This window comes from Notamacropus eugenii, chromosome 5 (genome assembly GCF_028372415.1).
Source record: "Notamacropus eugenii isolate mMacEug1 chromosome 5, mMacEug1.pri_v2, whole genome shotgun sequence".
Classification (NCBI taxonomy): domain Eukaryota; kingdom Metazoa; phylum Chordata; class Mammalia; order Diprotodontia; family Macropodidae; genus Notamacropus; species Notamacropus eugenii.
This window is the reverse complement of record NC_092876.1, coordinates 239,542,497-239,686,675: the sequence shown is the minus strand read 5'-3', so window position 1 is coordinate 239,686,675 and position 144,179 is coordinate 239,542,497. Positions and strand designations below refer to the sequence as shown.

At 39.3% G+C, this 144,179-nt stretch overlaps 1 long non-coding RNA gene and 1 pseudogene across 1 annotated transcript; one reads left to right on the top strand and one right to left on the bottom strand.

Moving 5' to 3' along the window:
* Positions 1–85,762: 85,762 nt before the first annotated feature.
* On the bottom strand, positions 85,763–130,288 carry LOC140505911 (nitric oxide synthase-interacting protein pseudogene; annotated as a pseudogene).
* On the top strand, positions 88,131–94,868 carry LOC140509112 (uncharacterized). Its single transcript, XR_011968578.1, has 4 exons — positions 88,131–88,219; positions 88,522–88,625; positions 92,777–92,898; positions 94,557–94,868. It is a non-coding gene; the product is annotated as an uncharacterized lncRNA (long non-coding RNA).
* Positions 130,289–144,179: the final 13,891 nt, after the last annotated feature.

The window sequence follows — 144,179 nt, the reverse complement described above, 5'->3', positions numbered from 1 at the left end:
CCCAGGTTTATCTCCTTTTCGATCTTTTGGATCTTCAGGGCACAGCAGTGTCTGAACCATTGAACAGACTTGATAAATTCTCAGTGAATTATATTGACTATCAAGGGCAGTTGCTTTGAATCTCGTCATCAGAAAGTATCTATTTAACACTGTTTGTTTGTGAGAAATAGTGTAGCACAGGAGATAGAAAGCCAGCCTCCAATCCAAGGAGGCCTAGGTTCAAGCCCTGCACCTGATATACTAGCTATGGCAAGTTCCTTAATCCCTCTGCTTTCTAAGGCAAGGCAGCTGAGAGAAATTAATATTATACTATGATATTAATACCTAATTGTTAATTTGTGATCCCTCCTTTTCTTCCTATTTTTATTATTTTTTATTTTTATTAAGACCTCACTCCTGAAAAGGTCAGTCAATAACTGAAGGGAATGACTGAGTGATAAGGTTACTCCTACCCCACAAGGCATATGCTCATTAACTAGGTTGGGCAGGACCCAGCCCAGCTGGGAAATCTGAATTCTATTTAAAGTATAAACAGAATCCAGTCTGGATAAGTTTTTTTCCTTGGGGGAAAGAACCCCTGTACTTGATCCCCTCCATCAGAGTTTAGGGCTACCCAGCTCATGAAAGAGAAAACTAGCCAGAGAGGTTCAGATGAAAATGGCTTCCCCTGCCCATATGCCTTGAGGGTGCTGAGTCATGAACAAGCCATGTTCTTAGCAGGAGGAGCTGAAGACTTTTAGCCCACCTCCTCATTAAATATTCACCAATCAGGGTTGAGTTTCACTTGTCAGGGGAGCTTCCTGCCAGAAGGTGCACACCTGAGTCCCCCTTGGTGACTCTGGTTACAGAGAGAAACCACAGACCATCAATTTATTGATTATTGGATAAACACATTGATTAATAATACCTGGAAACCTTGTCCCTCTGAGTTTTATTCACAATACAACTAAGACTACAGAGGAACTATCAGCCTTCACTGGTAGAAGGAATTCCCTTTACTAATGAAATTACAGATTCAGTCCGTGTGTGTGTGTGTGTGTGTGTGTGTGTGTGTGAGAGTGAGAGTGAGTGAGAGAGAGAGAGAGAGAGAGAGAGAGAGAGAGAGAGAGAGAGAGAGAGGGTTAATAGGCGTTGTACACTCTGTTATCTGTTATCTGTCAATTGTTAAGGTGTGCATCACCAGGCACCCATTCCGGCATGGGGAAAGAAGGGGAAGTGACCTTAATTGCACAGAATCAGACACCCACCTCTAGACAAGATTTTCAGGATACACAAACATCGCTTAGATTCACACTCTTGTGTACTTGTAGTTCTTGTGTACTTGTAGTTTTGTGTACTTGTGGTCTTGAGCTGAACAGGGAGAGCTTGATTATAGGATACTCTGAGTGAACTGGGACTTGACACAAGAGATCATAGGATCATAGATATATAGTTGTAAATTATAGATGAGAAAACTAAGGAACAAAGGAGATAGTGAAATGACATGCCCAAAGCCCCATGGAAATGGAATTTGTAATCTGAGTCCTCTGACTCCAGATACAGTATATTTTCTTTCCCTTGTGTATCAAACCAGAGTTTCTTGTTGTTGCCCGGTTGTGAATGTGTTCTCATGACCCCATTTGGGGTTTTCTTGGAGGAGATACTGGAGTGGTTTGCCATTTCCTTCTCCAGTTCATTTTACAGATGAAGAAACTGAGGCGAACAAGGTTAAGTGACTTATCCAGGGTCACACAGCCAGTAAGTGTCTGAGGCCAGATTTGAACTCAGAATGATGTCTTCTTGACCCTAGGCCTAGCATTCTATCCCCTGTACCCCCTAGCTACCACATCTTGAGGCTACTTTTTCCACCAAGAGGTGAGCAATCAGGGTCAGAGCATTCTCCTATTGTAGAGGATAATCAGGGTAAGGGGGGAAGAAGCAGGAAAGGAATACACTGGATTGACAAAGTCAAGCCATGGAAAGTTTCTTCAGCTCTTATCTGAATGCCCATTCCCATGTTCCCTGAAACTCTGAACATTAACCTGCATGGGCATGATGATCTGGACAGTCAACCTCAGTGCTGAATGCAACACAGGACCTTCTTCAGACATTTTTCTTCTCTGATTCAGGTGAAGACAGGTCCACTAGAGCTTTTTTGTGTGTGTCATGGACCCCTTCTCAGGATGTTGTTTAATGCATAAAATAAAATACTTAGGACTAGAAAAGAAATCAATTATATATCAAAATATGGTTATCAAATTATTTTTTTTTAAATCATAGACCTTGGGCTAAGAACCCCTACCCTAGAATTTATATCTAGCTGGTGCAGGACTCCAGCTAGGTTTCTTTACTCCATCGCAGCTAGCAGCATTAATTCTTTTTTTTTTTTTAATGTAAATAGTATTTTATTCTTTCCAATGATATGCAAAGACAATTTTCAACATTCACTTTTTATAAAATTTTGAGTTCCAAATTTTTCTCCCTCCCTATCCCCCAAGACAGCAATCTAATTTAAGTGATGTATGTACAATTAGGTAAAACATATTTTCATAATAGTCATATTGTAAAAGAAGAAACAGAATAAAAGGAAAAAAAACCCAGCAATAAAGTGAGAATAGGCTAGTGAAAAGGTATGGTGAAAATAGTACAGCATTAATTCTACAAGTGCAACTCAGGTCCTCCAGAATCTTGCCATGTTTTTCAGAATGGCAGTGGTAGCCACCAACACGAGTCATGCACACGGGCACAGGCAAACTGACCTCAGAGAGGTTTCCAATGTACAAATCTATCAGATATTATACTGGCTCAGTTGAAGTCAAGTAAATTATAAATATGGTTGCAGAATAACCAGTTTTGTCCCCAGGAGATTATTGTCACCAGCCTGGAATGACTACAGAGATTCTCCCTTTTGCAGGTTACCTTCCATCTAATGTATATAGGCACTGTACAAAAAAAGTTGTTATGAGATAGATAAGTAGATATAAACAGAGACATACACACATATATAGCTGTTTTATATGTATACATATATATCATTGACAGCATATACACAGACATGTTATATGTACATGTTTATATATTTGTTGTTCAGTTGTTTTAAGTCATGTCCAACTGTTTGTGACCCCTTTAGGGGTTTTCTTGGCAAAGATAGTGGAGTGGCTTGCCATTTCCTTCTCCAACTCATTTTACAGATGAGGAAACTGAGACAAGCAGGATTGAGTGACTTGCCTAAGGTCACATAAGTAGTAAGGTTCTGAGACTGGTTTTGAACTCAGGTCCTCCTGAGTTCAGGTCCAGCATCCTATCCACCGTACCACCCATTTTTTTTAATCTCTCTTAGAATAGATAGGAAAAGGACTTGGGTTCTTTTGTTGTTGGGGTGGGGTTGCGTTTCTTTGTATTCTCATCGCTTAGCACACCTGACACATAATAGGTATGTTAATGCTTTTTGATTGATGGACTGACTGGTTTGCAAAGTTATTATCTGAATGACACATGGATCATACTTTTTAGGAAATCAGAATGCAATAGAATATCTCTCTTGATGTCTGCATCAGATAATCTTGCCTTACAAGTTCGTTGTTCTTAATATGGACTATTACTGCATAATTCAGTGTGCTTCAGAGAAAACAAAACAAAAACTGAGCCAGGCAGCGTCCTGAAGAGAACAACCCAGAGGGTGAAGGAAATGGGGATGTTTACCCTGGAGAACAAGAAGCTTAGAGGGGACACGATCACTACGTTCAAATATTTAAAGGGCCATCAGCGGGAAGAAGGATTAGTCTTGTGTTGTTTGACCCCCACAGGGTCAAATTAATGAGTAGAAGTTGAAAAGAAGTAAATTTGGGTTCAAACTCAAATTTACGTAATGTAAGAAAATTATAAACGTAAGGAAACAACTTTTCAACAATTGCTGCTGCTTTTGTTCGTGACGCTATGGACTGTGGTCCATGGGGTTTGCTTGGTTAAGATACTAACATGTTTTGCCATTTCCTTTTTCTAGGAATTAAAGCAAACAGAGGTTAAGTGACTTGCTCAGGGTCATACAAGCTAGTGTTTGAGGCCAGGTTTGAACTCAGGTCTTCTTGATTCCAGGCTCAACGCTCTATCCGCTGAACCACCCAGCTGCCTCCTTTCTAACCCTTCAAGCTATCTAAAAGTGGAGGGGACTATTGTGGGTTCCCTACCATCGGAGGTCATCAAGCAAAGACTGGATGACCACTTCTCAAATACATTATAGAATGAGTTCTTCTTCAAGTGTAGTTTGGGCTTGTTGGTCACTGAGGTTGATTAGAACTATGAAATTCTATAAATGCTGTTTAACACAATTGTTTAATGCAGTGTCAGGTGGACCAGTTTTGATCACAGTTAAAGTTCGTAGATATTGTAGAAAATTGCGTGTGTGTGTGTGTGTGTGTGTGTGTGTCAGTTCATTGACATTTATTTATTTATTACTATTTGAATTGACCTAGTGCTACATTGCGCAGCAGACAGTCCTGGATCTGGAGTCAGGAAGACCTGAGTTCAGATCTGGCCTCAGACACTTTCTTTGACCCTGGGGAAATTACTTAACCCTTACTTGTCTCAGTTTCCTCATCTGTCAAATAGGGATAATAATAGTATCTATCTCCCAAGGCTGTTGTGATGATCAAATGAAATAATAATTGTAAAGCATTTAGCACAGTACCTGACACATAATAAGTGCTATATAAATATTATTATTATATTAAAAGAGAGAGGGAAATGATTTTCCAATCGAATCAGAGAGATCTATATGGGACCTTAGGGAACATCCAGTCCAACTCTATAAATTTAAGGAGGAGGGAAGTGAGGCCCAGAGAGATCAGGGGCTTGCCTAAGAAGACATAGTTAATAAGTGGTTGAGCTGAGATTTGAACCCAATTCCAATGACTCCAAATCTGTTCCACTTTCTACTGCACCATTGTACTTTTCTTTTCTTTTTTCCTAGAAATGAAAATGTATTTGAGCAATTAGAAAGAGATGGGTGATGATGTGGTACTAACATTCTTTTTTCATTCTCCTTTTCTTTAGAGGAAAACTTAACATGCTTCAATTTAAGGAAAAGGTAGACTGCCCACATTAGAATTACTAAGTGTTTTCCTGTACTTAAAAAAACCCCCACAACACTTCACAGAGAAATTTGTTCCCTGCTTACCTACCTGGTGAATATAATGGTTACCATATGTGTAATGTCTTCGAACAAGGACACATGGGATGTTGAATCATTAGTATTTGTTTAAAAAAGAATAACGGTCTGAAATCCAATTTATTGATTTATTCATTATGTTTATTAAAAAACATCGTTTACCTACAGGCTAATAATCATTTATACCCCACACATATTATTAGTCTGAAGAAGAGGGAGAGTTTAATATATATTATATTAATACATACTTATATACCCAAAATATATGTACATATATTATTACATGGTTACTAGGTTTAATTTCTTTACATATATGTAAACATCTATCATATATGTACACATGTGTACATATATATTTATGCCATGTATTTCACAATGAAATTAATCCAGGCAGCCATGCAATAAAATCATCATTAAAATGAAAGGAGATCTGGTCAAGAAACCTGGCCAGTGATATAGCCCAGGTCCATTTCAGACTCTCCCCTTGAAACACTCACCTAGATGTTTTGTGACTTCCTTTTACAAATTAAGATCAGTAACTACAGAGTACAACAAACACTGCTCTCTGTACCCTCTTTCCTTACTGCCCCTAAGCAAAAGGGAAGCAGAACCACCCATCTGTTTTGCCTAAATCTTCAAACACTTACTCTCCTTTTCTGTTGATTACAGCTTTTTTTCTTGGTCTACAGAGTTTCCTTATTAGCCATATCCTTAGCACCCACATTACTTAGTGTGGATTGAATTCAGATAGTTTATAAGCTGATGACTAACACGGTCACTTGTTATTTATAGGAGTACTTGGCATATTTATTAGGACTGGCCATTTCCTGAGAAATGTTCCTCCTCCAACATCAAGTGTAAAATGTTATTTGTCAACAAGTGATGAATTCATTTTCATATTTAAATTCCTTTTGTGCATTTAAACTTATTAACATAGCTAATATGTTTCTGTTGGAAGCATGTAAATCTTTAAATGCAAGATTCCATTACCTAACATAATTCTCTTCACCACTTTATGCATATAAAAGGCACAGTGGATAGAGTGCAGAGCCCAATCAGAAGAGCTGAGTTCACTTATGACCCTAGATTCTTCCTTGCCATGTGACCCTGAGCAAGTCCCTTAATTTCAGATGGCTTCAGGTTTTTCAATAGTAAAACAGGGATAACGAAAGCACCAACCTACCAAGGTTGTTGTGAGGATCAAATGAGATAAGGCTTCTAAAGTGCTTGGCACAGTTCCTAGCATATAGTAGGTGCTTAATAAAAGCTTATTCCCTCTCTTCCCAAATTAGGAAATACAGATCTCATAGTAATAGGAGGATTTCTAGTCAAGTCAATCCATGACTGGTTAGAATCAAAGCCCTAGGAAAAATATGATTTAAGGAAGAAGACATGATCTTCTTTAACCATTCTCACACTCATATAAGGAATGTTTTAATGACTTCATGTTAATAATAATACACAAAAGATCTATGACTTAAGTCTCAACTAAAACCTCACCTTCTACAGAAAGCCTTCCCTAACCCTTCTTAATTCTAGTGTTTTCTCTCATATATTTCCTATTTATCCTGTATGTAGTTTGCATATATATGTATATGTACATATGTAGAAAGAAATGTATGTGTGTATGCACATACACAGATGCATATGTAGATATATGTATGTGTATATATATACATGTGTATACATACATGTATACACATTGTATATACACACATACATACATATTTGTGCTTGCATCTTGTTTCCTCCCTTAGATTGTGAGTTCTTTGAGAGCAGTCTACCTTTTGCCTCTCTGTATCTCCAGGGCTTAGCTCAGTTCCTGGCACATAGTAGGTGCTCAGTAAGTGTTGATCAAATTGAATTGACACAATCATGGGATCTAAATAGGACAAATGCAGGATGCAAAAGGACCTTAGCGGTCACCAAATCTAGTCCCAGAATTTTCAGATGAGAAAATTGAGACCCACAGAAGTGAGTTAAATCAATTAAGTAAACCAACTTTCTCTTCCTCTATACTTCTGAAAAAAGCATCAAAGGCTCCTCCCATGCTATCTGCAATAACATTGGTAATTAAATACCTTCAAGTGTATGGAAAGTTCTTTAATCATAATCCTGCCTATAGCCTGGAAGAACTCTGAAAGCTGCTTTGGGGATTCTAGTAGGGCACTGGAAATGGCTAAATTTCTAATTTCTCATTTCAATAAACCTATCACTTCTCCAGAATTCATAAGGGAGGAGTCATTTGGGATAGATGAGATCTCCGGGTCACTGACCACTTCTTACACCCTAAAATTTTCTCATTACAACCATTGTTAAGGGAAAATCTTCTTAAAATGTACAATATACTTTTCTGCCTTCTTAAACAGATGATCATTTTTGCCTTAGGTACAGCAGCTTCCAAAAGTTTTGACATCTGGACCCTTTTACAACTCTAAAAAATTATTGAACACCCAAAAATTATTGAACACCCTCCCCTCACCAAGAGCTTTTGTTTATGTGGGTTGTATCTATTGTTGTTTACCATAAAACATCTTAATATTATTATGAATAATTTTGACCTTGTAGACCCCCTTAAAGACTTTGAGACCTGCTACCTTAGTAGACAAGTCTTAGCAAATTGCTTCAGGCATAGGGATATATAAATATTAAGTGTCATAGGTGGGATTTGACCTAGAACTTCCTTACAGATCACATTGGGCCATGCCTCATCATGTCAACAGTTCCCTCCCCCCCCCCCCAAAATTAAAGCAATACTATAAAAAAGTCCAATGTGATTCATTTTATTTAGGACAATACAGATGAAAACTGAGAGAAAACAAAACAGGACCTAGGGGTCACAAATGCAACCTAATTTGAAACTGCAATGAATCACCTTTTATATCCCAGACTCCTGATCAGAAACATATTAGTAAAGCTACAATAGTGACATTATTGCAAGTGAAGTCAAGCCTCATTGCAATCAGAAATGTCCAGTCGAATATCTTTCACATCTCCGATAGTGACTACTATTTGCTTAAATTCTCATTTCTTGGAAACATCACACCTTTGCCCTCCTCATTGTTGAAACTCAGTTTGCCCGAAAGAGCTATCTATAAAACAGTTTTGGATGATACTGACCTAGATTCCCGGAAAGCAGGGGCCAGGGCTTTGTAATTCTTTTTGCATTGGGCAAATCCCATTACAACAAATACTATTACAAAAATGTCTGTATACTAAAAATGTTTCCAAGCCTTAGCTGATGGCTTTCTTATTTTGAGTGATGTCCAATTTAACACGGTTCAAATAAAAGAAATATGTGGGGCAGCCCTTTGGAATTGTTGTAATGGGGTTTTGACCGATACAGTGTCTAATTCGGCATTGTGCAGGGGCATAGGATTTTTAGAGTTAAAAAGGATTTTGGAACTCTAGTTCAAACCTTCTTTTTTGCATAGGGGGAAACTGAGTCTCTGAGTGATTAATGCACTTGTTCAAGGTCACAGAGTGAGATATCTAATAGATGTTTATTGCTGAGATAGTACCACCATCATCCCAAATTCCCATAACCAATTAAATAGTGAAATCTAGCCCTATCCCAGTGCAGAGGACATTTTTAAAGCCCCACATGTGTTGAGTGCTAAACTAGAAACTTATCAAGTTGGTTCAGAAATATTCCTTCCATCAAATGAGCAGCCTGGCTGTTCTCTTCAGCTGTGGAGGTATGCAAGGTCTCTGCTAAGATAGCTCAAATGGGCACTCATTTATTGAATACCTACTCTAAATAATGAATTTCACCCATAGTGTCTTCTTCCAGAGACCTAGTATACATTATGCTTTTGCACACAACAGTTATCATAGCTAACACTTCCTGAAGCAGCCTAGTATATAGCAGATGGAGGTCTGGCCTTAAAGTCAAGAAGATCTGGGTTCAAGTTCCACCAGATGTATACTAGCTACATGACTCTCAGTAAATTACTTAACCTCTCAGTGTCTGTTTCCCTTGTCTGTGAAATGAAGGTCCTTTATAGCTTCTATAGTCTAAACCTAAGATCCTTTGATCATTTTCTCCATGTATAATTTCAGGGCCGTGGATTGTTGTTGTCTGTCCTTTGTTCTCAAAGAGGACCAATGACATCATGAGGGTGATGTCTTGACTGGACAGTGAATTGGATTTAAGTGAAGCTGAGTTGTGCAGTTATCTGCCTTGCTTTCTTCTCCAGTCAGAAAAGTCCAGTGGCAAGATGAAAGTCAAGATGACTAGCAATGACCCAGACCTTGGCCCTGGATTAGATGATCTCAAAAGTTTCTTCCAACTTAACTCCATTGGCCTGATCATTACACTCAAAGTTGTGCTGTTTTGTTTTGTTTCTCCTAAGCTGCCATTGTAGTTTCTAAATCTTTAAGGAACCCACCGACGATGGTTGTTGTGAAGGTTTGAAAATAAGAATCTTTTGAGTCTGACCCTCTTTTTTATTTTTCCTTTCTTGTTCTTTTCATTTTCCCAACTTAAACCGCATCAAGGTCAACTTTGAAGGGAAAGTCTTCAAATCCTGTGAATATGTGGGGAAGAAAGGCCAAGTAGTTATTTATATCCCTGATGGTGAGGAAAGTCAATGAGCTATCTGAATGAATCTGAACCCATGGGCTTCCTTTAAAAAGCAAAACAAACCACCAACTTATTTTATTTTAAGTACCAATTAGTAGAACTACCTCATGCTCCTCCTCTCCTGCTGTTTCTATGAACTGTCCCTTGGCACCATCAGAATGAAATTCTGTTGTAGAAAACCCCAAACATGAAGTGCAGGAGTTAATTAGTTGCTATTAAATCCTGAGAAGCCCAAACTCCCTATAAGAGGAAAGCTTCATGTTTAGATCACAAATCCAGTAGAGAGGGACCAAGTCTCATTTGGCTTTTGTCTAGAGCTTAGGTCATTGTTGAGGCTTGGCAAGTGTTGATAATATAAACAATAACCACAATATCAAAAATGACAAAATATCTTTCTTGTGTGATACAATATTGAGAAGCCACATACTTTATGATAAAATCAAGCTTCAGGGAGGGAAAAGAAGGGGGCAGGAAGACTCACTTCTTAATGAAGAAAGGATTTTAAAATCAGTTGTTTCATTTTCTTCAAACAAACCTGCCAGTGCGGGTGTTCCTCAGTCCAACATACAAACTCATAACTAGAAAGGGGGAATCTCTACAGAGAAGATCTTAGACACCATCTACTCTCCTTCTCCTTCCCAGACACCCAAGGGGATTTATTTTAGAACAAAGCACTGAAGAGTCAATGAATCCTAGGACTGCAGTCATAATTTCATCATGTGAAAATGTACCAGAGTTGGATTCTGACACAGAGATCCTATTCTACAAAAAAGGGACTTGGGCCAAGCAAGGTGAGACAGACTCCTAAGTTTGCATCTGTGAGGTTTAAACATGAAACTAGATACAGCAGTTACAGAGACAAATCACTTAACTATTTTTGTTGCTGAATCTGCTTCATTTAAATTGACTGATGATTTAATTAAAGAAGAAAATGTGTCTCAAAACTTCAATCTTTTCCTCATTTGCAGTATTTAAAGAAAAAAAAAAGCCTGGGACAGTATTTATATTTTTTCTAAATGTCTTTTCTCTTCAATAATTCAAGTTGCTTTGTAAACATCACCAAAAATTTTATGAGATACATAAAATTGCTATTATTTAGTGAAAAATCATCTCACTAATTACTTCTACATGATCATCTATCATTGTCTTGATCTCAACAAAATCAGTAGAAGGCCCTGTGGAAAAATAAACTTTTGTCATTTACTTTCCCTGAATATTTAACTTCTATGTATATATGCCTTTCTAGCCTTGGTATGCATTATTCCCTTTTACATACTCTACATTCAAAGAAATTACCCTTCTTCCTATTCCCAAACAGATGCTCTATCTCCTTTTGTATGATTCAGTACTGACTGAGAATCTGAAATTGAGGAGATGCTCATCAATAAGTTGTAGTATATGGTTATAATGGAATATTATTGTGCTATAAGAAATGATGAGCAGCATGATTTCAGAAAAACCTGGAAAGACTTACATGAACTGATACAAAGTGAAGTGAGCAGAACCAGGAAAACATTGTACACAGTAACAGAAATATTGTGCAATGAACAACTGGGAATGATTTAGCTATGCTCAGCAATACAGTGATCCAAGACAATTTCAAAGGACTCATGATGAAAAATGCTATTGACCTCCAGAGAAAGAACTGACATCTAAATACACACTGAAGCATACTATTTTACCCTTCCTTCCTTCCTTCCTTCCTTCCTTTCCTTCCTTCCTTCCTTCCTTCCTTCCTTCCTTCCTTCCTTCCTTCCTTCCTTCCTTCCTTCCTTTCCTTCCTTCCTTCCTTCCTTCCTTCCTTCCTTCCTTCCTTCCTTCCTTCCTTCCTTCCTTCCTTCCTTCCTTTCCTTCCTTCCTTCCTTTCCTTCCTTCCTTCCTTCCTTCCCTCCCTCCCTCCTTTCTTCCTTCCTTCCTTCCCTCCCTCCCTCCTTTCTTTCTTCCTTTCTTCCTTCCTTCCTTCCTTCCTTCCTTCCTTCCTTCCTTCCTTCCTTCCTTCCTTCCTTTCTTTCTTTCTTTCTTTCTTTCTTTCTTTCTTTCTTCCTTTCTTCCTTCCTTTCTTTCTTCCTTCCTTTCTTTTTTTCTTCCTGTGATCCAAGACAATTCCAAAGGACTCATGATGAAAAATGCTATTCACCTCCAGAGAAAGAACTGATCTCTAAATAGAGACTGAAGCATACTATTTTCCTCTTTCTCTTTCTTTCTCTCTCTTTCTCTTTCTTTCTTTCTTCCTTTCTTCCTTCCTTTCTTTCTTCCTTCCTTTCCTTCTTTCTTACAATGATCCAAGACAATTCCAAAGGACTCATGATGAAAAATGCTATTCACCTCCAGAGAAAGAAGTGATCTCTAAATACAGATTGAAGCATGCTATTTTCCTCTTTCTCTTTCTTTCTTTCTTTCTTTCTTTCTTTCTTTCTTTCTTTCTTTCTTTGTCTGTCTGTCATAAAATTACTAATATGGAAATGTTTTACATTTTCCTTTTGAATTATCCATAGTTTTCCCCCTGATTTCTTTCTTGCCTCTCTACTTCATTTTCTCAGGTGATACCTGGCCACTGAATTTGCTATCAAGAATTAAAATTACTTAATAATTTTTCTCTGCACATTAAATGAAGTTAGGTCATTTGGAATTAGCAACTATGGCACCTGAGAGTAACCCAGCTGGTAGGAGGGGGATTGCACATGTATAACCTATATCAGATTGCTCATCATTTCAAGAAGAGGGAAGAGGAGGGAGAGAGTGATAGAATTTAAAATCAAACCTTAAAAAAAGAATGTTAAAAATTATTTTATATATAATTAGTGGGAAAATAAAATATGTTTTTTAAAAAATGAATGATTTGTTTTTAAAATATGCTCTACTGATAGCCACACAGTCTTATGAGAGCCACATAAAAGACAAAGCATTAAGAAGAAAGCTCTGCTTACTACTTACCTCTCTTTTCTAAGGCACATATAGCACTGGTTTTTGATTAGACAATTTGTTTTATGAGCCCATACAGAGCCATAAATAGGGGCTTTGCCACAGAGTACCAAAATATAGAAGGCACTGATGGTGCTTGTATTCTTTTAGGCAACAGGAATAAGTGAGCCTAGTATCCAGTGAGCAAGAATAATTAGCAAAAATAGGAAGCTCCTTTGTCCTGTTCTCTCTGTCTCTCTGTCTCTCTCTCTATCGCTGTGTCTCTGTCTCTCTCTCTCTCTGTCTCCCTGTCTCTCTCAGCCACCCAAACTTGTAACCTTATCCATTAGTGACCTAGAAATGTCTCAGTCTTTTCCTTCCTAGGTGCTGTGCCTTGTGAGCTTTGTATCCCTAGGGATGAAGCTGCTTCCTGAGGTCTCTCTCTCATTATTTCCACTCAGGTCCAGGGTCTCTCCCAAGACTCTCCTCCTACCAACTGGGTTACCCTTAGGTGCCATAGTTGCTAATTTCAAATGACCCAATTTCGTTTAATGTGTTGAGAAAAATTACTCAGTAATTTTAATTCTTTATATCAAACTCAGTGGCCAGGTATCCACTGAGAAAATGAAGTAGAGAGGCAAGAAAGAAATCAGGGAAAAAACTATGGATAATTCAAAAGCTGTGGAATTTTTAGTGATCTTAAAATTATTTGCCTAATTGTCTCTTTGATTTCTTGGAGAAAACTTGATGACTGAGTTTTAAGGCAGCAACAACAAACTCAGCATGACTTAGCAGATATAAAAAAGAATACGAGACCCTGGTCTCCAAATTTGTGCAGATTTCTATCTTGTTTCTGGAGTGAGTGTGAGTATGTATGTGTGTGTCTTTATAGGCACCTATAGAGACTCCCGTGGCTCTTGTGGATGCTTTCCCTTAGTTACATGTCTGTTTAAGTTGTCATTCCTTCTCTTGAGCATCCTAACAGTTCAGCATTTGAAAACAGGCCAAGCAGCTGGTTAAATAGGTCAAAAAGAGGTAAGAGTGGAAGTGTGGGTAGAGATAAGTAACAGCTGTGTTCATGAGAAAGGATCTTCGGAAGGACAACTTGAACCAGGAGAGGGTTTCCATGCCTTTTCCTCAAAGGGACTGGGGATGGGAATGAGTAATGGCTGAAAGAAAGATAGGTCTGGGGATAACTCTGATTTTTATACATGGAAGGTCTTTTGAGGGTTTGGTTTTTTGTTTAAATATGTGAAGATGATACTTCTTATATTAGGAAGAAAGAGGCAGACAAGTTTTTCTGAACCTGATCTTCAAAGTCCTCTTTTCTTTTCTAAGATCATTATGACTTTCCCTTCCTCCTCACCCTCCAATTCAACTGGAGAATGCTGAGGTTGTGTGGTTTCACATTGATATGCTGCTGAAGTTCTAAGTATAGCTAGGGACTGATTTCTCCTACAGGCAATTGACCATATTTCTAGCGACCCTCAGAGAAACATATTGTTATTTTTACTGTTCTTGGAAGAGGGAAATGAAAAGTTATCGTATTTGTTTTTGCCAGTCTTGGGAAGATAAGCAACTTCAAGAGACTTAAGAACTCTAATCATTACTGTAATGACCAACCATGTTTCCAGCAGACCAATGATGAAGTATGTTATCCTTCTCTTAACAAAGAATTTATAGTCTCAGAGTGCAAAATGAGACATAAGTGCTTTGGATATGGCCAGTGCAGGAATCTGTTTTTCTTGACTATGCATATTTGTTTAAAAGGCTTTCTTTTTCTTTTTCCAATGGGAGGGGTAGATGGAAAGGAAAGAAAAGAGATTTTTGTTGATTGAACAGAATTACACTTAAGAAAAAGAAATTCTGCCTTATAGTTGGGCACAATGTGAGCAGTATTCCTATGTATTTCTATTGTACATGGGACTTTGAAAATATTACCAAGTACATCCTGAGGAAGGTCAGGTGATGAGAATGGTCCCCATTGATCCAAGAAGATGAAACTAATATTTGGAGAATTTATTAATGTAGATTTACTCAGCTCTTTGTGGAAGTGGTTCAATGGTATTTATAAAGGCTGTTTACATCTTGAGCCTAGAAGCCTAGCTATTGATGTTAGACACTGTATGTCAGTTTCTCCCCACTGAACTTTTCTTGATGTCCTTTCTGCATATCCCAAGGCATCTCAATTTCAACATGTTAAAAATGTAACTCATTATCTTCCCCCACCCAAAGATGTCTTTCAAACACCTTTGTTTCTGTTGAGGGTACCACTATTTTTTAGATACTCAAGTTATCTAAACCTCTAGGTTTAGATCTAATCTAATCTAAACCTCAGAGGCAGCTCTACTGGTGACCCAATGGAGTGCTGAGCTTGGAATTAGGAAGGTTTGAGTTCAAATTCAGCCTCAGATACTTAGCTGTATGATCCCAAGCAAATCTCTGAGGTTTCTCACCTGTACAATGGGAATAATAATAGTACCTATTTGACGGGTTGTTGTGAGGATCAAATGAAGTATTTAAAAAAAAAAAAGTGCCTGGCACATAGTAGGCACTACACAAATGCATATAAAAACAACAACTTTACTTTCCCCTTATTTTCAATGTCTAATGGGTTTCTAAGTCTTCCTGTGTTATCTTTGGCATCTCACTCATCTCTCTCTCACCATTCACACTATCTTTCACTACCCACACTGCCTGAATTATTATAATATACACCAAACTGATCTTGCTGTGCTGTCTTTCCTTTCAAATCCATGCTCTATATGGATTCTAAAAGAATCTTCCAAAGTACAGCTCTGACCATATGACTACTCTACTCAAGAATATTCAGTGGCTCCCTATTGCCTCTAAAAAAAAAAAAAAAGAAATTCCTTTGCTTGGTAATTATAGCCCTCCACCATCTGACTTCTATTTACCTTTACGAACATATTCACAATGATTGTGTTTTAGCCAAATTGGTCATCTTGGTCTTCTCTTTACTTGCAATTCAACTGATGCTTCTATGTCTTTGTACAAGTCTGCCCGCCCCACACATAGAGTATGATCTCTATTCACCTCCACCTTTTGGAATTCTTACTTTTCCTCAAGGCTCCTTTCAGTTTCTGTTTTCTAAGACAGTTGTGAAATAAAAAAGCCATTTTTTTCTCCTGGTCTGTACAAAAACAGGACATCTGGTTTCCCTGTCTTAGTTTGCCTGCCCTGGTTCTAAGGAAAGCCTTTTCTAATTCTACTCTTTGTTAATGATTTCTCCTACCTCATATAAGCACGTGCCTATCTGTCTCTATGTGTGTTATATCCCCTGATGGGAATGAATATAAGCTTCTTGAGAACAGGGACTAGTGCTTTTGTTGTCGTTTTTGTGTTTTCATTTGTCTTTATATTTCTAGGACTTCGGGTGACAGCTGCTCAATGCACATTTACTGAATTGAATTGAATTAGTTTCCTATGAAATTACTACATAAGTAAGTGGATTCTAACTTTTTCTCTTTTGGTAATTATTTGCATTTTTGAGGGAGAAATGCCCATACCAGCAAGCTGTATCTAAGCTCATACTGATAGTATCAGGTCAATACTAATTTGAAGTACTTCGAGCCACATGCTAAAGTGTTTCCTGAGGGCCACTATATGCTCATCAAGTCCTACCATCCTCTCCTTTGGAGTTTGGGGAACAGAACAGAAGGAAAACACAAATGACCAACGGTATACATGTGTGTCTTCAGTGCTACTCACTCTGGTTCTCTATTTTCCTTTTCAGGATTCGTAATCTCTCAATGAGAAAGCCTCACGATCGACTATTATTTCATTTATCCAACAGCAGCATTTCCTTTATTGCTCCTAATTTAGAATCCTTCAAGGTTCAGCCCATTTACAATCCCCAATGGCAAACCTTTCATGATCCCCTTCTCCTTAAATTCTTATGTAAATATGTACCATCCTTGCTTACATGTATTATCCTTCCAGTAGAATGTAAGCTTCCTGAGAGTAGGGACCAGTTTTCCTTTTGTCATTATGTCTCTAACATCTGACAGTACCTTGCACATAGTAGGTACTTAATAATACTTATTGGCTTGGAAGATAGAACTGTTTGACTCTATTTACTTTCTCTCTCTGCCAAGGAGGATGATTTTTGAAATGAGAAGGAAAGATTAAAAATGGTGAAACAGGAAATTGAAAACTAAGCCTCCTGTACTTAAACACATCCGCTTTAAGAATGTCCTCAGCTGTTACTGCTATCACGCTCTTGAAACTACTGTGTATTATATGGTGTATATATATATATATACATTCTTGAGGAGAGGGGATGTTTTATTTTGTCTTTGTGTTCCCAGTGCTTACCACAGTGATCTGCACATAGTAGGTGCTTAATAAATGCTTGCTAAATTTAATCGAATATCAACCTCAAATTTTCAGGTGTTTGTTTATTTTGATGTGTGTACCTTGTGGAACTTAATGCACAAAGGATTTTATTATTTCTCAATCTCTATTTTTACATTAATACTAGCTAATATTTACATAACACTTCAAGGTTTGCATAGTATTTTAGAGACATCCTAGCATTTGACCCTTACAACAACCCTGTGAGATAGATGCTACTTTTATCCCCATTTTAATAATGAAGAAATCTTGGCTGGGAGAGGCTAAATCTTGACATAGCTAATAAGTGACTGAGGTAGTATTTGAACCTGTCTTCTTGATGACTAGAGAAGTATTCTATTCATTATACCAGGCTGCTTCTTTTTAGTTCAAACATCCCCAAAACTCTGGATATGTTTTTAATAACTGGTTATCAGTGAGGTGGCTGAATTTCAGCCTAATCTACATTTCTGAAGCCATCCCAGTGGCGTGCTTCTGACCAACGTCAGGCTGCAAGCATTCCCACCAGAGAATTTTACAGGCTTTATAATTTCATGATTTTCCTGTCATTATGTTTCTAGGTAACAGGAGCTGAGCTATTATTTCCCCAGACTATAAATTTGAAGCAACCAGAGGAGATCCCAAAGTACAGTAGGAAGTCTATCTCAGTAGTCCCCCTCCCCACTAATTTAAAGTTCTACTAATTTACCAAAGAATATGTATTTTGTTTTCAGAGATTTCTAAGGTATATGAAACTTTGCCTCTTGCTGAAAGTCAGTTATTCATGGGGCTTTCATTTGAATGGGGAAAGCACTAAGATTTAATTGCATAATATAACAAAACAAAGTTGTATGGCTGTGAGTATCCCTGAGCAAGAAGAGATATTTGATTAGCTTTCCTCTTAAGGATGAGGTCCTCGGGTTCCCGAGTCCCTGATTCACTGCTAATCTACTGAATTTCTAAATCAAGATTAGAAAAGAATTTGGCCAGTTAGAACACTGGAGTATAGTGACCAATTCTGGGCACATTTTACAAAGTACACTGATGAGATGAAAAAAATATGGAGGAGGGGAACCAGAATGTTGAAGGGCTTCAAAATCAAGAAATGTGAGGGTCATTTGAAGGAAATGGAGAGTTTTAGACTAGAGAAGGAAATTATGGGGGAAATTATGGTTATCTTTAAATGCCATGTGGAAGAGGAAATAGACTTTGTCTGGTTGGCCCCCAATGAATGAGGGTAATAGGTGGAAGCTGAAAAGAGGGAGGTAGTGTGTAGCCCTCACTCAAAGTCTTCAAAGGCTAGATAACCACTTATTAGGTGTGTTGTTGAGGATATTTTTGTTGTTGTTATAGATTGGCCTAGATGACTTCTGTGGTTCTTTGGAAAATGGAAAACCTACGATCTGTCCCTTTGTCTCCTTTTAGCTATATGGATTCATTTGAATTTATATTTTCCATTGCTGTTCTTTGAATTATTGTTTTCCTTTGATGTTAAATTGATATGTTTGAGAAATTTTCTTTTCTTACTGCAAATTAATGAGCTCTAAAGTGGCTGGAAATCTTTTAAAGTCTCTTCCCCAAATGACTGGGAGTCTCTTTACCATAGCTCTCTGGTTCACCTATTGGGCAGGGTCCCATAAACTGTCTTCAGGGGCCTATAAAATAAGATGAGATTTACTACAATGGCAGGTTTAAATGGAGCTAAAAATCACAGGCATGATGGGGGAAGCTAAATTCAAGGGAAGCAACAGAAGGCCTGAAAGAGAGTAAAGGTCAGTCTGAACTTGAATTACACTGTTCAGTGTAATGGGTAGCTAATGTCTAAAAAATACTAAAAGTTTTTACATGGTTCAATTCTTTATTTGGAAACGAGTGGCACGAATATCCATTTATAACTGTGAAGGTGATTTCTTAACACTTATTCTTGAAAAGATATTTTGAGCAAAGACTTCACTTGAATTTTCTCCTGCCCAGCAGAAAGTAGCAATGGAGATGATGTTTTAACGTTTCTGTAAGGTTGCTGCCAGATATGCAAAATTTAAGAATGAATACCACAGTAGGCTTATTTTTTTAAAACCTTTTCTTTTTTCATTTAGTTGGCATTTTTCTTTCCCTCCTGTCTAATCTGTCTTTGGAAAAGAAAGAAAGAAAGAAAGAAAGAAAGAAAGAAAGAAAGAAAGAAAGAAAGAGAGAAAGAAAGAAAGAAAGAGAGAAAGAAAGGAAGGAAGGAAGGAAGAAAGAAAGAAAGGAAGGAAGAAAGAAAGAAAGAAAGGAAGAAAGGAAAGAAAGAAAGGAAAGAAAGAAAGGAAGGAAGGAAGAGCGAAAGAAAGAAAGAGAGAAAGAAAGAAGGAGAAAGAAAGAAAGAAAGAAAGGGAGAAAGAAAGGAAAGACAGAAAGAAAGGAAAGAAAGGTAGAGGAAGGGAGGAACAGAGAGAGAGAAAAAAAGAAAGGAAGGAAAGAAGGAAGGAAAGGAAGTAAAGAAGGAATGAAGGAAAAGGAAAGAAAGGGTGGAAGGAAGAAAGGGAAGTAGAGAAGGGAAAGAGGGAGAGAGAAGAAAGGGAGAAAGAAAGGAAGGGAGGGAGAGAGAAAAGATCCTTGAAACAAATATGTATGGTTAGGCAAAACAAATTCCTGCATCATCCATGTCAAAACACTGGAGATAGATGGTCGAAAGAACAGTTTTATAGGGGGGAGCTTTTACAGACTTGCCTCTTTACACTCTTTTCCAGCCCTAAATATCCTCTAACCCTTAGCATTCTAGAATCATCTTCATGACTTTGATAATAATAAGCAGTGCTGCCTTATAAATATTTCTCTTCTGAGCAACCATTTTTTAATTCATATCAGACCCATTGAAAGCCACATCAGACTTAGCCTCTTTCTTGCCCAACTAGATTCAAATCCCGCCCCCCCCTCTTTTTTTCCTTTTCTTTGTTATGGGCCTCCAGAAAAACCTCTCTTAAGAGAAGAATCAGGGTGTGCCTGTTGCCTTGGATAAATGCTTATAAATAAATAACGGCTGCTCAGGCTTGGACTTCCCTTCCCCCTCCAAGTCTATCTCCCCCCATCCCTCACCCCACCCCAGTGACATTTGAACAAAAGGAGAGGCTGTAGATTAAGGTCACATGTAATCCACAACCTGAAGAAGGGAGTTTCCTCCTAAGGCGGTCACCACTGGTCTTGCTTCTAAGGAAAACACAAATCTTCAAAGGTTTCTGCTTAAAAAATAAAAATAAAAACCATAAGTAACCACTTAAGGAGGCTGCATAAATAATTTGCCATTTGTGAGCAATAGATACGAAATGATAGGACTGTGAGGACTGTCTTCCATGGAAAAGCTTCTAATCATTTAAACTGCCATCCTAGTGTTTATTACCTGAATCACCTCCGGGAACCAGATAAACACCTGTGATCTGCTGGTAATTGAGGAAAGGAAGCACCACTCCACATGTCCTGCTTGTTTCTTTTAAGTTGTCCCAGCACAGTAAACAAAGTGTTCCAATTTTGGACTTGCAAAGGAGATATTGTGCTAAGTTGAGGCTGCCACTCTCCACTCTACGCCCAGCAGACAAAGCTAACGGCAGGAAGGTCATGCTTTAGCACCTCAATATGGTGTACTTAAAGATGCAAGCAGACACCGGGAGACAATAGAGACCAGTAGTACTTGGAAGGCAATTCAGCAATTTGGTTTAAAAATGAAAGTAAATGATGCATGTTTGGAAGAGCAAAAAAATGGTAACTGTCTTGTTTAAGCTAAATGTTTAAGCCAGGACATGACCATTGGCGTAATAATCTCCTGGAAAGCAATATTTAAATGTATCCATCATCATTTAGATTTTAGACACACAGTTAAATATTATTGATCATTTGCAATTGTGTGCATCCGTGTGTACATATATTAAAGTGAAAAGTAACAGTAGCATGTAAAATGTAGAAGATGAAGTGGAAAAATAGGACTTGAGTTTCTAATTACCAGTTTTTAATTAAGAAAGCCACAAGCAAATTATAAACACCCAGTTTATAGCATTGCAATCTTAGAGGCTTACACTCATGAATATGGTAATTTTTTATTTTATGCCCTCTTGAGATGTCTTGTTAAAAACATTTTATTGGTGATCCTAAAATTCAGTAAATTTGAAGCCCTTGGCACCTTGTAGATAGTTAAAGTTCTTCAAAAAAAATGTCAGCAATAAATATTTGGCAAATATAAAGAATATGCACATTTTCCCCAAGTGGGTATTTTTTTTTTAAGTTCTTATATTCAAGTGATGACACCGAAGTTCAGAATGTGAGCGCATATTGCTGTTTTCTTCCAGAAACTGCATGTGTTGCTGAGTGAATGCTGCTCTCACAGAGTTATTTTTATGCTGGCACCTGGAAGTGGTTACATTCTTGCTCTGGCTTGCAGACTTGTTTTGGACAATCAGGTGTACATATGAGCAAGTGGTCTTTATTTAGAGCAATTAAAATTCTAACATTCTCCTCTCTTGACATGCAATTACTAGGGCTTTGCTGTTTCCACTAACTGCTCTTGCTGGGGACATTGGTGAGAAGCCAATGATTTTAAGGGGTAGCGGATTATCATTTTTACTCTGCTACCTGAGAAAAAAAATCATTTGCAAAATCCCATGTGTAATTAGCAAGACTCATGATTAATTGTCCTGCAAAATTAGCTTCACTGTTGCTTTTATTTTACTGCTTCAAATATTAATTAATGTTAACTCCTTTCCTTCAATTCCAGCTTTTGAATATTCAACATGGCTTTGAAAAATTATCAAGGCTTCTCCTTGCATTAGCATGCTATAGCTTTGATTTCAGGAATAAGTATTCTGATTTAAAAGATCACACTTGGGTCATAAATAATTTTTATAGGAGGACAAACAAAGCATCAAAGCATCATGGGAAGGCATTCATGCACTAACTGAGAGTAAATTGTTTCAATAATGATTCATTCCCCTGGTGCTTTTGGGGGAGACATCAGCAAATATGCAAACCACTACATGATGTGGGGTAAAAACTATTCACCAGTGCAAGGCAATGGAGGGAAACATTTCTCTCCTTGCAGTCATATGATAGTGCAGGGCTGAAAGGAAACTCCACCCCTATCTTACTGCCTATCATGTCTGTTTCTTTTAAAATCACAGGTTGTTAATTTTAATGGTGAAAGGTTGTAAGTGCCAAGTATCTGTGTGGGGATGCCATCTGTCTTTGTGCTATCAAATTCATGATACCAGGCTGATAGGTTCAAGTTCCTGTTAATCCTGATACTAAAAGTGGGGTTGGTATCTATTGCACCGGTACAGCAAGAGTTAAATTCTGTGGCTAAGCTGCAAGAAAAGAAACCAGCATCTGCCCTTTCCTTGCCAGACATTTTCCAAACCACCATATACCCCTTGACTTCAGACGGGCGCTGTTGACCAAAGGTCCTGACATTCCAGGCCCTGTTCTTAAGCATTATTGCCTTGGTCATGTGCTTGGTCCAGTTTAATACCTCTGTTATTAGGCCTGCTTTGTTTCTGTGATCACCTAGACCTGTTGTATTAGCTCTTGCAGACCTCGTGGAAAAAGAGCCCTGAATTAGTGTGTGAGTATGTTTTTAAATAGCTGTACATTCTAAAATCCTGTTCACGGCTGAGATCTGTTTGGGCACAAGATGCTCCTTCAGCAATCTGGGGTCAAGGAACCATGTGTGAGAGTCTCTGTTTTGTGTCTTCCCTTTCCTTACTTCAGGGGGCCTGCAGGTGTGAATGTTAAAGATCACCTTCCTTTTCTTCTTGTCTCTGCCCTACCACCGAACCCAGATGCTGCGCATTCAAAGCAAAGCAGCTGAGGAATGGCAGTCCTTTGGAACAAGGTCTGGCTAATTGAGACTACAGTTCCATAGAGGCCATTCTGAGAAAACGAGGCTAGGAAAGGACAGGAACAATTGTGTGGCTGTTTTATCGGAAAAGCAATTAAAGAAAGAACAAAAGGGCCTCTCCTTCCAGCTTCCAAAATTTTATTTATGAACCTTCAGGGATGGTTTGAATGAAATAACACATTCTGGTTCAGAAGTTTTTGCCAAATAAATTAGGAGCATGCATAGAACATTTTTGTTCTCCTCCTTCAAAAACTGAGCTGCACTCTTGGCAATCAGGGAGATGAGGGGACCAGTGAGGCAAACATTTATCATTTCTTATGTCAATGGGTTCACCTTCTTTGGCTCAAAGGAAACAAATTGAGACAGTGTTATATAATGGATACTGTATTGAATCTGGGTTTGAATCCTACCTCAGAGCCTAATTTGCTCTATGTGACCATAGAAAAATCACTTAACTTCTCAGAATTATAGTTTCTTCATCTGTAAAACTAGAGTAATAAAATTATTTGTAAATAAATAATGACTAAATAATTTGTAAATAAAAAAAATTACTTCTGTGGGGTCTTTTGAGCAGAGACTCAGAAATGGATTTTGGAGGACACAGGATCCATATGTGGTTTACAGTGGAGTTATAAGAGAGGGTCTAATCTTAAATCAGATAGTTGGTCTGGGTCCATGTAGCATCAGGAATTCTTAACCTGGGGTCTGTGAATTTATTTATTTGGTTGCATTTTAATAACTGTATTTCAAAATGATTTCCTTTATAATTCTCCATATTTTACTTAATACATGTAAAAACATTATTCTGAGAATGCCAAAGGGGTATGGAGTATAAAAAGAGGTTAAGAAATGCTGATGTACTTCAAATTAGCACTAGAAAAAGGCAATCAGAAAAAAAGACAGTCTTAGCCAGGCTGACTTCTTTTGGCTGTACTGAGCCAAGTGTAGTGGCTTACAGCCTAAGCTATGAACTAAAAGAGTTTGACCTTCCCTTGTCAGGGGGAGTCACCATACCTTAGTAGAAGGGAGTGGAGAGTCTGCAGATGACCCTGAGCTGAATGTAGATGGTAGGTGGTAGGAGAAAACAGCTTAGTGACCAGAAACACCGCGGTAACTCTGATGCTCAGAAAAAGTGGCATGTTCTTCAAAGGTGGCAAGCCCCTCAGAGATGGTACACCCAATGGAGAGCAATAAAGAGGATCATGAGGATATCACCAGGCCCTGGCAGATTTGCACCCTTGGCATTGTGAGTTGCCTTGGCCATATGTAGGTCCTGGTCATACATATCCACTAAATATATGTATTCTTCTAAAATTTATGTATTTCTTGCCATACTGATTCTTGACATGTACGCTTTAATGTGTTTCCCCTGCTCATGCCTGATCATTGCATGTATGGATTCTCCCACTAGTGACTGAACCTATAGAAAAGTGTAGCCTATATACCCATGGAAAGATCTTTTTGCTTTTCTTTTCACTTGATTGTGCCCTTTGATTAATTGTCTTTTGTTTTGAATTAACATATCCTGTGGCTGACTGGTAAAAGTGAATAAATCTATTGGGGCTCATGAGGTGTGTGCTGACCCCATAGAAAGCCTCAAGCTTGTGCAACATTTCTTCAAACCCAAAGTATAAGAGATAGAAGCAACAATTAGCAAAAAAAACTTGTATGAGCTTAACACGGTACTTCAAGACCCACTAACCACCTATTCTACATAGCCTTTCTTAACCTAAAGGTGGCTTTGAAGTCTGTTTTCCTGAAAGTTCAGAAGTTGGGTTTCATACATAGGGTGAAATCTGTCTATATTTGGTTTATTCAACATCGTCATCAATATAAAAGAGATAATAGAGGAAAGCAGAGAAAGGAATCGTTTGGACATGAAAAGAATCTTCCCAGCCTCTGAGGAGATAATTTTCTGAGGTAGAATATTCCCCATGTTAGGAAATAGCCCACATCTGATGTGTTTTTTTCCCTGATTAAACAAAATCTTTCCTAATATTAAGAGTTAGATTTTATAGTCTAAATGAGTGGGTAAGATTTTATTTTATTGATGAGGAAACCAAGTCCAAAGATTCAAAAAGACTTGCCTAAAATAACATAATTAATTCATGGGAATGCTGGCCTTGGAATTCATGTCTTCTGACCTTCAATTCAGGGCCTCTTTCCAGGGCACCATGGAAGTCTTCTGAGCCCTTGCTATGGTAATGAACTGCTATATTTCCTGAAGGTATTTGAAAGCAACTCAGGATGATATGAAGAACCAGTTTTTGGATATAATGGTGCCAGGAAATATATCTAGGGCTAATTGGGCAAAGTGGGGAAGATAAATGGATGTCAATGCCAGAGAGATCTGAGTGGGGCAGAACATATATGGTTAATGTTGATGTGGCCCAACAGCTGCTTTAGCTTACATAGCCAAGTCTTCTAGTAATTGTGATGAGACATAAAACAGAGATCCTTAACTATCTGTGGTCATTAAAGGATCCAGCACTCCTTGTAGTAAGGGAGTGTTAGAGTGTTCTGGCCAAGTTGCAACTGAGGCAATTACATTCAGCCTGTCAAAATGCCCTCCCCCTCCAATCCAGAGCCTTCAACTGGAGAAGTCATTCAGGACTTCCTGTCTGGGCCCATGGGTAATGAAAGGTCAGAAGGTGGGTCAGTTCAGGAACTGTCTCTAATGCCTGGCAAAAACAAGGGGTAGGAACTAAGCTTTACCAAGTAGAAAATGGATAGTGGTTGAATGGAATCATTTAATTGATTGAGAGGCTGAGGGTACATGTATGTGTGTGGTAAGGGTAAATTTATGCCATCTGACCCTACTAGGGTTGAGCTTATGTTTATTACTTCTCTAACTGCCCAATACACTTCTCAGATAAACTGCCCATTAGGGAGGTAAAGGTACTAGGTACTGGGAAATGTTCAAAAAATCGAAAAATGCAGAACAAAGGATACAATGGTGACTCAAAATTCTGTTTTCTATTTTACTTTGCCCTCATGACCTGACCTACCAGAAGAAAGGATAGACTTTTATGGAACACCAATAAAGGCTACTAACTGGGCCACATTCCTTCTCATTCTAGTCATTGCCATGTAGAGAGAAGAGAAAAGAAAACAAACAAGGAAAATCATATGGCTGTTTCTATCATGACAGTTTTGGGCTCTGAATCCCAGAGGGCACAGCATTTTTACTCGGATTATGTATAATGGAAATCAACGATTAATATGAGGGGATTTTTTTTCTCTTACAGGTTTTTAAATCTCCAAAGAAGTCAGATTTGATGATAACTGATTGAGAAAAAGGCATCCTAAATAACACTGCCTTCTAATCTTATATATTTGTGTGTATGGGTTTATATGACTACTGATGTTTGCCATACACACACATATACACATATATATGGGTATGCAGATATAAACACATATATATGTATATATATGTAATACAGTGATTTTCAAAGATAAAAATAACATGTTTGTTTTATATCTACAAAATATGGCAGCCACAAGTAGCAACATGTTGGCTTCTCTCTTAGTTCTGGTTTTGCCCAAAGATAGTTCAGTGTCTAGTGTATCTAGTAGATGACATATTGGCCAGGGAATTGTTCAGCTTTGAAATGACTTTGGCATCATATTTATTGTCAGGCTAAAGTACAATAGACCAGTTGTTACTACAGAGAAATACAGGCAGGAGACAACCTTAACGTGACACTAACGGGAAGGTAAGACCAGTGAGAACACTTCATAAATAGTGTACTGCTTCTATTATGTTAATTTTTAGAAGAAGCTCATCCCAACATTTTATCTCAGCACTCATCTATATAGGATAGTAGTGTTAGGTTGCTTCCTTTTCACAGAGAAATATGTTCTTCACGTCTAGAGCTGCCAAAGTAAATAGAAATCAATGAAAGCGGCAAAAGTGCTGAAGTCATTCCAATAAGGGAAGTGCTTGTTAATTTAAATTTTACACTTGACATTGGTAAGGGCTAATAGGAAAAAATAATGTCCTGGGCTGACTTCTAAAGCCCTTCCAGTCATCACTTATCTTGCATTTCTTTGTTGTGACAAAGACATTGCCATAAATAAGAAATGCATTTGATTGCAAAAGATAATTGCAATTGCTTGGGGGAGGGGAAAGGAAGGGAGGAAGTGTTGAATTTCGGAGGGTTCAGGTCACCATGAGATCCTGCTTCTAGGAAAGCTTTTTGCATCCAGAGGATGGTGGAATGTTGCATGCAGACCAAATGACCCTGAGATCCCTGTGTGTGTGTTGTGTGTGTGTGTGTGTGTGTGTGTGTGTATTTGAAGAACTTCAAAAAATACCTCCTACTGCTTGTAAACCTAGACAAATACGTTTGAAGCCTGTTGGTAATTTTAAATAGGAAGATATACAAAGAGCTAAAGGTGGTTGCACAGGAAATGAATAAAGCCTTCCATGCTCCCAGTAACATGAGTGTGCTGTTGTACCACAAAATAATTGGAAGGGTGTTCCTATGCTGCTGATGTCAAGCACATGTCCACAAATTAGAATAAATGTTTGTAATGGCTTGTTATTGGGATTAATAAGGGAACGTTTGAAGCTAGCCAACTTTTTTTTTCCCTTCGTTAATTAATGTTGTTTAGATTCTAGTCATCATTATTACTAGCCGAGATGGGTTGGAAAGTTCACATTTTCCTTTGGCATTGCAGGCTGATAGACGTTCTGGAACCAATCTATTATCTTTTTGTTGCCTGGATTGAGGTACCACTCAGTCTCCACATCTCAGTCGAAGAGTAGGCTTGAGAGCTGAGTCTGGCTACCTGCAACTCTATTTTACCAGATCAGCCACTTCCAAGAGAACAACAAGGGAAAGAAAGCTCCCATTTTGCCAGGGACTTCAGTCCAAACTCCTGTTTTTGTTTTCTATTTTTTTTCTTTTGGTAGGCTCTTTTACTACTCGGCTAATTTTACCAAGTGCTGATATTCTGGAAAGTTTTTGGAAGGATAAGATTTTTCCATCTTTGATAACAGTTTTCAGCAGCAACTGGGAGCATGAGGAGAAAAAAGAGGATAGAAGATTCCTATCCAGGGCCTAACCAAATGTTACCAGCAGAATAACTTTCATCATGGGTGGGCAGTCAAAGAGAAAGTAACCAAAAGAGGAATGGAGAGAAATGCTCAGAGCTTTCAGGAGTACACCACTAAAGCAGGAAATACTTTTTTAAAAGGAGTGGAACATTTTATTAAACAACAAGAATAAAAGACAAGGGAAATAATCAGAAGGGATTTAAAAAATTACAGAGTAGTCATTATTGCAATTTTAATAATAATAATAAAATTGGCTCTGAAGTCTGAGGATCTGGGTTCAAATTCTGTCTCTGATGCTTATTACCGTTGTGACTTTGGGTGTCATTAAATCTTCCTAAGTCTCAGTCTTTTCATCTGAAAAACTAAGAGACTTTTTTAAAACCTTTTTTGCACATATATTCAGAGCCACAGGACCACATACCATGTTTATTCTGGGTCATATATTATAGATAGTCTGAGAAAAATATTGAATCCTCTGAGGTCCCTTTCAGATCTAGGCTGATGAGTCTATGAATAAAATTGATGAAGTGAGAAAAGAAACAACATCAGATGAGGAGAATCCGTACTGTAGTAGAAGAAAACATGGCCAGAGATCTACAAATTGCCATAGGCAGAATTAGAGCTAGCAATTTTTGCAGAACTTAAGCCCAGGGTAAGCAGTCTCAAATGCCCCCTGAGACAGCCTTCCTGGGGTAGAAGGCAAAGTAAGAGAGGTTTTGTTTGTATCCTCTTTTAGTTAATAATTAAAAGTAACTCTGTTGTTTCTAAGCTGCTGATAGAGTAAGTGCTTTTGGCACTCTGTGACATAGCTCCTGTTTCTTTCCCTTAGTAAAACTTTCCATTTTAGGCAATTATATTTGTTTGATTTGTGCATCAGAATTGTCCATAGTCATGACACTACCATTAGCCACCATTGTGAAGAACTTACAACTTGGAAAGTATCTAAAGACTGGAAGAGTCAATTCCATGTCTGTGGCTTCTTTTTCATAGAGCAGTGGTTCTTATACTTTTTGATCAAAGAACCACTTTATACTCTTAACAATTATTGAGGACTTCAAAGAGCTTTTTTTCTGCTTGTCATATCTATCAATAGTTACCATATTAGAAATTTAAATGACTTAGTGATATTATGAAAATAGTTGTGACCTTACAGAGCCTCTGGAAGGGTCTTGAGGGTTGTTAGGAGACAAAGGACTACACTTTGAGAAGCACCAACAGTGGGAAAAGAGCAACTGACAAGCATTTTTAAAGTTCTTATAATATGTCAGGTATTGTGCTAAGAACTAAAGATATTAAGGGCAGATAGGTGACACAGTGGATGGAGTGCCAGGCCTAAAGTTAGAAAGATTCGTCTTCCTGAGTTCAAATCCAGCCTCAGATACTTACTAACTATGTGAGCTTGCCTCAGTTTCCTCATCTGTAAAATGAGTTGGAGAAGGAAATGGCAAACCACTCCAGTATCTCTGCCAAGAAAACCCCAAATGATGTCATAAAGACTCATAAATGACAGAACTACAGCTAAGGATACAAAGAAAAAGCAAAGATAATCTCTTCACTCAAGGAATTTGCATTCCAATGGTGGAGATAATATGTAAACAGGCACATAGAAGATACATACATATTAGATGAAATATAACCTTTGATGGGAAAGCACTACCACTTTGGAGTGGTGGCAAGTGGGAATAGGGAGACACCTCCTATGGAAGGTAACATTTTGAGCTGTCTTGAAGCCAGGGATCCCAAAAGGGGGGATGGGAAGAGGGAAAGAATTCCAGGAATTAAAGATAACTGTTGTAGAAGCATGTAGGTTAAAAGATGTAGTGTTGTGTCTAAGGAATGACAAAGTAGAGCAATAGTACTGGACTGTGTAGAGTTTGAAAGGGAGTAATAGGTAAGAAAAACTGAAGATGGAGGAGAGGACCAGGCTGTGAAGAGCTTTAATGACAAATAAAAGACTTTTTATTTGATCCTGAAGTTTATTGAATACAGGAGTGTCACGGTCAGACCAATATATTATTGTCCAGTTGTTTTCAGTCATGTACAACTCTTTGTGACCCCATTTGGGATTTTCTTAGCAAAGATACTGGGAGTAGTTAACCATTTCCTTCTCTAGCTCATTTAACAAATGAAGAAACTGAGACAAACAGGCTCAAATGACTTGTCCAGGGTCACACAGCCAGTAAGTGTCTGAAGCCAGATTTGGACTCAGAAAGAGGAGTCTTTCTGACTCCAGGCGCGACACCCTATCCATTGTGTCACTTAGCTGCCCCTGGTCAGACCTATGCTTTAGGCATATCACTTTGCCAACTGTGTGGAGGATGGAGAGGTCCTGAGGCAATGAGAATAATGAGGAGGTTATTGAAATAGAGACAATAAACATAAAGATAATCTCCCACAATGCATTTCCATTAAAGGTTCCTTAAAATGCATTTATGTCCCATAGAATGCTACATTTATTTCTAAGCTCCCGTAGAAAATTCAAATCGGAAAAATGAAGCCACATATGTGAAAACGCATTGAAAAACTTGCACAGTACTCTGCAAAAATAAATGCATATTATTATCACTTGTCTAGCACTGTAAAATTCCAGAAAATAAATAAGATTTTAAAAATCTTGCAAATAGCTTTAAGAGTTTAGGGTAAGAAGCAACAGGGCCTTGTAAAGAAACAAAAATAAACAACCACCAAGAGCAAATCCCCTCAGACCAAACTCCCCTTCGGCTATGACAGAACGACAGGTTTGTTAGATAGAGAAGAAGCAATGGATACAATCTATCTTGACTTTAACATGGCTTTTGATTTTATCCCACATGACATGGTCATCAATAAACTGGAAAATTACGGTTTAGGCCAGCCAGCTATTAGGCAGATACACACGCAGCTATGAAGTTATGGAGAGGGTCTGATGATGCTATAATAGAAGGAGCCCCATATTTAGAGCTGCAGACAGCTTTGGAATGTGAGTTCTACTATTTAGTTTCTGTGTGACCTTGGGAAAGTCACCTAACTTTCTCTTGGCTGCAAAAATGAGAGGGTTGGAGATCTTTTATGGCCCTTCCAGCTTTAAATTCTATTATCCAGATGAATATTCCCCAAAAGATGGGAATGAGGGAGGTTTGTCAGGCCTGGATATGAACTCAGTATAGTTCAACATTTAACCTGAATGATATAAGGAAAAAGGCTCATTCGGTTTCTAATCGATACACATAAGGGGAAAGGAGGGAGAGGCAGGGAGAAGAAGCATATGGCAAGGGAAAGAGCCCTGAGACATAGTCTCACAATTCAAGGTGACCTTTGGGATATTAGTCAAGTTGTCAGAAATGGAAAAATGAGACATAAGGATATTTGAGCAGAAAAATGTAAAAACCTGTATCAGATATATATATATATATATATATATATATATATATAGGTTGACTTTCATGTAAACCCAGCAGAATAAGACATCATAGTCCCCTCTTTAAGGGGGCCAAAGCAATAGTCAAGAAACCACCTTTTGACGAAGATGTATAAACAGGGTTCTAGCATGTAAGAGATAGGCCTTTGCTATGCTATGTTGTTAACAAGGCATCACTGAAGGTAAGTTGTGGACATAACCATTGCATTGAGTGTTGAGCTTCAGTAGGGTGGAGGAATATGATTGCAGAATAATAATTGTACAACCAGGAGGGAATCAAGAGGTCATCTACAATGATGATATTAGAATTCTATGATCCAGTCCAGCCCCTTTATTTTACAGATTAGGCAACTGAGGCCCACAGAGGTCAAGTGACTTAAATCATTGATTATAAATAAGAGTTGAAAGGGACCTTAGAGGCCATGTAGTCCAACCACCTCAGGAGGAGGTAAGGACCAGGAGGAAGTGGAGAGCTAGAGACAGTAAATGGCTTGTAGGTACATTGTAGGTACTTAACGATGATCCTTCTTATCACTCTTGCCCAAGATCACAGAGGTAGGAGGTAGCAGAGTTGGGATTCCAATCCAGATCACCTGACCCTAAACCTAACAATCTTTCACTCCATCATATCGCCTCTCTTTCCCAAAGTCAGATGTATGTGAAGTCAGGAACACATGATTCTTACCCTTAAAGAGGTTATAATCTAGTTAAGCAAAATGAATGTGTGATATGAGGATTAGAACAGCATCATGCCAACAAGTACAAATTGTACATCAGATGCTGAGAACATATAGGATAAAGGAACAATGTGAGTGGGATGGGGCAGTGGTTAGAGCACGGGACCTGAGTCAGGAAGACTGGTCTTTACGAGCACAGCTTCAACCTCAGACACTCACTAGCAGTGTGATGCTGCACAGGTCACTTAGCCCTGCTTGTCTCAGTTTCCTCATCTATAAAATGACCTAGAGAAGAAAATGGCAGATCACTCCAGTATCTTACCAAGACAATCCCAAATGGGGTCGTGAAGAGTCGGACATGACTGAAAACAACTCAACAGTAACAATAAGGGACATGTTTAGAGCTAGTTCTTAGAAGAGATAGTATCACTGTAATCTTTTCAAAATGTCCTTTAGGGAAAGGGCAAGCCAATAGTCTTTGCAGAAATAAGTGTAATTGAAATCTGAATTCACATCTATCTCTACAACGCCTCTACCCTCTGTCCCCATCCCTCTCCTCATGTGACTGCCACCCTGATCCAAGTCTTCATTGTCTCTCACTTGGGAATAGCCTCCCATTTGGTATCTCTGCCTCAGGTCTCTTATGACACAAATCCATTCCCCACACAGGTCCCAAAATATTTTCTCCAAAGTGTAGGTCTGATTGTGTTACCCCACCATTCAACAAACTTCAATGGCCTTGCTTTTGTTTTGAGATTCAAATAGAAACTCTGCCATTTGATATTTAAATCTTTTTACAACCTGGTCCCTTCCTACCTCTCTGGTTTTCTCATGCTTTATTCCCTTCCTAGGACTCAGGAATCCAGTCACCCTGACTTTCCCCTTGGAATTGGTTATCTCCCATATCTGGAATGTATTTGGTGTTCTTCAGGACTTTATCATGAAGCCTTTCTTAGTCTCATTCTCATCTGTCTTTGTCTGTCTCTGCCTGTCCCTCTCTTTCTCTGGCCACCATCAGAACACCTTCTCCAAAACTACCTTGTATTCATGTTGGATATAATTTATAGGTGTGTATATTGTCCCTCCCATTAGAATGTAAGCTCCTTGAGGCCAAAGACTGTTTCACTTTTGTTTTTGTATCTCCAGTGCTTCACGTGGTGTCTGACATACCGTAAGTGCTAAATACACACTTTTTAATTGATCCTAAACTCACGCTCTTCTTGAAATGACTCCACGGCAGGTGCCAAGCCCAGTCACTGTCTATGAGACTCTTGGGATGCATAAGGGGGAAATACAGACATACCCCAATTATTTTCGATACCACCTCACTTCCTCTCAATTCAGCCATGCGCCCCAGCACACAGAGAGCTGTTACATCCCAGGTTCTTTTATCTAGAGTTATTCATCATTCATTGGCTCTTCACCCCCTACCAATGACAAACTCTGTCCTGGTTGACCCAGACTAATTAGCTTTCACTCATTGCTGAATATTCTAGTTAAGCAAGCAATTTAATTAGACTAGAGGAAGGCATAGCAAAACAAAACAAAACAAAAAAACAAAACTAGACATATTTATCATATAGAGTAACAGTGTACTCACTTCCCAGTGCCAACCACTAAAGGCAGAAAAGCCCTATCTATGGTGGATTCCAGTTTTCCCAGCAACTAGGAGAAGCAGGAAACAGGAAGTCAGTGTCTATCTGATGGTAAATTTCATGACTCTTACATGCAACCTAGAGCATAGGGAGATGGGCAGTCTGCAGTCACACAAGAACTAGAGAGTTCTGAATGAGCTTCAGGATGTACCTGGTCTCAGCTGCGTAGATGAATAGAAATATAGGATCATTCTTGCAGGGGCCCCCTCAGATCTCTTGTGCATGTGACTGATTTGTACACCTGTTTGTCCTTGAACCCCCTTTTACCAGAAAGGAGAACTACCTAAAGTCCCCTGGGGTCAACGCTGCCCAGAGTGCTACTGACAATCACAGGTCTAACTCCAATAAGGAGTGGGATAACCAGTAGGGCTGTGCGGTCATGCCAGCAGGCTTCCTATCTCTCTTTCCTCCTTTGTACCTTGTCTTGCCTTATTTGTGTCTGACATCACATCTGCCATCTCAACAATATAAGTCTTACTGGCAAAGATTCCCCCAGAGAATGTTCGAATTCTGACAGTCCTGTGGAGACATTCTCTGCAAAGATCATATTTCCTACATCACTAAAGAAATGTTGGTTATTTTATTCATGAATGTGAGTTAAGTCCTTTTGAAATATTCCTGTAGGTACCACTTCTTCCCAAGCCAAGATGGCTCTGACTTGGCAGGAATAATTTACAGGGGCTATTGGTGGACATCTTCCCTTTCATGGCCACAGCTTGCTGGTAGCTACATCCTGTTTGGAATAGGGTGTCCTGAGATAGCTTGCAACAAACACAACTTTATACTATTGATGACTCCCCAGCAGAGGGCTCCCCTCCTCCATCAAAAGAATTACCCTCTTTGAAGGGCAGTCCCTCCAAACTGCATGTCACAAAAGTATTTCACAATACTTCTACAGTAAAAAACAGTTATTCAGATTGGCTCAGAAGTGTTTGTGGCTCCTTTCACCACTTTTTAAATATGGGAAGAGATACTGTAGCAAACTCAGGCAGAATTGTGTTTTCCCTCATTTTGCAATAACGGTCAGGCAGCGGCCACAGGGAGATAAATAAGGGAATTTTGATACAATTCCATTCTAGTGGTCATTTATGCAAATTATATAACCACTTCCTGAACCTATGAGCAATTTGCAAGGACCTTCCAGAAAGGATGGGAAAAGAAGGCTGTTTTCCACAAGACTTATAGGGTAAGAACATGAGGGATTCTCACATGTATCCTTACAGGCATCTCTGGTCAATTACCTTTGCACATAGGTATCTGGACCTTGTATGAATCATGCTGACACCAGCATTATTTGACTCTTTGCAATTTTGACCCATTGCTTATATTCATAAGCTGAAGTGTCCAAAATAAGGCAAAGAGGCAACTAGGACATTGAAAGAGCCTAAATGCATGTCATCTAAGGACTAGCTGACAAAACTGGACTTGATTAGCCCAAAGAAGTGAAGTCTTGGGGGCGTGTACTCTTTGGCTGATTTCCAAGTATCTGAATACATACCATGTGCAAAAAGGATTGAGTTTACACCTTCCATGAGTTGATCCATCCTCCAACTTCTCTAGGTCTAAATCATAGGTCTAGAGCTAGAAGATAATCTTAGACATAATTTTATTCCAGTCCACTCATTTTTTTAAATGGATAAAGAAATTAAGTTAGGAGAGGTAGAATGACATCTTGGGCCACAGAAGGGCTAAGTGGAATAGCTAGGATTTGAAGTGAGATTCCCTGATTCCATAATTTTTCCACTGTACCATGGTGCATTGTACTTGTCTTCTGGGTGGGGAAGGAGCAGGAAATAAGCATGAGATATCACCTGTGTGCCAGGTACCATGGACCAAAATTTATCTGGGTGGCATACCAGTCAGAAACACCATACTTGCTCTCTGTTCTTTCCAGCAGATCAGGACAGCACAGCAAAATACTTATGAGAGAGATGACCCACCATAATACCCCCTTAACTGTACTCTTTCCTACCTGTTAGCAACTTATTTGGTTCAGTTCCTCTTTCCAATGATAAACCAATTATGTCCCAAAGCAACATGACTACAGCCAGCCTTAAATCCACTGACAGTATTCATGACAATGTTCATGAGCTGGAATGTCCAAAGCAAAGCAATGAGGCAGCCAGGATAGTGAAGGGGCTTAATGTATGTCATCTAAGGACCAGCTAAAGGAACTGGGCATGATTAGCCCCGAGAAGTGAAGACTTTGGTCTGGGTGTGCCCTTTGGCTGACATCAAGTATTGGAAAGGCTGCCATATGCAGAAAGGATGGGGCTTATTTTATTTGGCCCCAAAGAGCAAAATCATAAGCAATGGTACAAAGAGAAAAATGTAGAGGAGGTAACCAGAAACTCTTCCTAACCATTAGAGCTGTCCAGAAGTGGAAGGGCTGCCTCAAGAGATGCTAGATTCCCCTTCATCAGAAGTCTTCCAGTAAAAACTGGACAACCACTCATCAGACGTGTTATAGTGGAGAGATCTTTCATGAAGGGGTGGTACCAGATGGCCACCGAGGTGCCTTCTCATTTCTGAATTTTATGACTTTGTGACTGTGCTTCTGTATTTCTGTGACTCTTCTTCTCTTCCTCCTTCATAAATAAATAATAAATGCCATCTTTGCACAGCAGAATGTCATCAAAAATTATTCATGATGCAATATATTTGTTCCCTGAAACACCAATGGATTTCTTTTGTGACAGTATCAGCAATGTGGCATAGTCTGAATAAATGAAGTAAAGAAGCCTCATTCAGTAGGATTCAGAGATGAGACGTAGAAGATATATGACAGGTATACTTGATTTCTTTGAATGCCAGACTGAGGAACTTCTATAAGCTATGCTAGGCAATAGGGAGCCATTGTAGGTTTTGGAGTAGGAGAGTATCATGATAAAAATGGGTTTGAGAAAAATTCTTCTGAGAGCAGCATTATGCTATTAGAATGGGAAGAAGTTTGGAGATGTGATTATCAGCTAGGAGGTTACTGAAATAATCTAAATGTGAGGGTAGCAAGATAGGGAAATTGAAGGGAAATGGTAACTGGAAAATATTAGAGGGAAGCATTGGTTGGAGTTGATAGCTCACTCAATATCAGCAAAGAAGTACTACTTTCAAGGCTAGCTATAATATGACAGGATTGTTGTAGTTCAGTCATTTCAGACTCTTTGTAACCCCATTTGGGGTTTTCTTGGCAAAGATACTGGAGTGGATTGCCATTTCCTTTTCCATTTTACAGATGAGGAAACTGAAGCAAACTTGTGTGGTGACAATGCAATACTCGCAGCAGCTGCTATGGATATGCAGGCATATCTCCAGGGTAAATTTGCAAAGTATAAACTCTCTTCCTCAAAGATGAAACCAAAATATTTATTTAGATACCAGAAAGCCAATTCCACCATGGTAACCAGGAAGTTTATACATATTACCCATAAAGGGAGCATAGCCATCCCCAAACCTTCCCTCCCTCAGGCTTCCCCACAAACAAGCTCCTATAGGCAAAATGCTCCTCTCTCACCCAGGCTAGCTGCTCTGCTCTGCTCTGCCTCACTCTCTCCCAGTTCTACCTCACTCTCTCTTCCTGCTCTACCAGTTCGGCCAGCTTCTTCCACCATCTGCATCTCCCACCACCTGCTCTATGTGACTCAGCCTGTGGGCTGGGCCTGAACTCAGAGTAGGTCACACAGGCCTATTAAGGGGCAGGGAAGATCTTCAAATTCCCTTAACATTACACAAGGTTAAGTGATTTGTGCACGGTCACCCAGCCAGTAAGTATCTGCTGCCAGATTTGAACTCATGAACATGAGTCTTCTTGATTAGAAGCCCAGTGCTCTATCCACTATGCCAGCTCACCACTGTGTATGACAAGGTGCTCCCTGCCATATAGGTATAAAATAACCACAGAGTCACAGCTCTGTTACCCCTGTTTCTATTGCAACCGTAGATTTATTGCATTTATTGCAACATCGGAGTGGCCTGATTCATCAGACAGACACATGTATCCTATGCACCCTTCCCCTCAAATATTCTGTTAGCATAGAAGTGGTGACCTCTATGCACCCCCAGGTCAGACTGGAGGGTCAGGACTGTGGTTTAATACTCCAGATTTTCCAGAAGTTTTTACAGAATGTTTGGAGGAGTTACTTGTAGCAGACCTGATTCCTAGCAATATATCGGTTTGTCATCATTTGTACTGGAAGCTTAGTCAGTAAGACCACTTGGAGCCAGACCTTAGACAGATTTGTCTCCAAGGAATAACTATTTCATATTATACTGTTCTGTTTCATCATTCTTTTTAAGCTACTGTAAATTCTCTGCATAAATCATCCAGAAGACTTCATCTTCCACATCAAACCCTTATAAGGACCTGTTTCTGCTCTAATTTTCAAGTCTCTAGGCTAATAGCAAAGGACAATGGGATGTAGTCCATGATATCCAGACACCAACGGGTTAAGCCATACATCAAAGGTATAGCCAGAACATATTGCAAACTTTTCATCAGATAATATATCACTGAGGGAAAAAATATTTGGGGCTGCCTTTCTGATTCATTTTTCTGGCACTAAATGTGAACACTGATTATCTGGGTCTTGCAGTATCATTTGAGGTAATCCTGGCTTCTCTTTGAGGAATCTTTGAAGAGTTTATTACCATTTTTTTTCACTCCTGGGGCACCAGGGAGTCCTTTTATTCCTCCCTTTGGAATACTCTGTCCTTTCTCTGACTGCCTGGGTTTAGAGGGCATACAGTGACGTGTAAATCTGGCAGCTATCTGTCCACTTTGATCAATGGAGACACTCAATCTGGATAATTCAATTCAAGAAGGATTTATTGAATAGCTACTAGGTACCTAAGCAATGGATCTGGTGCCATAGGTGATACCAAAGAAGCCAGAAGATACATCCATGCCCTGTGGGAACTGATGGTTTAGATTGCAAGGTAAGATAAACAGCATGTACGTGAAACAATTAGAAAACAGTCCTAAGGCAGGATGTGCTAGTAGACCTGCCACATCTGTCTATGTGTCATATCTGTCCTATTCTTAACATGAGCAGAATACAAGCCCTTTGGGGGCAGGAACAGTTTTATTTTTATATGTTTAGCTCCTGTACCTAGAAAAAGTGCCATGATACTAAATACTAGATATTAGACACTAGATACTAAATAAATCTTTGTGGATGTTGTACTCAGGAGGAACTCTTTGAATGAGATGTAAACTTGCCCGACTGACCATGGATGTGATTCTTGTCTTTTCAGCATCATATAGAGGATAATAAATTGATTCAAGGCATCTCTATGGATCTGGTCTGTTCTTTTTGGATTTGGTCTATAAATAAGGTAAAAGTGTGTGTGTGTGTGTGTGTGTGTGTGTGTGTGTGTGTGTGTGTGTGAGAGAGAGAGAGAGAGAGAGAGAGAGAGAGAGAGAGAGAGAGAGAGAGAGAGAGAGAGAGAGAGAGAGAGAGAGAGAGAATTGAGGGCTGGAGGAGTACCAATAGCTGCTGGAGGGATAGAAAAAGTTTCTATAGAAGGTTGCACTTTAGAAGGAACTTAATGATTCTGAGGTGATAAGAGAATGCATTCCAGGCCCAGGAGGAGAATGCTTGTGCAAAGACACAAAGAGGGAGATGGAATGCCATGTATGAGGAATAGCTAGAAGGCCAGTTTGGTTGGATTGTTCTCTGTATGGAGGAGAGTGATTTGCAATAAATAATACTGGAGAAAGAAATTAGCGCCAGGTTGTTAATGACTTTAAATACCATATAGGAATCAAGGAACCCAGTCACTCAGTCTCACAACCCAGCTGTCATCCTCTATCCCTTCCTCCATCTCACCACCCACATATAATCCATTGCCAAGTCCTGTCATTACCATCTTCAGAACATCTCTGACATATACCCCTTTCTCTCCTTTTGGCATTACCACCACTCTGCCGCAGGCCTTTATCACCTTACTCCAGGACTCCTGCTGGTTGGCCTCCCTGACTCAGTCACTCCAATCTGTCCTCCTCTCAGCTGTCAAATTGAGCTTCTGGCCATGTCGCCTCCAATTCAATCATCTTCAGTGGCTCCTGATTATCTCCAAGGTCAAATATAAAATCTGTTGGCTTTTAAAGTCCTTCATAACCGAGCTGCTTCATACTTTTCCAGTCTTTTTGCACCTTCTTCCCTTTCACACACATGACTCAGGGCCACTGGCCTCCTTGCTGTTCCATGACACTCCAAATCCCAGCTCAGTGTCTTCACTGTCTGGGCCCTATGGCTTGAATGCTTTCCCTTGTTCCTCACCGCTAGATTGCCTGGCTTCCTTTCAATAACAAACAGAAGCCTAGTCATCCAGTCTTACACCTGGCTGTCATCCCTATTCCTCCCCCTCTTTTATCACCCGCATATGAGTCTTAGCTAAAGTCCTACCTTCTACAAAAAGCCTTTTCCAGTTCTCTTTAATCTTATTGCCTCCACTATGGAACCAGTACTTCACAATATATCCTGTCTGTACTTTGTTTGTACACGATTATTTTCTCTTCTCTCCCCCTGTTATACTGTGAGATCATTGGCAGAAAAGATGATTGGGAGGAAGAACTTTTTTTGTTTCCCTCAAATCTTGAACAGTGACTGGCACATAGTAGGTGCTCAAGAAATGATTATTGACTCCCCAATTACATATAAAATAAATGCAGTGTATTTTAGAGAGGGAAGACACTTGTAGTCAAGGGGAATCAGGAAAGATTTCAAACAGAAGTTGTTTGAAGAGGAGAGGAATTCTATGAGTTGGAGGTAGCACATTCTGGGAGTGGGAAATGACAAAGGTCCAGAGAGAAAAGAGGGAGTCTGTGAGGAACTAAGAGAAGGCCAGTTTAACTGAATTGCGGACTTTGTAGTGGGGGATAATATTCAATGGGACTGGAAAGATAGATTGGGTCAAGTTGTGCAGGTCTTTAAAAGCTAAACAGAAGAGTTTGTATTTGATCCTAGAAGTAATCATTTAAAAAACAAAACTGATGTTTAATGAGTAGGGTTGTGTTATGGTTAGATCTGTGTTCAAGGAAAAATCACTTTGAAAGTGGTATGTAGCATGGCTTGAAATGGGTAGAGACTTGAAAAGGAAGTAACCAAAAGTGTCCAATGGAGAAGAGAAGAAGGGAAGGTGAAAACTGAAAAGGAAAAAGTCACTTTGGATTTGACTAGGATGAGTTCTCATGAAGTTTTATGGAAATCCAGGAGAGAGGCATTTCAGGGAAACAAGGAGACTGGAAATCAGGCTGCAAAAGACTGAAGGATGATGTTGGTAGTAAGAGAAGGCAAAGAGTTAGACCACTCAGCTGGGGAATGGGTCTCAAAGTTGGCAACTCTTTATGTAACTTAGCAGACCAATGTCAAACTCTGACTGTCAATGTCATTCATTAAGAACGTGCTTATGTCCTTATTATGTATGTGTCCTGCACTGTGTTAGGTTCTCTTCAAGGCAAGTAATGCATGAAAGTTTAGGACGTGCTTCCTGTGCTAAAAGAGCTTAGCTCAGGGAAACAGGACATATACACAAGAAACCATCAAGTATCCCTTTCACTCAGTATCCCTTTCACTCACTCTGTTCTAACCAAACTCTCTATTTCCTACTCCCTACTCTCAACATTTCGTCTCCTGGCCCTGATCGACTGTTTGCCCAGACTGACTGGCCACCATGACCAGACTCCTCACTTCCTCCTCTGAGAATCCCCAGCCTCCTTGAAAGCTCCCTCCAGGGCCACCTTCTACATGAGGCCTTTCCTGATTCTTTAGTTGCTTTCTCCCTTTACCCCCTAAAAGTTCATTGTATTTCCTTCAGATATATTTTGTACATATTGATATGCACACATGCACACCTCTTCCCCTCTCAAAAAGCAAAGAATGTAACTTTCTTGAAGGCAGGGACTGTTTTGTTTTTGGTCTTTTAGCAGGACCTTAATAAATGCTTGATGAATGAAGGTGGCAGTTTGTCATTAAGTGCCCAAATAGTGGTACAATTTATGCTATAGTAGTTCAAGGAAATGAGAGACCAAGATGAGTTCAAATCCCATATTTGATCTATAGTCATATGAAAAAATGCTCAAAATCATTATTGATTAGAGAGATACAAATCAAAACAACTCTGAGGTACCACATCACACCTATCAGATTGACTAACATGACAGGAAGATGATAAATGTTGGAGAAGATATGGAAGAGTTGGAACACTAATTCATTGTTGGTGGAGCTGTGAACTTATCCAACCATTCTGGAGAGCAAATTGGAACTATGCCCAAAGGGCTACAAAAATGTGCATACCCTTTGACCCAGCAATATCATTTCTAGGACTGTCTCCCAAAGAGATCATAAAAATGAGTAAAGGATCCACAAGTACAAAAATATTTATAGTAGTTCTTTTGTGGCGGGCAAGAACTGGAAATCAAGGGGATGCCCATCAATGGGGAATGGATGAACAAGTTGTGGTATATGAATGTAATGGAATGCTATTGTACTATAAGAAATGATGAACAGGAAGACTCCAGAGAGGCCTGGAAGGATTTATATGATCTGATGCTGAGTGAAAGGAGCAGAACCAGGAGAACATCATACACAGTAAGAGCCATGGTGTGCAATGACTGATTTTGATAGACTTAGCCCTTCTCAGCAATGAAAGGGCCTAAAATAATTCTAAAGGACTCATGATGGAAAATGCCATCCACATCCAGAGAAAGAACCATGGAGTCTGAATACAGAGTGAAGCAGATTATTTTCTTTTTTATTTTATTTTGTTTTTCTTTCTCATGGTTTCTCTCATGTGTTATAATTCTTCAATGCAACATGACGAATGTGAAAATGTGTTTAATAGGAATGTATGTGTAGAGCCTATATCAGAATGCATGCCGTCTTGGGAAAGGAAGGGGAAGGATGGAGGGGGAGAAAATTTAACACTTAGGGAAATGAATGTTGAAAACTAAAAATAAATAAATGAACTATTAAAAATCCCATATTTGCAACTTCCTACCTGCGTGACATTGGGTCATTTTTTTCTATGGACCTCAATTTATTCATCTGTAAGATGAGAGATGGCTACATGAGATTATCTCTAAAGTCTCTTCCAGCTATAAATACTATGATTTTTATTACTTTCTATGGGAAATGTAAACTGATATAAAATGAAATTAGCAGGATCAGGAGAACAATTTATACAATAATAACAACACTGTAAAAACAAATCACTTTAAAGCTCTGAGAACTCTGAGCACGATCATAAATGATGAAGCACGCTCCCCACCTCCTGGCACAGGTGATGGATTCAGGGTGCAGGAGACATATTATTTGTACATAGCCAATGAAAGAATTTGTTTTGTTTCACTATGTATATTTGTTAAAGGCAATATGTTTTGTTTTGTTTTCCCCACTCTTGCATGGGATGAGGGGTGGTAGGAAGAGAAAATCAATTTCTTTTAATTAAAAACTTTGTTCAGTTGTATCCAACTCTTCACTATCCATTTTGGGGTTTTCTTGGCAAAGATACTGGAGCAGTTTGCCATTTCCTTCTCCAACTCATTTTTACAGGTGAGGAAACCAAGGCAAACAGGGATAAGTGTCTTGCCCAGGGTCACAAATCTGAGACCAGATTTGCACTCAGGAAGATGTCTTCCTGATTCCAGGCCCAGCACTTAATCCACTATACTACCTAGCTGCCCTAAAATTATGAAATTTTTAAAAAATAAAACTGAATTAAAAAAAAAAAGTAGGAGGAAGCTTGCTAAAGAGGAGAGAACTTGAAAGGAACTTTGAAGGATGGGAGAATTTGGACTGGTGGAGAGGATGGGGAAGGCATTCTTGACAGGAGGACCAACATGAAAAAATACTTGGAGAAAGGATTGTCTGCAACATGTTTACGGAACAGTTGAGTAGATGAGCTTCTCTGGCACAGTTTTTGAGCTGGGGTTATTATCAAAAAGTAAGAGGGCTGTAAAAGGGATGGTCAGATTTTGAAGGAATTCAAAGAGGAGTCTGGGGAGTTTTTTCATTTTCTTCGGATCCAGTAAAAGGGATTATTTTGGGAAGATTCACCTGCAAGACTTTGTGGGATGGAGTAGAGGGCAAGAGAGGAAAAGGGTGGAGATGACTTTTTCAGCCATCCAGTTGGGAGATTACAAAAGTTCTGACAATAGCTACAGTCTTTACTGGGAAAGCTAAGCTGAAAATTAGGCAGCTAAGTAGCGCAGTGGATAAAGCCTGAGCCTAGAGTCAGGAAGACACCTCTTCCTGCATTCAAATCTGCTTTCAGATGTTAACTAGTTATGAGACCCTGGGAAAGTCACTTTAACCCTATTTGCCTCAGGTTCCTTATCTGCAAAATGAGTTGGAGAAGGAAATGACAAATTACTCCAGTATCTTTGCCAAGAAAACTGAAATGGGGTCATGAAGAGTCAGACACAACTGAAACAACTAAACAACAATAAAAAAGCTAAGAATTGGAAATACACAGGTTAGTAACAGTTTGCACAGGTCTTATGAAGAGTGGTCTAGTCAGAGATTCTTGACATTCACGTGGCTCAAGATATAGAACAGAGCTTCCTTGCAATCTGCTGCTAGCACAGGTATCCTAGCCCTCAAATTTCTTCAGGACTGTCCCCAATGAGCTATTGCAGATCTTTTCCTATAGTTATTGCTTTCCTTATTCCAACAGGAAATCACATTTCCTTTGGGTAGCAAAGTCAGCTTCAGGTGTTGATAGAAACCATTTGCTAAATGTAAGATGGATTAATATTCTACTTTTACTTTCTTTTTTATATCTCTGCAGAGAAAGCTACTTCTTTATGTATACCATTAAGGAAAGAGCTCCTACTCTGCGTCAGACACTATATTAAGCGTTTTTACCCTCATTTGATCCTCATGGTCATCCTGCAAAGTAGGTGCCACTATTATATCCATTTTACAGTTGAGGAAACCGAGGCAGACAGAGGTTAAATGATCTATCCAGAGTCACACAGCTACTAAGTATCTGAGGCCAAATTTGAACTCAGGTCTTCTGGACACCAGGCCCACTCTATCCTCTGTACCACCAGCTACTGTTAAATGATTAGTAGTCGCTGTAGCTATTGTTAACATTTATGTGGATTTTACAACATACAAGGTGCTGTGCTAAGCACTTTACAGTTACTGTCTGATGTGATCCTTGTAACAACCCTGGGATATAAGGGTTATTATCACCTCCATTTTACAGATGAGGAAACTGAAGCAAACACAGAGGTGAAGTGATTTACTAAGGGTTCTGCCCACCATGCCACTTAACAGAATTATACAAAAACCCTGTTTTACTTGGTCCCACTGGGGAATGGAATAGTCAGCCAGATTAAATCTTAGCCCATCACAAACCCTATTTCAAGTCTTTTACTTTGCCATCAAGTGATTATTATAGTGATTGCACATGTTCATTAACTTTGAAGTCATGCGAATTTAAAGGTAGATTTTATCTGCATCTTTTTTCATCAAAACATAACCCAGTTAGTCTGAAGGAAGCTTTGTAAATTGGCCTTTGAAGTCTTGGAACTATGAAGCCCCATTTTATCTGAATGGGATGGAACCCAAGCCCATCCCGGAGAGGGAAGATTCCATACTTAGAATGAAGGAAATGAGAGACAGTTGTCCTTTTGAAGTGAGAACAAGCCTATCTCCTTTGGTAGTACAGCAGTACTCGCTGCAGCCATCCCACCCACACTCTGAAGATTCTTCCAGCAGGAAGTGTCCTGAATCCATCATGGCCTGTCAGCTATTAGCCAATCATGCCATAGAAATCTTCTAAATATAAAAGTGTGCAGAGCAGCAAACAAAGGGCCCATGGATACTGTTTCAGGAAAGTGACCAGTTGGTTAACCTTATCTTACCTCCAGGGGCCTTTGTTCCTTGATCTGTAAAATGAGGATTTGAGTTCTTGCCACCTTACCTGCCTTTTGGAAGATAGTCTCTGGTTTTGTAAAATCTACTTATTTGTGGAGGGGCAGGTGAAAATGGGGAGGTAGCCTGGCAAAGGTGAGGAGGATTGTGAAGACATGGTTGAGATCTTTGTGAGCTGAGGAGGAATCACAAAAAAATTTCACATTTTTATAGCCTAGGAAATTTGTCTACAAGAGAATAGTATGGCATCGTGGATAGGGAGATGATGGTTGAAGCCAGGAATAATAATCCTAGTTCTAAAAATAACAGCACAACAGTAGCTAGCATTTGTATCACACTTTGAGGTTTGCAAAAGATTGTACAAACATTTCATTTTATCCTCACAACAACCCTGGGAGATATAGGCTTTTATTTTCCCTATTTTGCAGATGAGGAAACTGAGGCAGACAGCAATTAAGACTTGCATAGAGTCATACAGCTAGTAAGTTTCTGAAGCTGGATTTGAAATCAAGGTTTCTTTTTTACAGATCCAGTGCTCTATCTACTGTACCATCTAGATGCCTATAGGGAAGACTTGAACACAAGTCCTGTCTCTGACACTTGCTGGCTGCGTGAATCTGGGCAAGTCACTTAACTTCTTACTGATCTCACCTGCATCAGTAGAGGGAGTTTCTCACATGAGAACTTTCTATACCAATGAACTGGTTCCAGCCCCTATTTCTATCCCTAGATATTTGTTTTAAAAATGCAAGTCTTAACTTGAGAGTTATGGTCCATCTAAGAACTCCTATTTCCATAGTCACAAAAATGGGACTAGATTTCCTTTTAGACCTCTTATGGACTTTTACCAGGTAAAACATTTTCCGCTAAATCCAAGGGCATCACTCTATGTATACTTGTAATCTGAGTGCCCTGCCTACCTCAGTTATTGATTGGATCCAAGATTTAGAGACAGAATATACTAACCTCATTATTTTACAGATGAGGAAAATAAGGAACAAGAGATGATAAATGACTTACCCAGGGTCACACCACTATTAAGTATCTGACACAGGATTTGAACTCAGGTTTTCCTGTTTTTAAGTCCAGGGCTCTATGCTCTGCTACATCCTATATCCTATACCCTATATCCGCTAGATCTTAAAATTTTAAAAATCAGTCCCTTTCTTATGTTGAAGTAATGGTGGGGAGGAGGGGGGGGCCCAGAGGGGAGAAGCACACTGCTTCATTAGAAACCTTTCTTAATTTGGAAGGAAGAATGACTTCATCCAGCAGAAGCTGAACCCACAGGGAATAAGTCCCACGCCATTTTTCAGTCACCACTCTCTTGCCAGCGCCTTGCTGTGGGAGTCTGAGAACAGAGGCTGTGCTTGGAGCTGATTTCTAGCCTGTAAAAATATGGGTTCCAAGAGTTCTTTGGAGAGCAGCAAAGTCCCTGAGGCAGTAAGAGATGTACTCTTTGACTTTTCTTGTCCCTTCTGCCCTGGGTCCCACTCCCCAGTTACGGGATCAGGAGCCTTTAGGGACACCAAGCTTGGGTAACCATGCATAGAGTTGTCTGCCTAGCCAAGTCCCTCCTCCTCCCTCCCTTGGAATTCCTCGGGGTCTGGAGGAGGAGGAAGCCGGGGCGGGGGGGGGGGGGGGTTAGGGGGGCCTTCAGGTTATTTGCCCTTAGTTTCTGACAGTCCTTTTCCCCAAAACAGCAGTAGGACCAGCTCTCCCTCCAAAATGATGAAATGGGCAAAGTGTGTCCTTCAAAGCCCTGTCTTCCTCAACCTCTTCTTTCATTACAGCCTTCTTTTTCCCTTTGTGCCCAATGTTCTTCCTCAAACCTGGATTGCCAGGAGGAAAGTGTCAGGAAACATCCTTCTCAGAGACATTAGCAAGCATGTGCTGAGTTTCTATACTGTGTAGGCCCTGTGCGTGAGGAAACAGGCCATCAGAAGAAGGTTAATTCATGGCCTCTGCGCACAAGGAAGGTCATCTCTATTAGGAAAAGCTCCACAAAGGACTGAGAAATATTTTCCCCCCAAGGGAAGAAGTCTTTAATGGGCACTGAAGCACATACATGGGAAAGATATAAGGGGGTGATCAGACTTCTCAGATACATCTCAAATCTCCCACAGAGGTAACCTGCTTTGTTGAATGACCTATGCTTCAGTCCAGCCTGGCATGGTGGGAGGAATCCAGTGTCTTCTTTCATTCTGTATTATGGGATTTGGTGAAATGAGCACTGAACTGGAGTTTTGGCAACCTAGATTCTGGTGCTGACTGGGCTACAAACTGGGTTGTTAAGTGGTCAGGAACTATATCCTGGAATAAGTGTGATTTGAGCCACCTCCATTGTGTTTTGGTAAAATAGGGTAGCCGATGTCAGATACTGTGGTAAATATACAAGGGCTTGCCTTTGTTGACCTCTTCAGTGACAGAAGGGTACATCCGTTCAGCATCCAGAGATGAGTCCTGATTGTTTGAACACTATTGTTTCCATGAACAAGAAAGGAACCAGATTTCAAAGACTGGTCACCAGGTTGGAGGAACTAGTGGAAAAAGAATAACATGAGAGTGAACATGTGTTCCTTGGGAGAGGTGAGGAAGCTAGAGAGCACATTGGACTTCATCAGGAAATACTAGTTCTGCTCTAATTCTATTAGCTTTGGACAACATCTGGCCTTCTTTCCATTCTCTCAGCAGATCCAATTGGATGGAAACTTTAAAAAAATCACTCAACTTCTAACAATGCCCGATACTAAAAAATAATATGTTAACAACTCAAAGGGTGCACATTTGGGAGAGATAAATCTTTTTTCTTCTACTGTAAACTTGATTTAGTGTCTTCAGTTGACTTTTGTGGGGAGGGCTGATTTTTATAAGGAGATAAACTTGCAGATGGAAATTCTTTTAGGCCATAAATACCACTGATTCTCTTGTGCCAGAGAAGTTCAAATGAAGACTCCAGGCTGTTAACAGCCACTGAAACATTTTTTCTTTCCGTTTTTGGATAAGAAGAAACTCTTGACCACTATCATGGGGTTTGCTGAGATGGGCCTGATCTATGCTTGTATATAAGAACTACTCAGAGCTCCTATCAAGCAGGATGTAGAGAATGACAAATTGATTGACAGCATTTGACCTGAAAAGTGGAGGCTTTACCTTACACAGCAAGCTCTGAGATTTTCCTAATCTGTTTTTCTCACTCAAAAGCATTTTTGTTTTATTATTAGACTGGGGGCATCTTGAGGGTAGAGATTTTTTCCCTCTTTCGTAGTATTCCCAGCACTTGGCATGGTGCCTGGAACATAGTAGGCATTTCATAGTAGGCTTGTTGGCTATTCTTTGTTATTCCTCCTAGACAAGACCTCAGAGATTATTTCTGGATTATCTGAAGAATGAATTCACTTTTATTCATTCCCCAGTTTTCCCTTTTCTCTTTTTTTTTTTTCCACTCTTGCTATTTTCTCAGAGTCTGGTCCTGGGAGCCATCTACTTGAGGACAGGATTAGGTTTTTGAATGCTATGAAGTACCTAACCTTGCCAGTGCCCTATCTCAGTAGATATTCACCAGTTATTTGATGAATGATTTATTGATTATGAAGCAGGATAGAGTAAAAGATTTGGAACTGGATTAAGAGCTAGAGGCTCTGAGTTCAAGTTGTTACTCAGTCACATATTACCTGTGGAATCTTGACAAAAAGACTCCATGTCTTTGGGTCTCAGTATTCTCATCTGTAAAAGCAGAGGACTGAACTAGATGCTCTCTAAAATCCCTTTTGGATCTAAAGGCTGTGTTCAATAGACTAATTTGAATTCCTTTCAGTAACGTAATAATCTTACAGTGTTCAGATTACTTCAGAAAAGGTATGATGTTTAAAAAATTCAAGAGATATAGATTCTGGGTAATTAATCATTTTATTAATAATGCTAACATTTTGTTAATGGAAAGAAGATCATTTGACTTTCTCTCTCTTGGACCCAAAGCAATCATGGTGGTGGATATACAGCTTATATGCCCTTGGAAAAGTGGGTGTTCCACACAGGGTGGCAATCAATTCTGATTGGTTAACAATTAATGATAAGGAGACCTATTTTAATATGGGATTGGGAGAGAGACATCATGCCACTGTTGGACAAAGTTTACCTCTACAGCTATACCATCCACAGCCATGGGAAACGTAGACAAAGGATCCACCCCCACCCAAATTAGCCTGAGTGGAACACGATGGGGTAGGAATTCATTTTAGATCAGAAGTGTGATGTAGTTGATTGGAGAAACAATACCCAGAACGAGGAAAATGTTCATTCTATCTTCCACCAGTCTTGTCCTTGAAAGACTGGGCTTTGGACAAGGAAATAGGATAGTGAAAAAGCTTGAATCTCCCCAATTTTAATAATTGGCTTTTAATAAGAAAGAGAAATAATCATTTCTCTCAAACATGATACCAAGAGGAAAGAAGAGTTTTTGTCCCCTGCTTGAGTCACGTGCTTCTGCTGCCACCAAATATCTAGGTGAAGGTGGAGAAGACACAAGGTCAGGCTCACCCAGTTGTGTGCTCAATTGTGGAACTTTAAAACTGAAAAAAGACGTTAAAAGTCTTTAAAATGGTTACCTCAGGCAGTTGAAATACTGTGGCCACCAGACTAAAACTCTGATCTTCATGGCATATAAAGAAGATTCTGAGGCCTTTGTGAGTTGGTCTCAGAACCACAAAAGCTAAAAATAAATGTTTATTCATTGATTTCAAAAAATAAATTTGCTTAGCTGTGAAAAAAATCTTTCTGCCATCTTGAGGAAGTGAGAAATCAATCTGAGAAATAAGAGTGGTGTGTGGGCTATGGGATTTTGGGGAGAGAATAGAAGAGGCTAGAACGGAAGGTGAGTGAATGAGCAAATCCAGGCTCTGACCGTGACCGTTCCAACCACATTCTCAGAGTTAGAACAAAGTACGTGTGGCCTAGCAATGATTGTAGCTGACTTACCTTCCCCTAGATTCTTTTCTTTTTCTTCCCCCAGATGCGCAATCTGGTAATCTGTTTGCTCCAAAAGAGGATTAGGTAGAAAAAGGACTCCATATTCTAGAGGAAAAAGAAGAAATAAATTCAGAATGAATATGTCAGCTTCTAGTGGGTCTCCCAGTTTGTATCCTAGGCTTATGGTCAAGAGCAGGAGTTTTTAATGTTTTTGCATGTGTCCCTTTTGTGATCAGGTGGAACCTATGGACTCCTCAGAATAACAGATTTTTTTTCAAACAAATCGTAATGGAAGGAAACACTAAATTTCAGTTAGAGGTTACTGAAAATAGTGATATGATCTTTTTATTTCAAATCCCAATTCACAGTCCCTTTGAATTCTTGGGTATCTGTGGACCCCAGATGAAGAACCCTGGATCTAGAAGTAAAAGAGAGGCAAATGTCCCAGATCCATTTATCTCCATAGGGTGTCTGCTGATTAGTGTTGTTAGCCTGGTTTGTCTTGTTTTCTTTATTCCTCTTTATAATATATTTAAAGCTATGGCATTCAGACCTCGGGGGAAATGTTACCGTAAAAAGAGAAAAATACGTTGGTTTGGGGTAAGAAATTCAAATGCCTTAAAAAGAATTTATTACCCTGGACTACTAGGTAGGCAGAATTAGGAAGCCCTACTTTTTGACTGACCCATATAGTTTGTTTCTCATTGATTCCTTCTCTTATTTTCCATTTCACTTGTTCCAATCTTTCTTCTCTTCTTAACCATCCATTTTCATCCCCTCTCACACACACATACATTTCTCACTCTCAGCAAATGACTTCATGTGGAGAAAAGTGGTCTAGTTTTCATTAGTGAGAAAGGATTGGTAGACAGAGGAGTGTCCCAGAGTGTCTAAATTTTAAGGGTATTGAAAGTATTTGTATTTCTTCAGTGGGAAGAAACAACTAGATTTAGCACCTAGCAAAAATAATTATTGAAGTCAGCTAGGTAGTACAGTAGAGTGCTGGCTTCAGAAACAGAAAGATGTTAATTCAAATCCTGCCTCAGACACTTACTAACTGTGTTTCCTGGAAGATCATTTAACCTTTCATTGCCTCAGTTTTCTCATCTGTAAAATAGGAATATAATACTATCCACCTCTCAGTGTTGGGATAATATAAGTAAAGCAGTTTGAAAGCTTTAAAAAAATTACTTAAGAACTATCAAACCTCACTTTTTCTTCACCAGCGGCAGTACCCCAGGTGAATTCCTCTATGGTGTGGCCCTTCTTTCCACCTGTCCCCATGGTGGCAGACTCTCCAACAAGGCCTCCTAAGTATACTGAGACCTGTCTCACCAATGACCTGGTGACCTAAAGACTAAGGACCTTCCCACCTCTTCAACCAAATTAGAATTTATTTAAGGGTGTCTTTTATGTTGTTTGCCTATAACTCTATGTGCTAATGATATATATTTCATAATTCCTTTGTATTTGTGTGTGTGTTTGATTATGAAATCTAGAATCTACGAATGAGCTACTCCTTGTTAAAGGAAATGCTCTGTGTCAGATAACATATCCAAGTCACATTTAGGTAGGGACTATAAATCAGTTGAGTCTAACTCAAATGGAAATGGGACCACTAAGGCCCCCCGCCCCATGTATTGACTTAGAAAACCACATATTAACATTATCTGGGTTCTATTGTACTTTTATTTATTTTGTTAAATGTTTCCCAATTACATTTTAATCTTGTTTAGCTGGATTCTGGAGTGTTGGGTAACATTACACCTATAGGCCAGAGGTGGCTGACACTTCTTAGTATAAACCACTCTACCCCATAACTATTCAGTGGATGACATTGTCATAGTTAGCAGGATGTACTGGCATAGGCTGTTCCCTTCACATCTTGTAGTTTATTGATAGCTTCACCCCCATGCAAAGCAATTGTCAGTCATTAAATAAAGATCTATCAGAGATGAGAATCTTTGTAACCAGAACCATCCAGAGGGAGATTTATTGTACATGTACCATGTTACTCCACTACTCAATAAACGAACATAAAATCTTCTGTTTGGCATTCCAAGCCCTTCATAGTTTGATCCCTTTCTGTTTCCCTCCTTCTTATTTTTTACTCCCCTCCCTACACTCTATAATCCACTTTCACTCACCTACTTGCTGTCCCTCACATACAATTCTCCATCTCTTGACTGCATTCATTTTCACTGGCTGCTCCTTATACCTGGAATACTCTCCCTCCTTACCTTCATCTAGTAGCTTTCTTGACTCCCTTCAAGCTTAGGTCAAAGTCCATCATCTGGAGGAGACCTTTATCAGTAACACCTTTACCACTCTAGGAATATTTCCTTTCCTCTGAGATTGTTGTCTCTCTCTCTTTTTTTTGTGATTTATTCATTTTAGTTGTGCCTGATTCTGTGACCCTATTTGGTACTGGAGTGGTTTGCCATTTCCTTCTCCAGCTGGTTAAGTGGTTAAGGTCATACATTGAGTAAGTGTCTGAGGCCAGAGAAGAACTCAGGAAGATGAGCCTTCTTGGTTCCAATCTCAGTGTTCTCTCCATTGTGCCACCTATATGCCCTCTGAGATAAATCTCCCATTCACACTGTATAGATCTTGAATGTATGTAGTTGTTTGCATATTGTCTCCCCCAATAGAATAAGAGATACTTGAGAGTAGGGACTACTTTTGCCTTTTCTTTACCTGGCATATACTATGTGTTTCATGAATGTTTGTTAACAAACTGACTGGCTGATTTGGTGGAAACTCCCTGAGTCACAGCTGTCCTGCCTGAAACCACTTTGTGATTCTCTGACCACAGTCTCCTGGACGCTTGGAATGACTCTAGGACTTCCTGTTTAGCCTGCAAGTAGAGGTATTGATACACACCCTTTGAGAGAAGTTATGAGTTCATTTGTAGGGAAGAGGTAAAAATTGGAATCACCTGGTGCTTGTGGAGATCACTGCAAGAGAGAGGTTATGATGATAAGTTGGTGTGTATACAAAGGAAGGAGTATCTCTGTCTCTATCTCTTTATCTCTATGTATCTGTGTACCTCTGTCTCTATATCTCTGTCTCTAGCTAGCTGGCTAGCACAAAAGAAACATAAGATGCACAAATTTAGGGATCCACCCAAAATATTCACATGGACTATTTGTGCCCAACTTGTGGTAGAACATTCTGAGCTTGAATTGGTCTAATTAGCCACAGTTGGACACACTGTAAATTGATTCTAGCATAGTGGTGTCCTTTTGGTTCTCTCTGAGAACAAAGGACAATAACCAACCAACCAACTAACCAATCATATTTCTATCTATATGTATCTCTGTATCTATCTATATGTATCGCTATCTCTATAGACATAGTGTCCTGAATTTCAGAGGGAGGTATAGAGCAAGAAGAAAGACTGAAATAAAAATAAACAAATAAAAACAAAAAGTGAAATCCCTGATTGATTCTCATGACTTCAAATGGGACTTCTCTGCTCATAACTCCCAAATAGACATTTCTAGCCCTTACCTTTTTCCTGGACTCCAAAATCACTAATGTACTTTTCTAATCATAGATCATACTTCCCATCATGTAGCCTATACTCTAGACAACCTGGAATATTCACTGTTCTCAGAATATATTCCATATGTACTTTCTCATCTCCCTGTTTTTGCCTAAACTGTTCCCTAGTATTGGAATGTCTTACTCCTTATCTCAACTGGTTGAAATCCTACTTGTTTTTTGAAAGACTCCAGCCAGAAATCATCTCCTTCATGAAGCATTCCTTGGTGTCCCTTAATCATTAGATCTCTCCCTCTCCTAAATTCTCCTTGAACTTTGCTTCTAGTTCTTTTATGCTATTATCACACTCATTTTTATATTATCTTAATTAATGTACAAGTGAGAACTGTCCTTACCTTATATCTTCCTTTCACTATACCTGGCATTGTACCCTGTAGATTGTAGGTACTTAATGAATTCTTGATGAATGAATGAATGCTGAAACTGGCATGCAGAGAGTAAATAGTTGAATCAAATACTATAGTTCAAAAATAACTATTTCTTCTAGTAGCCCAATGGAATTTAATCCATATCAGAATAGCAAGTAGTTGTTAAATTCAAGTTAAACCCTACAAGCAATAATTATTCGTATGTATTTTTGCTTCTCCACTGAAATTAACATGTAAAAATAAAGTGGTTGTTGAACATTTCATTTTTCTATTGCTTCCTATTTATTTCAGTGATTTTGATTGCGTTCTGCATTTTGGGTCCGATGATTTGTGGTCTTCTCAGAGAATCCTTTGATACAGAGATGTCCCAGTATTTGCCACTGAGTATGCTTTATTTAGGACTCAGATTGCCACACCAATCTTCACATAAGAAATCTCCTCCTTCTCTCCCTCCTGACACTAGAAAGCTTTTTGCTTAAGAAATAAAAGCTCACACTTCATCTACTGAGACTCAGACACCTTCTGCTGTTGTTCCCATGCATTGTTAATTGTTGTTAATTTCTAACACATCATTAATTATTTGCTATTAAAGATGTGGGAGAGGAAAATGCCCTTCATCCATGGGTAGTCACAAGAATGAACCATTAATAATTACAAAAAAAATGTTTTACTTTTAAAGTGGAAAGTGAGTTCGAGCCATCTGAATGAAAGTCACTTTGTTTCTAGTGGAAGAGATGAGGCACACTCCATTTTGACAGCTTGTGTGTGTCCTTTAAAGTAAAATGGGCAAAAGAACTCATTTTCTTCCATCCCCAACCCCTTCAATAGTGATGACATTTTGTCTCTTGAACATGATGTACCTTTCCAAAGAACTTTACAGTGTGTCAAGTCATATTGTGCCATAGTCCTCTTTATCATTTCCATCTCAGTGATGAAGAACTCAAGCAGTAGAATGAGTTCTTCCAAGGTCAGTCATACAATTAAGACTTAACATGGAGTTCTTGACTCCCACTCCTCTCTATCAGCCACTAGACCATGCAGTGAGGTCAGCTTTCATGATGAGGGGAAGGTCCCCTCCCACCTCAGGCTGTCATTGAGCCGTGTCTGACTCTGGACACTTGTAACTGAAAAAACTTAGTTACCACCTGTTCAGTTTGGAAAAGTCCTGTTCATTGCCACTCTTGAAAGCCAGGCAGAAGAGCTTTGAATTAACTTTCTAGAAGCACTGGGAATCATCCATTGCTTTGTAAGATGAGTTGTGGTTATGATCTTTAATCCACCTATTTGAATACTTGGATTCACTCAATTATCATATAAAGAGAAGAGTGATATTCTGAAATTCTTTATTTTCACAAAAGTTGGGTTTAGGGTAGGGGCAGGAAACAAAGAAATGGCTTAGATTTCAGCAAGAATGAAGCTAGGTTAGGTATAAGGCAAATCTCTGTTTGAAAGAGTTATGAGCCTCCCAAATTGTGTGTGGGAAGGTCAGTAACTGCATTGAAAGGATCTTTTCATTGGCTTATACATCTGTTCTCTTTTCATTGGATTTAGAACTAGAAAAGAGCTTAAATGTCCTTAGTCTAGTCCACTCATTTTATATATTTTAAAATTGGGGTCTAGGAAAAATGAGTTTGCCTAAGGTTTCATGCAATAAGAGGCAGCAGAATCAGGACAAGAACCCTGATCTGCTGATTCAGAATTCAATGCCCTTTCTACTTGACCACAGTGACTACCAGCTGGCAGACTTTTCGAGGGTAAATACTATGTTTTTGAATCATTTCATTGTATTCTTATAGCTTCCAATAAGGTTTTTACTTCTGTTTCCCATTATGGCAGGAAGGCAATTTTAGACTCTTAAAGCATATGACAGCAAAGAACAAACTCTGGGAAGACCTGGCAAATTAAAGGGGAAAAAAGCATTTATACAATACCAGAGTTCCAAAGTAAGCCACAGTAAGTTCAGAGACCCTCATCACCAGAACACTGGTTACCAAGTGAGAATTGTAAAACCATCATCATCATTACTTGTCATAGCAAATTATGGAGAGTCTATGTCCTACATTGGTGGATGGAATATTCACATTAATGAAAAAATAATAGCATGTTTCTAGAGTGCTTACTAGCAATATGACCCTGAGCAAGTCATTCAAGCCATTTGCCTAAAAAACCCCTCCTGGATCACTACCTTCTCATGGCACAAGGGCTTGCATAACTCAATGAAACCATGAGCTATGCTGTGCAAGGTTACCCAAGATGGACAGGTCATCGTGGAGAGATCTGAGAAAAGAAATGGTGGTCCATTGGAGAAGAAAATGACAAACCACTCCAGTATCTTTGCCAAGAAAACCCTATTGAAAAAAATAGGCCATGGAGTCACAAAGAGTTGAGCCAACTGAACAACAAAACAATTGCAAAGTGCTGTAAGCTTTATAAGACACTGTCCTCATAATGACCTGGATTATTATCTCCAGTTTTCGAATGAGGAAACTGAAGTATAGAGAGATTGCTACTGCCTCTAGGTACACTCTGTGTGTGTGTGTGTGTGTGTGTGTGTTAGAGAGAAAGAAAAAAGAGAAAGAGAGATGGAGGGAAGGAAAAAGAGAATGGAGAGAAATGTGTGTGTGTGTGTGTGTGTGTGTGTGTGTGTGAGAGAGAGAGAGAGAGAGAGAGAGAGAGAGAGAGAGAGAGAGAGAGAGAGAGAGAGAGAGAGAGGGAGAGGGAGAGGGAGAGGGAGAGGGAGAGGGAGAGAGAGAGAGAGAAGACACAAAGGAAGGAAGGACAGGAAAGAGAGAGAAGGAAGGACAGAGAAAGAGAGAAAGAGACAGAGATAGAGAGACATAGCTAGAGAGTCACTTAATTTTTTTGAGGCTCGGTTCTTCATCTGTAAAATGAAGGGAGCTGGACTGGGTGATCTTTAAGAATCCTTTCCAGTATTAAATCTCTGTGATCCTAGCAATCTGTGATGAGGTTATGTCAGGTACCTGTAAAACCCTTCTTGGTTCTGACATTCTATAATTCTTAAAAGTTCTTAAGCCTTCTGACTCAAAGATGCATCTTCCCTTGTACTATTCCACTATTGTTTTAACTGAGAAGTAGAAACAACCTTTGTTACCTATAGATATAATTAGGTGGAATGCTGAGTTGACACTGGCACTAACTAAATCATCCATAGGACCCCTGTCCTTTGGACCCCTGTCCTTTTTATACAAGAATGACATATGGAGGTAATTGCTATAAGCGCATGTACGTGTGTGTGTGTGCATGCGCACATGCACATGTGAAGGTGGAAGGTAGAGGGGGAAAGGTTGGATGAAAGGATGTTTCTACACTACTTACACACAAAGACTCCATTTGATTTGTGATCACTTGGCTGTATCTCCTACATACCTGTCTTTTGCTCTGGGAATCTTTATGTCTTTGTCCCTTTTGTTGGTTTATCCATCACTAATACAAATTTGGTACCAATCACCAGTACCTATGGTGGGTCTCCCCCTGTGTGAAATGTATTTTTATGACAATGCAAAGAAGTATATTTTTTAGATTCCCTAATCTTATGATTATGATCTCAATGGAGAGACAAAACTAGCACTACTGAAACATATGCTGAACTGAATCCAATTCACTAAAACTGTAGTAAGAATTCACAGAAAAAAAGTCAGCATGATTTACAGTAGTCAGTCAGAGCTTCGTGGAGGAGGTGTGGCTCAATCTAAGCCTTGAAGGATAGAGATTTGGAATACAAAAAGAAAAGAGAGTGGGAAGACAAGTTGCTTAGTGAGTAACAAAGCAGAGGTGAAGAGTTGAGAATAAGAATGTGTGTATATGAGGTGGTTACTGGTGTGTAGTGAAAAACAAAATGAAATTTGTGGAATGGAGAGCCCTAACTACTCATAGCTATGCAGGGACAAATTTAATTGAACCAGAAGGGGGAAGGGACCTTGGTGGTACAGAGGGAGTCCCAATGCATTTGGAATCACACAGGGTGAGGGGGGCACAGCAACAGGACCCTTGGGGTGTATCCCATGCTTTCAGAGGACAATTAAATAATTTTTGAGGATGGTGATTGCCATGAAGATAAAGTCTGTGCTGTCCCCCAGGGAGGAATGTGCCTTTCTGCAGTTCTCAGTGTGTTGGGACAGGGCTCCATTCATCTCATGCTTGCTACAGTTCTGGTAGAATGGAACTAGAGTCCAGAACTTTGAAGAAATCTGAAGAAAAGTTCAGATTTGTTATGGTCAGAAAAGAAGGTTTTGTTATAGGTTTCCAAGCCGGAGAGTAACTAGTTAAACATGACATTTAGAAAGATTAGCTTAGTATCAGTGTGCAAGACAAGATGGCGGGAGAGCCTAGAATCACATAGAGCAGTCAGGAAGGTCTCATGGTATTCTAGGCATGAAGTAATGGGTGACTGGGTTAGGGTGAGGGCAATGTAAATGTAAGTGTAAATCAAAGAGACTTTTTGAAGGAAGAGTTTATGGGATAACTTTGGAGAAAGCTATACTGGAGAAAGGGAAAGAAAAGTAAAAGATAACTCCAAAGTTTCTAACCTGAGAGAAAAGAAAAACAGGTAATCTTGACAGAAATGGAGATACTAGTTTGGGGTCAGGAGATGGAACAAAGGGTTGAGTTAAGACACGTTAGTTTTAAACATGTTAATTGTAAGTTTTCCAATCATTGTGCTCCAATTTTAGGATAGAGTGATAACTTTGCTTAGTATTCCTGCATTCAGGAGTGTACTAGACCTAATCTGAACCAGTTCAAGAGAGCTGATTGTTAAATTTTCAGTGTAAGCATTTACATTTCAGAAATTGGCAAATTCTACAAATCAGGGTTTGATTTATTGGCTTTTGATTATTGTCTAGACTTCAGAATGTAATGGTAAAATGTTAACAATCTAGGCTAAACTTAAAATTATGACAGGCTTTTTGGAAAGTCAGTTGTTAAATATTTACCAGCATACCCCTGCTTGCATCCCATAGCTCTGCCACATTTTTCAAAGTTGACTTTTAGGGTTTTTTCAAAGTATTTTTCTGTTCACTCTAGTTTATAGTTACTATATTTCAGTTTAATTATATGGGAAGCTGTTGTTATATAGTTCTGTCATCTATCCCAGCTCACATTCAGGCAAGCTTTGCTTTTGCTTCTATTTGTTTGCAAGAAATACTTGCAATCAAGTGTGCATGTGTGCGTGTGTGTGTGTATAAGATAACTTCACAAAGTGTTATACAATATAATGGATGACAATAATTATGAGTTGGAGAATAGTATTGATTTTTTTTAAGCATTGAATTTGGGACCAGGCTATTTAAACTCATTACAGTTTTACCATTTATTAACTGTAGGAACTCTGAACATTTCACTTTTCTGAACCTAGTTCCTCATCTGTAAAATGGGAGCAGTAACTCATAAAGCTGTTGTAAGTCTTACAAGCTATAAATGGTAAGGTACCATACCATAATACTTTACTATGTAAAAAATACTATATTCCTACAGGAATAAGAATATAGTAAGAGTTGTTGTTATTCCTATTAGCATATTGTTCCTAAAAGCAAAGGTCATTCCCCAGTAGATATATTACCAAATGGAGCAAACAGTTCTTAAAAGAATTGCAAACTATTAACAACTATATGAAAGAATACTCTAATCACTAATACTAAAAGAACTGCAAACCAAACAGCTCTGAGGTTCCACCTCCCCTCAGCAAATTGACAAAGATGACCAAAGATGGGAAGTCAGTTTTGGAAGGGTTGTGGGAAGATTAGTATACTAATGCATTGTTGATAGAGCTGTGAATCAGTACAACCATTTTGCAAAGCAACATTACGTAAATAAAGCTACTAAAACATCCATACTCCTTAATCCAGAGATTCTTCTTATATCCCAAGAGGGTCACTAGTAAAAGAAAGTTCCCATATACATCCAAATATTCATAATAGCACTTTTGTGATAGCAAAGAATTGGAAATAAAGTAGATAACCATTTACTTTGATGGGAGAATAGCTAAATAAATTGTGGTACATGAGTATAATTGAATATTATAAATTATAATTTTAATTTAAATTATAAATTTGATGAATTATAAATTCATCAGAAATTATAAATATGATGAAAATGGAGAAGCATATTATAAAATTAAATTTAGAATGAAGTAGGTAGAGTCAAGAAACAATATAGACAACGACTACAACAATGGACATAGAAAGAACAACCACCAGAAAAAAATCAAAAATGAATTGTGGGAAATTACAAAAAACAAGCATGGCCCATAAGAAAAGATATGGGAAAATACCTCTACCCAACTTCTTTGCAGAACTAGGAAGTCTACAAATGTGGTACATTGCATGCCTTTTCAGACTTTTTAAAGGAGTGATTAGTTTTGATGATTTTTTCTCTTCCTCCTTTTCTATTTTTTTCTTTAAAAAAACATTCTTTGTTATATAGGATGGCTCTCTGGGAAGGGGAGAAGAAGTAATGATAAGAAAAACTACTGATGAAAAAAATTAAAGATATCAATAAAATTTTATTTTATCATGGATATATGGATGTTGGTAGAACCAAATGGTGGAGTAAAGGTAGGGATTTGCTTGAGCTCTTCTAAATTCCCCTCCAAACAACATTAAAATAACTCCTGAAAATGATTCTGGAGTGCCAGAACCAACAAAAGGATGGTGTGAAATAGTTTTCTATCCTAAGACAACTTAAAGGTCAACAGGAAAGGTCTGTGTCCCTGGGATGAGAGTGAAGCACAATCCACCCCAGGCTATACCCTGGCAAACCAGCAGCGACCTTGAGAATGGATGTATCAGCAGCAAAATCTTCTGGAGCTCCCAGCCCACAGAAGGTAAGGGGGTTGGACAACTGGTCAGAAGGAAATTATAGGGGACCCTTGACGGGCACTGGGAGCAAAACTGTTGAGTTGCCCATATGTGGTTCTAGGTAACAGTCCCAGGGCAAAAGGAGCCATAGCACACTAGAACATGCAGCAGCATTGGGAAGGGGACCTTGATTACTGTTCCAGAGTGCTTGTGGAAGCTCACAAACTAGAACATAGACCAGGAGAGGAGTGACCACACCTCTTCTTAGAGCATACCACCTTGGAAGAGCTAAAAACTTACAGACCCTCCAGAACTAGCTCTGAAAACAGCTGCATGAAAAACCTGAAGCTTGGGACATTGCCCTCTCTATCCCAGGAACAGAATCCAACTTTAACCTAAAGTGAAAGGTCAAGAAATAGACTACAAAAATGAGTAAACAATAAAAAAGGAATACAATCATAAAGAAAACAAGGAAAATCAAAACATAAACTCAGAAGAAGACATCAAAGTCAAGACAGCTAACTCCAAAACCTCAAAGAAAAATGTGAATTGATCTTGGGCCTCCCTACCCCTAAAAAAATTCCTGGAAGAGCTCAAAAAAGGACTTCAAAAATCAAATAAAAAAGGAAAAGGAAAAATGGCATGAGGGTGGTAGAATGAGAATGATACAAAAAAATGAGAAAAGAGTCAACAGCTTGGTGAAGAAGGCATAAAAAACACTGAAGAAAATAACACCTTAAAAACAGATTAGGCTAAATGATAAAAGAGAAACAAAAATTCACAAAAGAGAAGAACTCTTTAAAAAGTAGAATTGGTCAAATGGAAAAGGATGTACAAAAGATCACTAAAGAAAACAATTCCTTTGAAATTAGAATTGGGCAAGTGGAAGCTAATGACTTCATGAGACATCAAGAAACAATAAAATCAAATCAAAAGAATGAAAAAATAGAAGAAGATGTGAAATATCTCATTGAAAAACAGCTACCTGGAAAGCAGATTGAGGAGAGATAATTTAAGAATTATTACACTACCTAAAAACCATGATTGAATAAACATCACATTTTTAAAGGTATCACATTTCAAGAAATTATCAAGGAAAACTGCCCTGATATCCTAGAATCAGAGACTAAGATAAAATGAAAAGAATCCACCGATCCACTTCTAAAAGAAATAACAAAATGACTGCTCCCTAGAATATCATAGTCAAATTCCAGAGCTTCCAAGTCTAGGAGAAAATATTTCAAACAACCAGAAAAAAACAATTCAAATATCAAGGTGTCACAGTCAGAATAACACAAGATTTAACATCTATATTAAGAAATCAGAAGACTTTGAATACGGTATTCTATGAGGTAAAGGAGCTAGAATTACAGTGAAGAATCATCTACCCAGCAAAACTGAGTATTAATCCTTCGGGAGAAAATGAATATTTAGTGAAATAGAGAACTTTTAAGCATTCCTGATGAAAAGACTGAAGCTGAATAGAAAATTTAACTTTCAAATGCAAGACCCAAGAGAAACATAAAAAGGTAAACAGACAAGAAATCATGAGGGATTCAATTAGGTTAAACTGTTTACATTCCTACATGGGAAGATTATACATGTAACTCCTAAGAATTTTTTTTATTATTAGAGCAGTTAGAAGAAGTCTATGTAGACAGAGGGCATGGGAGGAGGAAGAGGAGGATGGAGGGAGTGGAGGAGGAGGATGAGGGTAATGAGTAGGATGGGGAAGAGGAGGAGAAGACGGAGGAGGATAGCTCTTCTCAGCAACACAATGATCCAAAACAATTCCAAAGGACTTATGATAAAAAATGCTATCTGCCTCCAGAGAATGAGCTGATGCAAATTGAAGCATACTTTTTAAAATTTTTGTTGTTGTTTTTTGTCTGTTTTCTTTTACAACATGACCAATATGGAAATATGTTTTGCATGACTGCCCATGCATAATCTATATAAAATAGTTTGCCTTATCAATGAAGAGGGAAGGGAAGTGAGGAAAGGAGAGAATTTGGAACTCAAAAAATTTTTTAAAATGAATGTTAAAAGTTGTTTTTACATGTAATTGGAATGAAAACAAAAATTTTTTGAAAGGACACTATTTGCCTCCAATTCCTTTACATCTGGTTCCTATGGATTTTCTCTTTCATCAAATAGGCTGTAAATTTCAGAAGGTAAAAGAGAATTTTCCCCCCTGAGGTCACAGGGTGGCTATGTTGCAACATGAACTAGGGAAGATGGTGCTCCAAATCCTAGATCCAAGGCTATGCTGAGTTGAAGTCAGTGACTAGGACAGGAATTCTTAACATTTTTGTGTGTCATGTCAGAATCCTTTGTAGGTAAAGGGAAGCCTCAGGACTTCACATAAGGTTTTTAAATGCATAAAATAAAATACATATAATTACAAAAGAGAGCAATTATGTTGAAACAGAGTGAACAAAAAACAACTCCATGGAGCCCAGGTTTAGCATCCCCGCCAGCAGTAGATCCTGGAGGTGATAGCAATCCACAGTTACCAGTTATATATCCGCACTGATCACCATCATACCCTGTGTGATTGCTTACTGATGTGGGGTTCCCCAGGGTTGCCAAACTTCTCCCGCAACATTCCATTAAGTCTATGACTAAAGGGCTTGTCATATCTCTCCACATATCACCCTCTCATCTTTGGTCAAAATAACAAGGACACCTTCTTGAACAAGGTTCTTCTTTCCAAGTCATCAATATCCTGTTTCTTGGGAAGGAAATTGTTTCTCTGATGACCTATCAGATTTTTTTTTAAAGATTCTACTTTTAGAGTACAGATGGATTTCTCACTATTGTTCTTCTAACAGGATCACCGCTTTAGTGTAAGAAGGGATTTTAGATACATTTAATTCAAAGATCTCATTTTACAGATGTAGAAAGTTAAGTAGAAGACTCAGGATTGGAACTCAGGGCTTCTGTTTCTACATCTGGATCTCTTTTCATTAGGCCATACTGCTTCCTGGTCAACTTCCCACGTATACATATATATATATATATATATATATATATATATATATATATATATATATATATATATATATATATATATGTATGTATGTATGTGTGTGCATGTATGTGTGTATATATTGTAACTTCCATGACAGGGGTATGTGTTTGACAGTCTATGTGTATGCATACACAAGAAAAAAAGCATAAGTATGCAAGATGAAATAAAGCAAAACAATAGAACTGAAAAAATTATAAATGATTTTAAGTCTGCAAACCTCTCCTATTTACCATTTGTCATTGCTACTCCAAAAGATGAGCCTGTTGGCTTTAATATAGGAGAACCCAGATCATTGTTTTTTTGTGTGATCTTTTTTGACCTTCTGCAGATGTATATAATATGGATTTGTTGCTGTTACTGTCATCCTTCGCTATCCAGTTGTAGGTAATGTTTAGATTGTTCTTTTGCTTCTGCTTTCTCCCTCTATATCACTTCATATCAATCTTCCCATATTTTTTGAATTCTTCCAATCTATCACTTCTTATCCTGTTACATTCATATACTATAAATGGTTTAGCCATTGCCCAATTGATGGATGCCTAGTTTGTTTACAGTTGGGGTTTTTTTGCTATTATGAGCAATGTTGCTAGGAATAATTTTATAAAAATAGGATTTTTTTCTTGCTAATAATCTCTTTAGGGGAATCATTCCAAGAATGAGACCACATATATAGGCATATATTTATTTGTAGTTCACTGTGCAGTTCCTTACATCTTTCCACTTTGGACATTGCCTGAAAATGGGTCCTACATACCATTCTTATATTTATAGAGCAAATTGGTAGCATAACACTTTCCCCCCAACCCCCATGCTCATTTAGAAATTCACAGAGAATAAGGAAAAACATACATTTGGATATCCAACCCCATGCATATTTTTCCAGAAAACTATAAAAATGCTGGTGATTTTGTGGATTTATTTTGTATCCAAATGTATGGAATATATTCATCATCTCAATTGTTGTCTTTACTTATTCTTTGTAGTGTTCTAAATGAGCATGGGAGGAAAAGGTTATGCATTTTTATAGAATACTAACAAAAATACAAATTAGGAGAAAAATGATAGTGCCATTTCATTTAAAATATCTACAAAATGACTAAACATTCAGAATTAATCCACAAAGATATACTCAGGGCTTAAATAACATATTTAAGACAACATAACATTTTCCAAGTTCACAATTTAGATAATGTCAATAAAATCAATTTGTCCTGATAAATGTGATGTCCTTCTGACTCTTTCCAGACATTAACATGAGGGAACTGCCAGGTTCTAGGACTGGGAGCTTTTCATGGCTCAGAATGAGTGAGGTCTAACCAAGGGGAGGCTGTGGAAGCTCTGATAATGCAGAGCACAGATAAGCTAATAGGGTTATGGGATGAAGGTTAACCTGAAGGGATAGAGGAGAGCAGAATTACTGGGGCAGGGCTCTGCCCCAGGTCCTGAAGTTTAAAGGGTGCTGACAGCTGTTCTTGGGCAGTTGGTGGTGCAGTGGATAGAGCACCATCTTTCTGAGTTCAAATCTGACCTCAGACATGTACTAGCTGTGTGACCCTGGGCATGTCACTTAACCCTGTTTGCCTCAATTTCCTCAGCTGTAAAATGAGCTGGAGAAGGAAATGGAAAATCAGCTCCTAAATGGGGTCATGAAGAGTCAGGCATGACTGAACAACCAATAAAAAGTTTTTCTTGCTGATTCATTATTCCCACCCGCTAGTGGTTAGTGCCGTCATTCTGGAACTCACTTGTACTTAACTACTTTGTATTTATTCTCTCTCTCATTCTCTCTTTCCCTGTATGTATGTATATACATAAATATATATGCATATATGAATACTAAGTCCCATAAATACATATTATCTATGCATATAATATATACATCTACTATGTATGCACATATGCATTTGAGTTTATAATATATACAGACATACACATGCACATTTTCATAAACAGAAGTTGAGCAGCATAGTGAATAGATACAATCATGCCTCATTGTAGACATATACCAACTGACCCTAGACAAATCACTTAATCTCTTAGTGGTCCATACAACATTCTAAGACTATAAGGTTCCAATGTGCGTTGGTAGAGGGAGTTTCCTCATCTGGGAGTTTCCTATATCAATGCCATCATGGGTAAATTTCTTATCCATACTGACCTATCTATCTATTGTCTATCCATCCATCTCTATTGCGATCTCTCTCCGTCTCTCCCTGTCTATCTGTCTCTCTCTTTCTCTCTCATATATAACACATCCAAGTGCCACCAGAACTAGCTAAAAATGCAATTGGGAAGTATTTAATAAAAAATATAATAGAACAGAATAATGCCAGGCCTAGAGGCCTGTGGGCTACCCGAGTCTTCCCTTACCTCTATCGGAGGTCTTCGGTTGGCCAAACCGGATGTTCGTATGAGAGAAAGGACGTTCCAGAGTCGAACAAGGGTTGAGCTTTATTTCAGGGTCTAGTTACAAGTGCAGGGGAATTCTTCCTTAGGAGGGAGCGAAGAATCTCCCAAGGAGGCAAAGATCTTACAATAAGAGATTGGAAGTAGAAGTATAAGTGGGGAGAGAGGGGGAGGGGAGAGAAGAAAGAGGGAAAGCGGAGCCTTGTCCTGTCCGCTCTGCGCCCCTCCGCCCAAGAGAACTTTCAGGCTTTACTGATCCTACTTAAGCTCTCCAGTCGCATAGTTTGCATCTGAATACCGTGCCTGTTAGGTGTGCCCAGATCCGGGACAATCTCGAGGGCGGGGAGAGCTCTCTCCCATCACATCTCTCACGGGAAGAGGCGGAAATACACGAGATAGCTCGGTTCACCTCGATTCCCAGTCGTTTCCTGGGGGGTCTCGTGAGAACTCTAAGATTTAGAAGTTCCCACCTTTACCCGCCCGAGACTGTCCACATGGAATTGAGCTTCCAACCCCAGCAGAAGAATGTTAATATGTGGTTTTCTAAGTCACTATGAAGCCTGTAGGGATCCTTACGTATGGTTTAATGGTTAGAGTTTGACATCACTCAATTACATGCCTGGAAAGTACTCCCTGCCACCCTATTTTTGTTTCATAGAACTCCTTTTCCCCTTTAAGATGCAGTGTAGGCATCATCTTCTGCAAGAAACCTCTCCTGAACCACACCTCTCCAACCCCCAAGTGCTAGTGTCCTTCCTCCCAAACTACCTTGCATTAACTACTTTGTATATATTTGCATTTTTAACTTTACATTTGTGTGGCATATATTTTAATATATCCTTGTCTAGCCATTGAGATATGAACTCTTTATGAGTAGGGATTATTTCATTCTTTGCATTAGTTCACTCAGCACCTAGCACAGTCCCTGGCCCACAGTAGGTGCATAAAAAATGCTTGTTGATTGATTGATTGATGCATTCTGTTCCACCCTGATAGATAATGCAAGTTCTTTGAGAGAAGGAATTATTTCATTTTTAATCCCTGTGTCTCTAGTGCCTTTCATAGTACCTAATAGCTAATATTTATAAACTACCTGCTATGTGCTTGGCACTGTGCTAAGTGTTTTACAAATCTTTGATTTTCACAACACTGGTGCTATTATTATCCTTATTTTTACAGATAAGGAAACTGAGGCAAATAGAGATTTAAATGACTTGACCATGGTCACACAGCTAGTAAGGGTCAGAGGTTGAATTTGGACTCAGGTCTTCTAGACTCCAGGCCCAGACTCTATCCACAGTGTCACCTAGCTTCTGGTAACAGATATTTATAAATATTTGTTGATTAATTCTGTAGATAGGAACAAACTAAGTTTAGTATCTGGTTAGTGAGAATGGTAATTGAAATAGCAATTGTCTAAATGGTGACTTGGAATATCTCTACCTAAAGAACTTTGTGTCCTGAGGTATGAGATCTTTGCACCCCAATGTAAAGAAGTTGATTGTGAGGATGCCTCTCATATTACTTGACTTTTTTTGTGATCTGTGCTCTAGGCAACAAATTTTCTAGTTGTGGTTCTGAAGCAGCAGTGGAAAATGATCTCCAAACCAGGAACAATAATGTCCTTAAGTGTAAATGAGTATGAGCATGAACTAGAGCAAATAAGTTCTGGGAAGCTGGTATCATCTGGATTTCAGACTGAAGGTCTGTTTGTTCTGATATTCCAAATTCCCAACTTCACTATATCTCTTAAGTTCAAGGGCTATCCTAGGATTTTCTGACTCTGTTTTCGTTAATAGGCATCTTTGGAACCCTTGATGTTTCTCCTGTAGCTTGGCTTGGGCTGCTTCTAGCTCCCCAAGATTTTATCATCAGCCTCTCATTTGTTAGTCTGGCAAGTACGTGTAACGAAGAAAAGGGTATATAAGGTTGAAAAATGAAAAGTATTCTTATAACAAAATTCTGTAATGAGTAGGAGGATTCACTTATTTTGGTGGTATGTACAAAATAGGGAAGTTGAAATGACTAGGAAATAAAATGGCACTCTTGATCAGCTGCTAGTTTAATTTTGAGGTTTTTTGGAGGCATACCAGGTCCTTATGGAACAACTGGATTAAGATGGTATGTTGGACTACTTTCCAAGCAATGGTGCCAATAATTAAATGTTAACTTAACTATTAGCATCTCTTTCTCCTATATGTTGTCATTTCTTTCTAGGCCTGGTAGTTTTCTTGAAAAATATGCAGAGAGTTGGAAGATGCTGAGGACATGGGGGAATCTGCTAGTTTGGAACAGTGTAGCTACTACTATAACATTAGAGATGTTTTTCTCTACCACACATGGTTTCCTTGGGGTTGAGTGTTATGGCATGGGACTCTGAGATGAACCAATCCATCAACTCCATAAAGTTAATATCTGTATGGAGGATCTGTTAAAATTAAATTGAGTGTCTGTATAAGTCCACTAGGGGCTAAGAAGAGGTAGTGAGAGCCCCTAAAATTGCTGTAGTTTGGGGGTTTTTTTTGATCAGGTGTGCTATCCAACCATTGAAAGACTGCCTTTACTCTTCCTAAGCTTACCTTTATTCTCCCTTAGCCTACCATATGCCCCATAAATGCCCCTTTCCCTCCTATTTATAGTTTATTATAGATTTAGATCTGGAAGAAGGAGCTTAGAAGTTATCTAATCTGACTCTTACTTTACAGATTAGTTTTGCACTGAAAGAGAGGGTTAGATAGATTCAGTGACTTGCCCAAAGTCACAGAAGTTAAGTGGCAGAAATAAAATTTAAACCAGATCCTCTGACTTCAGATACAGTATTCTTTCCACTACATATGGTGGTACAGTGAACAGCACAGTGGGCTAGGAGTCAGGAAGACAAGTTCAAATCTGTCTTCAGACACATGCTAACTACGTGATCCTAGGCAAGTCACTTAACCTCTTTTGATCTCAGTTTCCTTTTCTGTAAGATGGAGATAATAACAGCACCTACCTTGCAGGGTTGTTGTAAGGATTAAATAGATAATATTTATAAAGCACTTAGCACAGTCCCTAGCACATATATATTACATATGTGTGTGTTGACTATTTTTATTATGCGATGTTGCCTCTAATTAGAATTTCTCCAAATCTGCAATTAGATAGCTCCTATATAACTATATGGGGAAAGTTTGTTCTTTTAACTAAGGTAAGATGCTGGCCAAGGTACTGAGAGTAAATTAAAACACTGTTGACATATGCTACAGATCCTCAATTCAGGAGATTATAAAAAGCAAAGCTTATAAACAGCTAGAAAACTGAGGATATCCCACAACCTGCAAAATATTATTTGGTATATAAACTGTTGTAAGCACCATTTCCCCCTTATCTGCAATTGTGGATCCCACAAAACCACTTTGGTAAAAGCACCTACTTGATACAATGCTGCAAGTCTGGCAAGTCAAGGATGAAGGTCAAAGGATGGAAAGAGTGCTAGAGCTGGAGTGAGGAAGCTCTACCCACATCCAAATCCTGCCTTAGACACTTACTCGCTGTGTGACCTTGGATAAATCACTTCATTGCTCTCAGTCTCAGTTTCCTCATTTGTAAAATGGAGAATAATGGTACCTATACCCTAGAGTTGTGAGAATCGATGGAGATAACACATAGAAAGTGCTGTGCAAACCTTAAAGTTCTATAATTTCTAGACTAAAAAAATTCCAGAGGGAGAGATGGAAGGACAGATGAATAATTATCACTATCACAGCTCAATAATATTAGCTAACATGCAGACTTCTATATGTGTATACATATACATGTATTTTGCATTAAGGTTTACAGCACTTTGCCTGTTTCACTTGACAACACTGCGATGGAAACACCAGCACTATCCTTTCACAAATGAAGAAAATGAAATGGAAAGAGATCTAGTGCTCCTTAATATATTTCTCTTGGAAACCCAAGAGCTATTTCTTTGGGAGTCTGATTGATGAATTGTCATAACCCAGGAAGACAAAGATGTTGTGTCTAACTCTTCATGACCCCATTTGGAGTTTTCTTGGCAGACATATGGGCGTGGTTTGCCATTTCCTTCTCCAGCTCATTTTACAGATGAAGAAATTGAGGCAAACAGGATTAAGGGACTTGCCCAGGGTCATATAGTTTATAAATGTCTGAGGCTGGATGTGAACTCAAGTCTTTCTGACTCCAGGCCTGGCAGTCTATCCCCTGTACCACCTAGCTGCCCAAAATGGGGACAGTAGAATTAAATTAGGCACTAAGTCCCTTGCTCTATATGGGAGAAACACTTATACCTTTACAGCAATGAAGATGTCCTAGAACCACCGATATCAATGTTGTATTTATCACCTGAGAGGCCACTTGACAACCCACACGGTATAAAAGTCACTGGCTGTGGGGTTAGAGAACTTGGGTTAGAATCTCCCTTCTGATACTCACTATCTGTAAGACCAGGATGAGCTACCCGACCTCCCGCATTCCTCATCTTTCAAATGAGGGGCATGGACCAGGTGACCTCTGAGGTCCCTTTCAGCTCTGGACCCATAATCCTACAATCTTTCTTCTAGTTCCAATGGCAGCATATGAAGAGTGAAACTGAACTGCTCTTGAATGTACAGCAATGTCCATATTACGCTGTCCCAATGACTCAGTCTCCAGGACTACCAGAAATATGGAAGACTGGATTCTGTGAAAAGGGATGCAACCACCATGTTCTCTACCCAAGACCACAAGGATTTAATTTCTGGAGTTACTAGCTCCAATACCATGGTCACTTTTAAATGGTCTCTACTTAACCAAGTAGTGCAGCTAGGTGGTATAGTAGATAGAATGCTGGGCCTGGAATCAGGAAGACTTGAGTTCAAATCTGCCCCTCGACACTTCCTATCTATGTGAGCCTGTTTGTCTCAGTTTCTTCATCTGCAAAATGAGCTGAAGAAGGAAATGGCAAAGCACTACAGTAACTTTGCCAAGAAAACCCCAAATGGGGTCTCAAAGAGTCAGACAACTGAAATGATAAAACAACAACAAAACTGGGTCTATACCAGCATCTTCCACTGAACCAGTTCCTCAGGCAGATAAAATTTATCAAGAATTCCTGGGTCCACCAGGGCCATGACCCAAAGCATTCAGATCCCTGACAATCCCAAGTCAAGGGACCTAAACAGTCTTGTCTAGGCAGCAGCGAAGGGAAGGTCAGATTGGATACAGGCTCTCTTTCCATGGAACCCATGTATTTTCCTATACCTGGCACATCCCCAGGTTCTTTGGCTGGGCACTTAGCTAAGCAATTTCCTGGCAGTTGGAAGTATACACAGACCCACTCAGCAAGCGGCTAGGCTCATTTGGCTGGGGTTGTCAGTTTGGACCAGGCCTTCCTGTCAAGCTGCATGGTCTTTTCTGAATCAAGCAGCAGGAGTCTAGGGGGCTGGTGCCGCTGGTTCCAAGGCTGTGCATGTGCCAGCTGCAAGTTGAGGCAAGTTTCTCCCTGTGAAATCTGTTTGAAATGACCTAGCAGGGGTTCTACCAGCTCCATTCTGGGCAGGTCACCAGTGTGAAGCAGGGACAATAAGAGCACCTACCTCTCAGAGTGGTTGTGAGGATCAAATGAGATAACTTGTAAAGTGCTTCCCATAGGAGCTGGCACATGGCACATCCCTACACTTGTTTCTTTCCTTTCAAACAGATCAAATCTAATGTCTCTTCTACATAATACTCCAATATCTGAACATAACTGTCATGTGCCCTGAGCACCTCCTATTCTCCAGGTTTACCACACCCACTTCCTTCTGTCAGTCTTATGGAATGGAACCAAGATCCTTTGTCATTCCAGTCACCATCTTCTGGATGTTCTCCTCATCATTGCCATTCTTCAACTGTAACACCTAGAACTTAGTACAGTACACAAGATGGTATCTGATAGAACAGAGAACATAGGCCCAACTGCTGCTTTATTCCTGGGAAATATGCTTTTCTTCTAATCTGGGCCCAGATACTTACTAGCTGTGTGACCCTGGGCAAAGTCACTTAACCCTGTTTGTTTCAGTTTCCTCATTGTAAAATGAGCTGGAGAAGGAAATAGGAAATCACTTCAGTATCTATGCCAACAAAACCCCAAATGAGGTCATAAAGGTTTGTATATGACTGAAAAATAACTGAAAAACAACAAAATGCTTTTGTTAATGAAGCCTAAATTCACCTTAACTTTTTGGATGTTAAATCATATTGCTGGTTCGTTCTGAGCTTCAGTTCACTAAAACCTCTGGATCTTCTGCAAAACAATTGCTCTCTCACCGTGTTTTCCCCATCTTGCACTTGTGAAATTAAATTTTTTTTTGTATTCAAGAGTAAAACTTTACATTAATTCTTATTAAATTCCACCCATCTCATATTCAGCTTGATTCTCTAGTCCAGTTATGTCAAATTTAAACAGAAACACATCCCTGCTAGCCACACACTGGCTTAAAAAAATCACAAATTAACATTATCTGTGTTGCATTATATTTTAATTTATTTTGTCAAATGTTTCTCTGTGACATTTTAATGTGACAATTTTAACTCAAGAGTTGCGCTGGCTGTTTGCTCATGGGTTATGAGTTTGACAACTTTGCCCTAGTCTATCAAGGCCTTCTTGGATGACTTTGTCATCCACCATGCCAGCTTTCTATCCCCCCTCCCAGCTTAGTGTTATCTGCAAATTTAATGAGCATTCCATCCATGTCTTTATCAAAATAATTGATATATGTGTTAAATAGCCCAAGGCCAAGCACAGATCCCTAGGGCTACTCTGCTGGATACTTGCTGTCACATTGACATTGAACCATTAAGACTATTCTTAATTCAGTCATCCAGCCAGCGCTGCATCCGTCTAATTATATTATCATCTAGGCCACATTTTCCCAGAAAGATAATAGAAGATACTTTATCAAAAGTCTTACTAAAATTCAAGTAAACTATATCTGTACAATTTCCTTCATGGACCAGCCACTACACCATTCAGTAACTCTGTCAGTGCCTGTCCAAAACACACACACACACACACACACACACACACACACACACAAACAATTTTTACCTCTGGGTGTCAGACTTCCCTTCTCCCACCCCATTTAAGGGCGTTGAGTCATAATTTCTAGATTTAAGCACTTTGCATAGAATGGAAAAGTAAAAAAGCTTTCAGTTAAGGCACTCAGTTCAACAAACATTGCCTACTCTATGTAAAGCATTTTACTAGGTTCTGGGAGTTCAAAGATGAAATGACAACGTCCACACTCTTAGGACCTTATAGCTTAGCAGGGTAATTCAGCCTGTACACAAATATGTTAGAATACGACTAAGCATATTTGAGAGGATAATAAAATGGTATGAGAAATTCAAGGAGAGAAAGATCACTAACACCTAATACCAACAATCACTAATTAATCACCAGTAATAGTGAGATTGGCGAAGGCATAACGAGAGAGGTAACTTTAAAGGAAAAGAAAGATTTTAGCAAAAAGAAATGGAGTGTGAGGGGATAATTTGTTCCAAGCATGGGATAGACATGGCATATTCAACAGTGTAGAGATGGGACAAGGCTGAATGAAATAGGGCAACAGTATGGAATCAGGCTTGGCTGGACAATGTCACCAAATCTCTGTTAGAAGGAACTTCATAGGCCATATAGCCCCACCAAGACATGAACAAAAATACTTTTTACAACCTACCCAACAAGTGGTTATCCAGTGTTTGCTTAGGAATGTCCACTGAGGGGAATTGAATCCCCTGAGCCAGCCATTCCACTTTTGAAATGGATACTAACTTCGTGGCAACTAGGTATTATAATGGATAAAGCACCTGAGCTTGAGTCAGGAAGAGCTGAGTTCAAATTCTGCTTTAGATACTTACTATATTGTGACCTTGAGAAAGTCACTCAGCCTCTATTTCTCACTTTCTTTGTCTGGAAAAAAAAAACCCATATATTTTTAAAGGGTTGTTGTGAGTACCAGTTGGGATAAAACCTGTAAAGTGCTTTTTGAACTTAAAGTGCTCTCTAAATGCTAGCTATGAAAATAATAATAATTATTACTATGGATGTTTTTATTTACATTAAGTCTAAAATTGCAGCTTTTCAACTTTGACCGAGTTCTGCTTTCTGGGTCCAAGAAGAAATGTTGTTGTACTCAGTCATGACTGACTCTTTGTGATTCCATGGACTATATAGCACACAGAATAAATGACAGTCCTTCAGACACTTGAAGACCACACTCATGTCTGTCTCATTCCATCACCACTACCATGTCTTCTCTACATTAAATATTCCATCCTGAAGCCCCTGACTCTCATATAGCATATTCTTGAGAACCTTCTTAATTGTCTTTCTTCAGATGCTTTCTAGTTTATCAATGCCCATTCTAAAGTACGCCATCCAGGACTGAACACAGGACGCTCAATATGGCCTGACAAGGGCAATCTACAGTGGAACTATCATGTCCTTAGTTCTGAAAAACATATCTTTTTTGAGAGATACAGAACATGGGTTCCACCAACACAGCTTCAGGAATGTGTATGAGTTGTGTGAATGGAGAAGCAGCTGGACCAAATCACTAACAAGCAGAGAAATGCAAATTAAAGCAACTCTGAGGTTCCATGTCACACTCATCAGGCTGGCAAAGTTGGGGATGGGGAATGACAAATGTTGGAGAGACTGTGGGAAGACAGACATGTGATTACATTGTTGGTGGAGGTGTGAATTGGTGCAACCATTCCAGAACCATTTTGGAAGTACCATTTTGGATCTATGCTCCAAAAGTTATGAAACTATACTACTGATCCTATACTACTGTTGCCATGCCTATACTCCAAAGAGATTAAAGAAAGAGGAAAAGGTCGTATTAAGTACAAGCAGCTCTTTTGTAGTGACAAAGAACTGGAAACTAAAGGGATATTCATCATTTGGAGAATAGCCTAATAAATTATTGTATATGCGTATAATAAAATATTATGCTATAAGAAACAATGAAAAATATGATTTCAGATAGACCTTGAGAGACTTATATGAACTGATATAGAATGAAGTGAATGGAATCGGTGGAACAATTTGTGAAAATAAACAAATTTGAATGACTTGAGAACTCTGATAAATTCACTGATCAATCTTGATTCCAGAGGTCCAATGTAGAAGTATGCTGCCCACCTCCTGACAGAGAGATGATGAACAAATGTATAGAATCAGGCACACATTTTTGGACTTGGCCACTATGGGAGCTTCCTTTTCTTGACTATGTATGTATCTATATATTTATATACATAGGTATGAAAAGCTCCTTTCTGGCTCCATCACTGAGAAGATATTAATTTTGCCCTGATTGCCACTAAAGGAATTGATGCCTACTATAAGAAGGATAGGGGAGTTTGAGGGGTTGGGGTGAGATGAAAATGTTCACAATAGATGTATTGTCACTTGTTTTTTTAAAAATTCATTTCTAATGGTCTAATTAAAACATTGTCTATAAGGGTGCTTTTTGCAAATTGCCACAAATGACAGGTATCAAAGACAGGATGGGAGAAAGGAATTTCCCCAAGTTGAATCAGAGTTGCCACATTATCCAATTAGCTACTTCTCACATTAGCCCTAGTCTAGTGAATGAATCTAAATCACCACCCACAAAGGGGCAGAGCTAAAGAGCAAGTCACAACAGGGACAGCGGAGTCTCAGAGAGGCCCCAACAGAAGAGCTAACATCCCACCACACATCTCTCCTACCCTTATGTCATCTGCAAAATGGGTCAAAACACCACTTGTACCTTATTTTCCAGGTCACTGATAAAAATATCAAATAGCACAGTTCTAGGCACACAGCCCTGATAAGTAGTCAACTGGCACAATGGATAATCACTTATCCTTGTTTGCCTCAGTTTCCTCATCTGTAAAATGAACTGGGGAAGGAAATGGCAAACCACTTCAGTATCTTTGCCAAGAAATCCCCAAATGGGGTCATGAAGAGTCAAGCCTGATTGAAAAATGACTGAACAACAAGCTTGGAACCCTGGTACCCTTCACTAGACCCGCCTTCCAAGTTCAATTTGATTCATTAATGACTCTTTGAGTCTGGCCATTCAAACTGCTTTGAATCCCATAGTTAAAACTGTATTTATCTATTTTGTTCACAAGAATTTCACAATAAACTTTGTCACATGTTTTGCTAAAATCTAGGTAAATTACGCCTCCAACATTTTCTTGATCCAACAATCTCATAACTGTGTCAAAAAAAAAAAGGTTTGGCATGATTTATTCTTGATGAAGCCATATTGGTTCTTCATGATCATCATTTTTCTTTTCTAGATATCCTCTAACCATAACTTTAATAATACAATTCAAGAATTTGCCAGGATTTGAAAGCAGGTTCATTGGCCTATAATTCACAGTTCCCATTCTCTCCCCTTCATTGAAAATCAGGATAGCATTTATTAATCTCCAATCTTCTGATTCTTCTTCCATTCCACACAAGCTTTCAGTAATCAGTGGCACTGGCTTAGCAATCTCATCCACCATTTCTTTCATTTGCTGTAATTTAGGGAATCTTCCCCTATGTTGTGGTTCATTTTAACCTGGTGACTTAAACTTGCCAAGGGGAGTGAAGGGCTCTCTTAATAACTCTGTTTATACTATCAACTCTGTATGATCTATTTATTTTTTCCTTTCCAAAGATCAGCTTCCTTGGCATAAAAAAACCCTCAGAAGTAAAATAAAAAGTTCAGCAGTTCTTACTTTACCCTATTTTCTATTACTATCCTAAACACAGCAAGCACTGGTCTTCCTATTTCGACAGTTCTCTTTTCCCCAGAATGGCTAAAAAAACCCCAAAACACCTTTTTGTTTTTATCCTTGACTTTCCTTACCATTCTCAGTTTACTCTGAGCTTTAACATTCTTGATATTATTTTTATAAGATTTTGCCATGCTTTTATATTTATCCTCCATTACTTACCCTTCCATCTTTTAAAAATCTAAATGGCTAATAGGTTCCTTTTATGCCTACATCAGTCTTTCTAGACAAAACCCTCCATTTTCATCTTTGTTAGAATTATGTGGTTGTGTCTTCAGAATTTTATTCTTAAAAGGTTCCCTTTGTTCTTGGGTTGACTTGCCCTATAGATTTTTAAGTCATAGAATCATGACCTTTCTTTGAACCCCTTCAAATAACTCTTCTAAAACTTAGAATGTGCCTTTCAGTATAGCTGGCATTCCTTTCCTCTATCACAAATTTTAAGGAAGCATTTATCATATGAAATTTTCTAGGATTTTCATTCTACTGACTTGTTCTTCACTAGTGAGACTCATAGCCAAAAGAGAAGCTCCCCTTTTGTTGTTTTATTTCAGTTGTGTCTCACTCTTTGTGACCCCTATTTGAGGTTTTCTTGGCAAAGATACTGAAATGATTTGCCATTTCCTTCTCAGCTTCATTTTACAGATGAGGAAACTGAGGCAAATAAGGTTAAATGACTTGATCAGGGTCACACGCTAGTGCACATCTGAGGTTGGATTTAACTCAGGAAGTGAATCCTGACCCAGCATTCTACCCACTGTGCCACCCAACCTTACTGGCTCCAGATTCCTCTTCCCCTTGAAGGATAAAATTATCATTATAGCAAATAAATAAATAGATTCCCTTTCTTGAAAAAGAGAGGATGAGGGAGGGAGAGAGGAAAGAAGAGAGAAAGAGAGAGAGATGATACCGAAATAATTCATTTCCCCTTCACTACTATATCACGCTCCTGTTACCTGTTTCCCAAATTCATCATCTATTTCCTCCTTCTGACTGGGTGTTTTATATTTATCATGCCTCCCGGCTTTTGGTCCTAGAATTCCTCATGCAAGTTTGTCTCCTTAAGATGCAATGCCATTCAGTTTCCTTCCCCACTCTCCCCTTCACTTAACCTGCTCCTTTTGAATAAAGTCTCCCCTTCCAAGACCCCATTCTGGTTATGGGTTTATTAAATGATGCCTTAGTGACATCTATGAGGTCAAGTTGGTTCCCTTGTGTTATTAGTATGACATGAGACAAGTCACTTAAACTGTCTCCTCTGAAGTTTACTCATCTGTAAAATGAAGGGTTTGGACCCATTTGCCTCTAAGTTCTCTTTCAGCTCTTATTACATGATCCTATCATCTTATAAACCTTAGTTCACCCTGTTTATTACTCACCTTTATTCATTTTTCTATCAGCATCTGAGGACATGGATTTTATTGTCTGGCTCCTTTCTTGGATATTTTTTTCTCCTGTGAATTTCTTTATACTCCTGTGAATGTGCCCAGTGCTATTTTTCTTCCTATATTTTATCTTCCTTCTATGGTTATCTAGCTTGGAGGACATCTGTAGGCTGTTTTCTTCCCCCCTTATTTTTTCAGCCTCTTTGATTAGATTGGCAAGACTCCAGATACACTTACCAGACCTTGTTAGGTGCACTCCACCCCCAGTGCAGAGATTTCAAAGAGGAGTTCCATAAAATAAGGCTGGAAAGGTAAGTTGGAGCCAGATTGTGGTGGTCCTTGACTGCTAGGGTAAACAGTTTATATTTTATCCTACAGACACACAGGAACAACTGAAGGTTTTTGATCAGAGCAGGATATGTGTGTGCATAACATGAGCAGACCTGTGCACTGCAGCATAAAAATGGGTGGCTACTGAGAAAGTATAAATCTATTACTACTGTTGGAAAAAACCAGGTCAAAGCATATTCCCATTGACAATATATTAGTGCCATGCTCTTACTGCTTGAAGGGTGGTATATTTTTAAAAATCCACTCTTGGATGGCAATGAAATTCCTGTCATAAGTTGTTCTAAGACAGGAAGGCCATCCCTAAAGCTGAATGGTTGTCTTAGTTTTTTCCTTTCATTAAACAAGGTTTGGGGGTTTGGGAGACTCATGTCGTTAGGAAACTTGTTTTCTGATGAAATGGTTCCCTGAATAATAAAATGGCGAATGTGTGTGTGTGCATGTGCGTGCGTGTGCGTGTGTGTGTGTGCATGAAGCAGTCAGGAGGTTGGGAAGGAACTATTGGTGAATAATTCTTCATTACTGGCATCACAGAGGTGAGTTAATGAAATAGTATAAATAATATGCATAATAATGAAATAATAATATGCATGTTCACCTCCATTCCCATGCTGCAGACTCTAAAGAGAAAATAAATCACATCATCAAATGTATGTGTGGACATGTTTTTAAAAGGTTCTTTATGGCATCTTTGCATTTTACTCTGGGAGGTTTCAGACAAGTGACTTTTGGATTGCAAAGTCAATGCTCAATCTTTATTTCTCTACTGAAAGAAGATCTCAGTCATAGTGATGGCCTGTCCCTCCACCCACCCCAATTCCCTCACATTCCTTCCTCGCAGGGTGAACTTAGATTGGCCTCTGCTGCACTGAGCTCATTATTGAACACCAGGGAAGGGGGGGAGAGTCAGCAACAGGAAGTTAACAGAGGCTGTTAAAATGGACATAATGTGACTTCTGAATCTCTTTGCATTGTGAGGTAGGGTCCAACACAGAAACTGAGCCATCCCTAAGGGAAGCGAGAGAGAAAAAAGGATACACAACTGTTTACCAAGTTCCTGGCACAAACAGCAAAGTCCTTTCCAAAAAGATAAACACCTGGTTTGGACTTCTGGTTCCGTTAAGTGCAACCCATCCTATCTTTGTATATAGGCATGGACACACTCCTTTCTCTTTCTCTGTGGAGGAAAGCAGATGTACTGAATAAGGCCAGTTTTATTTAGTCAGGTGACTTTATGTGGAACTACCTAAGGATACAGCAAGATGCTGGGAGCTGTTAGGATATATGTAATACAGCTTACTGGGGCAGTGGATGGTGAGCACTGACTTTAGAGTTAGGAAAACCCAAGTTCAAATTCTGCTTCAGGTACTAATTAGCTCTGGGATTCTGGGCAAGTTATATAACCCCATCTCAGCCTCAGTTTCCTCATCTGTAAAATAAGAAGGTCTCTAACATTTTGGGTCCCTTTGAGTTCTAAATCTATGATCTTATGACCTCCAGAAAAGACATTTCAACTTAGCAGGCTTTAAAACATCCCTTCAGGTCCTTAAATTGATACCCAGGAGTTGCTGCATGACAGTAACTGAATTTATGAAGCACTTAATTTTTTTCATAGAATGTTACTTTTTTTAAATTATGAATTTAATAAACACCAAATAAAATAAATATTTTTATATACACAGTAGAAGAGGAAAAGAGTGAAGTATGTGTGTGCTTGACCTAGGTATGCATACATGAAACTGTCCATTTCTATTATGTACAGCTCGATTTTCAAAAAAATATATAGGTAACCAATTGAACCTCTGAGTTTCAAAACTGTTCTGCTTGTTTGTGATTTTTTCTGGACCTCCTTTTGTTTTTTTCAGTTCATCTAAAATGAATTAATTAACTTCTTTTCTTTTTCTATCTTTCCTTTTTGACTACCCTGTCACTCTTTCTTCTCACTTCTCTCCTCCTCCCACTAGAAAAAAAACCCCCAAAACCCTTGTAATCAACATGAATAATCATGCAAAATAAATTCCCACTTTGGCCATATGAAAAAATGTATGTCTTGATCTGCATCTTGAGTCCATCGACTCTCTTCCAGGAGGTGGGTAGCATGTTTCCTTGTCAAAACTCTGAAACTGCATTTGGTCATTGAACTGATAAGAATTCTAAAGTCTTTCAAAGTTGTTTGTTGTTACTGTATAAATTGTTCTTCTGGTTCTCTGCTCATTTCATTCAGTTTTCGCTGAAATTGTACCTTTCATTATTTTTTATGGTGCAATAATGGTTTTTTATATGCATCTGCCCTAATTTGTTCAGCCATTTCCCAATTGATAGTCACCCCATTAGTTTCCAGTTCTTTGCCACTATGAAAAAAGCTACTATAAATATTTTTGTATATATGAATCATGAAAAGCCTATTCAAAAAGTTAGGCAAGAAGAGAAAGTCAACAGCATCACTCCCAAAGTGCTGGACCTTCAAGGCCATCAATCCCAGGTTCCAGCATGTACCATAGAAACACTGAGTATAGCCCCAGGTACTCCTTGTCAACACTTGATTTTGATTCCATGGAAAGCACACTCTTCAGTGATGAAGGTATTGATGGACCAGATATCAGAATATAGAAACAGTAAGGACATCATACATGTCATTCGAAGGACTGACAGACAAAAATATAATTTACAAATGATTCAAATCATGCAAGTTTGACTGCCAGAAGAGAATTCTGACCAATATGGAGCATCTGGGGAGGAGGTGGCTCATTTCGATTAGAGGACGATGAGAAGGGGCCCATGGCAAGCAGGGGCCTGAGCCTTATTCCAAAGACCCCTTCCTCAAGCATGCAACATAGAGAAAACTGTTGGCGATGCGTCGTTTTTTGGCCACATAGGGCTAAAGATACCACTTTTAAATACAAAGCACAATGCAGTGCATGCTATTTGTACTCACAGTTTAAATATGAATGAAACCCAATGTCTACTAGATTTCTGCCACACCTTGAACAAATTTACCAGCAAAAGTGATCTCTAGGTAAAATCCCCACTGAAGCAACCTTGTGAATGTGTCTGACATGAGCACATCCACGGATCGAAGGCTGACACTTGAATTAGTTTGCCTGCCTCTATGGCTCAAATGATGACCCTCTAATTGGGAAAGTCAGGGAGCATTGCCTTCCTGGGCTGCAGACCAACCCTTACTGTCATTTGAATATAGTGTTGACTCTTTTTTTTCTTTTGGTTTGTGTATAATTTAGTGTTCACCCTATAGCAGACACTAAAATGCATTGTTTAATTATCTGAGCTCAACATACCATTTTATAATTCATTAGTCAGTTGCTCTTTGCAAAAGCTTATTTCTTATGAAACGAAAAGCAGGAATCATGCAACCAGACTATTTATCTCTCTTTAGGGGCTGGGGGTTAATATCTGATAGCTCATAACATCTTTATTATAATGCATTTATAATGATTTACTGGAATCACTCTACGGCTAAGTATCTAATGTCAAACCCTGGATCTGGCATGAAATAAAATGCCGTATCCTTGGGTAGCTCTAGGGAAAATAAGACCTCAGCCAATATTTTCTGTGTAATTCTACAAACTATAATAAGGGTAGAGGTAATTGCCTTAATGTCAATTAAGCTATTAATAATGCCCATCTTGTCATTCCTAAATATGGCAGTCTCTCATACATATATTACTGTCCCCTGTTAAGACTATAGAGAAATGAGATCACATCTTATCTGGACCTTGAAATCTGGCTGACAGCCAGTTTTATCTCTTCCTTGTAATGGAATTTGTCCATGTGTTACATGTGAGAAAAATTCCACTTAGACATATAAACATACATGTGTGTGCTGAACTGGTCCATAGAGTGAGGAATGTCAGAGATAGGATGGTGCACCCAATCAAATATGATCATTTTACATGTGGGGAAACTGAGGCTCATAAGCTACAGTGGGCCAGCTTCAGATGTCCCTTATCACTATCATTGCTATGCCTGGCCTGCTAGTCCCTGACTGATGACATGAAGGTTCATCTTTCCAGCAGCACTATGAAAAAAAGTCAATGCTTTTATTTGCATAGTTCATTGCTTCTCAAACTTTTCTGCAGTGGTAAAATCCTTCCACTTAAACAAAACTTTGGCAAAAGCCCTATAGTAAAATCCTCTGAAATTATTATCTTAATACATATTATCAAACAACATGAAGTTCATTTAAAAAAAAAACAATGAATTTCAGGGTTCCTTATAAGAGTAACCTAATTACATAGACATATAGTTACAGGGACATATAGATTTAAGTAGAAGAGGTCCCAGACCTCTTATACTTTAAGGTAGGCAGGGATGCTGACAAACAGGCAGAAAGAAAAACAAACAAAATTTGATCAATACACAGTTAGAAGAAAGGGAGCAGAGGTAAGTGTGTGCATTCTTGGAGAGTAAGTCAAGGGCATATTTGATGTGGGAAGTTTAGGGAAATAGAATATTAAATGTTTCACAGGCAGCTAGAATAACGTGATATTCTTATGGTGTAGTGGGTAGAAAAAAGTGGGGAGGGGGGCGGCAGGGATGGACTTGAAGTTGGAGGCCCTGGGTTTGAATTTCAACTTGGTTATTTATAATACCTGCATGACTTTGTCATGAAATGATCTAGAAAGATCTCAAATTGCTCCTTGGTGAAATGCAGAGAAGTAACTGGAAATTGAGAGGATGTCCAAGAATTGAGGAATGGATAAGTCATGGTATATGAATGTGGTAGAGCAGGGGTGGGGAACCTGCAACCACATGTGGCCCTCTAGGTCTTCAAGTGCAGCCCTTTGACTGAATCCAAACTTCACAGAACAAGTCCCCTTCCTAAAAGGATTTGTTCAGTAAAACTTGGACTCAGTAAAAGGCCTGACTCAAGGACCTAGAAGGTCACATATGGTCTCAAGGCCACAGGTTACCCACCCTTGTGATAGAGTATTATTGTGTTATAAGAAATAAGGCAATGATTTCAAAGGGACATGGAGATACTTAGAGAAACTGGTGCAGAGTGAAGTAAGCAGAAATATAACAATTTGTACCATAAAATCAATATGATAAAGTTTGAACAATTTTGAGGACCTTTATAAAACAATGAAGAATAAAATGTGGAGAACCAGGAGAATACTTTATACAACACCAACCATACTGTAAACACAAACACTTTTGGAAGCTACAAGGACTCTGATCAACACAACGACCATTCATGATTCCAGAGAATCAGCAACTAAACATGCTATCTATCAGAGAGACGGGACAGACTTTGGATACAGGAGACATATGTGTGTTTGCATGTAGCCATTAGGAGAATTTGTTTTGTTTGGATATGCATATTTATTACAAGGAATTTGTTTTTAATCTCTTTTTTCCCCAATTAGGCAGGAGGTTGAGAGGGAGAGAAAATAGACTTCTGTTAATTTTTTTTTAAAAATAAGAGAGGCAGGGGACGTGCTACAGATGGGAAATGTCATATGCATTTTTAGACAAGGTCACTTACTATTAGTTTTACTCTTTTACAAGAGACTTCTCACAAGATGCGAGGACTGTAAATGTAATATAAAAACAAAACATATTGATAAAACTTAAAAAAAATAAAATGAAGGGGGTGGGCTAGAAAATCTCTAAGGTCCCTTTCAGCTCTAAATCTGTGATCCTATGAGAGGATGCCATGAGTACCAACTCTGAGCTCCATATTATCCAGCTGAGGAATCCATAGCCAAGTCAAGCTAGCAGCAACAATTTATGAAGTGCTTACTATGAGTCAGGTGCTGTGCTAAATGCTGAAGACCCGACCTTCATCCCAAGATGGCGTTCCTCCTCCCCAGCCACTTCCACCTGCCCCTCTTGGCCATCTTGGTGAAGTCAGCCTTTCCTTGATGATACTTAGAACTCATTAATTTGTCCCAAGAAAGCTTCTGGTGTGGCAGAAACTTGTTTTAATGCAAATAGACACACAATCCCACTAACCCACAGGAGGATATAAATTGAAAACAGTTGTTGGGAATTGACACCATAGTTTAATAAGACAGAAGGCTAGTTCATAGATCCTGATAGGCTCAAGGGACTCCAGTTGAATGCTGGGCCTTAGTGGCGTCAGAAAAGTGGATGGTTACTATGGTGATTAAAAATTGCACCTGTGCGGAGACTGGGATGTCTCAAAGAACTGTTTTTCAGGTGGTAGAGGTCTGTATGTGCCCCGAGTGTGTGTGTGTGTGTGTGTGTGTGTGTGTGTGTGTGTGTGTGTGTTGGGGGGGGCAGAGAGAATTGGTAATGAAAGACAAGGAGTGGTGAAGACAGTAGAATTGCTCTGCAAAGTGGGTTGTCCTTTAGGACAAAGGGTGGGTAAAAATGTGACCAAGATCCAGGAGGCCATTTTCTGCTCTGAATAGTGATGAATGTCTGGCCCAGCCATGTCCCCATAGGGAACAAGCTCTGGCCCACCACAGTCACTGCATGGCAACCGCACCTATCCCAGCAGGTGAAGGAGGAAAGCATACAAATGGGGGAGTCGATGGGAAGGAGAATGAGACCTGAATTGTTTGTGAATACCAGTTATATTATAATGCTGTTCAGCACTACATCATTCTCCAGAGAGCCTTGAATAAGGTTATTATAGGTGAAGTCATTTTTGTAATAAAGTTGGCTGTAGCTCTGGGTCATAAATCATGGGTTCTGGGTACTAAAAAATTACTAAACATGCCTCTGTTACCACATACTGTCCTCCTTTTAAATACTTTGATTTTGCTACAAATCTTCCATTGACTGGAAGGGGGGTAAGGAATAGAGAGAACGAGGAAATGATTCCCTCTGTCGTCTGTAGCAGCTAGCCTGCATCTGTGCAGCCCAGAATGATTTCCTGAGGTGTGATGTTATTTATGGCATGCTTTCTCTATCAAAAAGGCAAACAGCATCCCTGGTGACCCCGGAGCATTTGCATCATGGCTTCTCGTGCTAATTGATTCATTCCCTGGAAAGACCCAAGATGGGCAAGCTGTTAGCTGGACACACTCTTCCTGCTGCTGATTCTGGAGATGAAGGAACATAATAAGCAGAGATGTTAATAAAATTGTTAAATGTCAGATCTGCAAAGCTCCCACCCGCTCCTGAGTTCATCAGCCATTGTGGAACGAGGTAGTCAAATACCATCTCCTCCCCTTGTCCTTTTTTTTTTCAGTCTAAACTCCATAACCTTTGTTAAGTACGGAGATTAAGAAGTGTTATTAACAACACCGATTGTTTAATTCCTTTCATAACTTCTTCCTTTGGAAGAGGAGTCCAGCCCAGGATGAAAATGAATATTATCCTATGAAGTGCATTTCAGATGTAATAAAGCAGAAAGGTACTACTGGGCCCGATGGCAGTCATAAGAGGGAACAGAATGTGGATTTCTATAGCTCAGTGCCTGCAAAGCAGAAAATGAAGATTGTAAAAACGTCACATAAAGAAAAAATGCACAGTGGGTTCGTTTTGCGATGCCCATAATTCAGTAATGCCTTTAAGTAGCTAGAAGAAATATAATAAATGTTTTTCCACAACATTGATCATACTGTATCAGAGGAAATATTAGTGTGCAGGGAGCCATGATTATACTGGTAGTAATTCTCAGTGCAGAAAACTACTGGAAGATGGGACCCTTTATAGGCTGAACTTTTATTGGCTGCAGTTATTTACCTTTAAGAATACGCCTAATACATTGTCCTATAGCTAAATATTTTTGTGAAAATTCAAACCGGCACTGTCTGTAAATCAGAAACCCCACCACCATTTTATAGAATTTTTTTTCCTACTGATGCTCTGATATGTTCCAGAATACAAAAACCAGCCAATTGACCATGTCAACATTCTAGAATGCCTGTAAAACAAATTCTTCTGCATTCTGAGGCTGGAATGGGAGTGGACAGGTTTATCGTATGTGATTCCATCCAAATGCCACCTGTAAATATAACCTCTCTCTAAAGAAAGTAAATGGATTATTAGATTATGTATTGCAGTAAGAATCCACCTTGCTCTGTAGTCTGGAGAACGATATGTGTGGAATTCTACAGCTTTACTGTCCTGCCTTTGACACACTGAAGAAATCTTTAGAAAGCAGAAGGGTAGAAGTATGTTCTTTATTTATGAAGAAAGGAAAGATACTGATTCCTCCTCCCAGTCTCTTGCTCCTCAGACTGGCAGGAGCTGGTAATGCTATGGAGACAGGATGCTGGATGGGGGAGGCCTTTGTGTTTCTCAGAATTCAGTCATCACACTCATCCCTTGGTCTACGAAGAAACCTTGGAGATAGGCTCTGAAAGCTGTCCAATCAGCCTTGCCTGGGAGCCAGGATAGGGGGAGCACAGTCAAGCGTTTGCAGAAATTGAAGGAGAGGAGGAATAGGGGAAGGGGGATCTCCAAGGAATTGAAGAGAAAGGCCCCTGTGATGTATATAAAGAAAACACTAGATATGAGAGGAAAAATTATATACTACCTTGAGGGTAGCAACGGAAACAGAAATACTTCCCAGTTCATAATCTATATGTCCTATTTTACAGGATGTATGTTTGTATGGGGGTGTCAATTTAAAAGGAAATTAGCTTTACAATAGCCCTTGTTGAATCTAATGACTCCGAAAGTCCCAATATATACCTACTCTTAATTCTAGCTAAAACAAATGGGGATGACTTTTGCATGGAAGACAATGGCTTCCCCTACTTGCCAGTGCTATTGTCGGTCAGTCATCTAATAAGTATAAGTACCCCCGAAGAGCCCAGCACAAGTTGGATCGATGAGCACACAAAGAAAGGCAAAAGACAGTCCTTACTCTGGAGGACCCCACAATCTAATGACGTAGATGATATATAAAGAACTATATGCAAACTAAATATATACAGGACAAATTGGAGGTAATCAACAGAGAGAAGGCACTAGAAATAGGGGGATCAGGAAAGACTTCCTGTAGAAGAGGGGATTTAAGCTGAGCCTTGAAGGAAGCCAAGAAAGTCAGGAAACAGAGGTGAGTTTATTATAAGGTACATCACAAATATATATATTTTAAAAGTCCTTGTAGTTTAACTAGTTCCTTATGATTTCAATCCTCTATTTCTACCTTCTCATTGTCCTTGGGTACAATGGGGGGTACATGCAACTGGAGATAAACTTGGACAAATTTTGTGTGTATTGGGGGGAAGAATTAGGTTAAAGCTTCAATACTATTTTTCAGTCATACTGTACTAAAAGACGTAGGGCAGACAGAAGGGGAATGTCCTTCATTTCTTTCTGTTTTATGTTAACATATCTTTTTTTTTTTTTAATCAGAGGAATCAGAATGGAATGGTATCCTTTTTCAGAAAGCTTGAAGAACAGGAAATCATGAGGCAGAAGATGGCTGTCTCACTGACAACATACTGTCTTAGAAACAGGTGAGGAGGCTTGTAGGTCACTCAGATTTCAGAGTGATCAATACTGACTGACCTGGCTTACTAAGGTTTCTACTCTCGGGAATGTCCCTAAAGAGTGCCCAGGGCTATCACCAAAAAACGCTAAGCAAATATCTCACTGCATGATGCTTATTGCTGGAGGCTCTTGTTAAGATGTACCTGGGCAGATGCTCTATGAATTACTCTTTGAAAATGAAAATTGATTAGTGCTGCCTTGCTAGGCTGTCTAGCATTTGAATATGAGAGAAAAATAGAACACCTTCAGTTAGATGATAATTTTTTAAAGGAAATTCTATTCCCTTGAATTCTAGGAAAGACAACTCATATACTCCTTTCCCACATATATTTTCACTGTAACGGACCTTTTGCTAAATTTGACTTGGGTCAGTAAGATCTATTTTCCCCCCTTTAAAACCTTAATCAACTTTTTAGAGCACGACCATGAAAACTGGAAAGTCTAACTCATAACTAATCACTGAGGACAGTTAGCCACATAGACGCCTCATTTCCAGGAAATTTTTTTTTGAGCAACTCTTTGATGCTCGAGGAGGAAGCCTGTGTGGTGGGTAGAATGCTGGAATTGGAGTGAAAAAGAAAGATCTGTCTTCAAATCCTGCCTTTGTAAGATGGGCAAGTCACTTAACTTCTCAGACTCAGTTTTCCCCATCTGCAAAATAAGGAAAATTGTACATGCAATAGTACCTATAAACTTCAGAAAATACTTGTAATTCATGTCCCACAGGGCTATTGTGAAACTCAAACAAGATAATGTTAAGTCAAGAGCTTTGCAAACATGAAAGCATTATTCTGAGTGTTTCAGTATAATGTTCTGGTATAAAGTCTTAGTGAACTATTAGTGCTGGAATGTTCATGAAGACTTTTGGGAGACCCTGAATGAATTTCATTACTATTATCATTGCCACTCCTAAATATTTAGTTTTGACATGTAGCACTTCTTTTCTCTTAAATACACATAATACACATATATATTTTATAGACACAGAAGAGAATAAGCTCTGCTAGAGAGAGCAGAGGGAGAGAACCAATAGAGATTAGATGTATAATAACTGATAGGTTGCTTATTGAAAATGGGAATTAGAAAATTCCTCTTCCAGAGTCATTCTCTTACTGGGGATACAGGCAAAGAATAGAATAGTATTCCACTTCAATTACAACATGACCTGAACCTTAAAACTCCCATAATAGATCAAAAAAGGATGCCAAGTACAGAACATGCTTGTTATGATGTGTAAAACTTTCACATAGACCACTACTAAAGGACATACACATGGAATTATCTCAAGTAGCCACTAGATGTCAGTGTTGCACACGTCTGGTCATAAAAACTGCTACTATTTAAAGGTGGCAGCTTGGAATGGACATTTTAAGGGCTGTTCCGGGTACCTAATGGTGGTACACAACTTCTTAATTGATCAAATTCGATGACAATAAGGTGACTCTCTTTTCATCCAATACAATCAGCTACTAGAAATCCTTCTCAATTTTAGAATATGAACTTTCCAGTATCTTTTTTTCAAAGTCAGAGATGGATTCGGGTATTTTTTAATAGTTCAACACTGGGTATTAATTATAAGTAGCACATTTCTGGGTACCAAATGGGGCGAAGCGAAAAATATAACCATAAAATACCTCAGATTTATATAGCACCTTTTCCCCAAAGATTTGAAATCACTTTCACATTTATTAGCTCATCTGTCCTCAAAACATCTCTGTGAGGTTACCTGCTTTACTGCCTTTATGAGTCAAAGTTGACCCAATGAAATAAGTAGGAATGAAGTAATTATTTGTGCTGGTATTCTGCAAGTAGATCATGAGCAAACAGCTAAATCTAGAGAGAGAGTGACTGCTTTGAATGCTAGTAGCTCGGGGATTTCTAATAATTCATTTGAAAATTTCTTTAGACAGTTCACAGACTTTAAAGTTCCATTCTTAAATCACAGAAATAATGAGCATCCCATGAAGTCTACGTTACAGAGATAACATTTGGAGACTTCCTTCATTGTGAAAGAGGCACAGCTACAAACCTCAGGTTACAAAGTAAAGGGACCAGAGTAGAGAAGGAGAATGGGTTAACCAAATAAAACAAATCACTTGCTTACTCTGTTTAGAAATAACCACAAGTCTCAATCCAGCAGCTATTAAGTTTGGTCTCTTTTTTCTTGGAACCTTGGGGTTGTTCTCTCTAACTTCCTCATATTTTTTAGGGGGTGAGTAAGAACCATTCTTAGATGACTATTGGCCTAGATTTTAGCTAGGGAGATTACTTTCAGCTCTTGCAAATTATCATAGCTCTTTTGCCTAGCATCTATGGGATGCTTTGATCCAAATTTTCAGTCATTGTTTCCACATTTAGGGGCTGGAATGAACATCAAAGAAGTGGGTTACGGAATTTACTGGATGCCAGAGAAGTACAATAACATACAGAGGATATAAGCAAATCCCAGTGGTGAAATTGGCTGCCAAATCTTACACATAATGGGGGCCCTAAAGTGACAGTCTATCTTTGACAAGTGCATAATGATATCAATGCCAAGGGAAGGAACTAGCATGCTGAAAGGTGAATAAAAGATCTGGGAACAATTCACTGCACTTACACATTTCCTCAGTGTGTTTTCACACAACAAGGAAAGCAGATGACACAAACGCATTAGCTAATCAGTGGAAGGGGCTGTAGACACGCCAGGATTTTTATACCAACCTGGCTCTTGCCCTAGATCCAAAACCCATAGTCGAAAATGGAATGTGATTAGAAATCATTCATCTTCTGAGGGAAAAATTAGGAACAAGTAAAAAGTGAAAATGGCTCACTTGTTCTTTCTTGGATGTTTCAGATTTTAATACCCATATGTTGTTTGTGATAAGCACTTCTCCTCCCAGGGCCAATGCATTCCAAAATACCCTAGCTAGTTCACAGAGTGAAGTCGAGGGGAGCTCATTTGTATCTGCTGCCTTTGTGCAAATATGGATTAATTTTGGTTAATTTTAGTGGGTGCAAATAAAGTAAAATGCAAAGAACCAAAACCACTAAAACCAGGCTATTGTGCAAACCTCTAAAATCCTCCTCTTCAAGCTCTTTTAGGTTTTATTTTTTGAAATAAAAACAATAAAATGACTGTAAAAAGTTTCCAAAAGCTTTGACATTGTGAACAGTTGCTAACCACGGCTATTCCCTGAGCTGCTAAAAGAATTTGGATGCCATTCTAGAATCTGTAATTGCCCCTTGGTGCCATCCATAAATATTTTATTTCTGAAGGTGGTTTTACAAGGATACGAATCCTATTGTGTGTGGCTCTTGGCTCTATCGCCTGGCATGTATGTCAATATGGTTTCCATGACTGGTATCCATGCCAGTGTTTGAGGACAAAGGCAGGCCCCTTGTCTTCAAATGAGAGTGGAGATGGTTTCAAACTTTGTATTTCCATGTTAGGGGTCTAGCGTATAGTAGTCGTTTAATGGATGCTTGTTGATTAGCTGATCAAATCAATGAGGGCACACAGCCTTTTCCGAAGGTCCCTTTAAAAATAGACCTTGGTGAAGCTATTTAGGGGCAAAAATCTGACATCATGGATGCAAACAGACACATTAGCCTTATCTTGTAAAGAAGAAGCTATTGGCTCATCCAGAAGCATGGGAAGTATGAATAGTATGGGATGGGTTTTGTCACTGCCTCTGCAGAAGGAACAACTGCCCACAACCAAGTACAGTGAGTCACAACTAAAAGTCAAGCCTTGTCTGCGTAAGGGATTTAAGTCACTGCCTGCTGCAACTCAAACATCCCCCATCCGCGGCCTTTTAATGGCTCCTAGTGCTATCTAACATTGCAGGGTTTGGATGAAGTTATCACTTAGAGGAATTCTCTCTCTTCTTATGAAGATCATTAAGGCTCTGAATAAAAAAAGGTTATTTTCATTGTTTCTGACATCTAATGAAGTAACTAAGTGGCTAGGAATGCTTGAAAATGCCCCAAAGGGTATTCAACTAACTAAATATATACACCATGAGTTTCTAATGTTTCAATAGTATTATTTATGAGCTAATTTAATCAGTGTAGCAAAATATGGAGTAGGTGACGGCCTAAAAATCATGACTGTATTATGTTTTTTGCCATGCAGCTGGATAAACATATTCCATGACAGATCTTGGTCAAGCCTGCAGAGATGTTCTTGATGATGGCATGAATAAATATGAGGTGCTGGATACAATTCATGGTGTTCTAGGTCTTGAGCAAAACCAGGTGAGTTTGGGCTGGAAAAACATGGAAGAAACAATGTAAGCATGTTGGGGTTATGTAAACCTGGAGAGTCTTTCTCCTTTCCCCAGCTGTTTTGCTCCAACATTTTCATTTACATCAGTAAGAACTCTGTCATGTTTTATCTGCCATACTTTCACCGCAATACTAGGAATCAATTAAAACCCAGCTGGTTGGGAGTTTGTGGCGGGTTCTCCAACATGTGGGGAAGAGGTAGGGGGGTGGGAAGGACTCCCAGCTTGTTACGAAAGGGCTTATCCACAAGATTCCCCTTTAAGACTGCATCCAATTCACATTAAAAATGCATTGCTTAAATTGCTTATTTTTTGCAACCCTTTTGAGCATAGTTTCTGATTCTGAGGAAGGTGTGAAAAGTAATTGCTTCAGTCAGTTTTGGACAGAGGAGCTATGGTATGACAACTGTGTGATGCAACATTTTCATCTCTGCAAACTGACTGAGAATTAGTGTGGATCACAGTGAAATATTGCTTTTGTTTGGGAATTTTTTTTCATAAAGTTCATTGCTTCAGATCTCATGACCTGACTTTTCAGGGCACACTCTGCAGTCAGTCATGGAAGGAGCCAAAATCAAAATGCAACTGTTGTTTTTCACACATTTCTTCTGAGGGGGCTGGTATTTATGATGTGTGAAACTGTTTTGGGTGTAAAAGAATGAGTGTCCTTCAAATAGCACTAAATGGAACTTTTATATATATATATGTATGTGTATATATATACACATAGATAGATAGACAGATGGACAGATAAATGGATGGAGAGAGACAGAGACAGATAGAGACAGAAGCAGAGAAACACAGAGACAAAGAAGATCCTTTTTCATTTGGAAAATTACTCAAAGAGAAGACGATACATTATATAGGATAAGCCCCTGGCTATAATCCTGACTCTACCTATAGCTAGTAAGATATGTGACACTGGATATTCGGTGCTTCAGTTTTCAGCTTGGTAAAATAAGGACATTACTACTTGTCCTATGTATCTTGCAGAATAATTGCAAATGTAAAATTAGATAATTAAACCAGTTTGAAAAGTTTGCGACAGCCTGGCCCCAACCCCCCTGTCCAGCATCGATGGAGGCTATTCTCTTCTGTGCTCTTTTATCCTGTCAAACTGTTTTGTTTCTCACACATCACACTTTGTGTATGTGCCCCATGCCTCAGATGGGTTTTCTTCTTACCTCCACCTCACAGAATCCTTCTCTTCCTTTAAGATGCAACCCAACTGCCACCTTCGGCATGAACCCTTTCCTCATCTCTCCAACTACTAGTGGCTTCTCTCCAAACTACCTTACGTTTAAATACTCTGGATACATTTGTATTTATTCAGTTAACATTTATATTGTATTTTTTTATTTGTATGTGTTATCTCCCTCATCAGAATGTAAGCTCATTAAACATAGGGACTGTTGCACCCTTTGTCCTTGAATTCTCATCACTCAGCACAGTGCCTGGTACACAGCAGGTGCTTAATTAATACTTGTTGCTTGATTGCTATAAGAAATGATATCAAAATTTATCAAATATGACTTTAGAAGTAAATAATTCTAAATTTAATAGAACTCTAGTTCTCTAGAGTTCTAATAGAACTAAGTTTAATGAAACTCTAAACTTTGCCTATTTCAGTTGGCAATACCTGGTCATCTCATTAACTGACTTCTCTGGACCCAACTCCTGGACTACCCAGACCAATAGCATCTACTGTATCCTTCCAGTGCCACCTGCTTTTCCAAAATTCAACTTTTGTTCATCTGATGCACAGTAATGCCGGGACCCTCCTGTCTTGTCAGAATCCCAGTCCTACCTGGCCCAACCTGTCATATTGCTGTATGCATCTTGGCATGACAGGTGTTATCCTGTGCTATATCCTGTGCTTTATCAAGGACTGTAAATGAAAGCTTACTTTGGACCTAATTGAAATAAAATACTTTTCAAAAATTTGTTGTACTGAGTCATGTTCATGTTAATATGAACTAAAATTTATGGATAAACCAAATGAGACCCTTTAGTTGATGCTGAAGTTAAGAGGACTTGGGTAGGCCAAAATTTCCTACAATGATGTCATCAAGGCTAATGACTCCACATTATAATATTAGCAGAAGCATCCGTAGGAGGTGGAAAGATATCACCAGGGAGAGCTTAGAAAGAGGCCAATCAATGACCAACAGACCCCATGACTGAGTTAGCAGCACATGGCTCACTTTTTTTTTTTTCACCTCCTTTGCATCTCAAAGTCTGTGGCTCCATGTATGGAAGAAATAAAGAGAAGACGATGAAGGTAGTTAGAGGAGATCTCAAAAAGAAACATGTCCGGACATTTCCAGACCTGGAAACACCTCCGGACCTTGACAAACAGACTTTCTCACCTGCCCTTGGCTTAATGCCTCACTCCTATTGCGACTTTAGTCAAGAGATCTGCTTCTGAATTTCTATATCTTTAGCATAAAGACTACATAGCACAATGACTTCATTTGAAAGAGGGGCATTGTGTTCACGTAGAAAAGATTCCCTATGCTTTGGGATTAATTAGGGTACAACTCCTGTAGGCAAGAATCATGGCTCTGGTATGCGTCCCATAATCCTAGCAGCTTGTGGGCACTCAATAAATATTAATGGATTGTGATTAAGTTTTACATTTGATGACATTTTTTTATTCACAGAGTCCAAGACTACTCTTTGTGAGTGGGAGAATAGGCTTTCTGGAGTGCAAAGAGAATGTCTCCCTCTCTGCTCCAGCACTGAGGGTCCTGTCTGGTCCACTGAGCTCAGGAACCATCTTGTCTGCCAAACCCTGAGAAGGGTGTGGGCTGTGGGGGTATTAACAGGGGAACAAGTTAGTCTTCATCCAGGATTCTCCAGGGTGCACTCTTTGGCTTCCTACACTCGCTTCCCAAAGCTATGTAACTAAAAATCTGTATATGATTAACTGCCTTCCTGCCCACCCTGTAGCCCGAACAGGCAGTTTGGCTGGAAACAGCCAGGGCAGCTTTAGCTGTCTTTGAGATGATAGGATATCCTCCCCCAGTCCGCTCCCCTCCCCCTATCATTTCATCCCAGAGAGAGTACATTCCTAGGGAAGGAGGGGAGAAAAGGGTGAGTTGTTTTGTTGCCTCTGTTGGTAAAATATGGTCACCAATAACAAGTAGTTATTGAGCACCTCCTAGTCTTGGGGCACGTGTTAGGGCTTGGTCTTGGCAACAGAAGGCAATGACACAAAAACTTGTTTAAATTGACATAGAATGATGTAAACAGAACCAGGAGAACCATATATACTAATAATATAAGCAAAAGGAACTCTAAAAGGAAGCCTGGGCAGCCAACTGGAGCCATAGTGAACAGCGCACTGGGCTTGGAATCAGGAAGACTCATCTTCATGAGTACAAATCCTACCTCAGACACATACTAGCTGTGTGACCCTGGGCAAGTCATTTGACCCTGCTTGCCTCAGTTCCTCATTTGTAAAATAAGTGGAAACACTCCACTGTCTAAAAGGAAGCCTAACTCAATAACTGAGATGACCCATCCTGCTCCCAGAAAAAAGATCATGAAATAGGCTTGCTTCTCTCAGGAGAGAGGTAAAGGAGCACAAGTGGAAGGTTGGATATTATGTCAGATACTGTCACCATGACTCTTGAATTTTGCTTAACCATTTTCCTTTGTTACAACAATGGGTTCAATGGGGAACATATACATATATATGTATATATACATATATATCAGAAAATGACTGCCAAAAATGACTGTGATGTAATAAAAGACCATCAATACAACCGATTCTTTTTAAATTTAAAGATGATACAGACAACTGTACAGGCAAGAAGTCAGCAAACTAGGATTCCTGGTATGGACCATTGCTCTGCCATGGGTAGGATTACTGTTTCAAGCTGGGCACATAGGACACGTACATATAGCAACTTGTCTTAGATGACAAAGTTCATCTCAGTTTCATGCCTGAGCATTTTCAAGCCAAGTTCTCAAAAATCAAAGTAGAATGCCATTTTAGGCTAGTAACTTTTCCCCCCTAACATAATGTTGAACACCAAGTCCCTGTTTTCTGGAACATGGGATTCTTCTTCAGTAACTTATACTTGCCCATAGAAGGGGGGGCTTTAATACTCCCTTTGGGCAACCTCGGGAAGCATGACACCCTGACACTCTCCTGCTCTGGTTCCTTTTGCACCCCTGGGACGCAATCACTTGTCTGAGCCTTTACCAGTGGAGGGTGTTTCATGAAGGGAAACACAAAAAGCATTGGAAGCAAACCTCAGGATATACCTGAAAAGCAAAAAGTACTCACTGTTTTAAGAAGTAGTAAAAAAAAATTTAAAAATTGACTTCACAATTTATAGTAAATTGAACTAGTTTAATTAAATATACCCACAAGGCACAAATGTATTTAACTGACAACAAAATGGCTATTGTTCCCTCTTCCACTGATTTTTTAAGACAGTAAGTCATCATGTAAGGGTCTTTCTTCCCCTTTTGGTTATTGTATAATCAATAGATACAATATAAAATAATATAATGTAGTGTAATATACTACAGTAGAATACAAATACTTTGAGGGCGGGAACTCTTCTGTTATCTTTTTTTTCACCATCACCTAGCACCCTGTAAATGATAGGCATTTAATAAATGCTTGTTGGATTAGTTTGGATTGGATTGCATTGAACTGAAGTAGAATGGAAATTTGGTTGGCTTTGGAGTTGGATGACCTCCGTTCAAATCCTAGCCCTACTACTTATTGATTCAATTCAATATAATGCAGCAAACATTTATTAAGTGACCTGTCAGGCACTGTACTTATCTGATTACTTCATGTGACCTTGGATATGTCACTCAATCTTCGTGGGACTCAGTTCCTCATCTGTAAAGTGAGGGAGAAGAGTAGATATAGTGCTGGACTAAAGAGTCAAAAAGACCTGGGTTCCAATATGACCTCAGACCCTTATTAGCCATATGACCCTGGGCAAATCATGTAAACTTTCTAAACTTCAGCTTTGTTGTCTGCAAAATGAGGGAGTTAAATTCGATGGAGGCTAAGATGCTATGGTCTCATTGAATTGTATGTGCACAAATCCCACGGATGATCTTGGAGCCTCAAGGTGACCCATAATACATTGGATTCTTTATGGTTATTATAAACCCTGCCAGAAGCACCACCACGAGGGGGCAGTGAATACAATAAAAGGCCAAGTATCTTCCTCCAATGGAACTCAAAGCATTCTTTACACACCTGTGCTTCCTGGAGGAACATTAGTGACAATTACTATGCCAGTGCTCATCTGCTCTGCTTGGTCATAAGGGGAATTGAATCTTGAGCTTGGGCCTCATAGAAAGGGCGTTAGGTATCCTAAATTCCATGCTTGTCATTCTTGCAGCCAGGAATTAGAAAGAACTGTGTGGTGGATTGTTTAGATGGATGCACAGGTGTGGGAACAGTTTGTGATAGGCATGTTTATAGCAAATAAACATATTGTATGATAGACTGTAATCAACTATATAAACAACTTTAAAATTGTCTATACTTCATATCTCCAGTACTTGGTTTTGTTAATCATACGTCTTCTCTGACAGCAATTAAATAACCTTGAGAGAAACTGTACACCTGCTGTCTCTCCCTTGGGGATGCTACATCTCTTTTGTGAATGACATAAGCACTCCATAAAAAATAACCATCTAGTGTGGAATCCCATTTGAAGATACATTCCATTTCTCTCTGGTACAATTGGAAGGCACAGTTTAATGTAGCTAATATGTTGTGTGGACCCTCTTTTGAGGTCTCTGTTGCAAAGCATTCCTGGAGGGGTAAAGGTTGCAAATGGAACTTAATTGGAGGATATTGTCCGGACAAAAAGGGCCAGGTGTCAGCAACCCAATTTCCCCTTCCTGCCCTTTCCCTCTCTCTGCCCCTACCCCAACAATTTTTTTTCTGGATCCTCTGAAAGAGTCATTTGCCATTCCCCTAAGTCTCTAGTACAGTGCTCCTCCCTATCTATCCTGATTAAGTATATAAGAATTCTTTTTCTTTTTAGTTCAGCCAAAAGTTGAAATTTACAAAAGCAAAATTTATTGAAAAAACATTTTAAAAAGCATCAAAATACAGAGTATTGTTTTCTAAATCAAACTTAAAGTTTAGCCATAAGATTGATTGGCTAGTGCAGCTTATGGCAACCTCCTTTCTCTCATATTAATGAAATATGCACACTAAAGGGTCAAATGGCCGTGTGTGGGTGCCATATTTCTCTGGAATTATTCCAAGTGCATCTTGTTCTACTTAACAAATTAAATGAACATTTATTAAACTCTTGTTTTATGCAAGGGAGTATTCTATGTGTTGGAGATACAAAGATGACTGTCTTGAAATAATGGATTTCAGAGATCTGAAGAAGACTCCTTGCTTCCTGACATTTCAAAATTGGTCCTCTTTTTGGATCTACTCATGAAGTTCCTGTTTCTAAAGTATACTTTCAGCTGTCAGTGCATATGTAGACTGAAAATGATTGAGCTTCTGAGCTCAAGTATTTTTGGGCTCAGGTTATCATGAGATTTTCTTTGGCTTACTTGGGTACCCCCCAAAAGGGTAGAGTATAGGGAAAATAACAGCAGAGGTCAAGGAGAGATGTAAAGACAAAACGCATAGCTGAGCCCTATCTGAGGTCCTCCTAATTCTCTGGTAGTCCACCATTCTAGATCTATTATGATGGTTTCTTCTCCCTATCAATAACACAATTTCTAACAAATGCTCTAATTGACCTAGCTCTCCACACTAGATTTGAATAAATTTCTTGTTACCTTTAGTTCCAGCAAGAAAGTGGTTAGATTTTTTTTCTAAAAGGAATTCATATAATCACAGGATTTAGAGTTGGGCAGGATCTCGGAAGTCATCTAGTCCAACCCATACTTGACAAAGGATTGAGCCCCTTAGATTCTACGTAATTAAGTGAGCCTCCAGCCTTTGCTCAAAGGCCTCAAGTGAAGGCTGGCCTTTGCTCCTGGAACAACCTATCCCACATTTAGAACGCTCTAATCAGTATGAAATATCTTCTGTCATCAAGAAAAAATTAGTTTCTTCAAAATCTTGATGTGTTGCTCCTATTTCTGTCTTCTGGGACTAAAGCAGAGCAAGTTTTCTTCTTCTTCCATATGACAGGTGAAAGACAGCAATCATGTCCCCTCAGATTTTCTCTTTTCTGGGTCAAACGTTCCCAGCACCATCAACTATTCCTCATATGGCATGAGATCATTCACTTTCATGTTTTCACTCACATCATTCTCTGTGCCTTGAATATCCTACATTCCCATTCCTTGCCTGTCAAATTCTTATCTGTCTTTTAAAACCCAATTCAAATGAGTTACTTCATGAAATCTTCCCCTGATCCTTTATCCTATCAGACCTGACATAGCACTTTAACACAAATGAATGCTTCCAGTGCATTAGAGATGTGTAGAAGCAAGGAAGGAAAGAAAGAATGAAGGAAGGAAGGAAAAGGAAGGAAGGAGGAAGGAGAGAAGAAAGGATTTATTAAATATCTGCTATGTGCCTGGCTATTTGCTAAGTAATTTACAAATATTATCTCACTTGACCCTTAAAACAGTTCTAAAAGTGCTAAATTTTCCCTTAGTTGAGGAAACTGAGGCAGGCAGAGGTTAAGTGATTCACCCAGGATCACACAGCTAATAAGTGTCTAAAGCTACGTTTGAGATACAGGCATTCTTAACTTCAGGCTTGGAGTTTCATCCACTCTGTCACCCAGCTGTCATAATTAAGAGCATAATTATCTATATGTGGATCATATCCCGTGTCCTATCCCTCAGTGAAATATAACCTCAGTGAGGGCAGAGATAGGTTATCTAAACTTTGCATTTCAAATAGCACTGAGCAGAGTGTTCTTGTACCTAGTAAGCACTTAAAGTGTCTATTGAATTTAATTAATAGGATTTAATGAAATGACTAAGGGGAAAAGTTTTTAAAAAATGCAAAAATATGAGGTTGATATTACAGAGTAAATTCAAAGGAGTAAATAGCTCCTATTTTAAGATAGCAATAATAACAGAACCACAAGTTGACTGGCTCAATTTCTGAAGGAAAAGTGTATCTCCATTTCTGAATGCCTGTCCCATCATAACCCTGCCCCCACAAGACATTTCTTTTCTAGACATCTCAGAAAGGAAATAGATAGGACTAAGCAAGATTTCAGCCTAGATCTCCCTATGCTGGCAAGAAAGACAAAATCTGGCTTTTAAGAATTCTGTAACTTTTTGTTTTTATCTGTTATCTATAGTACCTACAGATTTCTTTGTAGTGGTCAACAGTGACCACCTATAAAAAGAAACTCAACAAGATATCCTGATTTCAGAAAGTAGGACTAGGTAAGGCAGGAAAGAAGTGGAAATGTATTCAATCTCTTAGGAAAACTGGAAAGAGAGGAACTTGGGTTAGAAGGATGGTAGTATTAAAAAAAAAAAGTCGAGAAATAAAATCCTGGGGGAACAAAAGTACATTGTGTGCACATATGTAGTTGTGGCCTTCATCCTCCTCTCACTCCTCATATAGAATCCTACCACTGGAATTTTACAGTATCAATAATACTTAAGTATATAGTAAAGGCAATAGGTAACATGTCCACCAAGACCAAAAATAGTGTTCCATAGATATTTCACATATTTAAAAGTTGTGCTATAGGACTTACGAATTAAACGAATAGGAAAAAAATATTAAGCATTTACTATGTGCCAAGCACTATGCTAAGTACTGGGAGACCAATCAGTCACATGTGCAAGTGCATGCGCATGCATGCACTCACACACATATACACGTATACACACGTATATCATAGATATCTAACATCTACATTATTATATCGCTCTATCTACATCTTGTTTTCTCATAGTTGTTTGCATTGTGAACTCCTTGATGGCAAGTCTGATACATAGTAAGCACTTCATAAATAATTGTTGACTTAAATAAACAAAGTCAGTCCTTGCCCTCAAGAAACTTATACACAAATGGGAAAAACAACACGTAACGAAGAGTTGTAGCCAAGGTTGGGGGTGGGGGGAAGGAGAGGCATTTTGTTTAGAAAGTTCCAAGAATGGGGAGTAGAGCCATAGGGAACTAGGTTGACTTATACTTTCCAGGAGCAATGGCAGAGTTGATTTGATTATGATTCCATATCTGGAAGGAATATGTGAGTTACAAGACGGGAGAAGTCCCTGTACCCCCACGATGAGATTCAAAGATTCAAAACTGCATGTTCAAATCAAATAGGAGATATGATCTAGTTATAAAAATAGCGTAGCAGTTCATTGCTCACTCAAAATGTATTGGGTACATATCATAAATATCAAATCCAAAGGTCATCTTTACTACTGAACTTGAGATCCTCACTCAATATACCTAGTCGCATAGTCTTAATTTGATGAGTTTTGAATTTGACTAATGACTACACTGAGGAAATGTGAAGATGACATGAAGTCTTTCACTTGAGCTACGAGAAGATTCTAAGGTAAGCCTCTAAAGCATCAGTTTGATGATGATGGTGGTAATCTGGAAATGTTAAGGAGAACCTAGGCTCAGTGACTGGACTGGAGAATTGAAATGTCCAGACATTCACTTTCATACTACATATCATGTACCAGAATATCATTAGTGTGGTCTTGCCACTGGACTCCAATGTCTCTGGAGGAGAGTGAGGCTCATGACTTTACACAGCTCTGCCTCACTCAAATCCAATTCACATCCAAGTCAAGACATCACCCTCCCCATGTCATTGGTCCTCTCTGATAACGAAGGACCACAATAAGCAATCATTTGTGTCTTATTCACTAGTCTTAAACGTTGGAGAAATATTCTCATTTCTTTCCAGAGTCCTAATGTTTTTGAAGGCAATTCTGCAACTGTTAGATTAAGGCTGTGTCTACACCATGCCATAACAACAACCCCATTTCAGTCAACTCAATAAGAAAACTTCATTAGCGCTACTCATTTGGTTGCTATCACGGAGATGCAGCAACTGGTTGATTGGATTTGTCACTCTTCAGTCAGTGTTCTGTCATCGTGGATGTTCAGACCATGCTCTGCTCATTACAACCCTCCCTTCCTGCCATTTCCTTTGTTCTCAGTGCCCAATTGTAATTCCTTAATTTCATTCCCTGCATCACAAGCCAAGCCAATTTATGCTGTTTCTCTTTCTTCTCCTTCTTGAAATTGTCATTAAGATACCTCTGGCTTGACAGGTTGTATCTGTGTGTTTTTATTGTTAGGTGCTGTTTAGATTTTGGAAAGGACTGAAATGCTATTTATCTATAATCTTTTAATGCAATTTTTCCTATATATGTATGTTTTCTATTTTTTTTATGTTAGGTCCTTCATTGATACAGACGACATGGGTGGTTTCCATAGGTGCCAACACAACAAATCAACTCTTCCTGGGAGTGAAGTCCAACAGGTCTGATTCATGCCATGAAGCCCACCAATACAGACTTCCTTGCAGAATCAAAGGGCTTCAGCATCAACTCACATATCCCCCAAATACCAATTTTAAGAAATTTAATTTCAAATCAACAGGCCCATTATACTTCCTAATTAATCATGGCACATGTTATTTACCAAACTCCTGTAAAAATAAATTTCTTTTGTACACACCACAAAGAAATGTTACATAAAATTAAGCACCAAGTAATGACTTTAATTTGTGGTTAGTTAATAATACACAGATGATCACACTGCTGTAAAGTAAACCCACTTGGGACATTAACAGATAGGCCAGCACAAAAGAATTAGAAACAGACAGATTGTGAAGCATTCTTCCTCAGCCACTGGGCTCTATGTAGCAAACACATGGGGAAAGCAGAATGGCTGGTACATCGACTGGTACTTCAGGTCCTGTTGCTACATAGAAATCTGCTAGAAGGCATTCACAATGAGAAGCCAGACCAAATGACCTTTAGGGGTTCTTAAACAATCACAAGTTATTTTTGACTCCTTGCCCAGCAAAAGGATATTATCTAAACTAAAAGGAGGCTGTCCTTTATCATGAGCTTCTTTTCCTTAATGATCTTGAGTCTTGGGCTCACCTTTAAAGCTCAGTATTCAGCCAAATAGCTCTCAAGTTTTCCAAAGTGATTTTTTGGCAGTTGTGTATAGTGATCAGGACACTGGACCTGGAGGTAAGAAACCTGGATTCCAAGGTATAATACTCATTACCTGTGAGACCTAGGCAAGTCACTTAAATTTTCTAAGACACATATGTAAAATGGAGATAATGAGCCTTGTGCTGACTATTTCACAATGTTGTTGAAGGAAAGGTCTTTGTAAACTGACGTTAATCTTAGGGAAAAATAACTTTCAACATTCCCTACTAATTTGTAAGTGAGAGTTTTTTAAATGAGGTTGGTTAAAAGCAAAGCTAAACAAAGCAAAACAAAACTGAGAGTATAAAACAGTACTGAGCAAGGTCACTAATTGGAGTTTAAAGGCTATTGGGAGTTCTTTGAAAAGAGCAAAAAAAAGTATTTCAAAAATAGCATGTGATTCTTCTGTCTCTTTTGGAACTTATTTTCCTTGTGACTCATCTCTGTATAAAAGTGGGTACAGTGCCCAAGTGTCCATGACATAACCCAGAAAGTCTGTGAGAGGCTTGGAACAAAAAGCTGAAAGTGGGAGAAGAGAAAGGAAGAAGATACAAGAGCCAGTGGAAGGATCATATCATAAAGGGTTCCCTATGGATTGTGTCTTTTTTACAAGACACTAAACTTCAGTTCTGCATCACCAACTGCCTTCTTGACACATGTCCTAGAGGCACCTCTAGTTCAAATTCAAGAGTACAGTTCAAAACTGGACTTGTATTCCCCCCACCCACCACCCCTTCCCCAAATTTCCCTATTTCTGTTGAGAATAATGTCATCCTTCCAATTTCTGAGTTTGAAATCTTGGCATCATCCTATGACTATTTACTCTCCATTACCCTGCCTCCCACTCCCAATTATATATTAATCAGTTGTCAAGTCTTGTTTCCAAACTATTTTTCAGTCATCAAGTTATCTATAGTAATAGAGCTTTGTTAATCTAGCGACATCTCATCTGCCTAACATATCTCAGTCCCCTTCTCTTGTCCCACACAGTCTTTATTCTGGTTCAGGTTTTTATTCCCTCTTGGCTGGATTGTTCCAATATCCCCTTAATTGGTCTCCTTGTTTCCAACTTTCCCCCCCTCTAATGCATCCTCCACCCCTCTGCAAAATTAACATTCCCTACTACTGAAAACTCTTCAATGCCTCCACATTTTTTCTAGGATAAAATATAAAATCCTCAGCCTACCATTTGGGATCTTCTGCCACCTGCTTCCCACCTACTTTTTTAGTTTTAATTCTATATTACTTCCCTTCCTTCACTCTACAATCCAGTCAAACTATCTTGCTAGCTATTTCTTATACATATATTTCCTTCGCTCACCAAGGGTGAGAAAACCAGGCATGGAGATTCAGTGTCTTTAGTGATCGGCTGATGATTAAATAGTTATTAATGTTGACTCAACCAACCCACCAACTTTTGTCTTGTCACTGGATTTTGAAGACTCTAGAAGAGAGAATAAGGCTAACAACTTTCCACAACTCTGCCTCACTTAAATCCAATTCATGCTCCAGTCGAGACATCACCCCATGATGTCAATGATCATCTTTGAAGATGAAGAACTAGCAACAACAACATGGGAATATTGAGTACTGTCCTGAGAGCAGGAGCATGGGTCAGGGATAGAGTAATTCAACATTTCTTGTTCCTAGGGGGTAGGATATTGTTTATGTCATGGGAGACAGGACAGGGAGGGGTTTGACCAATGCAGTCCTAATCTGCTCTAAGGACTGAGCCCTCTTTAGCCAGTTCTCCTCCCCCATTACATTTGAGAAATTGGTGAGAATATTTGCTGCCACATTGTATTTTCCGGGCTGTTTACTCCATATTTCTATCTTAAATAAGTTGTCCTTTTTTCAACCACTACAATGTATTATTATGACACTAGTTCCAGCTGGTCTGGGGGAAATTCAGAGAGATGAAGCAGGGATTCAGAGTAGTGGCTGAAGAGGGGCTTCAAGGCTTCAAGCACTTAGAACTCTTGCAGTCCAAACCTGGAGAGTGGAGTGCTTCCTTCTAGCCAGCCTTTGAAGAACAAGAAATTCCCATATTACACAAACTGTAAAAATAGGAAAAGCAGGAATTCTACCAAATTTTTTTTTTCTGTGAGTCAGGCACAGAAATCAGTGGAGAAAGGGTCTAGGGAAATGAAGACTTGCTAAATGACTAGGCATGTCATTAGTCAGTGGTCCCTTAACCTTCTGATCTCACCTTTCTGCATGCCTCCTCTTTTCTATATGCAAAATGGGGAGTAAATAGCCTCTGAATTCATGGGGTTGCTGTGAGTCAAAGTTCCTCTGACCCTCATGCCCCCTTGGTATTCTGAAGGGGTCACAAACTCCTTTGGAATCTCCAGGCTGAAGAGCCAGGTATGAGAACTGGGCACGGCAACCTCTTCAGATACGGTCATCCGTGTTCAGCCTCTGTTTGACCAGAAAACAAGGTTGCCAACCTGACTACCCTTGGTAGAAGACAGAAATGGGGCCTGCACGACTACTTCCAGACTAAAGATTTACTTCTTCACCAGACTGCAGTGCAATCTGACACTACACGCACACGCCATTACCACTCTAATGAGGAGCTGAAAATAGAAAGGAAGCCAATAGGAAGGAAACTACAGAAAAGGATTAATAAACAACTCCATAGGCAATAATAGCATGCTGTGCTTACTTTTCTGCAAATATTGACTTTGAAGAATTAAATGTGTGGCTGCAAAACAATGGCATTTTCCCTGAGAGAAGAGGATTTTCTTGTAGCTACCTGAGAGCACAAGGAAGGGGTCAATATCTACTGCACAGACACCTGGAAGGCTTCTTAGCATTTGCTGGCCTTGGAGGAAGCCTCTGCTTCCTCTTTTCTGCAAGGTAAAGAGGAAGCTCAGGTCTCTCAGCAGAGGTAAGTATTTCACTGGGGGAAGAAGGAAAAGTGTTTGTTGGGTTGGGAGAAATAGGAAGTGCATTGGATCAGAAGCTTTCATTCCTCCTTCCTGGAAATGCAAACATAAGCAATCAGTGCTAAAGGAGATAATGGGAAAAGAAAATAAAGTAAGACCCGCAGGGACAGTGGTACAGAGGGAAATGGTAAAGAACAGAAGTACATGCTTGGGCTCCAAAATCCATATAGATAGCAGCATTATTTACTGAGGAGGATTAGAGGTTGTAACTCTAGAACCAAAGGGAGCTCGGAGGCCATCTGACCCACCCCCTCTTCCCAAACCCTCCTTTTACAGAGGAGAAAACTCAAGAGAAGGACAGGGTGTTTTCTTCAGTGTGTGGTAGAAGTGCCATCAGTCTTGGATACCAAATGAACTTAATTGGGTAATTCTGTAAATTTTTTTTCTTCATTTGTTCATTCTTTCTTGATGGTAGGTTTGTGTCAACTCAAAATTCTATGATAGTCTTGTAATAGCAAAAATACTAACAACTATCACACTTATGACAGGAGTGGCAATATTTCAACTATCAAGAGCCAAAATCTGATGAATAAACAACTTCCTAGATTAGTTAGGAAATTGCATTAATTCTCTTTGGTCAGTAGGGGGCAACAGTTTTATCCTCCCTAATTCTCTCCCATATTTATTCATCCCATTAGGCCAGGCACAAGATGAATTGACATCTGACTATATGGCTTTGGGTAAATATGAATCGACTAAGGACCCAGCTACTAGGCATGTGCTTTGTTTGTGGGGGAAAATAATCCAGGAAAATAATATTCCCAATTAAACTGTAACCTCTTGAAGCACCGGGATCATAATGGCCTATGTCTTTTTACGTAAAATAGTATTGCACTGAATGTAGCAGGCACTTAACAGATTTATTGACTTACTGACTTATTTATTTATTCATTCGTTTGTTTATTGCTGTTGACTGATCACAAAGGGATATAGCTTATTGATCACAAAGGGACATACCACAAAGGGATATGGCTTATGTGGCTCATGCTTCCTTGCCACAAGGACCCTCATGGATACTTTGATGTTTTCAAGGATACTGTGTTGGGGGAGAAAACGCTGCCCCTCTCAGAAGCACACATAACAATGTTCCAGACAGAACTAGGGGAAGTCAGTACTGGTTGGTGTTGCAGTTGCTTAGAATGTAAACAGAAATTGTCAGAACTGTCAATTCAGCATACTTTGCAAGGAAAATTTTTTAAAAAAGGAAAGGAGGGGAGAAGCTTTTAATATAAAGTACAATTTAAAAAAAATACCATGAATCTTTCATCTTAGAGGAATAAAAACAGAAGTATATACAACATCAGAAAAGTTCAGGAGATAAATAATATAATTTATAGTTCTAATAATAACTAAAAGCAAGGGAAAGCTTGATCACTCTTAAATAGTCAATGGGACAGAGTTACATGAATATTGAGGAATTTTCACCTCTGGGTATTAACAGCAATATCCAAAGGAGGGTATTCCTTGGGGCAGAGTTAAACTTTGAAGAGTTTCACAATTAAACATTGATTTCATGATTCTGTTGTCACGTTTGGACCTGGGATTTTATCAAGGTAGGCAATTCCTAATGTGAAAATGCCTTCCACATATACAGATTATTAAATTTTCTATACCTTTTTGTCTTAGGAAATTGTCTGGGGTCCTAAGAGGATAAATGACTGGTCCACGGCCTCACAGCTAGTATGTGGTAACAGCAGAACATGAACTCAGGTTTCCCTAAGTACAAAAACAAGCCCCCTATGCAGCTCTCCCTCTCTTCATGCATTCTTAATATGCATGATCCTCATCATGATCTAGATCTGGCTGTATGTCTAAATTTTGGGATATGGCAATATCATTATCCATTAATTACACTCAGTGAAATTCCCATATTTTGCTGAATGACAAATCCCCATATTTTGCTGGGTGATATGCAGAATATAAACACTCCCTTTCCCCCTTCTCTTTAGAAAACAAAGAAAGGGGAGAAATCTCTGCCTTGGCATTCAATCAATCAACAAGCATCTACAGATACCTATTAAGTGCCAGGCACTGTACAAGCTATTAGGGATACAAAGACAAAAATCAAATGATCCCTGACCTTGAGGAGTTTATAACACATTCAGGGGAAAAATATTTTCATATATAGGTACATTCAGTATGATATCACTGTAGTCTTCTATCCCATCACTCTGAACACCAGGGCTGAGCCCGTGAGAAAACAGATAGATGCTTCAAGCTAAATTTTCACATGCAGTGACCTAGAAGGTACTTCCTATCACCCCAGGGCACACATGTAACCCACACTGGAAGATGTCATAGGATTATTTGATACTTACCTTCTAACTAGCTAAATGATCTTGTTCAAGGTAATCAATCCCTCTGGTCTTCAAGTTCTTCATCTATAATATGAAAAGAGTCAGTTAGATAATCTCTTAACATCCTAAATCTTCAGTCTGATGACTAGAGATCTCCGACTCTGGTTAAGAAATTGAGGTTCTTTTGCTCCTTTTCCAAGATAACTTTAAACAGGTTCACTGTACCACTGCTCTTCTGTTTTTAGTAGTTTCTCTGCTATGTTATTTTGATAGTTTATCAGTCTAAAAGAGGACACATTTTAAGAGGCAGCCAGTGGTTTTGAATTCTTCCAGTGCAACAGATTACTGTGTCCCAACAAAATGAGCTATTTTGTCTCATCAAGAAACTTATTTTTTTATGGGAACTGGAATTAAATATCATAGAGATAAATATACCTAGCCTTGTGATAGATGTGGGTTTTTTCTATTAATATTACCAATCTTGTGAATTAAAGAGCACCTTACTTCCAAGAAACTGGATTAATGACACAAGGATCTTTTTTCCCAAGTCCCAAAGTTCATTGGTAGGGGATTCTCCTCTTATTGTGGAGATCAATTCCCCCATACCTGTGAGGTAAGGACTTGTCAACAGTAGGAGAGAAGGCAGCTCTTCAGTTTTCATCAAGTTGATTTCTCTTCAAATCTTTTCTCTTCTGGCTTTCAGCTTCAAGAAGGAAGATGGAGGAAGTCAACCCCACTTCATGCTGCTAACGGAAAAGACTCGGGGAAGAAGCTGACATGAGAGGAGCTGGCAGTTTCCATCATGTCCCTATCCCCAGCTTGCCACACTAGGAATATCTAGGACTCTCTTGGTTGAGGTGAGTTACCTGCTCCCAAATGGAGAGCTCCTTCACTCTGCATTGTCTAGTATATATTCTCTTATACCTACTTTCTTTGATTTTCTTTCCACTGGCAATTTGGGTAAATGGATTTTCTTAGCTAAGCGTTATATGTGTTCATGGTGGAATTGGTATTTGGATGGAAAGGTCAAGCCTCTGATATAGAGCCTCTCCCCAATAATGAAACAGTGATCCAAAGTTAGCCTGAACTCAATCTTACCTACAGATAAATAATATTTAAGGGAGCAGAAAGATACAGTTCTAACACAGGACCCCTGTCCTTGAGGAGAGCAGACTGGCCTCCAGCCCCAACCTCCTGCTTCCCTTTTTAGCTAAAGACCCCCTTGAGAAGGGTAAGGAAGAAGAGATCAGAGATGTCTATGTTGCTTCCCCTTGATGCCATACAAAGATACCCCCATGACAGATGTAGAGGATAGTCTTTGCCACATGTGGGATCTCACTACATATCTATGACAAATTCTTCACTTGTTCTTCCAAATTTTTGAACAAATAGCCACTGGTCACTAATGGAAGCCTGTGCATGCTTCCCCTCCCCCTTAAGTACTTACATTTATATAGCATGTGCTTTGCAACAACCCTATATGTTGAGTGGTGTGTATATTATGATGCCTATTTTACACGGCAGGTAACTAAGGCTGACAGAAACTCAAAAACTTGCCCAGTTACATGACAATAAGAGGCCAGGCTGGGACTTGAACTCTTGAATCTAAGGCTCTTTCCACCACATTATTTTGCATGTGAAAAATGACCCTGCTTATACTCATTTTTATTCACTTTGACATCAATCACTTAAAAGACTAATGCACAACTAATTCCTTTCACATTCTGGAAAGCCTATCATTTGGTTTATTCTCACTGCATATTTTCATTGTACTGGAAACAATTAACATATTGTATATAATTATAACTTCAAATAGTGTGAATTTAAATATATGTAACACTTTAAGTTTGCACTGTTTGCACTGATCAAGACCTAGCTGCCTTACCTTCTTTGGAAAACTTGTACATCTTGATGTCATGGTGCTCTTTGAGAACCAAGGACAAACAACCTCTCTCTCTGTAAAGTAGTGTGATTGTAATAGTCAAGAGCACATTAGTGTCTCAGCACATTAATGCCAACAGCTAAATTATTCTCAACCTAGATCCCAAGGATGAAGAAGTTTCCCCCTTGACTCCCTTCCCCCTCATAAGTACACAGAAAACCTAAGCTTTGTAGTAGATCTCTATTCCAGGTGCTACAATCAAGACATAGGAAAGTGGGTCTGGAAAAGTTGGTGTCTGAACATCAGTAAACCTAACAACATTAAAGCAAACATTTTCAAAGGGAAAAAAGGAAATCAAAATGACCAACTAGGTGCTATCTGATCTGACACAAGCATCTTGGGTGCTACGAAATGCCTGAGGAACTAGATGTATGGTTCATAATGATTCACAGGTGCCCCTAGAAACAGAAGTACCTGCATCTTGCAGACTTCTGGTCAAAGAAGTAAAAATTTCATCATTTTTCCTCCAGATCCCTTCTGTGTGAAATGCTAAGTCAAACTTTAATGAAGATTAGACATCAAACTCTGTCTGAAAGAAGCATTATCGTTTAACATCATAGTAGAAAGGCAGCATGTGATGCAAGTAAGAGTCCTGGGATGCACTCTCTAGATAAGAAAAAGTAAAACAAAAAAAAAAGAGACCTAAATTTCCAGACATGGCCAATGTGCTGATGTGCTTAACTTAACTGTATCTATTTGTTAAAAGGGAGGATTTCTACTTGGGAAGTAGGTAAGCTGATAATAATAGAGATTTTTTAAAAAGAAAAAAAAAATCAACACATTTTTAAAATATACATATTTAAATTTTTTGATTTTTTTCTTTTTTAATCTCTATTTAAAAATACATATATTTGAAAGGAATAGCACATTATGCATAGCAGATTTGTACCTTCATCTACAATCATCTTTTTTATTGCACTGTTATGGAAATGCTTGTTTTACTCTATAAATTAAAAATAAAAAATTTTAAAATACACACATTTAAGAGGTTCAAAAATTCAGAAGGGACCACAAACAAGAAAATAGGACAATTTTTTTGCTGCCTTTCTAAATTTAAGATAAATTTTTTAAAAACTTTAGATAATGGAAATTTGCAGTTCATATACAATCTTTTTTTTTATTCTTTGTACATTGAAATGTTTGTTGATGGTTGTTACATTCATAATAAAAAGAAAAAAGTAAAGACTAGACTTTTTTAGGGAGCTGCTTGGGATTTCAGGAGATACAATGCATTGATGGGACATTATGCAAAAATGGGGACAGCTAGAAAGATGTGCAGATGACATGGAGACATACTGTATTGTAATAGTACATTCCTAGTCAAAAGATTTAGAGAATTAGAACTGTGGGACTCAGTTCCTGACCAGTTTCATGAATTAAGTGGAATAAGTAGCTCCCCACATGATGAAGCTGGAGGGCAATCTATCTGGTTCTCAGCCCCCTAAATATTTCCTTCTACCTTCATTACCTAATATTGTACCTTAACTTTTTCTGCTTTCAAAATTCCCCAGTTAAAATATAAAGATATAAAATAAGTACCCAAGGAAGAATAATAATTACCAGTTCTTTGTACCTACTGGGGTAGGGGTAGGGGTAGGGGTAAAGAAGAGACAGGGTGGATTCATTTATTAGTTTCTGTCTCCTGGGGTAGCTAGCAGAGGGCAAACCTTTAAGAAAATAGAACAAAGGTCAGGCACAGGAGTAAGCACTGGGAGAAGAGAGACACCAGGACTGCAGAAAGCATCATTGAAAGAGAAAGAAATGACTCCAGAGCAGAGCTGAGAAAATGCTTTCCCTCCATTCTTTGCAGAGGTGAGGGACTATGGGTATGGAATACAATATACCACCTGACAAACTGATGTATTGGTTGGTTTTGTAGAACTGCTTCTTTCCTCTCATTCTATTAAAAAAACCAAAACAAGTTTTTTTACATGGAATGGCTTATTGGATAGAAATGCAAAAGGGGCTAATTTAGAAATGAAAGTGATATAAAAACAAAAAGTATATTTAAAAATAAAAGTGCTCCAGACAAACTTTGCCTGATTTTGCTTAGAGTTACTTCTGCATTTTCTATTTGAACTAGAAAGAGAATGTCCAGATCTGTAAGTGCAAGGACAATATTAATAGATGTGTACTCTAAGAGAAAGAACAATGGACAAAAAGTGGAATTTACGCTGGTCTGGCCCTCTATTAATTATATGACTCCAAGTTAGTCCCATAACTTATCCTTCAATAATCTCCTTTAACGATAGAGCTCCTGAACATCTGCCTCCATTTCTTAGCAATGTTATGAAAACAAACTCAGATTACTGAAACAAAAGTGTTTCAGAGAGAAAGAGAACAGTTAAAAGCTAGACGTTATAGCTTCATGTTTTCTTCTCACTGGTCAACACCAAACTTCAGGGCATCTTTGGATTTTGACCAGGTTTTGTCAGTCATGAAATGGGACAGGTTTTCCACAGGTTTACCCCTTCAGAAGCTTCATCTTTAGATTTCCTAAAATATTTTTTAATAGAGTAGAATAAAAACAAATCTCCCTTAGTACTCCAGTTTCTTCTGCTTTCCCCTGTATCTTTAGCCCCTCATCTTATCAGTTGTCCTATCCCTCCTGACATGAGCTGATGCCATCTGGGTTGAGTCCTGCAGTTTCTTCATTTTCTACTCTCCTGAACAGTAAATACTCACACACTAGAGGCCTGGGAATAGCTTGTTCCTTCCCCTGATGGTATCATTTCCAGAATATGACAGAAAAGTATAGATTAAGGACGATTTCTAGTCTGATCAAAGATCTGACCTGGTCAGACCCTACATGGGTAGAGAAGATCACTTGGTCTATCACTGTATTCTACTCAGATTAGTGATGAGTAATTTTTGGGCCTGAAGCAAGTAGAGCGCAGGGGTGAGCAGCACTGAGCACTACCCCCTTACCTCTGCCTCTTAGAATCCTTTATTTCCTTCAAGGTTCAGCACAATCACCCCCTTTTACAGGAAGTCTCTCCTGATTGTCCCCCATGCCCACTACAGTTGTCAGTGCCCTCTCTCCCCAAATAGCCATTATTTATTTTGTATATACTTATATATTTACATGTTGTTTCCTCTGACAGAAGGTAGGAGCTTAAGGGCAGTGGCTGCTTCATGTCTGCTTTTGTGCACAGTGCCTAGCACAGATTAGAAACTTAATGATTGCTTCCTCAGTGATTGATTAAAGAGTTAACCTGAGGTATGGCAGTAAGTGAAGAAAGTTTCCTATTTGAACTAGTTATTCTTGCTAACTAGTTGCTAAGTTCTTAATTGTTTCTAAACTGCTTAAGGACTGACAGTGCTTGGGACAAAGCATCAACCATCCCATCCCAACCTAGTTGTAACTCTGATAATCCATATTTTAGAGGTTTTACCAGAGTCTGATACTCTACACCACTGAAAAATACCCTCCTTTGGGACCCTGAGATAAAATATGAAGAACTGGGACAGAAAAATAGTGAGGGGGAGATTTTTAAAGCCAAAGACTTACCAGCCATATAGAAACAATTTAAAGAAGGGGGATTACCCTTAGCAGTGACACCATCAAATATGAAAGGTGATGATATGTTCCCAATTGTTAATGTTTTTCAGTCCCTATAAATTTGTTTCTCAAGGTAAATCTTCAAAGAGTCTGACCCCATTTGTTAACAATGCATGTAACTCTTAACAGCATCTCAAAAGCATACTTACTCTCAATTTCGCTTCTCATTCGTTTTTACGATGCAGGAGAAATTCAGATTATATAGGCTTTCTTTGTGCTGAGATGGTAATTTTATATCACTGTAGATTAATAGCATTTTTAGTGATATTTGGTATCACTCATTTGTCTCTTATGGTCGTAAAGATATATATTTTTTCTAATTTGGCTTTGCCAACAAATAAAAAATAAGAGTCTTTTTTGTTGTTGTTGAATGAGCGAAAAAGTCATTCTGATCATGAAGGATTGTTCTCTTTTAATGTACCCACAATCCACTACGTAATTGTTTCTGTTATTGCAGCAATACTGCTTCCCATAAGAATATGTATATGTGTCAATATGTGCCCAGGCGCCTGTGCAATATCTGGTCTGAAGAAGTGTTTTCCAGTGCTTTTAACTTACTATCATGGAACACTAGTTTATCAGTTTGTAGACTTTGCAACCAACAATGACCGTGTGGTTTAGCACACCAACCTTAAACCTCTTTCCAATGGGGTGCTCCATTTCCCTTCCCAATCTATGACCTCTCTTAGGTATGCAGTTTTACAGACTGCATTATGGTACTTTTTTCACATATTTATGTTTCTGTTCAGAGGGCTCGGTCCTAGAGTGCTTCCTTGGAGCACACAACGATTTCAGGCATGGTTATTATGAGTATGTAAAGGAGGTCGCATTCCGCTTAGCTATCTTCTTTTAAGAGCTTTTCCCATCTGCTTAGTGTGTGCACTGCAAAGTTGGAACATAAAACGCTGATTAGTGCCTCAGTGCAGACTCCCAGAATGATCTACCTTGCCTGGGTTTACATCATACTCTCCTGAGTGCCTATTCACCTGTTCTATTGGAAATTTTTAATTATGTCTCTGACACGAGCTTGGCAATTTCAGCAGACACTTTCCAATCTTTCAAAGTCTTTATGCTCCATTTCATTCCTATTTCTTTTCTGCCTGTGTTAATTATTTTTGCAGCCAGCATACGTATTTGTCAATAATGCATTACATTTTCCACGTGTCAGTTCCTCAAGCCATCAAAGAGCCCTGTTTTTATATATTTTTATACATTCTAAGTCTCTCCCTCTCTCCCCTCGAATACCCTAATCTGGTCACTTGGCTATGGGTCCTGCTTCCACACTCCAATTAAAACCCAGCAGAAGTTGTGCCAACCTTGGCAGCTGCAATGGGCAGACTGGGATCCTTGAACAGTGAGGCATAGGGGAAAGGATGCATTCTGCTAGATTAAGTCTGAAGACCTAGCTTCACAGAGACTGTGTGACTTACTAGCTCTAGGTTAATGGGCCAGTCATTACCTCCCTGCACCGAAGTTTCATTGTCTAAAAAATGAGGAGTGATTTCTTGAAATATTTTGCTCATAGGGTTGTTGTGGAGGGAATGTGGTATGTATGTGTATGTATATATGTGTGCACACACATGTATCATATATGGATATATCTCACATAAATATACCCATATATGCACGTGTGTATATGTGTATGTATGTATAATACATGTGTGTTTTTACGTCAGCTATCTTTTTGAGGGCCAATACATGTCAGCAACTGATCTTAATCAAGTCTTAGTTTTCTAGAGGCAATGACAAATAAAAGCAACTTGTTCAGGGTCATACAGTCAGTATGTGTCAGAAATGAGACTTGAACCCAGAGCTGAGCTTCACAGTGGATAAAGTACTGGGCCTGGAATCAGGAAAACTTGAATTCAAATCTGGTCTTGGGTATTTACTAGCTGTGTGACCCTAGGAAAATCACTTAACTTCGGTCTAACTCAGTTTCTTCAATGGTAAAATGAGCATAATGACATTTTCCAGAGTTGTTGTAAGGATTAAATGATATATGTGTAAAGCTCTAAGCACAGTGCTTGGTACATAGGCAGCACTTAATACTTGATAAATGCTTCTTTCTTTCCTTCTTTTTTTCCTTCCTCCCTCTCTTCCTTTTTTCCTTCCTTCCTTCCTTCCTTCTCTTTCACTGTGATCACTGTTTGTTATATTTATAGTTACAAAGGGACATACTTTAAAGATCTGGTCCAGACAAAGAAACTGAGTCTCATCAATGTTAATTACCCACAGTGCAATATGCATAAACATTAGATTCAAGTCAATTAACATGCAGGTACAGTAGTAACTCAAATTTACAGTGTTCTATCTCCCTTGCATCAACCCTGTGAGGTAGACATAATTATCATACCTATTTTAGAGATGAGGAAATTGAGGGTCAGGGCAGCTCAATCATTTGTCTAGGGTTGTGCAGATAAAAATTGTCTTAACTGGGATATGAACCTAGGTCATTGCTGACCCTGCTCTTCCCACTAACCATGGTGCTTTTCATTCAAAGACAAGACACTGGCTCTGACCTCAAGGGTCTTCCTATCCAACTAGTAAAAGTGATTAAATATGTACTCAGATTAACTATCATAATGCTACAACACTGTTAATGCAGTAATGCACTGGCGAGAAAAAGGAGCACTTCTAAGCAGCAGATGACTTCCCCATGGAAGTCCTTCCTTTTCTCCATTCCCTGAGATATTCTCCAAAGGCTCATCCATCCTCTCCTAAGTTCAGTGAAATTCATTTGTACTCAGTGAGTACTTATTAAGCATCTATTATGCTAGATGTTAGGAATAAAGACAAAAACAACTGTCCTTATCCTCAAGGACCTTATATATTCGACTGGTACAGGAGGGAGGCAGAAGGGACAACAGGAACAAATATTAAGGAAATACAAAGTATATGCAAAATAAATATAAAATCATTCCTGGGGGAAATTCAGAAAAGCCTCTTAAAGGAGGTGGTACTTTTGAAGTGTTGAAGGGAGCTCGGAAGTTCAAGATCTAGGTTCTCAGGCGCTTGGTATGAGTGGGGAGCTGGGACTTACCCTGACTTATTCCCATCATTTAAAGGTCATGATGAGGATCCCATAGAACTCCCAAGATTTGTTCCTTGTCCTTAAAAAGACCCAAGAACCTGGCACAAAATTAAGCATTAAGAAGTTGCTGACTGAACTGAATTGAAAGGGCTTGGGAAATAAATGCATGTCCTATATCCACCTTTGTGGTCAGAAAGTGTATTGAATATTTTGTCTTCTTTTTCCCCCACTGTTCTTCCCACTACAAATTCTCACTATCTTACGACCTATAAATTCTAAATTTCCAGGATTTTCCTTTTTTTCCCCCGAGAATTTATTAATTATCCCTATCCAAGAAGCCAAAGCAACACCATTTTTAGAGAACTCTTCCTTTCTTTCAGCCTGAATGCTCTTTTGGTGTTGAGCACGTGAAGGGAAGTCCCTTTTCTTATTTGTTTGTTTTGCTGTAGTTTCAGATTCCCTCTGGGAGTTATATATATCCTGTTCTGACCCTTAGGTTCCTTGGGGAAGCACTGAGTCTGTGACAGGAAGAGCAGGGGTGTGTGCACTGAGCATCATGGATGCTGAAACAGAAGGCTCCCCTTAGTCTGGGTTGCCCGCTCTGTTTCCTCCTCTCCCCAAACACGTCATTCATGGGGCCAAGAATCTTCAAAGCTCTACACTTTGACCTCTTGTAAGATTCCATTTCTTACTTCCCTTCCCTATGACCTGAATCTACCATCTCCCCCTGGTGATTTTTATTACTTTGTGATCTCTTAATCCATAGATTAGAAAACAATAGTGGGGACTGGAAATGGAAATAATGTGAGGAGTAGTAATGTCTATAATACGTGTTAAAAATAACAAAGGATTTTGGTATTCCTGTAGGGATATCCAAACAGAAACTATCATATTCTGAATATTCTTTTTATAATTTTTATTGTTAGTGATAATTTTCTAACTCTTACACGAGAGACCAGTGGTCTTTAACATTTTGTGTGCCATGGTCTCCTTTGGCAATCTGATGAAGACTTCCGGTCTCTTCTCAAAATAATCTTTTTTAAATGGTTAAAACAAAAAAGGCAAAAAAAAAACCCTCTAATGAAATAGTTGCAAAAATGCATTTTAAAAAATCAAGTTTAGGGATCATGGTTAAGAATTATAGAACACATCCCAAAGAGGGGCTTCCTAAGAGTATGGGGTGGGGAGGAGGATGAAGGGGAGATCTTTTTCTTTGCCCACTTTCTAGCCTTCACGCTAATTCACAATGAAAACTTTACAGATGAATCCGGAAGGAGAAGTTGAAACAAGGTCATGACACCAAAAACTGCAAGATCCCCTCGACCTTTGAGATATGCCAGGAATCACTTCTACTAGTGTCACATACAATCTTTATTTCATTTCTCTTTTATATCTCCTCTACACATTCTTTCTTGAATTTTCTAATAGGGCCAGGAAGGACAAGGTGATCACAGCCAGGAGGACAAGTCTCTGAGCCACTTTTTCAGAAAAGGGGAAGAGAAGATAGGCAGACAGATACAGAGATATAGACATATACAGAGACAGACAATGAGAAACAGAGGCAGAGACATACAGAAACAGACAGACAGACTGACAGAAACAAAGACAGAAGGTCAGAGAAGGAGACAGAAAGGGAGAGGGAGAAATAGAAGGAAATGGAAAGAAGAGTGGTGAGAGGGAGAGAGAAAGTCGAACTTATATCATTCCAAAAAATCTACCAAGTAGACACTGACTCTTGTTGCTTAGTGGACAATCCTCTTTGAGGTTCTATGGCCTGTCGTGGAGGAGCAGGGAGATGTACAGGGACCAATTAGAAGCCTCTGCTTGCATGAATCCTAAAGCCTCCTGCCTACTGAAGAGGGCAGGGCCTATGGCCAGAGCTCCAAGGGGACTGACCCTAGAACTTTTTCTCAATGGATCTGTTAGTCCAGCGTAAGAACTATCAGTGATAATCTTAAGTTTCAGCTGCATCTTGTTTGACACTGAGGCAAGAGAAATGTTTTGTTCACTTCTCCTGTGAATTGAATGTAGAAATTAGCTCATATTAACATCAGGCTTTACACATGTGATCGCATTTGAATGGCACAATAATCACATGAGGTGTTATTATTGTGCATAATACTCCCTTTCAACAGACAAATAAACCATCTCAGAGAGCTTGAATGACTTGCCCAAGGTCACAGAGTGCTTAGTTGGAATCTCAGGCCAAGACTTCCAAGTGTAGTGCTCTTTCTTCTAAACTACCATCTCACTATCCCATACTGATTATTATTAATAGTTATTATTATCATTATGAATGAAAGGCCAGTCAGTCTCAGAATAAGAAAGACTTGGTTCAAGTCCTGTCTTTGACAAACACTTAATTTTCTAAGGTCTCTGTTTTCTCACTGAAATAGGAAAGGTTTCAATTAGATGCCCTCTGACCCCCAGTTCAGGTGTAGTTCTATGATATTATACATACCAACTGAGCACCCCTAGAGAAATCATTTGAAATGACAGTGCCCCAGCTATTTTGCTAATAAGACTATGAGTTGTAAAGCAGCTTCAAGTCTTGGTTAGTGAAGGACTTTTCCTCACTGGGAGTTCTTTATACTAATGAAATCATGGATCTAAAGAAAAATATTATGAACTAAGACAAGTTTGCAAATCACCTCTCTAGCCACTGACTCATTTGCCCATGCCAAGAAGAAGGGCTATTCATTTCATTCATTTTACTATCTCCCTGGGACAAGGCAAACTAATTAAAAAGAAAGCAAACTGATGGAGAGGGCTGGTTAGTAAATTCTGTGTACTTATGTCCAAGGTCAATTCAAAGTGTTTCCTTGGACTATTTACAGCAAAAAAGATTTAGTTAAAAAAGTACTACTGAATGGGGCCATAATCTAGGTGATTCTACCAAATTCAAATTAGTTATAACCATTGTTAGCATATGTCTAACTTATAATAATTACAACTGAAAATTTTATAATATATTAGGGTTTACAAAATTCTTTACACAAATTATCTCATGTGAGCCTTAAACCACCTATGAAGCAGAGACTGCAAGTGTTATTTTTCTCATTTTACAGAAAAGGAAATTGAGACCAGGAGAAATTAAGGGACTTGGCCGTACTCACAGTTAGTATTTGAAGTCAAGGCTTTCTAACTCTAAATCCAATATTCTTGCCAAGATACTAGTATACTACATAGTGTTTATATATATATATGTATATATACATATATACATATATATATAGTATACATAATGTTACATTTATAGTATATATACATATGCTGTTATATAGGACACAAGATCATAGAGTTGGAGCCATACAGGACCTTAGAAACCACAGAGCCCAACATCCTCATTTTATAGATGAGGAAACTGAGGCACAGAGACATTAAGTGACTTGCTCAGGATGACACAGATAGTAAGTGGTTGAAGAAAGATCTGAACACAGGTCATGGTCCCTTCTAGCTCTAGAACTGTATCTGAGTACCTGAGTATCTTCCTGACACTAAGTCTAGTGATCTATCTGCTCTATGATACCACATATGTATTGCAAAATGGTTTATGTTTTCCATTTCTGTCCCCCAGTACCCTGTGATGGAGATGTCAGATATACCAGTCGCAGGCTACATGTGGCACACAACACTTCCTAGTACTGCCCAAACCAGATTAACATGTAATTGGGAAATATTTAACAAAATAAACAAAATATACAATGAAACATATATAACATTACACTTTAAAACTAAATCTATATGCAATCTGAAGGGATCCTCGTGTGGATTAGTGGCCCATTTCTATTTGAATCTGACAACATTGCCTTATGAAATAGGACAAAGCAGATCATATCACTCCCATTTTGTAGCTGCAGAAGCTGAAATGCAGAGAAGCTAAATATGTGATCCCAACTTTATACAGCAAAGCTCACACTAGAACCCAGGTATCCTAACTGCCAGACCATCAGACCTGACTCAGTAGATATTGGTGCTACCATGTGCAATCACTGATATTCCCAACACTCTTGAACTCTTTTGATTTGGATGAAGAGACAATGCTAAGTTAAAAATATTTCTTGTTGAACGCAATTCAGTGTTCTCTCTAACAAATAGCCTAACTTCTAACAAATACATATGGTCCAACTTGAATTCAGTGTCCGCTAGTCTTGGTTTCACCTCTACTTATTTCCATTACCTTGCATATTAGAGATGTCAAGTTGATAGGCCTGCTGTTCCCCAGGGTGGCTATTATAAATCCTGGGGCTGCACTGAAATGCTTCCAGTCTTCTGGAACCTCATTTGAACTAAGCAAGTCCTCTGTAATGATCATTAATGATGTATTGCTGGAATGTAAATGTTGGATATTAATCTTTTGTTTACTTCCGCTGCTCCATCAGATTTTTATACAGGGATCTTTGTAACATGTGGTTAATTGACAGCCAGGGTAGACCCTCTCTTTGGGAAGACTGTGGTTTTGGTTGGCAGTGCAGTGGTAAATGTAATCTCCTCAAGATGCTAGGATATGACCCTGACTCCTTTCACTGCCCTGGCTCTTGTTATTGGGACTTTCCTGTCATACAATGAATGACACAAAATTGAGGTCCACCATAATGCAAAACTTCACGTGAATTGAACCTTGTGTTTTGTCCTAAATCTTGGAAGTCAGTCACCTTCATAACTGGGGGTAGGGGGAGAGTCTGTCAGGAAGGACTAAAGGAAGGCAGGGAGGGCAGGAGGGAAAGGATGGAGGAAGGATGGAAGTTCTGGAAAGATCTGATATAATGGACACTGAACTCATTCTGGTATTTCCTTGGCACCAGAGGGCTAGAAATGTGTGGCAGACAAAGCCTGGGCCTTGTAGTCAAGAATACCTGAATTTCAATTCTGACTCAGATGCTTACTAACTATATGATTCTGGGTAAATCATTTAACCTCTACTAGCCTCAGTTTTCTCATCTCTAAAATGGGGATAATAATAACACCTACAATTTATGTGAGGGTAAAATTTGGTCACATTTAAAATGATTTGCAAACCTTCAAGTACCATATTAACATTATCTATAATCCTAACTCTGACACAAACTAGCTATATGACTAAACAAGTCACTTAAGCTCTTTAAGACTACAAATTGCAGATGTCAATCTGCTAAATAGAGGGAGTTTCCTCACCTGGAACTCCCTTTTAACCAATGACACCACAGATGCAGACTCTATCTCCATCCTCTATTAGTATTCATGTACAAGTCCCTGCAATGATAAGGCCTGGGGGTTCAATTTAATTCTATTCAATAATCATGTTCATCTCATACAAGGTACTTTGGTAGGTATCATGGATAAAAAACAAAATAAAACTTTTCGTGACATCAAGGAATGTATATTTTACTGTAGATACAGCATGTCCATGGATAAGTGAAAAATCAGAAAAGGCTTCATGGAGAGGGCCTTTCCTGTACGGAGACTCAGATAATGATTCTGAGAGAAATAAGGACAGAATGTATTCCAGGTACTGGGGATGATCACTGTGTCCATACATATGGGAGATTAAATTTGGAAATGTGCTAAGTAGCCCAGTTTGATTGAAATAGGTGATATATGAAGAATAATGTTAAATCAGGTAATTTGGGAGACAGATTGCAGCGGGTTTTAAATGTCAGACTGAGGAGTTTGGATTTTATTCTAGAGGAAAAACAGAGCCACTGAAGATTTTGTAAGCAAAAGAGTAATGTGGTCAGACCTGTGCCTTAGGAAGACAATACAGGCAACTGTATTAAGGATGAATCACTGAGGGTAGACAAGAGGCATGGAGAACATTAGGAATGTTCTGTTTGTTTTCTAAGGCTCCTGCGACATCAGATTTCCATTGACTCACATACCCCTGCTCATCTTTATTTGAGTATACTAGAGTAAGCCTTTTGAGCCTGGTCTCCTTTGAACTCCTACTATGTGGGCTGAGCTGGAACAAGGCATACAAATAGGTGGGAGAGAGGGCAATGCCCTCTACCTCACTGTTAGCCCATGAGGATGCCAGCAATTCCATTATACCAACATGTCACTAAGCCTTTTTCTCCTGTCCATCTCCATTATCCCTTTGGAGATAATATTGTACTCATCAAATGTCAAAAAGGAACAAGGAAAGCTAAAATGAAGTTTTTAATTACAAGAAGAATTGGGGGGAAGATGATTCTAGGATCTTAAAGCTACAAGGAGCCTTAGCAGTCATGCAATCCAACCCTGTGAATTTACAGATGAAGAAACTGAGGCACAGATACCTCTGTGGTAGGACCATCAATTCTCTAAGGAAGTTATTTTGGGCAGGGGCATTGTGAGAGAGTTGGAGGGTGTCAGGAGGGAAAGGGATGGAAAAGGATTGCCAAAAAGCAAACCAGATCAAAACAAACTGATTTCTGTTATATAAATCCACACTGAGGTTACAGAGGGTCATACACATGCGGGTAAAAGCTAAAGGATAAATTAAGCAATTGATACTATCATAGCTTCAAAAAGGAGCCTTTACAACCCACAGGCAAAGAAATTAGACTGGGCCAAAATGCTAATAAGGATCACTTCAGTTTGAGGGGCTGATGGTCAACAGAACAGTGTAAAATGCATAGAGAAAACTCACCCTGCATATTGCTAATCCCTTATTCCAAATAAGGATGAACTTTGTGGGATCACTGAAATTGAAAACCAGGGAAACATAGCAGCCAGTGGCAGGCAGAGGAGAGTTGGCTGCCAAAGAATTCTTAGAACAAAATACGTATGTAAGTTAACTACTGGACACCAAACCAGAGGAAGCCATAAGGAGAAAATGGATTGTAGAGTAGTAATGAGGCAGATAGGAATGAAACATATGGAGTGATGTCAAGGGCCAAAAATTCCCCCCACTGAATATAGCAAATCTGAATTTCAGGGATAAGAGAAAGACATAGAGTTTGACAGCCATAGGGTGGGGAAGAAGCAGGTGATTTGGGAACTTTATAGATCACCTAATCCAAATCATCGCTAGTAAGAATAATCTCCAGAACTATGCCCAAAGGGCTATAAAACTGTGCATACCCTTTGACCCAGCAATACCACTATCAGATCTGCATCTCAAAGAGATCATAAAAAAGGGAAAAGGAGCCACATGCACAAAAATATTTATAGCAGCTCTTTTTTGTGGTGGCCAAGAATTAGAAATTGAGGGGATGGCCATCAGTTGGGGCATGACAGAACAAGTTGTGGTATATGAATATAATGGAATACTACTGTTCCATAAGAAATGATGAGCAGACAGATTTCAGAAAAACCTGGACTTATGTGAACTGATGCTGAGTGAAGTGGGCAGAACCAAGAGAACATTGTATATAGTTACAGGAACATTGCGCAATGACCAACTTTGATAAACTTAGCTCTTCTCAGCAATACAATGATCTTGAGACAATTCCCAAAGACTAATGATGGAAAATGCTATACACAACCAGAGAACTACGGAGTCTGAATGCAGGTTGAAGCATACTATTTTCTTTTTTTCTCATTCTCCTGGTTTTTCCTTTTTGTTCTGATTCTTCTTTCACAACATGGCTTACGTGGAAATATGCTTAATAGGACTGTACATATATATAGCCTATATCGGATTGCGTGCTACCTTGGGGAGGGGGAGGGAGAAGGAAAAAAATAGAACTCAAAAAGTTGTAAAATGTTGGAAACTAAAAATAAATTACAAATAAAAAAAATTATCTTCAGAGTATTGCTGCCATCTAGCCTTTGCTTCTCCAATCCATGACTATACTTCTCTGGAGCAGCACACAACCCACTTTGGGGGAGCTCAAATTGTTGGGAACTATACCTTTACCTTACGCCACCAAATGCTACTCACTGCTCCTATATCTGCCCTTTGGAGAAAATCAGATTAAGTTTAATTGCTCTTGTATATCACAATTTTTTTCTCTTTTATTTGAACATTAAGTCTCCCTATCTCACCCAAGCTGGAAGCACAGCTATCACACATGGGCTGATTCTGATAGTGACTGGCATGGAAACTTTAACCAGCTCCATTTTTCTGATCAAGGCCAATTGATCTTCCCAACACAGTCTGGTACCCCATTTCATCCCCACCCCCATATAGTTGCCAGTCTTAACTCTAATCCTATCGTAGCTCAGAGCTCCCCAGCTCAAGTGATTTACCAGTCTCAGCCTCCCCAACAGCTGGAATTATGAGCATACACCACTATGTCCTTCATACATCAGTTATTCATTAATCATGGCTAGCAAATAATCAACAGATTTAAGTCAGGGGCCCTCACAAACCAAAGATAATCCTCTTGAGAACATCTAACGTTTAAATACCCTGGAGAAAGTGGGTGCTCCCAATAGGTGGAAATTAACTGATTAGTTAGTGAACAACGAGAAAATGAGTATTATAATGAGAGGCCAGCAATTCTAACGTGGAGCTGGGGGAACCATACTTTGATCAACATCATTTCTCTTAAATCACCATGCCTCTAGCAGTCTATACAAAAGAATCAACCTCCACCCAGGCAAGGACCAATGAACAATGGTGGGGTAAAAATTCTTCCTAGATAAGATGGCCTTTACCCTTTAATCAGAACTCAGCTCTCCCAGTTGCGTGAGGTCCTGCCCTAGTTTGAAAATGGCTCATTGTCAGCTCTGTCCTTCAAAAGGACTCAGCTATGAATAAGGAAAAAGGGAAAAACCTGGATCTCTTCTCCACCCCTGCCCCCATATTAATTGGTTAATAATCATTTCAGTTCAAAACCAGAAAGATAGTATGAACAATTCTTGAACAGTACTTAGCAAGTGCAAGTCATATAGTAGGCACTTAATAAATGTTTATTGATCAAAAGACTCTTTTCCTGTCACTCCTCCCATTCTGCCATCCATACCACCACCACCCTTGCTTTCCTATTCCCTACCCTCAATTGGCTAGCTTAATCCTAGCCCTGCCAGATCACCATGGGAGGTAGAGGTAGGCTTGTGGGATGATGGCATGCTGCTGATCTAAGCCATGACTGTCATAGTACATGTCCACATTCTTGACTCAGTCTTAATGAGTCAGATTATAGCCAAAGGAGACAATGATTCCTTGCAACTTCTCTATTATATTGATGTTACATGATCAACGGCCAATTTTCTTGACAAACAATAATAGTATTCATATACGAATTTAAGGTTTCCACAGTACTTCATATATATTACCTCATTTGATCATCACAGCTTCCCTGGAAGTCAGGTACTGGTGATCTGGCTAAGATCGAGGTCATATTTGCACTCAGCTCTTACTGTCCCCAAGTCTAGCTCTCCATCCAGCTGTTTAAAGATGATCCCATCATGTGTAGCTTCACCAAATTTAACATTCTGTGTCTGATTTGAGAGCTGGCTAGTTTCCTGGCTTCATGGAATGATGTGTCTCTATGAAGGTCTTTAGGGGTCTGGAGAAGCAGCATAAGGAAAGGAAAAGAGCTATGTCCAAGAGAATTAGTTCAAATCCTAGCTCTGCCATTTTCTACCTGCTTTGAGTAAGTGACTTAAACTCTCCGTGTCTCTGCTCCCTCATCTACAAAATGCAGGACTCAGACTAAACAATTTGTAAAAGTTCTTCCAATTTTAAAGCCTAAACTACTGTTAACTTCCTGTGTGACCTTAGATAAATCACTTTCTCTAGGCCTAAGTCATTTCATCTATAAAACAAGGCTTTTCGACCACATAAACTCAAAAGTTTTCTTCCACTTCTCAAGTCTTTGCTCTCTATAAATTGTTTTTTGAAAAGTTGTTTACTTGAGATAACACTGGTCATGTATTATTAAAAAGATATTTCTCACAATTCATTTATAAATCTTTGTAGACTGTATTATAAGACAGAAACTATGCAGCTTCCATATTTATTAAGGATCACTGGTTTAGAGCTAGAAAAGGATCTTAGAGATCATCTAGCCCAATCTCCACCCACCCCTACACACCCACACACCCTTTGACAAATGAGGAAATTAAAGTACCTAGTGACTGACTCACCTAAGGTCACATAGGGAGGGAGACAGAGTCAGTATTTGGACCATAGGTCCAAAAATAACTCTACACTCAGAACTCTTCAGCGACTTAACTGCACCTTCTTGACAGTTACAATCATTTTCACTGACTGACTGAGGTCTGGGATGATTTGGCTGGCTCAGGCTACTGTAGACCTGGGCAGCACATTGAAGCTTAGGTATATTAAAAAAGGCAGGCAGGATTTAGAGCATAACACAGAGAGAGGGGCAGAGACCTGAAAAGGCCTTTGGTCCCAGGGTAATAAAGCCTCTCCATGGGCAAAGCTTCCCCAGATTGCCACTCTCCCCCTTGGTCCTTGAGATGGCCATGTTGACAAGGTAGCAGAACCTCTTGGACCCTCTTGGACCATTACTGCCTGGTGAATACCAAGCATTTTTGGGTGATGAGCTTCTAGATTCAGCTGTGGAGATGCAGCAGCTCCTGTGAGGGGTAGCAGATGAAGCTTTTTTAGTTCTCAGTTTCATTTTATAGTCCTGAATTCCATGGCATATTTCAGATCTCAAGAGCCTGACCTAATCAACTCTTCTCCAAAGCCAGTCAATGGAGACACTGGACCCTAAGCTATAATCAAAATCCCAAGCAGCAGTCTCCATTTTTTATTCAGATGCCAATACATTTATTATCCACTTGCTCAGCCCGGCCCAGGGTCTGCCCCATCCTCCCCACCCCCCGCTAAGCCCCTTCAGGCCTGCATCGCAGGGAGAGCCTTCTTCGCCTCCAGCTGCACCCCAGAAGCCGCAAAGCCAGTGCCGCCCCTCTGGAGTGGGATGATGTCCATGTCGGTCAGTGGGGCCCCGCTGATGGGGTCCACCATGTCCCTGCGGATCAGGCGCTCCACACACTTCAGAGTGACCACGGCCCCCGACGGCCGCAGCACAGCGCACGGCGTGAAGTTGCTCAGGCCATCCTTCGTGACCGCGCACACGTAGCGCTCCCTCCGCGTGACCTGCCCCACCCTGCCGTTGTCCGCTGGGCAGTCCGCCGGCGTGAAGTGGACCGTGGTGAGGTCTGACAGGCGCAAGGGTTTCCCGGACATCGGGCACCTCACGATCCGCGACGGCTTTTCCAGCTCCGCGGCCTTGGCTTCTGGGGTCAGAGATGGGATCCAGAAGCTGGGCAGCGCCTGGGCCTTCTCCTGGTGACTGTGCTGGGCCCCTGCGCGCGGGGCAAAGGGGTCGAGGGGCCGGCTCCCGATGGCCGCCTCCCCCTCCTCCTGGAGGTGCAGGAGCCGGTCCCGGGCGGCCGCGCGGTCCAGCCGGCGCCGCTCCTCCCGCCGCGCCTCGCGCTGCTTCGCGTAGGCCTTGGTCTGCCGGGCGATCTCCCGCTTCCGGTGCAGGATGGCCTCGAGGATCGCGGCCCGCTCGTACAGGAAGCCGTCGGGAGTCACGACGGGGTCACGGCAGGGCTGCAGCGTCAGGCAGCAGCAGTCGAAGTCCTTGATGGCGTCCCGGCTCAGGCGCAAGCTCTGGGTTCCGTAGCCCGAGGCCGCCGTGTCCTTCTTCCTCTCGTGATAGGTGTACACGGCGCCGGCGGTGCAGTTCTTCCCATGGCGGGTCATCGTGAGCCCGAGATCTCCAAGCACTCTCCGGATCCCTCCGTAAAGCTCCTCTGTCCGCAGCCAAGCGACAGTCACTGTCTTAATGACGAACCGGAAGTGAGGCCTGGAAGCGCCACCAAGCCCCGCCCCTCCCACCCGGGCCGCCCACTTCCGCCGCCCCAGCACGCTGGCGAGGCTGAAGTTCCCCATTTTCTTTGGTCGCTGTTGTGTGGTTTCCAACTCTTAAGTCACCTCATTTGCGATTGTGTTGGCAAAAATCCTGAAGTGTTTTGCCATTTCCTTCCCCATTTCCTTTTACAAGTGAAGAAAGTGAGGCAAAGAGGGTGCCCCCAGCTAGCTAAGTGTCCGAGGCCCGGCCCCGGGCCTGGCCCTTGGCCCGCCGGGCCCCTTTGCTGCCCCTTCTCCATTTTTTAACCTCAATTTGCCCAGTGCCGGAACCAAGAAAGCCCCCCGCCCCTTCCAGAGTTTCTGGCAGCTCTCTCCAGCCACGTTTCCATTTTCACAGTAGCTTACCTCTAATTTGGTTCAGTTGATAACCTAGTGATCTTCCTTGTTTCCCCAAATCCTAACCTAAGCCCCAAAGTTGTTCTTTGGAAGCCCATTCGGCCCTGGAGACTCGCCCTGTGAAGTCTTCATGCTCAGAATTGCCCTTCCAAAGTTAGCAGCGTGCCAAGCAAAAAGAGAAGCCGGAGATTTCCTACAACCCCCAAAGCTCTGTTCTTCCAGCAGATTCTGCCAGGTGTCACTAGGAAATGTGGACGAGGGCCCTGGGGTGTTCTCTAACCCCGAGCTAACAATGGCTGAGTCACTTAATTTAAGACACACAGCTAGCTAAGCGCTAATGTATTTGAAGAAACATTTTGGAGGACTTTTATCATGCTTGCACAAGATCCGGATTATCTGAGGACTCTGTAAATCCACAAATTTACCCTGCCATGATAGGCTATTAGTGATCTTAAAGAGCCTTTGCTGTCTGTTGGCTCCAATGGTACCTCCAGTTGAAACCCCAGGAGATTTATATATAGACAATACTGGATCATAGCTCTATTTAAAATTCACCATCTACGACTTCAAATTTCTGCTTCTCTGTGTGAAGCATTGAGTTCCCTAGCCTGCACAATCCTATGAATAAACTAATTTCTTAACCGTTCATCTCTATGTAGCTGTAGATCAGTCTCTTCCCCATTCCTTCTCCCTCAGGGATGGAATGCAACCTAGGAGATAAGGCTTATAAGTTGCCGTTTACCTGGGCATAGTTCAATTTGGAGGTTATTAATAATGATTGGACATTCACTTGAATAACGTCCATTCAGTTGTTGGAAGTGTGGGCAAGAGTTCAGGCGATGGGTCAAGGGTGGACAATTCTTATCATCACCATCATCATCGATGATAATAGCTAGCACTTGGCTACTCGGTGCTGGGTACCATGCTAAGCACTTTGCAAATATCTCATTTGAGTCTCACAACAACCCTGGGAAGTAGGTGCTAATATTAGCCCCATTTTACAGTTGAGGAAACTGGTGCAGACAGAGATTAAGTGATTGTCCTGGGTCACCCAGCTTTTGTCTCAGATCATGTCTTCATGTCTTCCTGACTCCAATCCTAGCACACTCTCCACTGCACCACCTATATTCCTAGGAAGTCATTCACATGTAAGGGATCATTGAAACTATGAGAATGATAATATCTCTGTAAAGAAAGAGAATCCAAAGATCGGACCTTGGGGGATGCCTATACATAAAGGGATGGGAGGAGAAAGAGACTTATAAGAAGGTAGGATCAAAGGATTATGTTTTCTATCTAGAAGAGACCTTTGAGATCAGTTGGTTAGGAAGCAGAAAGGCATACACCAAACGGTAGAGATTGTAAGGCATCATGGAAGCTAAGGAAAGAGATTTTCAAGAAGGAAGAGGTGATTAGCAGTGTCAACTGCTTCAGAGAAGTCAATGGTGTTCTCAAGTCTGAGAAAAGTGCAAGATGAGGATTGATTGAATCCACTGACCAGTTATCCTCACTTCATTTAAAGCAAGTGACAAGAGACTATACCTTTATAACCTTTGTCAGATGAGATCAGTCAGTCAGAGGTGTGAACTCTTATGTGAACAAAGCCTACATATTCATCAATTAATCAAAGGCTTTAGACTAAGTGCAGAAAGTCTTCATCAATATAGAAGTCCTTGAAATCCATTTGATGAACTAGAATGACCTTTTAACAGGATTCTGTTCAGATCTGTTGAGAGACTTGGTTGTGTCATGTGAGTTTTGTATAAAATAGCAAACCAGTTTAGAATGAGGGGATTGTAGTGTCTAGAAGCTAAGTGGTGGAAGCCTCCAGTCAAGTCTTAGAGAAGGAGGAGCTTGTGGAGATGGGGCAGGGAGCACAGCACCTAAACCTCAGCTAAACCTCAGAGGGTCACCTTCATCTCTTTCGACTAGAGAAGGACATTATGAACCTTGGAAGGTCTAAGGATTTGGACTTTTTGCAGTGTCCCCAAAGCAGCCGTGACTGGTGGCAGTGTCCACATTAAGAGCTGAAGACAAACCTAGGCATGCTGACAAAAGGTGGCTTCATAGAGAGTGATATAATCCCTATAGGGAATTTCATGAATACCCCACATAGGGTAGAAAAGGACTTTAAGTAACCTCTTTACTCCATTCTCTCTAAGCTTGAGCCTACTTTCCCTGAACTCTGTAGTTGGAGAGTGTGTTTCAGACGTTTGGGGGGATATTTTGTACCAATTCATATTGCCTTATTAAATACCCTTTACTAAAAGCTATTTGAACCTGACTAATTGACATCAGTGATAATCATTTGAGGAAACATGCTGATAGGAGCTCATGAATTATAGTTTTAGGAAAACACAGAATTTCCAAACACTCATAGTTAACCTACAGCCCAAAGGGGACACAGCAGCCAGACTGAGTATCTGATTTACTAGTGTGGGTGTGATTTGGGAGATTAAGTCCTGATCCTACCTGTGCTACAAAAAAGATCATTGGATTTGGTTAATTAGGAATTTATCAGGCATTTTTTAAGCATGGATCAGCATAAAAGGGACAAAAGTCAGATTGTAGTAACAAGTAGAGAGCAGGTGAGGAGGAAGTGGAAACACTTGGTGTGATGAAAATGTAAGAATAGGGATGTATAGTTATATACCTTTCAGTCATAGGGGTTTCCTAGAATTCTCTTACTGGAAGAGACTTTATCTGGAACACACTCCTCATTTTATAGCTGAAGATGTTAAGTGAGTTTTCTAAGAGAGTGACCTAGACTAGAACGTGGATCTTCTGATTTCTAGACTTTTGTTGTTATTAAGTCACTTTCAACTGTGTCTGACTCTTTGTGACCCCATTTGAGGTTTTCCTTAGCAAAGATACTGGAGTGATTTGCCATCTCCTTCTCTAGGTCGTTTAACAGACGAGGAAGCCGAGGCAAACAGGGTTAAGTGACTTGCCCAGGGTCACATAGCTAGTAAGTGTCTGAGGCTGGATTTGAACTCAGAGATGAATATTCCTGACTAGATCCTGAACTTTATCCACTGTGCCACCTAGCTTTGCAATTTCTAGTCTAGTAATTAAAATGTTCCTTATGTTCCTGCATCCTTCAATGAAGTTCATAGCCTGGAAACACATTGTACTTTTGCTTATATTCTTTTATATTTCTAGAGAGAACAGAGTGATAATAGTGGGGAAAATGTTAGTTTTGGAGTCAGATGGCCTTGTTTAAATCCCAGGTCAGTTACTTCACATTTGTCTGACTTTGGGCAAGTCATCCAATCACTCTGTGCCTTTGTTTACTTATCTGTAAAATGAGGGTTTTGGATTATATGTTCCCTAAGATCCCTTCCAGGTCTAAATCTGTGATTCTAAATCACTTCCTCTCATTAGGCCTTTGTTTCCTCAACATAAAATGTAGCAGTTGAACAAGACAATCTTTAAGCCTCTACCTTCTTCTTAAACTAGTATTCTAAGATCACAGTTTCTGAGACAGACATTTATATGACACTTAGAGCCTCTAATGTCTGAAGCTCATCTGTACCAATCCACTTCTTTCCAATTTGAGTGTGTAGATAATGCTCAGAAACCTATTAGATATTTATTGTCAACTATTTTACCTAATTTTTACTTTATATGGGTTCTCCCTGTCTCTACATCTCCCTAATCCTAATAGACTAATCCTGTAATCGTGGATCTACAATTTTGTACTTGTGAAGTTAAATGTTTTAGCCCAAATATAAATGGTATACTTGTCCCTATTAAATTTCATTTATTATTAGGTCTATATAGGTGTTCTAAACTGTCAAGATATTGCTGTATCCTGATACCACTGTCCAATGTTTTTACTGTCCCTACCAATGTCCTGTCACCAGCCAATTTGACTTGTGTGTTATCTCTAATTTTATCTAAGTCATGGACAAAAATGTTAAAGAGAACAGGACCAAGCATAGAGTCCTGGAGAATTCCACTACAAACCTCTTTACAAGCTGACATGAATTCATTGATGCTAATCATTGGTACAACTCTTTGGACCATGTGACCACTTGAGAGTTCACCTAACTCTGTTATCATTTAGCCTACATCTCTCCCTTCTTCACAGAAATTAAATGAGAGATTTTATTGAATGCTTTGCTTGCTAATATCTGTACACACTATATTCCTTTAATCTACCAATTTGGTGATGCTGTCAAAAAAGGAAATGAGGTTTGTCCAGCACGACCTTGTTCTTGATGAAAACATGAGGGTTCTTCATGATCACAACTTATTTTTCTATAGAGACATGAATCATTCCTTGAATAATGCAGCCTAGAATGTTTTGAGAAATCAAAGTCAATTTTGCTGGCCTCTGGTTTTCAGACTCACTCCTCCAGTTCTACAGTATCCTTCATGTTCACCATAGTCTTTTAGACATCATTGACAGTGGTTCAGTAATTGCATGAATTGTTTCTTTCTGTTAACAGGAATCAGCAAACTATGGCCAAAGGATCAGTTCTGACCCATCAGCTTTATTTTAAAACATAAAAAACATTTTTAGCTCACAGGCTATACTAAAATAGGTGGCATTCTGGATTTAGTCTGCGTGCCAACCTTTGCCCTAGAATATATTTCATGTCGGTCAAATGATTTGGATTCATGAAGGGCAACTAGGTTCTCTCTTACCATCTCTCTTCTTACCTTGAGAATCCAAAAGGACAGACAGTAGACATCTATTGTTATTAGAATAACAAAGAGGTGCTTTAGTATCGCCTTGCAAGGAATCATTGTACTTTCCACCTCTTCCTTTGATACCTACTGAATGACCTCCTGTCACCTGTTGGTCTCCACCATTATTCTTTGGAGAACAAGCAACTGCTTCGGCCCCAAGAGGAACAACTCTTTATTCCTGGGAAGAGCCTCAGATCCAAAGGAATCATAGAGAAGCAGGGCAGCATTGACAATTAAATATGCTGAATTTATTATATACTTTAAGAGAAAAGCAAATTCTGTATAATAGAGATTTTTCTATTTCAAGTACAATCTTTTTCCATCTTAAAATGTATATGGAAATGTTCATTTATTTGCTGTTTAAGTTTAGAACACAAATAAAACAAAATCTGTTACTTATGGCTAGTGTTCAATGGTCCAGTTTCCATTTTTCTTTCTCATCACATTATTCTACCCTCCAACTTTTCATACAGGTCAACATTCTCCTCTGCCTCATCAGATCCTTTTTCTTCTTTGTTTTTATATGGAAGTCTTTCTTCTGTTTTTTTGAAGAGACATTTTATTCTTTCTGATAATCTGGAACATAGAAAAACACTCATTGAACTCCTTTACCTCCTATGGTAAGACAAAAAAAACAGTCTGAATTTTGACTTCAAGTAACTGTCACTCAGCTAAGGCAGAAACAGAAATAGAACATAATCTCTGCAGGTTATTGCAGATTTCCTGTCCTCCATACCTGCTGGAAGTGAGATCCTTAGTTATTTGTCATCATTATTAATCCATGCATTGAGACTCTAGACCTCTGAACCTTCTTCTCTCAAATGGAATGTTCAGTATCTCAGAGATCAGCCCCCTAGATGTCCTATATACTGAAATTTGCCCTCCAAACATAGATGTACACAGAAAGGCAAATACATCTCATGCTAGAAGTCTATATATAATGTATGTGTATATATGTATATATGTGTGTGTATATATATATGTATATATGTGTGTATATATGCATATATATATTATACATATATATACATATGCATATATACATATATATGTGTCCCTGTATAATTGATACTGTAATTTATGGTGCCATCTGACTCTCCTCAGCCTTTACTAACATCTGAATTACCCATCAACCTTAGGACTCTCACACAAGTCACCATGTGATTATCTCAATTCTTAATGATTTAGTCCTTCAGGGCCATATATAAGAGCTGAGGCAATGGGGCCTCTGAAATAGAAGACACATAAGAATGTACTATCTTTAAAGATGGTGCCTTCTAATCAGCTGAGATCTGGGGACCCCAAGTGTAGCAACACTCCCAAATGTCCCAGAGTATTTGCAGCTCTGTTTCCACTGTCAGTGTTTCATATAGCCTGAAGGCTCTTTTCCCATGGAGAATTGTCTTCAGTGAAAGACAATAGTGTGTTGTGGTGAAAAGAACACCAAACTCAGAAAAAAACGTACCTGGATTCTAGTCCCAATTCTGCCACTTACTATTCGTGTGACTTTGGGTAAGTTACTCTATCTCTCAAAGCCTTCATTTCTTCATCCATAAAATGGAGAGGAAAAATAATGAATGTACTACCTATCTCACTAGGTTGTAGGAAGGGCCAAATGAGATAATGTTGATAACCACACAATGCTCTGTATAAATGTAAATAGTAATCAATATAGTATTAGCAGAAAAATGAGTCCTATGTAAGAAATTCTTCTCTGCTTCACCATTTGAATACCCTCCTTTCCTGAGGTTCTCTTTCTTCTCAGCACCCTGAGGGTTGCCCAGTCAGAGCTGTAAATATACAGTGTCCTCACTATAACCTCTTTGCCTCTCACCCATTCCAACTATCTTCCACATGGAACCAATCTGAACCCAGGATACATCGCTAAACTCAGTCACAAGAGCAGGTGCTTATATACATTTTATCTAGGACGGTAAGCTGGATAGTCCCCTGCTTCCTTGTCTCCCTTATGCTCCCCTTTCATGGTTACCCCGCACTTTCTGCCTGAACTTCTATCCTGGAAATTCTCCTGGACCTGGTCTTACTCCTTCCCCCACTCATCCTTCCCTTGGGGTAGATGTTTCATACCAGCCTAAAGTGACCAGCAATCAGTTGCCTGCTAAGTGAAATATAATTTAAAATAAAACTTGAAGAAATTCACATAATACCTGGAAAGAAATTGTTTCTTCACTCCAGTATCTCTGTCAAGAAAACCCCAAATGGAGTCCTGAAGATTTGGACACTACTAAAAAACAACTGAACAATAACTAAATATAAAACTGTACAGACACAACTAAGGTTATGGTACCTTGTGGTACTTGGTCTTAAATTTTTACTCCTTGTCTTGGATTGAATAAACTGATTCTTCCCTTCAATAATTTTTTCCCCAAATTCCAAGTAAATAAAGTCTGATTATGCTTGGGGAATGATCAAACAATGAATTGGTGTTGTCATAACCTAATCAGCTCTACACATGGCATAGGAGAAAAGGGACTCTAATGGGAGATACTAGTGTTCTCCAGTCCTTGATCTTCCATTCACTACCTGCATGATTTTGGTCAGCTCACCACTCCTATCTCAAAAAATGAGAAGATTGAGATGGGGGATGCTGGGATCCCTTCCAGTTGACTATATATATGAGTCAATAGGTTAGAGTTTAAAAATGTGGCCTGCAGAAGGCAACCAGCTGTACCTAGGAGGCAGGAGTAACATTACTCAAAAGGACTAATTATCTCCTGGTGTGTGAATAGGTACAATCTGGAGAAATGAATCTGGAGAGACTGGAATAGGTCAGAGGAAATGATCAGGTGAATATAGAAATGGGAAAATATGCCTAACAGGGAGATTTGGAGAGTTTGGAGGCACACTGGTGACTCTACCTTTGAGAACAATGAGCATTATGGACAAGATAGTAGCTGGCATCCTAATTCTATCCTGAGCTCTGAATTAAGAAAGATTGTGTATGTGAGAATCTGGTTTCCAGTACCTTCTTTCTGAACTGATACCAGTAAATGGGAACAATGATGAGAATGTTAGATAATCTTATGAATATCAGATTGATAAATTCCCAATAATCTTCTCAAGGAGAAATAGAATGGGCCCAGAGCTCAGGAAGTAAGTAAAATCCGTGGCCCTTGCATGCCTGTCGATAAGTATGTGCAAGTGGCTAGACGATGCTATCACTAAGTGCCATTTTTCCCCTTTCACAATCTTTATTTTGTCACTAAAATCACGATTGGCAATGTTATAGTCTTAGAGAGCTGCCCACAGCATTAGAGGTTAAGTGATTTGCTCAGGGTCTCGCTGGCAGTATGTATCAAAGATGATCATTGAACCCAGGCCCTTCTGGCTCTCAGGCTAGATCACTATCTATTATGCCATGTTGTTTCTCCAGCAGTGGGGTTACAACAACAAAAACGAAACAGTCCCTGCCCTGAAGAAGTGTCCATTCTAGCAATGGAAATAACATGTACTTTTGTTTGCATGTACAGAATATTATACAAAATAAACCCCAGGATTTTAGGCAGGGATAGCATGGGATGATCTAGCAGCTGGGTGCATGAGGGAAAACTTCAAGTAGAAGGTGACAGTTGAGCTGTATCTTGAAGGGAATGAGGGAATCTAAGAGATGAAGATGATGAGGGTGTGCCTTTCAGGCCTGAGGACAGCCTGGAGGTACGGAGAGTGCCATGTTGGGAACAGTAGTAAGAAGTCCAACCTGATGGGCCTGCCATGTGTGTGGAGAGCCATGTCTAGTGGCATTGTGAAAAGGCAGGAAGGCAGCATCGTTAGCGTGTGCAAAATGTTGAGTAAGGAGAAAGGAGAAGTGTCAAGTGGTAAGCAGCAGGAGAAAATAGAATGTATACTAGATCAAGGAGTCAGAGGACCAAGGTTCAAATTCCAGTTAAGCTACTTACTTATTCTAAAGCAAATCACTTAATATCTCTGGGCCTCAGTTTCCTCATCCACAAAATGGGGGGATTAGACAAGATGGCCTTTAAGGTCCCTTCTACCCTTACATTTCTGATCCTAGGATCATCTCAGCTTCACTTAACGCACATCTAAGGCTAAGCAACTTATCACACAGGTACCATTGTTATTTTTGGTACTCTGCTACTAGGACCCATTCAGTATACCTCCTCAGTCTTCCTTTTCCTGCTCTTTCTCTCTCCCTTTTATTCCTTCTCTCCCATTCCCTTAATTTTCCTTATTCATCTTTTCCTACTTTCATTTCTTTACCCTTTAATGAAATGTCATTCCCACCAGGCATTTTTGGGCAGAAGATTTCAGGACTAAAGTGGTTGTGGGCCTCCATTCTAAATTCTATGGAAAGTTTGGATTTTGGGTTCTCCTGAAATTTACAAATTTACTAGCTGGCCAGACCCTGAATCAGGAAGACCTGAGTTCAAATGTAGCTTCAGACACTTTCTGGCAATTCTGGGCAATTCACTTAACCTTTGTGTGTCTTAGTTTCCTCATCAGTAAAATGGGGATAATAAAAGCATCCGCCTCCAAGACTCCTTATGGGAATCAAAGGAGGTGATCATTGTAAAGTACTTAGTTAGCACAGTGCCTGGTATATAGTAAGAACTGTATAATGCTAACTGTTATTATCATTATTGTTGTTAATTTCTGAGAGAATGGGAGAGTTACTAAGTCTTAACAAAGTGGAAGTTGAACTCAGCTTCTGGAATTTGTTTTTTATGGTTTACTATCTTTTTACGCATGCCTTAATCATGTACTTCATATTTTAATGTCTTGTTTTACTTTTTCTCTTTTAGGAAGCAGACTGTAATACAGAGGATGAGTTAAAAAATCAATGCCAGATTAATCCAGGAAATGGGAGTAATTGGGATCAGAGCAGGCTGGTGACAAAGGTGGAGAGATGTACAAGAAATATAGGTAAAGAGCAGAGAAGTAATTCAGTTCAACAAACATTTTCAAATGCCTACAGAGTTCAAAGCTCTCTGCTGCATACCAGGATACAAGAACAAAATCTTAATACTCTCTGCCCTCAGAGTGTTTCTATTCTCTGGAGAATATAAGTGCACAGAAGTAAATACAAAGTAACTTTTAAAAGGGAGAGAGTATTAAATAGCTATGGGTTAGGAAGATAGAATTATGCCAAGCCTAGAGGCCTGTATTGGGCTACCCGAGTCTTTCTTACCTGTCCAGGTCTTCGGCTGGCCACGCCGGATGCACGTATGAGAGAAAGGACGTTCCAGAGTCAAACAGGGGTTGAGCTTTATTACAGGGTTTCGGTTACAAGTGCAGGGGGTCTTCTTTCTTAGGACGAAGAGGGGGAGATTTCCTAAGAAGGCTAAGCTTAAGGGATTGGAAGTAGAAGTACAAGCGGGGAGAGAGGGGGAGGGGAGAGAGGAAAGAAAAGAAGCGGAGCCCTACTTTTCTCTTTGGCTCCACACGTGCTAAGAGAGCTTTTAGGCTTCCTCAATCCTACTTAATCTTCAGCCACACAGTTTGCATCTCAATACCGTGCTGTTAGGTAACTAGGTGTGCTCCAATCCGGGACGACCTCGAGGGCAGGGAGACTCCACCCATCAGGTATCTCTGGGGGGAGAGGCGGAAATACCCGAGCTAGCCCAGCTAGCTCGGTCTGACCTTCTCGAACCCCCGCTGTTCATGGAGGGCCTCGTAAGACTCTAAGATTTAGAAGTCCCACTTTTACCTGCCCGAGACTGTCCACACGGAATTGAGCTTCCAGTCCCAACAGAATTATGCTAGATTTTTCAGTGAAAATGATACTGGAACAGAGCCTTGAAGAACATAAGAATTCTGAGAGGAAAAAATGAGAAGAGAGTGCATTACAAGCCTGGGTTATTAATTGTGGGCATGCCTGGCAACAGGCGTTGGAGTGACAAATTTAGGGAACAACTAGTAGTCTTTATGATTGAAATTCAGTTAAGAGTTCACACTAGATTTGGAGTTAGAAGAAAGACCTGGGTTCACAGGAAAACATTGTACACAGTAATAGCAACATTGTACAGTGACCAATGTTGATAGATTTAGCTTTTCCCAACAATGAAATGATCCAAGACAATTCCAAAAGACTCATGATGGAAAATACTATCTACATCCAGAGAGAGAGAACTATGGAGTCTGAAAGCAGATCGAAGCATATTATTTTCTCTTTTTTTTTCTTTCTTGTGGTTTTCCCTTTTGGTTCTGATTCTTCTTTATGACCTGACTAATGTGGAAATATGTTTAATATGATTGTACATGTATAGCCTATATCAGATTGCATGCTTTCTTGGGGAGGGAGAGGGGAGAGAGGAGGAGAAAATTTAGAATTCAAAATCTTATGAAAATGAATGTTGAAAACTAAAATTAAGTATTTTTATACATTAATTTTATTTATTTTCAGTGTTCTACAATCACTACCATATAGCTTAGATTATTTTTTCCCTCCCTCCCCATTCTATCCCCCCTCCCTCCCCGAGAGAGCATACAATTTTATATAGGTTCTATACATATATTTCTATTAAATACGTTTTCACTATAGTCATGTTGTGTAGAAGAATTAAAATGAATGGGAGAAATCATATAACAAACCAAAACGTAAAACAAAAGAAAATGATCTGCTACATTCTGCGATTGAATTCCAAAGTTCTTTCTCTGGGTATGGAAGGCAAAATGAGTATTTTTTTTTTTTTAAAAGACCTGAATTCAAATCTCAGTGTGTTACTTACTTTGTGACCTTATGGAAGTTCTTGCTACAATGGTTTCCTCATTTGTGGAATGAAGGGCATGAGTAGGACTGGATGATCTCTAAGGAATGTTCTAGCTCTAAGATTCTGTCGGCTTAGGAGCCTTCTTGGAGGGACATTAAGAAAGAGTAGGAGAAAGCCTGACTTAAAGCAACGACAGCGGTTAACAATAGCCTGGGACAAATTCCACAGGACTGTGGCAGTCTGAAGGGTCCTGGCTTATTCTCCACAAAAGGATCCTTACAGGGCAAAGGGCAAGAAATAATCCCCATAAAGAATGATCAGCTCTGCAAAGAGCAGCCCCAGAAGCCAGAAGGATGTGGTGACTTTGATTTGCTTCTAGCGCTGGATAGGCGCCTCTCCTTCCAACAGTCTTAGCCAGTACACAGGTAGCAAAAATGTCAGCAGACGTGACAATAGCACAGACAGCAACAGAGCCGCAGCTGTGGCCTCAGCCATGGCCAGTACCTTCAGGGAGTAAGAAAGATGCAGGGGATATATACTAGTGTGTGTATCTAGACACACGATATTGCTTGGTGGGCTTCAGATAAATATTCATACTTCATTCTGGTTCTAGGGTATGAATTTTTAGCCTATAATTCTTTAAAATTTATGATAGCTTTAAACTTAATTGGGTGAAAATATTTATTGGTGGGGGAGGGGACACAATTACCCAATTATCAAAGCTAGAATGAATATCCTAGCAGAGACACTAAAACTATCTTTAAGTACTGAAAGGATTTTATTACGGTAACTCTTAAAACAATAATGAATGTTATGGTCCCATGGTCTTTTTTTTAAACAATAGAAAGGAATCATATTATTTCTCATCAGAAAGCAGGTTTGCATTGGTGAATAAAAAAAAAAAATCAAACCACATTCTCTCTGCCTACTAGATTTTGTATACAAGCTTCCACTCCCAAACATTTTTTCCTCTTGAAATATTTTTTTTAAAGGGAAGGGGAGCACAGTGAAATGGAACTGTGGAAGCTAGCGTTAAAAAATATATTGGCATTTTCTCAAACATGGAGTGCTGACAAACATAATCACATTACTAAAATCACATCAGCAATGAGATATATGAAATAAAAACATGATCTAAGAGTGCAGCCCGGATAGTTGATGCTTTTGTTTAGGAGACATAGCATCTCATTGTATTAATCTGTCCCCCAAACAATGTGAAGGAGGCTTTTAAAACACATCATTGAGATTACAGCACCTTTTAAAATAAACAGCACCGAATACCAACACAGGTAAAATGTCATTGTGAGACTAAGGATCCGAAATTCAACGGCATGCTTTATAGCTTTCCAGTGTGTGATAAAATCTGTTCACCAGATGTACTATCTGTCTCCTGTGTAGCATACTTGAGCATCCTCTAGGCCTGAGGCCCATTTATTTCATGTAATTGCCTTCCCCATGCACACCTTAGGGCACCCTAATTCTCCACTTTATTCTAGGCACTGTACAGGGTACCATCTGGTAGTTTTAAGCTCATCTCATTTTATTGCATGACTGCAGTGGCTATATTCAGTCCTACAACATGCTTTCAGTGGAGACAGACTTCTTACTGCCAGCTATTTATTTTTGCCTGAAATAAAGTAGCCCTTAACTATACACATGCAGAATTTGCATGTACGGCAGCAGCAGCACTGCTCCAACCCAGCATAGGTTGCTGGTTTGCTGCCTGACAGCCTAGAAACAATCGGGCCTTGCCAATGTGGAGGCACAGCTGTTAACTGGTAGAAGAGGGTTTCTAAATTCTTCTCCTACTTCTTTCTGCAAGGAATGATATCTTTTTTTAGTATCTCATTTGTATTATTTCAGTTCAGAGGAGTACAAAAAAATAAATGTATTGTATCACATCTGGAAAAGTACTGCTGTGAAATGGCTTAATATATAAAGCTACACACATCATTATGAGCTTCATCACTCATCTCGAGCCCAGCTTTACCTCTGTCCCTCATCAACCTGACATTTGTTCGCTATTGTTTTCTTTAAATTGTTAAGTTATTCTTTGTGGAAATTTACAAGATCTTAAAATTGAGATTTCAGAATTTTTTACTTCGGATAAGGAATATAAATCTTGTACCACTCAGCTTGTCTGGATTTAGTCCCTAATGGGTACCCCTCCACCTCAACTGGGCCACAAATTAGACATGACATATCTTTGCAAATTCTCTCTCTCTCTCTGTCTCTGTCTCTCTGTCTCTGTCTCTCTGTCTCTGTCTCTGTCTCTGTCTCTCTCTCTTCTCTCCTTTCCCTCCTCATCCTCCACACTTTCTCTTTCATTAACATTTAGCTACATGAAAAATTTTAACAAAGAAAACTTGGATGTTTTGCAAATGCTACCTACCCTGCTACACACATCTAAAATGGAACTGTTTTTCACCTGGCGGCTACTTCTTCACCAACCTTCTGTAATTATATTTCCTATGCATCCCTCTTTAGCTGATGCCTCCTCCCAGGTCAAAAATGGAAGTGTTTTGGCTACTGACATGACATCAGAAGATGCTGTGACTAGGCTAGGAGGGGCATTCAGGTGGGATGTGTGATGAGGTCAGCTCAGCTGCCACCACTGTCTCTTCAAATGTGTAATCTCTGCATGGTCTGCAAGAGTACATATCTTTGGCCTGAGATACAGAGATTTCCATGGCCATCCATAATTGATCTGTTACCTGGCTCTGATGATCTACGTAAATAAATAACAAACAAGGGAGAAAAAAAGCCCTGGACTTCTAAAGAAACCTTTGCTTTCTATGGTTTAGTTGCCTTTCAATGTAACAATCCTGGATAAAGTCCAGGACAGTATC